Source organism: Felis catus, chromosome A2 (genome assembly GCF_018350175.1).
Source record: "Felis catus isolate Fca126 chromosome A2, F.catus_Fca126_mat1.0, whole genome shotgun sequence".
NCBI lineage: Eukaryota > Metazoa > Chordata > Mammalia > Carnivora > Felidae > Felis > Felis catus.
The window spans coordinates 46119065-46234152 of NC_058369.1; the positions used below are offsets into that span (position 1 = coordinate 46119065).

Genomic DNA, 115088 nt, shown 5'->3' on the forward strand with positions numbered 1-115088 from the left:
TTGGGTGCCCATGCATGAGCAAGGATAATTAAGTTTAGTCATATCTGATATTTTGCCTATTTTCAGTCATATAAAAAAATGACTTTATACATGCTTTCCATTCTTGTGATTATGAAGATATTTTTGTCCAAGTAGGAAGATAACTTGGTTTGTAACTCTTAACTATTTCTACGTATTGCCTATAGCTCTCCCACAAGCTGTCTGGCCTTCACACTTATAAGGAAGGGATGAGCTAGCTTCCCTATCAAGGATCACATAAAATAATGGATGTATATACGCTATAACATACTATATAAATTTTGATATCATTTCAGACCTATTTCTGTGTTAACACTGCTATACAGAACAGAACAGACAGCATATTACCATAGACATCTTTGGTTACATCAAAATTCATTTAGATTCAATATAACAGTAGGAGTGTCTTGGTGGTACAGGTTATAAAAATATTAGAATAAACTCCTAAAGGAGGTCTGTGAATCATTTAAGTGAAAGGACACCTGTCTTTGGCCATTTAAGTGTAGCTAAAATTATAGGCAAAATCTGAAGTTGGAGTTCCTTTTTGCTTTAAAACTATTAGGGATTTCCCCAGGATAATAAAAATCTCCTCTATTCTTGTGTATACACCTATTCAGTTAATAGGATTACTTTTCACTTCATTGGCTAAAGCTACAAGCTATCCGTGCCTCTTCCTCCTCCTCCTCCTCACTTCAACCACGAAGTCCTGCAAATCCCCTGCAGACGTGTCTAAAACCTGTTTTATTCACCTGTTTTATCATTTTGTGCCACGTTTCCATCATTTCTTCCCTGCAACAGCCTCTCGGCCTCCAGCCTCACCATCCCTACTGTGCATTCTCCCCACCTCTAAACCTTCCCATGACTTCTCATCACACTCAGGATGGAGCCCAAACTTCTCAACATGGCAAGAAGGCCCCTTCCTACCTTTTCACATCATCTCTCACTTCAATTCTCTGTGGTCCTCTTTGAAAAGCCATATGCCCTCTCTCATCCCCCACCTTAACAACTGGTATTCCCTTTGGGAAGAAGCTTAAGGAAGCAAGTTGCTTACCTTTGCCTTCAGAGGGCATTAGAGGGGTGGGGGGGAAGAATTTTGCTTTTTTTGTTCTTAAGTTTATTTTGACAGAGACAACATGAGTCGGGAAGGGGCAGAGAGAGAGGGAAAGAGAGAGAGAATCCCAAGCAGGCTCTGAACTGTCAGCACAGAGCCTGATGCAGGGCTCAATCTCAGGAACTGTGAGATCATGACCTGAGCCAAAATCAAGAGTCAGATGCTTAACTGACTGAGCCACCCAGGCGCCCTGAGATATTTTACCTTTTTTTTTTTTTTTTACTGTTTATTTATTTTTGAGGGAGACAGAGCACAAGTGGGGGACGGTCAGGGAGAGAGACACACAAACAGAAACTGAAGCAGGCTCCAGGCTCTGAGCTGTCAGCACAGAGCCCTATGCAGGGCTCGGACTCACGAACCACAAGATCATGACCCAAGCAGGAGTTGGGAGATTTAACAGACTGAGCCACCCAGGTGCCCCGAGATATTTTACTTTAAATTATTCTTACCCTTTCCTTCGTTGTAGAATACTCTGGAGTTTCTTCATCCTGATATCTTTTTTTATTTATTGCTGGGATTTCTTACATTCCATTTCCTATGCTGCGTATTTAAAGGTGGCTAAAATAACAAAACAGCCAATGATATATTCTGTTTTATTTCCCTTTCTCTTGCTCCTTCCTTCTCCTGTTTCTGTTTGCTGCTAGCTGGCTATTCACCACTCTCATCAGCCTGCTGTCTCCTTGTTATTCATTTTCCTCCGCCAGCTTCCCAGGTTGTCCTCAATGCCACATTCCCATGGTTGAACTGGGAAAATACGAATTACTTGATTTACTGTATAACCATCCCTGCTGCGTACTGCTTTGCTAACTTTGTTAGTTCTCTGGTCCAGACACACCCAATGCTCCCTGCTTATAAGGGAAGCCAATTACAGAGTGCTGATGCCACTAATTACAACCCCATATGTCCCATGGCCTCTGCTCACCATGCCCCCCTCTCTGGCCAGCCCACATTCTACCCTACCTCCACCCCTTGTCCACTTCTGTCTTCTTTTCTGAAACTGCCAACACCTCAAAGCATTTACGCAAAGTGGACACAGAGAAGTGCTTCCAAACAAATTTGAGACCATTTCTCCTAACCTGTATTTGAACATAATGGAATCTGCTCAGAGCTTCCATTTGCCCTCAAGGAGTTTTACAAAGTGCATTTGTATTTGCTGTTTATTTTAGAGGTGTTTGCTTTTTTATCAATCTGTTCCTCCTATCTTCCCCAACTCATGAAAATAACCTCCTTCCCCTTTCCTCACTTCCTCCCACCCCACCTGCAATCCTAGACTCATTGGTATACATCCGAAGCTCTTTCAAGGGTGGGGATTAAGAACAGCTCAAAGACTAATCCTTGACTTTCAACAGACACCAGAACCTTTCACTATCTTAACTGACCCTGTAGAATTGTTCCCCAAATCCTGGCTAGTTTAAAGCAATTTTAGCTACTTTTTTTTTTTTTTTTACATTTTGCATAGTAAGAGTATTTAAAAATAAATTAATACTTACTATCATCATCCTTCCAGGAAGAAAAGGCATTTTAACACAGGTAAAGGGGCACATAATCACTTGAAATCTCTTAGCAATTCTTAAAATGAAGTCAGTGTAGCTTCAGAAATATGACACCTTGTCCTTATCTTTCTTTGTTAAGACTACCACTAGGGAAGGAGTTCTGGCTGAACCATCTAGGCAGCTAGACAATTTTATTATTCATTCATTCATTCATTCATTCATTCATTTCATTCTTTCGGTCACAAACATCTGCTATGTGGTGTGAAGTCGAGTTTCTGAGCTCATAATTCATTCAGCAAATGTTTCTGAGTACCTACTATGCTACATTCTAGAAATGGGGACAAAAAGTTATCTTTATTCTCAAAGCATTCATAGTCCAACTAGAAAAAAACAAAAAACAAAAAAAAATAGAGAGGGTCTCAACTTAGGGTCCACGCATCGTGTCTACACTTCATAGGTCTTTGGAACACTTTAATTTGGTATGTGTGTGCAAATTTGACATTTGTGTGATTGGTTTATGTCTAGCCCTGCATTAGACTGTTAGCTCCTTGAGGACTAGGACCAGATCCATTTTTGCTCACTGCTGTCTGTCTAGCACTTACTGGACACTGTTGAGCAAACAAACTAATAAATGTTAGTGTCATGAATCTGACATTATCTTTAGGATCAAGTCCAAATTCTTTACCAGGGCACCTTAATGCTTCCACAACCTACTTTTTCATCAAAGCCCACAAGTCCCTTCTCATTTTATCATCTGGCCTATCTGGGTAGTTCTCCATTTCCTAAACAAGCCTTAGGATAAGTTTGGCTCACAATGCTTTCCTCCTGTGGAACATGTCCCATCTCAGATCCTACCACCCCCTCCCTTCATTGCTAATTGACTTCTTTCCCATCCTTCTTTAAAACCTCAACTCAAATCCCATTTCCTCTTTGAGGCATGTGTTTGGGTTCCTGGAGAAGGAGACTCTGAGAAGAAGAGGGGGAGATTATTACGAGGTGCTGTTAAGATTAGCGCCTGTGGAATAGATGATAAGGAAGCAGACTGGGCAAAGGAGAGTTGGGCTGCAATGAAATTTCAGCAAAGACCACAGTCAACCCAAGGAGCTCTGAAGATGAGGTAGCCTTTCATTGGAGTGAGAAATGGGGCTTTTAAATTCCTGCATCAGCCAGTCACTGGATGCAGACAACCTCTGGAAAGGGGTGTGGGCTTGGGTGAGAAGACCCAACAGCATTCTCAGCAGCTAGGGAAATAAATCCTTCCGTCTTTCATGGGGCTTGTGGGCACAGCACATAGCATTCACCACACTGATTTTCTCAAGTTTTAGCACTCATCAAAATCACCCAGAGGGCTTGTTAAAACACAGATGATTTGGCCCCAATCCTAGAGCAAAGCCTAAATCAAAAGATCTACTAAATCAAAAGATGTAGAATTTGTATTCTAGAAGTTTCCAGGTGGTGCTGATGTCGCTGAGCTGCAGACCACAATTTGAGGACCACTATACAACACACTGTAACCACATAATGCCCAGAAATGTAATTTCTGACCATTCATATTGCTCTTACCACTTGCTGCCTTGTGCTATGTAAGTTGTGTGTGTCATATTTTTCTGAGTCTCATCCTCCTGAGAATGCAAAGCTTACAGGTCATGTTATGGTATATGTTTGTTACAGACTGAATATTTGTGTCCTCTCAGAATGCATACATCAAAGCCTTAACCCCCAATGTGATGATATTACCTCCTTTGGGAGGGACAGGGCCCTCATGATGGGATTCGTGCCCTTACAAGAAGAGGAAGAGACACCTATGTCTATCGGTGTCTCTCTGTCTTTTTCTTCACAAGCACACCAAGGAAAAACAATGTGGACACACAGGCAGAAGACAGCTGTCGATAAGCCAGGGAGACAGCCTCACCAGACACTGAACCAGCCAGCTCCTTGATCTCAGACTCTTGAGACTCCAGACTTCAGGAAATAAGTATCTGTCATGTAAGCCATCCAGTCTGTGGCATATTGTCATAGCAGCCCAATCCAAGTAAGACAATGTTCTTCCTGAAAGTACATGGAAAGCCACTAGTGAAGTTGGAGCAGAATGGGGACGTGATCACATTTATATTTCTAAAAGAAATGGCAATAGTGGGGACAGCTGACTTGAAATGAAGGGCAAATGGTTTGTCAGAGAGGATCCAGGGACACCAGTTAGGAGATTGTACATAACAGTCCAAGAGAAACATGCAGCTTGGACTACTGATGGTGGAGAAAAACAGACTGGAAGGTGTATGTCAGAGGCAGTAGTGACAAGCCGTGCAGATGGACTAGATGCGGGAGATGAGAGAGACGGAGAGGTCAAGAATGACACTGCAATTTCTGGCTTATGCACCTGGATGTACCGAGGAGCATTTCCTGAACACTGTGAGGGAATCAGCTTATAAGACCAAAGGGTCTCAGCTACCTGATTTTTCCGCATTAATATTCCCAGTGTAAGGAGATGTATGTGACATAGCGTTTGTCTTCAGGAATGCTTCTTTGCATATTTGACCATCAAAAACAGGTTTAAAGTCTCATAAGAGAACATCTTGTTCTAAACTGGCTGCACCCAAAAAAAGTGACAAAGAACATCACATGGCATTATTGCCAGAAAGCATCATCATCTGGCCAAATTTGTTCTCCCATCTCAGATACAAGCTCTGGGCAGTCTGATGACAGGAGAAACAGGAGAACAATAGGAAGGGTGACATGGAGCAGAATATGAACAGTGTAGACAATGGATTCAGTTCAAGCAAACCTCCCACCATGAAGCAGAGGTGCTTAGAATAATGATACATTTGGGAGACCAAGGGCATTTTAGTCTTTCAAAAGGAATGGCTTTTCCCCATTTAGATCAGTTTTCATTATTTTTTCCATTTAACACAGTTTGTATTACTCTTGTTATTTTTATAGAATATATCTTTAAATGGTTTTAATATTCAATATTTTAATGTTTAATATCTTGTGGCATACATTTTAACATGACAAAGTGGTAGAAAATAAGTGTGTTTTTAGGGTTCATTTCAAAAACATAGGTAACGTTCTGCAGTACTTTTTAAATCTAGGCTTTTATCCCCCTTTCTGTTTCTTTTTTTCCACTGAGATACAATTGAAGTATAACATTGTGTAAGTTCAAGGTGTACAACTGTGTTAATTTGAAATATGTTTGTAACATGTTATATATATTGCAGTAAGATGACCACCCTAGTGTTACCTAACACCTCCATCAAGTCACATGATTACCACTTCCTTTTTGTAGTGAGAACATTTAAGATCTAGTCTCTTAGCAACTTTGAAGTATGCAATACAGTATTGTTGACTATAACCACAATGCTGTGCATTAGATCCCCAAAACTTCTTTTAATCCTACACTTTAACCGGTAAGTTTTAGCTATGAACAAATATATAGCTTTCCTTTTTTTCTATTAAGATACCAGATAAAAATAAGAATTTAAATTTCAAAAAATGAGAAGACTTACAAGGCTACAAAGCAAGGGGGATTTTTTAGAACCTGTTGTTTAAAATAATTTAAGATACAAAAAGCATTCCGTAAACATTCGTTACTGGGCAGGGATCAAATGGATTCGCTAACAATATTTTCCCTTTGAAAGGACTCTATTTCTTGGGGTGTCTGGGTGGCTCAGTCAGTTAGGCATCTGACTTCGGCTTAGGTCATGATCTCACGGTCTGTGAGTTCAAGCCCCACGTCGGGCCCTGTGTTGACAGCTCAGAGCCTGGAGCCTGCTTCAGATTCTGTGTCTCCCTCTCTCTCTGTCCCTCCCCTGCTGGCACTCAGTCTCTCTCTCTCTCTGAAAAAAAATAAATAAACATTTAAAAAATTTAAAAAAAAAATAGGACTATTTCTTTACCAATACACCTATTATGTACTTGGTATTTATTTACCCCTATGTTTGTGGTTAGATAGGCACGCGGTCCACCTCCCCGACAACCGCCACAAAACATGAAGGGTGATGACAAATGCTATTCATACTTTTTCTTTTAACTGAGAAGAGATTTGGTTGGAATTCTCCAACTGCAGTTTCAGCTTATTCATTTATAAATAGTGCCACTTTGAGGACGCATAAGGGAATAAGTAATAATTTATTTTCTACCACAAAGCCAACTTGGCTGAGTGTTGCAGACATTCTGGGACCTAACAGTTCCAAGTGCCAAGTTTATATTGCAAAATCCATAGGTCCCCACAAAGAAAGCACATGCCAACAGTAACCAACAGGCCACACACCATTGAGAAGTTGCTACCAGGTCGACCTTAGGTCCTCACTTCCCACACATGTCAAAACCTCAGCTTTTAGCCAACATTTCTGGAGCATACCAACATATCTGCTATTGTTTAAGGGCTCCCATACTATGGTAAGCTTTCTGTTGTGGTTTTGTTTTGTTTTGTTTTGTTTTGTTTTGTTTTGTTCAAAGATTTTATTAAGTAATCTCTACACCCAACAAACATGGGCTCAAACTTACAACCCTGAGATCAAGGGTTGCAGACTACCGACTGAGCCAGCCAGGCACCCCACTGTTGGTGTTTTTTTAAAGCTACTATAAAGCGAAAGCTACTCCCTAGGTTTACGTGGGTGGTTTCATCTTTGTTTTATTTCACCCAGAAAACCCCATCACGAACTTCCAGAGTGGAACGCTCCTCAAACCATATGAAATGAGAGGTCTACAACAGATCTATGTGAAGGGAGGTGTGTACAGTTTTTTCCATCTTACCCTCTTCCCAACTGGTTTCCTGTCATCTGGTTTCCTCTCTTCTGGTTTCCAGAAGAGTCAAGAAATAGAGCCTAAAGCAGAAGCAGCATCCATCAATGTTTCAGCAACAGGGCCATCCAGATGGACACCCCAGTGACTTCCGGGAGCAACTGTCCTAATGTAAAGCCTCCAGGCAAAATTTTCATGACAACCCTCCTCTCCTTTCCCCTACAGAATAGCTCCAGTAATTGAAACCCTCATTATACAGAGAATGCAACTGCACCTTCTAAGGGGTAAAAGGCTCAGGGGGTGAGAATGGGGACTTGGGAATGTATCTAATCCCAGGCCACATTTCAGTCCTAGTCTTCCTGGGAAAGGACTCGTAAAAGTGTATTTTTTACAATCTCCCCAAGGTACTTCTATCACAATAATCCAGGTAAGGCAGGGACCAGCTCTGAGGACATCAGATAGAGGAGGGTGATGGGTGAGAGGAGGCTGGAGAGATTAGATAACATGTAAGATTCCTGACCTTCAGACTGTGATTTTTTTACTTTTTCAGAGGCACGTGAGGTCAGATGCATCCCCCACCAAGCCATACTTAGGAAAAGTCAGAATTACTAACTCAGCGAGGGGTTCCAGATCACCAAACCACAAAGAGAAAAATAACATGGTAATTAGAAGCAGTTAAGAGGTCACTGTGGGGTATGGGCAGGGGTGGAGAGTGGAAGCAATTTACTCGTGAAAACTGATTTCATTAACAGTGAGTCACTTTTTGCAGACCAGAGTCATTTGCAACCAAGATTGGACCGATTAGCATGCCCTAGAGTTGTATTTCAGCAACAACCAGGAATGCCCTAGTGCTGAGGCCAGATGAAGACCTCAGTCTGATTTCATTCATCTCCCCTGACAACTATTCCTGAATCCTATAGATGAATTTGCCTGATGCTGAGCTACCTTGGTTGTTTTCAGATTCATTTTAATATTAAAAAAAAAACATCGAAAAGCTGCAGATTCACGGCACGTGGGATTATAAATTGGTTTAGCCTTTTTGAAAAGCTGTCAATCTATATCCATCACAACTTAAAATAACCATGTGCTTGGATACAGGATTTAGACTCCCAGGAATTTATCCTACAGAAATATCTGCACAAATTGGCAAAGATATATGTAACTACAAATAGGTTTATTGAAACATTTTTAAATAAAAAACTGAAAATAACCTAAATATTCATCAGTAGTGAAATGTTTAAATATATTAATTTAATTAATTCAGCTATTTTTTTTAAGCATTTTTTTTTCAACGTTTATTATTTATTTTTGGACAGAGAGAGACAGAGCATGAACGGGGGAGGGGCAGAGAGAGAGGGAGACACAGAATCGGAAACAGGCTCCAGGCTCCGAGCCATCAGCCCAGAGCCTGACGCGGGGCTCGAACTCACAGACCGCGAGATCGTGACCTGGCTGAAGTCGGACGCTTAACCGACTGCGCCACCCAGGCGCCCCTAATTCAGCTATTTTAAAAAGGGCTAGACCTATATAGTACTTTCCTGAGATGTACAAAATATATTAAATGAGTAACATAGAATGATTCCACTTTTTATTTTATTTAAAACATTTTTAAAGTGTATTCATTTATTTTGAGAGAGAGAGAGAGAAAGAGAGAAAGCACAAGTGGGGTAGGGGCAGAGAGAGAGAGAGAGAGAGAGAGAGAGAGAGAGATTTCCAAGCAGACTCCTTGCTGTCAGTGCAGAGCCTGACGTGAGGCTCGAACTCACAAACCATGAGATCATAACCTGAGCCGAAACCAAGAGTCAGACTCTTAACCAACTGAGCCACCCAGGTGGCTGATTCCATTTTTTTTTAATTATTATTATTTTTTTTTTATGAGAGAGAGAGAGCGTGAGCAGGTGAGGGGCAGAGAGAGGGGGGCAGAGGATCCCAAGCAGGCTCTGCACTGATAACAGTGAGCCCGATGTGGGGCCTGAACTCACAAACCATGAGATCATAACCTGAGCCAAAGTTGGACTCTCAACCAACTGAGCCACTCAGGTGCTCCAATACGATTCCATTTTTTAATAAGAACCAAATATGTTATATACACTGTGCCTGATTTCTGAGTGTGTGTGTTCAATATACATCAATATATACATGTATGTCTCTAAATGCAAAGAAAAAAAGGCCTGGAAAGATACAGTAACTGTCAGTAATAGTTACCTGCTGGCACAGGTTTGGAAGAAGACTGGAACCCACAGGACAAAGGGTTTCTAAGGATACTTCGAGTATTTTTTAGAGTTTCTAGTTTTGCCCTACTCATTTTGCTGTTCTTATATTTAAAAATAACAGTAAAGAGTTTTCTAATGAAACTTTATGGATAGCTATTAACAACATAGTTGTTAATACAGGCATAGGAATTCAGAAAATAATCAGAGCAAAAAGATAAGAGATTATTCCAAAGCCTTTCCTCCCTTCTACTGACCACATTCGTCATCTCCAACTCCTCATTAAAAAGCTAGATTGGGGTGCCCAGCTGGCTCAGTCAGTAGAGCATGCAACTCTTGATCTGGGGGTTTTAAGTCTGAGCCCCACGTTGTGTGTAGAGATTACTTAAACTAAATAAAATCTTAAAAAAAAATAAGATAAAAAGCTAGAGACTGTAATGGACAAACACTTTAGAACAATTTTTTCCTGTGGAAAAGAAGTTTGTGTCCCCCTGTTTTTTACCCCCTCTTCCTAGCCTTCCCAAATCTAGAGTACCCCTAACTAAAAGGTTCTCCCACTCAAGAGAGGATTTGTACAAAAATAGTAAAACCACAAACGATCTGGCCACTAGAGGGGGAACATTACATACAAAACCATCGTAAGTTGCCACTTCACATAAAAAAAAAACATTCCCACAGATGGAGGTCCAAGGGCCAGCTCCAAAAGAGGTTGTTCAAAGCTAACAGCCCACAAGCAATAATCCATGTGATTCAGCCTTTGGCTTGCCTAATATGTCCCAAAGCAAAAGGTTTTGTTAATAAATAAAAAATTATACATGTGAATGTGGTTCACATATTAGCGAGGTTTTTTTTTTTTTCCTTTACCCACAGAACTGAGTATTTACAAATGTTCTGGAATGGAGGCAAACGTTGAGTTGGAAACTGCACTGAAAATTCGTCCAGTTTTTAGCCCAGCAGCACAGTTCAGAAAGAGTGAGAAACTTTAGCCTAGATTCTCAAGCACCAGGGGGATTTCATCTTATCAAGAAGTCCTCTCTGGCTTTTTCACAGTGCTATTTAACAAGCCTGGTGCAGGACACTTTTCTCAGCGGTCTTTATCAGCTGTATTCTTTTCATGGATTTGAGCTTGGTACAAATGAGCTGATAATGCACCTTGTGATCATTATTTCCAGAGGATCAGTGTTTCCCATATACCCAAGCCTTCTCCCAACCCCCACCAAAAATCTTTATGGATGCATAATCGATTTTATAAAAAGAAGTGATGCATTTGGGGGTTGGGGGGAGGGGAGGGGATGTGATGAAAACATGCCTTTTGAAAACACGTAGCCTTAACCTTTGGCATCTCATTACCATATGGAGAATAATTACTGCATCAATCTTCAAAGTTGGGATGGACGTAAAGCAGGTCAAAGGTTTAGATGCAGATAACACTATTCTATTTTAAACCTTCCTGACTCCAATTCCACCTTTTCTAAAAGTACTTTCACTTCATTTTCAAAATCAGAAAAACAAATAGGCTTAGTAACTTGCCCAAAGTCACAATACTAGCAAGTGGTAGGACAAGAATTCAAAGCTAGACAGTCTGGCTCCAGAGTCCGTGTCCTTAACCACTAATCCATTTCAATTTCTTGCTCTTTGCCTTTTCCACCTCGGGGCCACTTCCTGCCCCATTATTCTCCCCTCTTCACTCCACCTCTCCCCACGCCAAACTCATGATTGAACCATGGGTTTAAGGGTACAGTGGAGAGAACAGAAGTCTCAAAAATGGTATGAGTTGCTGCTTCTGCCTGATTCGGCTGTGTCGCCTGAGTACCTTGGAAATACTGTGAGTCCTAGTTTCCTAAGTGCACATCGGAAATGCTAACCAAAAATAACTGGTTCCTCCCAAGATTGCCTGCAGATTAAATTAGATCAGAAAGCACCCAGCACAGTGCCCGACTAAGAGGTGCTGAAAATTGTTGGCTGGAAGGCACACCGACAAAGAAAAGAAGAACAATCACAATTTATGGCAAAATGAAGACAAAATCCACCAGGAGAAAGAGTTGCTTCATGGAAGCAAAACTATGATCTTTCCCACTAGCTTTATAACACAACCACCATCTGAGGAGGCAGACGTGGGTGACATACAGGGTCCCACCATAAGGTAACCTTAGGCAGAGGCTGCAGCAGTGGGGGTAGGGGGGCAGGGAGCTGCATGTACCTACACTTGTGAGTCTCTTTTGGGGAGTTCTGTATCAAAGTGATTCCAAGTACAGCACTGTTCACACACAGAACAGTCTTTCGGAGGACCTGGTCCCCGTCACCTCTGCGTTTACTAGATCTCCCCAAATGAACAGGAGTGGTCCTTAACAGTTAATTTTACTTTCTCTTATGGTCACTTAACCTCAGTTCCTCTTGACTGTTTTCGAAAGAAATGGAGAAGAACTCGTCATTATTCCCGAAACGAATTCAGACACCAGCAGACCTTGCTTTTCTCCTAGATCCAGAGTTCCCCAATGTTTTGCTCTCAGGACCCTTTTACATGCCCACAAATTACTGAAGACTCCAAAGAGGAGCTTTTGTAATTGGGTTAAATCTAGAGACATTTAGCATATTAAAATTTTTTTAAAAATTTTTTTAATTTTTATTTTTGAAAGAAAGAAAGCACATGAGCAGAGGAGGGGCAGAGAAAGAGACAGAGACAGAGACTGTGAAGCAGACTCCAGACTGTCGGTGGAAAGCCCGATGGGGGGCTTGAACCCACAAACCGTGAGATCGTGACCTGAACCTAAGTCAGATCCTCAATCGACTGAGCCACCCAGGTGCCCCAAGACTAGGACATTTTTAAAACATAAAAATATACAAGCTTATATTTTATGTAGTCTCTGGAAAATCCCACCACACAGTCAATGAAATAATGAGAATAAAAAAGGCAAATAACATCTTAATAGTATTATGAGAATAGTTTCAACTCAACCCCCTGCGAAGGAGTTAGATAGAGATCTCCAAGGGTCCACAGACCCCATTTGGAGAACTGCCCACTACACTAATCCCTAGGAGTGCTGTCTGCCAAACCATCAACTATTCTCCTTTGGACATCATATTGATTTTTATTTTTAATTTTTTATGTGCTTATTTATTTACTTTTGAGAGAGAGACAGAGAGTGTGAGTGGGGGAGGGGCAGAGAGAGAGAGGGAGGGAGAGAAAATCTCAAGCAGGCTCCAAGCTACCAGCATAGAGCCCTACACGGGGCTCGACCCCACCAACCCAGAGATCATGACCTGAGCTGAAATCAAGAGCCAGATGCTCAACCGACTGAGCCACCCATGCACCCCTGATTTTGAAATCTAGTAATTTATGAAGTCAGAATCTAGATCCTGGACCAAAAATTTCAAAGAAGGATTAAATGAGAAAGAAGAATTTCAATGATTAAGCAGAATTTCCTAAACAACTATTATCTGAAAAGCAAATTGTTTTCTCTAGCATCAAAGACACCACTGAAAATGTTAACAGGCTGATCAACATATTGCAGGCCAACTACCCTCCTTTTTCTGTTATCCTCTTAATTTTTGTTAAGAATAACTATCTATGATATCCAAGAATGATACTTTCATTGGTATTAAACATAGCAGAGGTTCTTTTCTTTGTGAGGGTAGATTCAAGAGGAAAAGCTTAATAATTATATAATATATGTAGCGATAACCAGATCTCCTTTCATGAGAACTTTATGGGACCATGTAGTATCAGGATATTTTCAAATTCAAGCATTAACAGAGATTTGGGGATCAATCATGTGGGCTTATTTTTTTAATGTTTGAGACAGAGGTCAATTTCGTGCTTTTATATTCAGCCTCTTAACTCTTTCTTACTTCTTGTCGATTAAACTCTCCGTTCTATAGCTGTCTCCCCTGGCTGACCAGAACCATCCAGTAGTACCTTCTTGGTCTTCCACCTTTAATAATCATATCGATAATAGGAACAAGAGCCTAGTAAACACTTAACCCAGTACTTTATTTTTGCTTTACTCCATTTCATTCCACAACCCTAACAGGTAGGTACCCTTATTATCCACATTTTACCTGAGAGGACACTACTTGCCTATAGGTACCACACAGTTAAGTATCTGGTTGGCTAATTCCAGAAAATCTTATTCCAACGTTCTCTTCACGTGATGCTAAACTGCCTTTTAAAGACAGTCACTGAAGAGATTAAAGGGACAGCCTTCCATGTCACTTAAAAGTAAATAAGTAAAACCTTATTTGGAGTGTCTGGAGCGGAGAAAATTGTGGCCTTCGAAAAATCAGCCACAAAGAACCTTTCCTCATCAGCACCAAACTAAATGCAGGTGAACCTTTATCAGCGCCACCTGACAAGGCACAGCTTATCTCTTTTCCTGATAGTTAGCTGGTTTCACTTTCCACCCATTTGTTGATTCAGAGCTCTTAACGTTACTCTGTTGAGGTGCCAAATTGACAGGTTGGAAGAGTTGCTCTGATCAGTCTCCCATTCCCTCAGCAAAGAAAACAGGAGTTTGTCAAACATGGCCCAGACCAGGAGGTGGGAGAGCAATCCTATCTGACCTTCAATTATTCTGAAAAGGAATCACTTTCTTGCCTGACAACTGTGACTAATTCCAAAGGCCCAACCAGGCTTCTCATAATGATGACTTTGGGGTCAATTACCATCTGGGGGCAGATTAGAATCTGAAGAATTAGAATTAGAATTAGAATTAGAAGCTGAAACATTCCACCCCTTAGTGCTAATCCCCTGAACTTTCCAATCCTAAATAGGGCAAGTTTCAGAAAAGAGCATTTCTCACTTTATAGCCTACCTGAATATTATCTGTAATGATTTTGCTTAATCAAAAAATTAAACTCCTGCTCTAATGGTCTCAACAGAAGAGTCAGAGGAAGGAAGAAGTTCTGGCCAGCTGCCAAAGCTCCATCTGAGGCTCTAGGCTCAATAATTTCCATGGTGTTTTAAGCATTTGAAACAACAAAGGCCAGCTTTCACTAAGAGCACAACGGATTCCAGCAAATCTATAAATACAAGGCCTGCTCTAGGGTAGTTTGTATTATAGAGAATTAAGTTTCAATAAATGAAATGAAAACCAAAGTCAGGAAAGTGACGTTTCTGCTATTTTCGGGTAGGAATAAGTGCTAAAGCTAGTAGGAAAGGACTGTCAGGGGCGCTGCTGAGCCTGCCTGTGTCTGTTAAGTGGTTTCAGGTGGGATAAGCTGGGGATGAAGGGCGAGTCTCATAAGGCCTTTCTATGTAACATGTCCTTGGGCTCAAGCCACGGCCCTTTTTCACACTTTTCCAATTGGTATCTGATCAGTATTTTTTAGATAAAAATACATGAGATTTTGTGTTCCATGAAATGAATCAAATTTTCATAATCCAGGTTGAAAAGTGCCCCCCGCCCCCCAAGCCAAATCTGGCTATAGAAACAATTTATTAGGTCTTCACAGTGTTTGTTTTTTCATCTGAATTGGTTGCCAACATACTCAAAAAAAGACTTCACATGAAAAGGCATGTACCCAGTTACCCTCAGAAACTGGAAAAATTGAGCAACTCTGGACTCTTATTTCTTTTTTCTTTCTTTTTCTTGTTTATTTTGAGAGAGAGAGAGAGTCCCAAGCAGGCTATGGGCTGTCAGTGCAGAGCCCAACACAGGGCTCAATCTCATGAGAACTGCCAGATCATGACCTGAGCCAAGATCAAGAGTCGGATGCTTAACCGACTGAGCCACCCAGGCACCCCTGGTCTCATATTTCTGATACAGCAGCCCCTTTAGAAAGGGCATCACTCATACACAGCCTGCATCTTGCCTGACCCCATTCCCACAAGGACCCCACTCCGTACCTCTGGTTTTCCTCCTAATATCCAGCCTGTAGACTAATTCCCTTATGAGGAATATTGTTAATGGTAACGTTAATATTTTTTGGAAAGGAGAGGAAGAAATGCATGCAAAATATCATGTTAAAAAAAAATAAATCCCTTGGGGCCCTTAGGTCATGACCTTGCCATATGTGGGTTTGAGCCCTGTGTGCTGACAGCTCAGAACCTGGAGCCTACTTCAGATTCTGGGTCTCTCTCTCTCTCTCTCTCTCTCTCTCTCTCTCTGCCTCTCCCCAGCTTGTGCTCTCAATAATAAATAAATAAGCTTAAAAAAATTAAAAATAAATAAATATCACACCAGTCTCTTTTATGAACTTCCTGAAGTCTCAGAAGAAAAAAACACCATAAGTCACTGTGTTTTTCAAGATATTCTTTTCACTGTCAACTATGGATTTTACCACATGCAGTAATTGTATGTGTAGCTTGAAAACATGATCTATTCTGAAAAGGTGAGGACTAGAATTCTGAGATTCTTGTGGATCAAAGGCCCATTGCCTTATTTTATGTCAAAAGCAGAATTCTTGGTAAAGAAAATCTGTGGGAAAATAGAATTTACCTATACACTAGTTGGGAGCTACTACTTTACCACACCTCAAATCAATACTTACTAAAATAAACAGCACCTTCCATTTCTTCAGTGTTATAGTGACAACAGAGAAGCTTTGTACAAAAGGAAGAAGAAGGGGAGGAGGAGGAAGAGGAGGAGGAGGAGGAGGAGGAGGAGGAGGAGAAGGAGGAGGAGGAAGAGGAGGAGGAGGAGGAAGAGGAGGAGGAGGAGGGAGATAGGAGAGGAAGACGGGTGCCTGGGTGGCTCAGTCAGTTAATCGTCCGGCTCTTGATTTTGGCTCAGGTCATGATCTCACAGTTCGTGAGTTCGAGCCCTAGATTGGGCTCTGTGCTGAGAAGCATGGAGCCTGCTTGGGATTCTCTCTCTCTCTCTCTCTCTCTCTCTCTCTCTCTCTCTCTGCCCCTCCCTCCTCACACTCTATCTCAAAAATAAACATTAAAAAAAAGAAGAAGAGAGGAATAAAATGTCTAAACTGATGCACATCAATATTCCATTTTCAGTTGAATGACACAAAGTCTGAGGCATCCATGTAATATGATATTTTCCAAAAGGGAAATTTCACTCTTGACCACCATCACCTTCATTTTCCATTCCCTCCCCACTTCTAATCATGTTTACAAGGCTTTAAAAAAGAAGATATGACTTACTTCCCACTTGGCTCAGCAGGTACGGCCCTGAAAATAAATTAAGACTGTCCAGGAATGAAGACCAAAGCAGACTGAAGACCAAACCTCAAATTCCCTCCATCCTTCAATGGGGCAAAAAATAAGAGTTATAAGCACAGACCCAACATAAGAGCTCCTTAAACAAACAAAACCCAGATTTTCAATACTGGTACTAGCACATCAACCAAATAGTCTGTACTGCTACAATAAGTATTTCTTTAATGCAGAATAAGTGACCAGTGAAGAGACAATGGAGGACAGGAGAATGCAGAAGTCATGTTGGGGCATATGCAATCTGAAGTATGCCTTGTGATAATCAGGGGTAAACTTTCTTGTAGTTTAACAGAAAACCTCAGCAATATATGGAACTGCAGAAAAAAAATTAAAAATCTCATGAAGTGCAAGCAGTAGTTCATTTAGCGGCTTCAAGAACTGCTGTGCCTTCCACCACTTAATTAAGCTTTCTGAAAAGCTGAGGGTGCAGAGAAAGATGTTACGAAGACAATGCCCATATCCCTTAAAAAATGAGTGATCAAGAAGTGTACACCCCAATATTTTGAGTTTTGAACTGGTCTCTGTTAAAAGCAAATGTCTTGGGGCTCCTGGGTGGCTCAGTCAGTTAAGCATCCCACTCTCTCTCTCTCTCTTTTTATTTTTTTAATGTTTATTTATTTTAAGAGAGAAAGAGAGCATGAGCACCTGTGAGTTGGGGAGGGACAGAGAGAGAGGGAGAGAGAGAATCCCAAAGAGGCTCCGGGCTGTCAGCATAGAGCCCAATGCAGGGCTTCATCTCACGAACCATGAAATTATGACTGAACCAAAATCAAGAATCAGACGTTTAACCACATGAGGCACCCAGTTGCCCCAAGCATCCAACTCTTGATTTCAGCTCAGGTGATGATCTCATGGTTTGTGGGATGGAGTCCTGCGTTGAGCTGTGCACTGACAGAGCAGAGCCTGCTTGGGATTCTCTCTCTCTCCCTCTCTCTCTCTGCCCCACTCTAGCTCACATGCACTCACGCTCGTACTCACTGTCTCAAAATAAATAATAAAATAAACATTAAAAAAAAAAAAGCAAATGTCTTTCAGAACTTATATCCTGGAGAACAAAGAAGGAATCCCAGGGCATATGGATGCAAAGGGCTGACTCAGGCTGGGATACTGGCTACAAATACCCCTGGATAGTTAATGGAGCTACTGTGTTTCATAGGACAGTTATTATTTTTGTTTATGTTCTAGTTACAAAGTTCCTTAAGCTTTGAGTGGTCTGCCCTAGCCATATTTTTCCCGTATGTCCCCTGTTTTTTGCATGCAAAAACAGGTTTTTCAGGAACGAATCTACGGCATTAAAGCTGAAGTTATCCGATCACTGTCTTGTTGGTCTGTTCACATGTCAATACGCAGTTGTATGAGGTGTAGCGGTCATGGCTGTCTATAGTTTGGTGTACTTGTTGGTTAATAACCTAGAAATGTGGTTTTTAAGGCTTTTGGGGATTTAATTTTAAATGCTTTCCAATATTATGCTGCTGCTAAAAATCAATTGTGAAGACTAAGCCAAAACACACCCAAAAATATTTATGCTATATAACATTCATTAACAAGAATCTAAATATACACACTAAAAACATAACTGTGTTAAAAAAAATTCAAGCAGGTGGGAGGTAACAAGTAAAACAAAAACTGTACTTGAGTAGTGATGACTTTAAGAATAAAACACCTTATTTTTTACATTAGCTTTTTCAATTAAGCAAGTGCATTTTTTGTTTGTTTTGCCTGGAATTCATCATCAGTTGGTAAAAGTTTGCAGAGAAACATTTTGTATCCACAAACTGACAGATTAACAAATATAGCTGAACACCCCAGCAACATGATTGTTTTTTAAGACAAGTGTTTTAATGTTAGGTGGCTATGTATGAAAGCAGCAATCAAGTGTTGGTGGAATACTTATGAGTATTATCTGACTTAATTTTTGAACACTGACATAAAGATGAGCCATTTCTTTCAAATAACCCGTCTTTTTGGGGTCTTCAAGGGCTGGGGAATCAGGATGGGATCCTGATGAAGGGTCATCTGGTTGAGAACCATCGCTTTAGAACAAGGTGCTCTCCTGACAAGCGAAACTGTCGGGTTTTTCGGGACCACCAACCGAGGCAAACGCCCCTGCCTCTGCCCCATCTACTGAGGCACAAAGAAGCAAGGTTATAATAAGGTTCCTGGCCAAATGGTTTTGCTTTCTGGAACAAAAATTCCCGCAAACTGCTCACACATCAAAGTTGTCAAGTATCCAATGGACATGAAAGCTTTATAGCAAACAAAATACATACATGTCACAAAGACATTTCTTTAAAAGAAAACACAATGGAGAGAAACAAGAGGAGAAGGAAGCCTCCTTTAGCAGATACCAGTTTATTCGACATAGTGCAGGATTCAGAGCATCTGATATTCCACAGCCAACAAGATGTCCTACTTCCCTATTATAAAATACTGGATACCCTGAATAGAATTAATTCAAGGTTCTCTTTCCTCTTCTCCTCCATCTAGAATTAAACATTTCTTCGTGTAGCATACATTTCACATTCACCGAAGGCTTTGGGGAGAGGGGGGGATATAGGGCTTATAACCGCCCCCCTGAACCAAAGGCACTTAATGTTAAAAGATAAAGCACAGTAGAGTCACCCCACAGACATTCCTGCATGTTCAGATGGCTGAACTTGAATGCACCACCAGGGTCCCACGTGGGATTCATCCTAACCATGTAAAAGACACTGATTTCCTTGAAAACACAAAGTGCAGTATGAATATAAAGACTCATCACCACCACCTTTTCCACCACCCCATCCTTTTCTCAAAATAATACATAAGAGAACTCTTATTTTACATGATTAGTATTACCCAAGGTTCACACATGGAAAAAAATAGCTAAAAAATAATCTGTCATAAACTCTTACTATGAAATCACAATAGAATCTAATATACGCATAGAATTTGTCGGAGAAGGCCTCTGAGATCATGCTGTGCATCCCCCCCACTGGATAGAGGAGGTCATGGAGGCTCCAGAAGGTCAAGTGTGGGACCCTGAGGTCTAGCCCTGGTGGCAGAGCCTGGGAAGAACCCATGCCTTCTGAAGTTTAGCCCAGGGTCTCCTTCACCCCCTTCCTCTTTGAGAGACTCTCCAAACTCAAGCACAGCGATGATCTCCAGAAGTGCGCCACACCATAAAGCACGCACGCTGACACAGGTCAGCAGTCTGGTCCCGCGAGGCAGCTCCTTTGGCCCCTGGGCAGGTATGTAACCCAGCTCGGAGTGGGGATTCTTCACTCGAGGTTGGTTGTTCAGCGTTCTGAGGAAAGCCAAGGGCGGGGCAGACGCGACTTCTGGGCGTAGGAAGGCTCTTCTTGGCTCTTAGCCCGTGGTGGGCTGACGGTCGGCCGCACAGCGGAAGCCCAGGTTGGAAGCAGAGCTGTCGGGTGTGTTCTGGCTTCGAGCGGCACAGCGGTACCGATAGCAGTAGGACTGAGCAGAAACGAAGGGAAAGGGGAGAGTGCTTAGTTTCTCGCTTAAAGGCTCTCAACTGTCAGATGCATGTTGCACCCGAGCACCAGCTACTGGGAAGTCATGCCTACCTGGAGACAGGGCTTCCCAGCGCCCCGCCCCACCCCAAACACCCCCTGGGGCCTACTTGGCACGTATGTTTTCAAGAGGGCAGCACGTCCAGAGTTTGACCAGTAGTTACCTTATAAACAGAGACACGGTGCAAGGATGCTAGTACCAGCATTGCTTAGAACAGTTAAAAAAAAAAAAAAAAAAAAAAAAAAAAGGAACAACCGATGACTACAGAGGTTATGCACATCCACAAGCTGGATTACTCAGCAGTCATTAAAAGTCATGTTTTTTATGTAATACTTAATGACACAGGAGATTCTCGCGATACACACACAGTTAAATGAAAGAGAATGCAAAACTGTGTGTGTGGTATGATCTCAAGCTACACAATTATATACGTCAAGGAAACAAGACTGATGATTCAAAACGGACCACAATATATTTGCGCAGTAGAGTTTCAAATTTCCCACAATAAGTGTATGTTACTTTTATAATTTGAAAAGTTATTTTTACATTTACAGTATATGACATTAAAGCAAAAAGTAAAGCTAAATGGCAATCAAGGAAATATTAATTATGAGTACCATTAACATATTAAATATTCAACAGACTGGCAAAAAATAATTTTATTTATTTAGTTATTTTTAATTTACATCCAAGTTAGTTAGCATATAGTGCAATAATAATTTCAGGAATAGAATCCAGTGATTCATCCCCTACGTATAACACCCAGTGCTCCTCCCAACAAGTGTCTTCTTTAATGCCCCTTACCCATTTAGCCCATCCCCCCACCCACAACCCCTCCAGCAACCCTCAGTTTGTTCTCTGTATTTAAGAGTCTCTTAGTTTTGTCCCCTGCCCTGTTTATTATTTTTGCTTCCCTTCCCTTATGTTCATCTGTTTTGCATCTTAAATTCCTCATATGAGCAAAATCATGTGATATTTGTCTTCCTCTGACTGGTTAATTTCACTTAGCATAATGCCCTCTAGTTCCATCCACATAGCTGCAAATGGCAAGATTTCATTCTTTTTGATTCAGATTGGCAAAAATTAAAAAACAAGCCTAGGAACATAAAAAGTATGAAAGGCTGTGAAAAACATTTTTTGAAATACACTGCTTTTGGATTGGCTACACACTGCTGTGTGTGTGGATGTTTTGTATCTGTTTTCTTTTACAGGGACAGAGAACACATATATACATGTGCACAAACACACACACACAGACACTGAGCACCTAGTACACATCAGGCACGTTAGACACTTCAAATGTTATTTCATTTAATCATAACAGCACAGAGGAATTAAATGAGTCATCCAAGATGACACAGTTGTTGAAGGAAGCAGAATTCGAACCCAGGTCTGACCATGGCGCATGTGCCTCCGAGGCAAGATTCTATACTCCTAGATGGAAAGACAGCACATCTCATGCTCCTCTCCCACCTCTAATGCATTCATCCTGCATGTACATGCATACTTGCACAAATAAGAAGGACTAACACTCATGGATGGGCACCTAGTAGGTATTCAGTGAATAACCACAGCTGACTTAAATACATCAAAAGTTTCCACATTCCAAAAACAACCATGCACAGAACTCTCATATCCTAGGACTGTACTTTGATCCAAAATAACAGAGAATGAAAATAAACTAGTTATCTTGTGTAGCATGAGCATTAATGCTGAGTCGGCCCAGTGAAACTAAAGCGTCTGCCAGGTTACAGAAACTACTACACAAAGAAACTTTGGGACTCAGGAAGGAGAGATCATTGGGGGGGGCGGGGGGGGGGGCGGGGGGGAAATAGGTCTGCATGAAAGAGGTTTTTATTTTTTTCTGAATTCTTACTCTCCTTTTTCAAACAAAAGGTGAGTGTTTCTAACCTGCATAAAAATGATCTCTTGAGGTGCCTGGTTGGCTCAGTTAGTTAAGCTGAGATCTTGATTTCAGCTCAGATCATGATCTCACAGTTGTTGAGATTGAGCCCCTCATCAGGCTCTGTGTTGAGCATGGAACCTACTTGGGATTCTCACTCTCTCCTTCTGCCCCTCCTCTCTCTCAAATCAAAAAAACATTAAAAACATTTCTTAATTAAAAATAAAAAAAATTATCTCCAAAGCTGCCACAGAAATTCTCCAGAGTACATCTATCATAAAAAGAAAGACAAAGTGGTTTGTCTTCCATAGATAGTGAAACAGTAGCAACCAATTTTCTCATTTTCCCTGTGGTCAGTGAGGAATATAACATATTACCAATACTCAGGCAGAGAGAGGGAAGATGAATAAAAAAATATACCTGGAAGAGTGAAAAGCTGATGGCATCTGCTATACTGCCTGTGCCTGGCATGCAGCTCTAAAATGTCTAGTTTATCACACAGGGGGATGCAGCAGAAGCCTCATCCCACAGAGGCCCTACTCACCAGGCTGCTGTCAAGCAGTGCTTTGGTATTTCTAGAATCAAATTCCGGGGGACAATCCAGGACTCCGTGCTACCAACTATGTGTAGTGAATTTGACACTGGAGCAAGAATCGAATTCAGGGAGAGGCAGGCATCTAGACATGGGCATTCTTGTTCCATAACTGCACCACACACAGCAGAAAACAAGCAAGCACTTCCTGATTGCCTGCTGTGCACAGCCTAGAGGAAGCCTGACCATACGCATGGTCCTGTCCTGCTGCAGATCACAGGCTGGTTGCGGAAACAATGGCTGTATATCAAACGGTTATAAAACAGGCTAGGGTTAAAAGAGTCTGAGGTTTTTTGTTTTTTGTTTTTTGGGTTTTTTTGTTTTGTTTTGTTTTGTTTTGTTTTGTTTTTACTAATTCAGGTGAAGGAATTGTCCCTTGTAGAATGCCAAAGTCTTTAGTAAAGACTTCTAGAAGGCAAAACCGGGCCATGGCTGGATGGACATAATTACAGCAGCGGTCTTCTGACTTGAGTATACATTTAAGAATAGCCTGAAGACAATCAAAAAGAATGAAATCTTGCCATCTGCAACAATGTGGATGGAACTAGAATGTATTAGGCTAAGTGAAATAAGTCAGAGAACGACAACTATATGATTTTGCTCATATGTGGAATTTAAGAAACAATAAAATAGGGGAAGGGAAGCAAAAATAAAAGAGAGGAATACAAACCGTAAGAGACTCTTAAATAGAGACAACAAATTGAGGGTTGCTGGAGGGGTGCTGGATGAGGGGATGGGCTAAATGGGCAATGAGAATTAAGGAGGGCCTTGTTGGAATGAGCATGGGGTGTTATATGTAAGTGATGACTCACTAAATTCTATTCCTGAAATCATTATTACACTATTATGTTAACTAACTTGGATTTAAATTAAAAAAAAAAAAAAAAAGAATAACCTGAAGAGCTTATGTACCTATTCCCAGGCCAGGCACCTAAAGGTTCTGATTCAGTACATGTGGTGCAGAGTCCAAGAATTTGCATTTCTAACAAGCTTTTAGGTGCTGCTGATGCTATGGGACCAATAGGCTGCAGTTTGAGCAGCAATGATTTATAGAATTCAGAAAGGAAGAAAGAAGGTATATTAAGTACAGAAGACAATGACATCAGAGGCATGAAAATGGAAAAATTCAGGCAACTTAAGGGGATAGCAAGGCCATAGCCTGATCATGTCAGAGCAGGGTTTATTTACTCATTAAATATTTGAGATTTCACAACATGCTAGATGCTATTCTGGGCACGAGGGATAAGATGGGGAACAAGACAGACAATGCAACTGTCTTCAAGAAGCTTACATTCAACAGGGATTAGTTAGACAATAAATGAATGGATAAATTCAAGATGGTTTCTGGTAGTGGTCAGCTTGGAAGAAAGTAAAATAGGGAGAGAGGAGTGGCACTGACTAGGTGGCTACTTTAGACAAGGTGTCCTGGGAAGGCCTCTCTGAGGTGGTGCCAGATGAGCTGAGTTGCCCAAAGGTTTGGAGAACAGTAATTCCAGGCAAAAGCAATCACTGTATAAAGCCAATAAGTGATAAAAAGCAGGAAACATGGGTAAATAGGATGGAGTTACAATACAGGTGGTCTTCTCACCAGAAAGAATTTGGGCTTTATACAAATGGAAATCATGACAAACATTGCACTAATTTATGAAAAGAAAGAGCAAAATCCAAGACGCATTAGCGATTTAACCTCAGGTAAAGCCTTTCTCAATCTGCCCCCCCATCGATGAAATGGGGCTATTAATGGGAAAATGTCAAAATGCTTCATCTTGGGGCGCCTGGGTGGCTCAGTTGGTTGAGTGTCCCGTCTCACAGGTTGTGCACTGCTAAGTGCAGAGCCTGCTCGGGATTCTCTCTCCCTCTGTCTCTGCCCCTGCCCCACTTGTTCTCTCTCTATATATAAATATACAAATAAAATAAACATTAAAAGATATTTTTTAAAATCCTTTATCTTCTCTTGACATAAAAAAGCAAAGCATCAGACACATGGAAGTTACTGTAACTGTTACTTTAAAATGAACATAACACTCTTAATTATAGAAACTAACTTTGTCTTACCTGACATTTTGGGGTTCATCTGCTTTCTCACTAAAACAAAAGCAATAGCCAGCTTCTCTACAGGTCTTAAAACCTTATGTTGGAAAGATAATACTGCCAGTATCCGAATATGGATTTACAGCTGACCCTTGAACAACATGGGTCTGAACTACACAGTTCCATTTAGGTACAGTTTTTCAATAAATACAGGACTACTGTAAATGTATTTCCTCTTCTCTTTATAATTTTATTATTGTTTTCTTTTCTCTAACTTACTTTAAGAATACAGTATGTAAGGGGAGCCTGGGTGGCTCAGTAGGTTAAGTGTCCGACTTCGGCTCAGGTCATGATCTCCTGGTCCATGTGTTTGAGCCCCGCGTTGGGCTCTGTGCTGACAGCTCAGAGCCTGGAGCCTGCTTGAGATTCTGTGTCTCCCTCTCTCTCTGCCCCTCCCCCACTCATGCTCTGTCTCTCCCTCAAAAATAAATAAGCATTAAAAAAAGTTTTTAAAGAATACAGTATGTAATACATATAACACACAAAATGTGTGTTAATCAACTATGTGCTTGATAAGGCTTCTGGTCAACAGGAAGTTACTAGTAGTTAAGTTTGGGGAGAGTTAAAAGTTTTATGTGGCTTTTTGACTGCCTGGGGGGTTGGTGCCCCTAAGTGCTACATTGTTCAAGAGTCAACTGTGCATTTGCTACACAAATGCCAAAGGTATTTGCTATAAAAATGGAAAAATGAGGAATATGTGTAGGAAGGCATGGGACTAAGGTCTTTGTTGGATGGCATATTTCTATATGCAACTTATCCCTCAAATTATATAAAAAACTATTTTAAAATAAGATGTTGTCCATATGCCACAAAACGCAGGCTGTAACAACTCTGACAAACCATGCCTGCCCAGACCACTGTGTTCAGAAGGAACGTGAGGCTCTGACATAAGATAGTAGAAAAAGATCCATGATACATAAGAGATTTTTACAACAGCTGTATCTGAAGACCCTGGCACATAATGAATAATTCCATTTGGGGGAGGAAAGAAATAGAAGTGTACCAAAAAGTGTGGGTAAAATACTATCAACAGTTTACTTCAGGAAGCAGGATGAGTGGTTTTTATTTTCATTTTTATGTTTATTATTTTCTAATTTTCATGTAATGAATGTTTGCTTCTGTAAAACAAACAAGCTTAAAATCAGTGACAACAAAAAGAGCTAGTCTTTATGAGATCACAGCAGACCCTAAAATCTTCCATTAACCTAAATGGCTGTGAAGAATTGAGCCCTAAAAAGCAAGGCTCACTGTAAATTAAAGTTTGGGAGGTCAGGACCACCATAAGAGAGACCGTTCACATCATCATTCCATTTCAAATGAACTCATTCACTCAGCAAACATTTATTAGTAAGTAGTTCATTTTAAATTCGAATAATGGGCAACTAATGGAACACATATTTAAAGCAGAAAATGGCCTGATTTTAATGTCCTCATTGCTTTTCCTTTTTTTCCAACTCTACTTTTAGCACCAAAAATGATTATTAATGATGTTAGGTCTTTTTGAGTGGCTGAAATATGGGTCATTTTACTAATTAAGAACACAGGTAGTGGCAAGGACCTGTATTAGCCCCTTTTCATTAAAATGGATAATTATTGTGTAAAACTGATCTCAATATCTACACGAAGAATGTGATCCTGGACTCAGAAACAATCCATTTAAGATAATGACTTACCAGCCCTGGGGCTCTGAAGTCAAGTGGGACAGCAATATGGTTTTTATGAGAAGACAACTTTCAGGAATAAAGGGGAGTTTTAAGGAAATTATAGCTCATTGTGAAAAAAAAAGAAATCATTATATAAAATCACCTCAGCAGAATCCTGGTCTCTCAATTTCACATCCACTGCTCTTGCCATTGACAACTAAATCAACTCCTTTCTTAGTAATCTTGGTGTAAAATGGCAGGAGAGTGAGGATTTCCTCCATATTATGAGTTGGGATAAATACCCCACAGGGATTAGTCTAACAACATCCAAGAACAACAGCTAATATTTCTTGAGTACTTACTATATGAACTGTTCTAAAAAATTCACATGTATTAATTCACTTAGCCCTCCCACTAATCCTCTGAGGAAGGTATTATTCACACCTGCATTGTATACACAGGAAAAATTGAGGCACAGAGATGCTAATAGTGTGCCTAGGGTCACCCGGTTTTGTAAGTCGTGGATCCAAGCCTTTTCAATCCCATTTCAGGGTCTAGGCTCTTAACCCAATGCTGTGTTGACTCATAGTTTTTCATTCTGTGCTCTCTTCTCATTACTAAAGCTGTACTTCAGATGGACTTTCAAAAAGTTATGAATAATCAACAGAGCTTATTTTAATCATGCCAACTAGCTCTGGTCCATGATCAAAAGTAAGTCCTCTTCTAAGCAGGGTGATTTTTTTCGAAATGAACTTCAACATTTTTTTTTCTTTACAGCAATTTCCTTTCTTTTACTGATCTTCACCTATGCCGAAAGAATCATTTCAAGGATTCTGCCTCTCAAGTTAGTTCATTGGTTGGCTCCTTATTCAAAAGGAGAGGGGAAAAAACAATCTAATGATAACAAACATGATGGTTAATGATGATGGTATTAGTCATGCTTATATACTTGGTCCATTCTTTACTCATAAGAACCATACAGTAGGTGCAATTATGGTGTGCATTTTACAAACGTGAAAACTGAGGCTGAGAAAGGATACGTAATTTTCCTAAGACAACAGACTAGCAAGAAGTTATAGAACTCCAACTCAGATCGAATTTCAAAGTCTATAGCTCAATAATTTAATAATAGCTGCCACTCTTAATCTAGTGGAAAGGATAAGTGCTCTGAAAGCAATTCACAGCCAACACTGTGTTGTTTCTCCTGACAGACTGATGTTAATTACCTCCATCATCTACGATTAACTTGACCAAGATCCTAGAGCTACTGTTTTGTTTTGTTTTGTTTTGTTTTGTTTTCTGAAAAATCCCATGGATCTAACCATGTTTTGTTACTCTGCTATTCCTCTTCTAGAATACTCTATCACTCTGAGCATAACTAAATTAAAACTTATCTTGCAAGTAGATTAAGAAAAGCTAAAGATATGTAATATAAGCTCTAAATGAAACCCTAAAATTTTAAGACAAAGAGTTTTAGCTAATAAACCAAAGGAGAGAGAATAGAGCGATAACAAATGCTTAACCAAAAGAGGTCAAAAACAGAGAAAAGAAACAGATGAGACAAAAAAGACTAAAAATATCAAAAGGGCAAATTTAAATTCAGCCATATCAATAATCACATTAAATATAAATGGACAAACAGCAGGGCAGAGATTTTGCCAGTAAATTCAACAACTCAGATGAAATAAACAAATTCCTTAAAGACACAAATTCCCAGAGATTAATCAAGAGGAAATATAATCTGCATAACCTTGTAGCTATTAACTAAATTAATTTTATGGTTACAACTCTACTCCTAAATGGTTTCCCTGGGGTGGGGGAATTCTATCAAACATTTAAGGAAGAAATACTGCTAATTCTACATGAACTATTCCAGAAAATTGAAGATAAGGGAATATTTACCAATTCAATTTATAAATGCAACAGTACACTGATTCCAAAACCCGACAAGAAAACAAGAGACCAATACCAACCATGAACATATATGCAAAAATGCTCAACATTTTAACAAACTGAATCTATAATTTATACATAATATAATACATCATACCTAATGATAATACATCATACCTAAATTAGCACACTCTAGGAAGGCAAAGATGGTTTAACATTTGAAAGCTGAAAATCTATGAATGTATTCACCATATTAACAGAGTGAAAAAGAAAAACCATACAAACATCTCAACAGCTGCAGAAAAGGCATCCAGCAAAATTTATATCTATTTCTGATAAAAATTCTCAAGAAGCTAGGAATAGAAGGAAACTTCCTTGAACTTATACAGAACATCTCTGAAAACACTATAGCTAATATAACTAATTTTGAAAAGTTGATTTTTTATCCCCTTAAGATAAAAAATGAGGCAAAAATGTCTGTTCTTACCAGTCATATTCAATACTATACTGAAGGTTCTAGCTAATGCAATACGGCAAGAAAAAAGTAATAAATATTTTAAAAGAAGTAAAATTGTCTATATTCACAGATGATATAACCAGCTATGCAGAAAAACCAACAGAATCTACAAAAACATTACTAGTACAAATGAGTTGACAAAGGTTGCAGAACACAAGATAAACCAATTATACCACGTATATTTATTTATTAAAAACATGTATTAGGATAAAAAATATTTTAAAATAATAAACTGAGAAGCTTATGAAAATACAGATTTAAAATAAGCAAATAATATTAAATGTTAAAGTAAACACATTCATATGCATGGCAATGAAATACATTTAGTGTTCACACTTAAATGTTTTTTACAAGCTTCATTTTCTCTTACTTTCTTGAGGGAAAATCTTCTGGTCCTCAATTCTTACAGAGTAAATGGATTCTCAATTTTTAAAAGTGCCATATGTCAGAAACACAACTGGAGGTAATTAAGGTTTTGAGATACTATTCTTCAAAGAGAAATTCACCTGTTTTTCATGGAATTCCATTTCCCCAGTGAGAGGATTCAATATACTTGTAGTAACAGCTTGAATAAGAGAAAAAATCTGGGACTAAAGACTAATGTATGTGAACATGACCTAGGGCAATGTTTTTATTTCAAGTTAAAATTAGAATTGTAAAGATAAATTTCTATGCATCTTGTTATAAATGAAGGTGTAAAGCATAAAATAAACTCAATTATAAACCTCACTTAAATAACTGGATTAAAATTTTTAAGAAATACAGAAGACACAATCTACAGAGATTCTCTTAAAAACATTTTTTTATGTTTATTTATTTTTGAGAGAAAGAGTGTGAGTGGGGAGGAACAGACAGAGAGGGAGACATAGAATCTGAAGCAGGCTCCAGGCTCTGAGCTGTCAGCACAGAACCCGAGGTGGGGCTTGAAACCACGAACTGCGAGATCATGACCTGAATCAAAATCAGATGCTCAACTGACTGAGCCACCCAGGCACCCCCAGAGATTCTCTATGGACTAGTGGTTTCCAAACTTTGCAGAATGTTTTAAACCCCTTGAGACCTTTAAAATCCTGAAGCCCAGGCCACACTCCAGAGAAATCAAAATGAAGTGAGTGGGGAAACAGGCAACAGTCTTTTTTATGGATCCCAGATGATTATAACATGCAATAAAGTTTGAGAACCACAGTTTTAAGGTAAAGTTTGATAGTACATCCATCGTTAAATTAGTAACTTAACGTGGAGCCCTGATAGGTTGTTTTAAGTCTCTAACTGCCTGGACTGACTGAATTACCATAGGAAACTTCTTGTAATAACCATCTGCAAAATGCCATCTTTGCATAGGGATAGAAAGAAGCTCAAGTGTTGGAGATACTAAAAATATATGATTTAAAGAAAAAAGGGAGAGGTGGTATTCAATTTCCAAACTCCTTAAAAAGGTTATTCATGAAACACCAACTCACGCTGACTACCCAAGAACAACCAGTTCTGACACTGAAATCATAGCCCAAAGAGCAGAAACACTCTCTGAGATTGATGCTTATTTCAGAGAGCACACCCATTATACCTAGAACATTTGTGATGTTTCCATTCCAGTACAGCACAATCCACCCTCCATTTCTAACCCTACCTTAATCTCCACAGAGTATCCAGATATAATCTCAAATAAATTAAGGGTGTACTTCCAAATAAGCATGCTGGAAATAGTATATAGCCCACCCTGGTTCAGGGGACAATAAAGGTCTCTCAAAGGGATCAAGTTTCAACAGATGGAATTTGGTTAACAAAAGATTCACAACCTCTGCTGTTTTTCCCCATGCCTGTGTCCAAATTTGAGATGACTATTTTTTTTTTTTTTTGGTTTTGATGAAGATAGGTATATATTCACAGAAGTGATGGGACATTTTAGGGCTAATGACAGTGGTTCCATTAATGAGCTGTGAGTACACCAAAACAGAATGTAATGACTTGACTCACCTTATGGCACATGTAGGATCCACCTTTCTTCACCCGGTCTTTCCCAGAAGGGGGGCCTTTCTGTGGATTAAGAGAACTCATTAGCCCAGAGAACACAGATGCTCCTCACAGACTGGCCGAGAGTTCATTTTAGTCCAACCAGCTCTTCCACAGCTGCCTTAACTTTCTACGTGCTTTTCCACCTGTGGGCAGAAAACCCGTGAACCCATGCACCCTGAACCCATGCACCTTCCCAAATGCCCACCTCTCCAAATCCTACCCATCCTTTAAGGTCCCGCTCAGGTTCCCACTTTGATAAAATCTTTATGACTATAGTAAGCAATCTCACCTCTAAACCCCTGTAATAGCATTTCTCACCTAGATGACTAACAAGCTGCTTGGCAGTATCTTTTATATCACCTTCTCAAGCTGATAGGCAAATTTATCCTGCATACCAACTGACTTGTTCAACTAGACTGTCTAGTCTCTTTGAATTATGTTTTTATAATCCTACTGTGTAACACCTAGTAAACCCTTTGCTGACTGAAGAAATTTGCCTTTTATCTTTTAAAAAAAATTTAGGTCAGGTTTATTGAGGTATAATTTACGTACAGTAAACTTTAACCTTGTTAAGCCTTTTTAAATGCACATGCCTGATGAATTTTGACAAATGTATAGGCATGTAACCACCACCACAATCAAAATATAGAACAGTTTATCTTTTCCAAAAAGATTTATATAGTGCTTACTATGAACAAAGCATGGATGCAAATATTAACCCATGTAATCTCCGTAACAACTTTTTTTTAAGATTTTAGTTTTAAGTAATCTCTGTACTCAACATGGGGCTCAAACTCACAACCCCAAGATCAAGAGTCACATGCTCCACCAACTGAGCCAGCCAGGTACCCCTCTCTATAACAACATCTTTTTTTTTTTTATTTTTAATGTTTGTTTATTTTTGAGAGAGACAAAATGTGAGGGAGGGGCAGAAAGAGAGGGAGACACGGAATCTGAAGCAGGCTCCAGGCTCTGAAGTGTCAGCACAGAGCCCGGACACAGGGCTTGAACTCATGAACCGTGAGATCATGACCTGAGCCAAAGCCAGACACTTAACTGACTGAGTCACCCAGGCGCCCCTCCATAACAACTTCTGATGTAAGTTAAGCAAGTGGCAGAACAAGGATTCACACCCAGGCAGCTGGTTTGAGTCCATTACACTCCCTGTAATGGGACCAGAAATGGAGGAAATTGGACAATCCCTAAGAGGAGGCAAGAACACACAGTGACTACCACTGTAATGAAAATTGAAGCCAGAAACAGCCAGCCAAGAGGTAAGACTATTTTTTCTAAGGAGAGCTTTGGATAGAAGTGCACTGGAAATGAACATCCTAAAACTTCAGTTGCCAGGATAAAAGGGCCTCAACATCAGATTAGCCATGCAAAGAACATCTGAGAAGTACCAATAACCTCCTACAAACCAGAACCACATACGGGAAGTTTGGGGGCTACAAGGATCTTTTTGCTTTTCCCCTATTATGCAAAAAAAAAATCAACTAATCACACAGCTGCCTACTTTTTGTCTACTGAACACAAGAGACGGTTGAATAATGCTGCCTATCTTAGTTTTCCTTTTTCTTGACAACTACTTGTCTAGTGTCAAGGGCTCAGACAAAAGTGGCAGAAGTTAAAAGAATCATGTTTTCTCCAAGCATGGTTAACACACTGACTTGCAATTTTTTTTTGAAGTTAAAGATTTTTTTTTATTTTTTCAATATATGAAATTTATTGTCAAATTGGTTTCCATACAACACCCAGTGCTCATCCCAAAAGGTGCCCTCCTCAATACCCATCACCCACCCTCTCCTCCCTCCCACCCCCCATCAACCCTCAGTTTGTTCTCAGTTTTTAAGAGTCTCTTATGCTTTGTCTCTCTCCCACTCTAACCTCTTTTTTTTTCCTTCCCCTCCCCCATGGGTTTCTGTTAAGTTTCTCAGGATCCACATAAGAGTGAAACCATATGGTATCTGTCTTTCTCTGTATGGCTTATTTCACTTAGCATCACACTCTCCAGTTCCATCCACATTCCTACAAAGGGCCATATTTCATTCTTTCTCATTGGCACGTAGTATTCCATTGTGTATATAAACCACAATTTCTTTATCCATTTGTCAGTTGGTGGACATTTAGGCTCTTTCCATAATTTGGCTATTGTTGAGAGTGCTGCTATAAACATTGGGGTACAAGTGCCCCTATGCATCAGTACTCCTGTATCCCTTGGGTAAATTCCTAGCAGTACTATTGCTGGATCATAGGGTAAATCTATTTTTAATTTTTTGAGGAAACTCCACACTGTTTTCCAGAGTGGCTGTACCAGTTTGCATTCCCACCAACAGTGCAAGAGGGTTCCTGTTTCTCCACATCCTCTCCAGCATCTATAGTCTCCTGATTTGTTCATTTTGGCCACTCTGGCGTGAGGTGATATCTGAGTGTGGTTTTGATTTGTATTTCCCTGATGAGGAGCGACGTTGAGCATCTTTTCATGTGCCTGTTGGCCATCCGGATGTCTTCTTTAGAGAAGTGTCTATTCATGTTTTCTGCCCATTTCTTCACTGGATTATTTGTTTTTCGGGTATGGAGTTTGGTGAGCTCTTTATAGATTTTGGATACTAGCCCTCTGTCCGATATGTCATTTGCAAATATCTTTTCCCATTCCGTTGCTTGCCTTTTAGTTTTGTTGATTATTTCCTTTGCTGTGCAGAAGCTTTTTATCTTCATAAGTTCCCAGTAGTTCATTTTTGCTTTTAATTCCCTTGCCTTTGGGGATGTGTCAAGTAAGAAATTGCTACGGCTGAGGTCAGAGAGGTCTTTTCCTGCTTTCTCCTCTAGGGTTTTGATGGTTTCCTGTCTCACATTCAGGTCCTTTATCCATTTTGAGTTTATTTTTGTGAATGGTGTGAGAAAGTGATCTAGTTTCAACCTTCTGCATGTTGGTGTCCAGTTCCCCCAGCACCATTTGTTAGACTGTCTTTTTTCCATTGGATGTTCTTTCCTGCTTTGTCAAAGATCAGTTGGCCATATATTTGTGGGTCTAGTTCTGGGGTTTCTATTCTATTCCAGTGGTCTATGTGTCTGTTTTTGTGCCAATACCATGCTGTCTTGATGATTACAGCTTTGTAGTAGAGGCTAAAGTCTGGGATTGTGATGCCTCCTGCTTTGGTCTTCTTCTTCAAAATTACTTTGGCTATTCGGGGCCTTTTGTTGTTCCATATGAATTTTAGGATTCCTTGTTCTAGTTTCGAGAAGAATGCTGGTGCAATTTTGATTGGGATTGCATTGAATGTGTAGATAGCTTTGGGTTGACTTGCAAATTTTAACTATGTGGTCAGAAGTTCATGTTTTCTAAGCATTTCCAGGTACTTAGAAACAGTCACAGACTAAGCCACTGTCTATTCTTCATTCCACTGCAGGGTCGCAGTATTTCCATGGCCTTAAATGCTTAATGTTACATTAACAAACTTTTAGGACTTGATCTCACCAACTGTGAAATCATGACCTAAGCCAAAATCCAGTCAGTTGCTTAACTGACTGAACCACCCAGGTGCCCCCAAAACTGGAAGTTCTAAATGTCTGCCCCAATAATCCCAAAAGGCCAAGGTGCAGCTAAAGTTCTCAGGAAAAGAGATAAAGAAGCAATCTCTGAGTGTTAGTGCAGGGGAATATATCTTCATTCAAAACACGTAGGAAGCCATGAAGGCCATCAATAATGAAAAATCCACACAAGATACCACAGAACCCTCATCAGTATGACTGGCTTATTGAATGAGAAACAAGCCTGCAGGAAGGAAGGTGGCCAACGTGCTCAAGGCCTGCCAAGATGTATTTCATAAGAGAACTAACAATGACATTTTGTGTAGTCAGGAGAGACACTTCCCTGTCCCTCCTTTTTATACCCAACACAATGACAAGGGAAAAAACAGAAAGGACAGAGTTGGACAAATTTTCATCAGTCAGCAAAGAGTCAAAAAGCACTACTATTAAACATGCTGTTTGATAAAGTCCACAGTGTGGACTACTAAACAGCTATTAAAAAGAATGAGGCATGAGGCATTTCTGTAAGAGTCTATTGCACTATCACTTTTGCTTAGAACATAACACGGAATCAAGCATTTATTCTGATTTTCTTATACATGGTGTCCCAGTGGGGAGTTGGTTACCCGGAGCGAGCATCTGACCCTGGGGCGCAGGAGGATGCCACATGGGCCACTCCTCGCTGGTAACACATTCATCTACATCTTCATTCTCATTCAGTTCAGTGCACTGTTTGATTTACCTCGAGGCTTGCCCTATGACCCATGGATTATTTAGAAGTGTGTTGTTTAGTTTCTAAGTGTTTGGAGATTTTCCTATTTTGTTTCTGTTATGGATTTCCAGTGTGACTCCACTGTTGCTGGAAACTATACTTTATACAATTAAAACTTTTTAAATGTACTGAGGTTTATATGATGGTGTGGGATGTGGTCTCCATTGGTATATTTTCCATGACTACTTGAATGGATATTCTGCTGTTGTAGGGTAATTGTTCTAGAAATCTTGGTTAGATCCTATCCACTGATTGTATCACTGTTATTTTATGTTCTTGCTGATTTTCTATGTAATTATACTATCAATTGTTGAGAAAGGGGCATGAAAGTTTCCAGCTACAATTGTGGATTGGTCTATTTCTTCTTGAATGTTCTGTTAAATTAGTTTTTGCTTCATATGTCTCAGCTGTATTCAATGGTATATACACATTTAGTATTACTATTTCCTGGGGCACCTGGGTATAAATAGTCAGTTAAGCATCTGACTTTGGCTCAGGTCATGGACCATGAGTTAGAGCCCCACATCAGGCTCTGTGCTGACAGCTCAGAGCCTAGAGCCTGCTTCAGATTCTGTGTCTCCCTCTCTCTCTGCCCCTCCCCTGCTCGCACTCTGTCTCTCTCTCTCTCTCTCTCTCTCTCTCTCTCTCTCTCTCTCTCAAAAATAAACATTAAAAAAAATTCTTAAGTATTTCTATTTCCTCTTGTTGGATTAACCATTTTATCACTATAGAATATCCTTCCTTGACTCTGGAAACTTGCTTTGCTTTAAAGTCTACTTTATAGGAGTGTGTGGGTGGCTCAGTCATTTAAGCTTCCAACTTCAGCTCAGGTCATGATCTCATGGTTCATGGGTTCAAGCCCCATGTCCTATGCTGACAGCTCAGAGCCTGAAGCCTGCTTCAAATTGCTTCCTTCTTTCTCTGCCCCTCCCCTGCTCACACTATATCTGTCTCTCTCAAAAGTAAACATGAAAAATTTTTTGAAGTCTACTTTATGTATTAATATAGCCATATAGCCATCCCTGCTTTCTTTTGATTAATGTTTGTATCTCTTGTCCCAACATTTTATTTTTTTTTAAGGTTTATTTGTTTTTGAGAGACAGACAGAGTGCTAACAGAGGAGGGGCATAGAGAGAGGGACACACAGAATCCGAAGCAAGCTCCAGGCTCTGAGCTGTCAGCACGGAGTCCAACGCAGGGCTCAAACTCACGAACCATGAGATTATGACCTGAGCTGAAGTTGGACACTTAACTAACTGAGCCACCCAGGTGTCCCCCAACATTTTGTTTTCAGTCCACTTATATCGTTATATTTTAAATGAGTTTCTTGTAGACAGTATATAATTAGGTTATATTTTTTAGTCCCCACTGCCAATCTGTCTCTTAACTGATATATTTAGAGCATGTACTTTTAATGAAATTATTGATATGTTAGAACTTAAATCTACTATTTTGTTGTTTTCTGTCAGTTCTCTATGATTTTGTTTCTGTTTGCTTTTTCCTGTCTTCCTATATATTACCTAAACATTTTTGTTAAGAAATCCATTTTTACTTACCTATAGAGTTTTGAGTGTACATTTATATATATGTGTGTGTGTGTGTGTATACATGTATATTGTCACAGTTTTATATATAGATCACAGTTTTATATATAAATCACAGTTTATATCTTATCATTTATATCTACATTACAGATATATATGTGACATGTAAACATATATATAAAACTGTGATGATATAAAACATCAGAGTCTACTGGTGTTATTTTACCAATTCCAGTGAAACATAGAAAACGTATCTCCTTTTATATCCCTTTAGCCTCCCCTGTTTATAATGTAATTGTATGGGGCACCTGGGTGGCTCAGTTGGTTAAGCATCTGACTTTGGCTCAGGTCAAGATCTCAAGGTTAGTGAGTTTGAGTCACAAGTCAGGCTCTATGCTGACAGCTCCGAGTTTGAAGCCTGCTTCGGATTCTGTTTCTCCCTCTCTCTCTGCCCTTCCCCACTCTCTCTCTCTCTCTCTCTCGAAAATAAACATTAAAAAAATAATGTATGAAAGACTTCTTCTAAATACATTTAGAAACACATCAGACTATGCTATAATTTCTGCTTCAACCATCAAACAAAATTTTTAAAACATGAGAGAAAACGCTTTAAAACTATCATGCCATTCCCTGGGGCCTTTATTAGGATCTCTGATGAGAAGTCCACTGTCATTCGATTTGACTTTTTCCCTATAGGTAAGGTATTCTTTCCTCTGCCTTCTTTCAATATTTTTCTTTGTCTTTTATTTTCAGCAGTTTAATTATGATGTCTTGGTATGGATTTCTTTGGGATAGTCCTGTTTAGGGTTCACTTAACTTCTTGAACCTACAGGTTTAAGTTTTTCCTCAGTCTGGGAGGTATGCATCCAGTACCTAATTTGAGTGCTCCCTCAGCCCCACCCTCTTCCTTCTCTCCTCCAGGACTGCCATGACACAAATGTTAGATCTTTTGTTAAAGTCACATAGGTCCCTGAGGCTCATTCGTTTGCTTATTTTCTCTTTTTTCTTCTGTTGTTCAGAATGGGTACTTTCTTTTATTCTAGTCTCCAGTTCACTGATTTTGTTGTTGTTGTTCTTGCTGTTGCTATTCTGTCCCTCCTATTCTACTTTTGAGCCCATTCACAAAGCTTTTATTTTGGTTATTCTATTTTTCAGCTCTAAATTTTTCATTTGGTTCTCATTTATATCTTCTATTTCTTTCCCGAAGCTTTCCATTTTTCTTTCATTTGTTTCAAGCATGTTTTTAATTGCTCACTGAAGAATCTTTATCATGGCTGCTTTAAAAATCTTTGGTGGAAAATTCTAAAACCTCTGCCATCTTAGTGTTAGCATCTATTGTTTCTTTCGTTTGGTTCTGGGTATGATTAAATGATTATTCAGTTGAAACCTGAATACATTTTTATTATGTTGCAAGCCTCTGAATCTTATTTAACCGTGCTGTTTCACCTGGCTTTCTATGACCCACGCTGGCAGGGGAAGGGAGGGAGGGAGCGATCTCATTATTGCCAGGTGAAAGTAGAAATCCAGGTTCCCCACAAGGCTTCCACTGACACCTCAGGAGAGACTCTCGTTATTTACTGGTACATGGAGGGGAGAGCTCTGGTTCCCCACAAAGTCTCCACTTACACCACAGTGAGGGTGGCAGTATTACTGCTTGGCAATGATGAAAGGCCTTGTCCTTACTTTACCTTCTCTGATGCCACCCTGGTGGGGGTATTATGGCACCTCAACACAGACTCATGAGGGTGCAAGTCTAGGCTCTCCACATGGACTTTGCAGGCTTGGATGAGAACACGATTTTTTATGCAGCATTTGGATGGAATAGAGTGGTTACTGCCTAAAAGTTTTCTGTATGGTTAGACTACCCCTTTCCTATTTTCTCTTTTAACTAGATAGAGCAGGCTTTCCTTGGGACTTTATATCTGCTGGCATTTGTAGGTTGCTGGTTTCCTCAGCTCCAATTCTGAGACATATGGATCAAAAAGAAAATGCATGTAACTCACTACCATTTCATTTCTAAGGTCCACAGGTACTCTTCCTTTTTTTCACCTATCTTATTTATTTATTTATTTATTTATTTATTTATTTATTTATTTATTCAGAGAGAGAGAGAGAGAGAGAGAGAGAGAGAGAGAGAGAGAGAACACGAGTGGGGTAAGGGCAGTGAGGGAGGGAGAGAGAATTCCAAGCAGGCTCCACACTGTCAGCTTAGAGCCTGATGCAGGACTCAAACACATAAACTGCGAGATTGTGACCCCAGCTGAGATCAAGAGTTGGACACCCAACCGACTGACCCACCCAGGCACCCTTCTTTTCACCTTTCTTACATTTATTTTATTTGTAGTATCCAGAGTTTTAATTACATTTAGTGGGAGAAACAGGGAAATGTATGTCTCCTCCACTTTGCCAGAACCAGAAGAAAAACCTCCTTCATCTTCGTTTTTAAAGGACAGTTTTGTTGGACACAGAATTCTTAGTTGATGGTTTTTTTCAGCACTTGGGATCTATCACTACACCATCTTCGGGCTTCCATTGTTTCTGATGAGAAATCAGCCATTAGTCACATTATTCTTGCCCTATATGTGTTAAGGGGCTTCCTCTTTCTACTTTCAAAATATTATCTTTGTTTTTCAATAGTGTAACTATGATTTGTCTAGGTGTATTCTTCTTTGTGTTCATCCAAATTGAGGTTATTTCAACTTTTTGGATTTTTCAGATAATTTTCATCAAATTTGGTATTTAAACAATTTCTTCAGAAATATTTTGTCCCTTTTTCTCCCTCCTCTCCATCTGGGACTCCTATTATACATGTGTTACATAATTATGTTGGAGCACCTGATATTGTCACACAGTGCTCTACTGATTTGTGTCCAATTTTTCTCCCCTCTCTATTCTTTGGCTTGGGAAATTTCTCTGGATTTACCTTCAAGTTCACTGATTCCTTCTTCTATTTCTAATCTACTGAGTTAATCTAGGGAAATTTTATTTCAGTTATTGTATTTTTCAATTCCATAAATTTCACTTTTTTTAAATCATTTGCATTTGTCTATTGTGATTCTCTGTTGACTCACATCATATTTCCTACTGTATCTTTGAATACATTTTCCTTTAGTTCTTTAAATATAATAGCTGCTTTGAAGTCTTTGTTATATCCAAATGTGGGCCTGGTCAGTTTCTATCTAACTAATCTTTTTCCTTAGTATGGGTTAAACTTTGTTAATTTGCATGTTAATTATTTTTTAGGTGAAAAGTAAACATTTATTTAGATTATCTGCTCATGTGCACACACATACATACACAAACACACACACACACACACACACACACACACACACACACACACACACTAGTTGCTATCATGACTGGCAAGATAACATTCTCTCTACTCTTACTAATTAGCATTTCCATAACAAAATCCTAAAAAAAATAACACACTCATATATGCTAATACAAGTATAGACTCCCTTTATAAAAAGGGCCACTAAAGGACAACTGAAGTTGCTTGAAGAGGAAAGAAGGGATTTGAGATACAGGATGAAAGTGTGTACCTTTTGAAATTCACATCCACAAACTACCTATTCATTTAAAAAACAACAAAAACAAAAACAAATCTGTTTCATTGATACTCAGCAACAGCACTGTTCATTAAAACCTAAAAGCACCTTTTATTTTGCATTTACTACCTCCTCATTATAATCGATTCTTAACTACAAAATAGCACAATACATTTTTAAAGCAGGAAATAAGAGTTAGCCTCCAAAAAATGGCTAACCCACCACATCACACACTTTCCTTTTTACAACCATCATCCTTTTCATGAACCAAATAAGTGAGGTACCACTCCAATGGTATTCAGATGCTAGCTGACTATTAGCCTTTCAACTATTGTCAGTGGGAGCAGGTTTGGAAATACTATTCAGTTTAAAAGTAACAAGCAGATTTCTTTTAACACTAAAGGGACTCAGAGCTGAGCAGAAAAGGTGGGAGCAGTGGATTTACTCCTGGATGGCAAAATCTAGGTTGTCTGAAATCAGAAAATGCTTTTGAGATCAGCTTGTTCAGAAGCTCCCCATCTGAGATCTTTGGAACTGAGAAAATAGAAATGGGATATCCTGCACTTATTCAAGATTTCAAGGAGACTTTTTAAAGACCTCATAAAATTATCAATGAAAAAGCTGCTCTAGATAACCAAAATAGGTATTTTTTAGGCCCTAGGTCTTTTTGGTCATACCTGCATTATCAACATTATTTCTCATCATTAGCCCCCAGGACAATAAGTTTCTCATGTCCCCACACTGATACTAGATTCTTTCTACCTTATATGCCAGTCCCCACTGTCCATTAAACTTCTATTTATCTTGCAAGATCCACCTCAAGTATCATCTCTTTTTTTAAAAAGAACACATTTTTATTTATTTTGAGACAGAGAGAGAGAGTGTATACGAGCACAAGCAGGGGAGCAGCAGAGAGAAAATCCCAAGCAGGCTTAACCAACTGAGCCACCGGGGAATACCATCTCTTAATGAAAATATTATCTCTTAATGTAAAGCATGAGCTCTGCAGCCAGACTACCTGTCTGGGTCCAAGTCATAGCTCTAACCCTGACTGTGAGACTAGTCTAGGTCTCATCAGGTATCCCTTCTGCCTCCCACGTTCTTCCCCAGCAAAATGGAGATGATGATGGTACCTACTTCATTGGACTGATGTGGAGATTAAATAAGATAATGCATATAAAGCACTCAGCAAGTAATAAACAATAAATGTGCAGTTGTTACTATCATATAGTATTAGTTCATAACTAATCAGGTTTCCCAAAGGTGCCCATAAACTTAATAATCCAGGTGGCATGTACTTTCTAAAATTCCAAAACCAAAGAAATCACTTGACTCAGTTTTTCTGAATCCAAACCCCCAAAGGGAGTCCAAGTTCTAATAAAACACCTGACATGTTAATAACCCTGTAGAAGGAAGACAGGCTATCCTACTTTACGGTGAAATTCACAAAGCTAGTCACTGCGTGCAGATGTTATCACCACAGCATCAGACTTAGCAGAACATTTTCAATGATAAAACCAGCACAAAAACATTCTGGGAGCCATGAAAAAAGTGGAATGAACTTCACCTCAAGCAGCTTTTAAAAGCTCTTAAAAATGTGATTTGCCTCTGTACTTCTTAGTCTCTCCTTGCCTGGTCCAGATGATACTACAAACACCTGAGGAGAACACTGAAATTCATTATTTTCAACTTGACAATGGCAGCTAGACTTTATTTAATATTATTCCTGATAACACCCAGTAATCCTGTAAATACTTTAAAGTGCTTCAAATACAGTTTTTTCATCTGCAGTTCAAGTACTGCTTCAAATCAACCAATGATAATAATGACAGCTTTGAAGAAGCAATGGACATTCAGGGAAGGACTGAATCAGGAAAGGTCATACATAGCTGCTCCTCACTGAGTCTCCTCCGTTTCATCACACTCTCTTCGTGTGCTCAAGCTAGAATCCTCAGGGGTAATTCTGGATCCCCCCCGCCCTAATCCCCAAATCCAGCTGGTCTGATTAGCTCTACCTCCAAAGCAGATCTCTAATTGTGGCAGCTATCATCTCCATGGTAACCACCCTGGTCCAAACCACCATTTCTCACCGGGACTACTATAATATCTGCTAAAGGGTCGTGCAGCTTCCTAAATGGTACCTAGTCAGAGCATGATGATTTTGGTAGAATAGACAAAAGACTATGCTACAGCGAAAAAAAAAACTGGACCAAAAAGAAAAAAAAAAGTACGTACTTTATGATCTCATTCATCTAGAACTCTAAAAAATAGAAACTAATATATTGTGACAGAAAACAGGTCAGTAATGGGTGGCAGAGAGGGGCAAGAGGAAAGGATTACCAAGGGACACAAGGAAACTTTTCGGTGATGGATATGTTCACTGTCTAGACTGTGGTGGTTTCATGGATATGTGTGTGTATATACTTTTTGATCTGTGTGTATACACATCCACACTGATGTATAAACTTATCAAATAGCACACTTTAGTTTCCTGAAACTTATGCCAATTATACTACAATAAAACTTTTTAAAAATAAAAACAAACAGGATGATATTTTTAATAAAATATAAAGTGTGGGATTTGCTTCAAATAAACCAGGGGAAGTGGGGAGCAAGGACAAAATGGGTAGAAATACAGATGAAACAAGATTAGACATGAGTTGATAATTTTTAAAACTAGGTCCTAAGGACATGGGGGTATAATATACTATTTTCTTGACTTTTGCATATTTGAAAATTTCTATAATAAAAACAATTTTTAAGTTAAAGGGGAGAAAATCATAAACCAGGATAAACTAAAAGAAGAAAAATACTATGCTGGCTCCAGAGCCCCAGACTGCTAGTAGTCAAAGACTTCCTTAGAAGTTGAAGAGCAGGGGAATGTGGAGTTTAAAGGGACAGATTTTATTCTCTACTCTATCACCTGAGAAATGTGCATGTTCCTTTGAGAGCTAAGTCATCCTTTCCCTGGTTGGCTCAAAGCTGGGCGCCCTTGCACAGTTGACTTCTAGTCGAGCCTTCAAGCTGTCAGATCACACAGGCTCCCACAGATATGCTTCCAACAGCCTGAAGTTTAAGATAAAAGAAAAACCATCTTGCCGCCCATTTGAAGTACTTCATGCATGCTGAAGCAGCACCTGGTTAGATAGCCAAGTACTACAGCTACAGGCAACTCAGAAACACACAAACAGAAGCAGCATTTTTATCTTCTTTTCCTCCAAGCCTCTGCTCATGGATCTTCCAAAAGGAGTCCCAACCACATCAACCAATTTTTAAAGAAAGGAACTCCTGGCCAACATTTGCTTAGAGCACGCTAACTCATCATCTCATTTGAGCCTCATGTTCAACCTTGGAAAGCAGCACATATCTTTACCCCCATTTTAAGCATGCTAAATACTGAAACTCAGAGAGATGAAATAAATGGAGTGCCCAAGGTCACACAGCTAGCATGTGGCAGGGCCAGGAGTCAAGGTCCGTCCCACCTCTGTGCCTGTCTAGCATGACTACCTTGCAAGCTTAGCCGCAACTCTGATCAAGATGCATATATGAAGAAAAGTCATATCCCAATTAACCCACTTTTTTTTTTTTACCCAATCTCAAACACGTCAAAGGATTTTAAGAGTAGGTACATGAAACCATTACTGCAAATAAAGCTTTTTCAGTTATGTATAATTTCTTTATCCCCTAGCACAAGGATGTATGAAGAAGGGACAGCAATTAACTTTAGACATTACATGAGGAGAGGAAAAGGAAGGTGATGCCCAAAGAAAGATCAAAGAAAGAAAACTAGGGATCAGACTGGAAAGAACAGCACATTAAACACAAAACCCAAATTAACAACCCCCATGGTATGTTCTCCGTAAAACCAGCATGCCCTGGGTGGTGATTACCCTGTTAGTGAAATGAAAGAAAACAGCCATTTCTTTCAAGCTACTTGTTTCACCCATGCTAGGTTAAAATGGAAGAGAATTTTTCAAAACTGTATTAAATTTGCTCACACTGTGGTGATTCTCCATTTTCCAACAAAAAAAAATGTCACTTCCAGAGCTCAAGGTCTACAGTAACAATTCTTGCTTCTGGGGTAATGCATGAAACTGGATATTTAAAACATGGATTCTAGTTGTCACAGCTAATAATAGCAACTAATACTTACTGAGCACATATTATAAGTAGGTATTGTTTTTAATGCTTTTAATCTTCAAAATGGATCTTCTGACACAGGTTCGATTATTGGTAGGGCAACTATATAATTTATTGTCCAAATAAAGATACTTTGAGGAATCAAAGGGGAAAGCCATTAACAATTGTGCCAGGCACAGCCACAATCCAGAAACATTTGGACATACAATCATCAGCCTCATTTTGCAAATGGAGACTTAAGGAATGGAAAGGTTAAATAGCCTATCCAAGGTCACACATCTAGTAAGCCAGGGTTTAAGCCCAGGTCATCTGCCTCCAGGCTCATATTCAGCCATTCTGCCATGTGCCCCCTCTGAGCTGATATACTACCTTTTTTAAAAAAGTAAATCATTCCACTGTTCACTTTGAAGCACACAAACCTCTCTGTATTTCAGAATACATTTACATTTAGCCATTACAAGAAAATGGCTAAAACCCAAGGAGAACTATGACTCAAGAGTTCATATCTTTAAAAAATAAAGACAGGGTGCCTGGGTGGCTCAGTCAGTTAGCTGTCGGACTCCTGATTTCAGCTCAGGTCATGATCTCACGGTTGGTGAGATCGAGCCCTGCGTCAGGCTCTGCACTGCCAGATTCTCTCTCTTCCTCTCTCTCTCTCTCTCTCTTTCTCTCTCTCTGTCCTTCCCCTGCTCGCATTCTTTCTCTCTGTCTCTCTCTCTCACAGAATAAATGAAAACTTTAAAAATACATACATACATACATTTGCTTTTGGATATGCAACTGAAACATGTCCCTTGTTAGACATGCTTTTCTTAATTACTTTTCTCCGCATATAGTATCTCCTCATTTCACTCAGGAATAAGTCCACATCTAAAGCAGCAACACCTACCACTCAGACATGCATACTTAGATTGATACCACAGATACATTCAGTGGTTTCACTGGCTCAAACCACACTGGGCTTTGGGGTCTTAACCTTATACCATTGAAGCAAAGTCTCATCTTCCCTTGAGTATTACTGAAATGGTTTTCAAAAACTTCCAAGGAAAAATGATGTCCCAGAAATCAGTTTGGTAAGTAGGGAGTTCAACATTTTCCTTTCATTACTAAAAAAAACTACAGGCATCATAAAACTTCAGAGAGCCACAACGTCAGGTAGGTAGAAAGTGTTTTTGTGAATATACAAGACCGCTTGCGGATGTGCTTTTTAAGGCAACACAATACTGGCATGTTTCACATCATCCCCTTTCTCAAATCCCTCAGTGATACCACTGTCCTTTTACACTTACAGCTCTTCCTGCATCTTCCCTCAGATGAATGCACGTTTGCTTCAATGCTCCATTTAGTGTCTCTGTCAGATGGCACTTCACCAGCCAGGCTGAAAGATCATGCCCTCCCTCCAGCCAGCATTACTCTCTCTCCTCTTACCCCATCTATCCCTTTCTTCCTAGCCATGGTAGAAGAAAAAATAAACATTTGGTCTTTGTCCCTACTTCCTGGCAAACAGCTCCTAAAACCCTTACAATTTCCTAAGTGCTAAAAAAGAAAAAAAGTTCTTTTGTAAGATAAAGAGATGTTTCATTAGAGATAGGGGCTGGGTGTAGCAACCTTCAGGATGGGGCCTGGTTGCCAGAAAAACCAAGCCATTAGAGGGGTTGGAACTTTCGGGCCCACCCTGACATCCAGGGAGCGGGGTCGCAGGGGGGATGGACATTGAGTTCAATCACCAACGACCAGTGATTTGATCAATCATGCTTACTTAATTAAACATCTATAAAAACCTCTAACCAACAGGGTTCGGACAGCTGGATCAACAAATGGATGTGCTGGGAAGGACATGGAAGCTTGTGTCACTCCTGTTCCTTATCTTGCCCTATGCATCTCTTCTATTTGGCTATTCCTGACCTGCGTCCTTTAAAATTAACCAATAATGATAAGTAAAGTAACTTCTTAAGTTCTGTGAGCTGTTCTAGTAAATTACCAAGCCTGAGGAGGAGAACATGAGAGCCCCCATGTTTGCAGTTTGCTGGCCAGAAGTGTGGCAAGCATGGTGACCTCATTTGCAACTGGTGTCTGAAATCTGAGACCTTGATCTGTAATGACTAACACTAACTCCAGAAAATAAAAAGTCCTGGGCTTAAGACAGATTACAAGCAGGAAGTATCAGTGAGAAAACTTCTGAGACCCCACAGGATGAGCCAGAGCAAAAGGTATCATCAGGGAGCCACCACACAGGCCAATAAGGTGGGAGAACCCGTGTCTACTCCAGGCTCTGTCACTTTACTAGTGGCCTGAGTTTCCTCACTCATGAAATGCAGATGCTGCACCAGAAACCTTACGAGGCCCTTTCTTCATGACCATTCAACACAAGCTAGTGGACACATCCCCAGATCCTTCCACCTTAGAGTTTCTCCATCCCAAATCACTTCACTCCCTCCAGGGATCCTTTCCACTAATTCTTGCCAAGACAGGAGACAGGCAATTAGCAACACGATTTTCTTTCAGGTGCCTTATCCAAGGACGTTAACTTTTTTTTTTTTTTTAATCGTGATGAAATACACATGACCTAAAACTTACCATTTCAGCCATTTTTAAGTACAAGTTGATCCTTCAACAAACTGGGTGTGAACTCTACAGGTCCACCCATAGGTGGATTTTTTTCAATAAACACATTATAGTCCTATATATGTATTTTCTGATTTCGGTTCATCCTAAACAATACATGATATATGGTGGTATCATTCTAAAGAAAGGTAACTTCTGGGTCAACTGACCAAGCCGCCAACATCACAGGGTATAGACTACATTTGCTGAAAGGTTTGCTCCAGACTCAAATCACTTCCATCTCTCAGAATAATGTTATAAACCTGTTCAATCCTCCTTGCAAAGTCAGACATGGCTCTAAGCACTGCGTGAAGTGAGACACATAAAGTTTTACCCTTCCTAAGGATTTCATTGATCACATTCTCTTACTCTCACAACTTCCTTTGTCCTTCAGTGAAAACTCATTAGCAAGTTAGGAAGAGAGTATAAGCAATTAGCTTATACCAGATGGTATTTAGAGATAAACATTATTTTCAATGAGTGCTTGAAGGCTTCCATGTTTTTATTTTCAACATTTTGAAAGTGGACAAGTGCTAAGGGCCCAATTCTCTGAGTTCTGCTTAGAGGAAGCAGTGTGTACTTCCTTTAGTAACTATAAACTGAAGACTGTCCACAGAAAGAAGTGTTATTTATAACTGCATGCTACCAGATGGCTTATCTCCTTATCACATCCCTAAAAAAGTCTAGAATAAATGTCTTCCGTGGACTTGATTTCAGAGAGAGGTATCAGTTCATAGCTTGCTAACTTACTGTACTTAAACGGTCATTGCACATGGAACATAGTGGTCATAATTAGGTTTATCAAGTAGTTACTACAGAACAGCCACGTTAAAATTTTTCTCTGCATTATCTTACTGAAACCACAAGGGGCGCTCCTATTTCCTCACCAATGAGGAAGCTGTGTGAGAGTTTAAGTGACTTGCCCCAGGCTATTCAGCTAGTAGTGGGCAGAGCTAGGAAACCGGGTCCAACTCTAAAAATGCATGCTCTTTTTCTTTTTTAAAAGTTATTTTTTAACTTTTTTTAATGTTTATTTATTTCTGAGAGAGAGAGAGAGAGAGAGAGAGAGACAGAGCATGAGCCATGGAAGGACAGAGATAGAGGGAAACACAATCTGAAGCAGGCTCCAGGCTCCCAGCTGTCAGCACAGAGCCCGACACAGGGCTCAAACTCACAAACTGTGAGACCATGACCTGAGCCAAAGTCGGACGCTCAACTGACTGAGCCACCCAGGCGCCCTTAAAAATGCATGCTCTTAACTATCATGTTATATATACTTCTTCCATATGTACAATTAAATATGTATGCATATATATGTATGTTTATACATATGCATAAATGTGTATATACACACACACACACACACACACACACACACACACACAATTAGGTGCATTTGCTTGATTCTTTAACATCTACAAGATCCTTGAGGGCAAGGAATTTGTGTCTGTTGGACTCCCAGAACCCAGCACACGAGTCTGGCATTGAGTGGGATGCCAATAACTTTCCTGAATGAATAAAAGTGTAGACTTACACAGAAATCATAGGTGTAGATATGTATACGCCTATATTATAAATGTGTCTACATATCGACATGAAAAAAAAAAACCAACAGAATATCCTGGCAAAAAAAGATGATTTAACTGTTCTGTTTTTCTCTTCTCAATAACATGATTTTATTTCCAGATCCTTAGGGAAAGAACAAATGAGTCACACTACAGCATAGGGAGTCATGGAAGGTAAAGCTATAGAAATGGGAATGACACTATAATACTCTGAAATTAATTAACAAGTCAAATGTTAGGTACAAAAGCCAATTTGCCAGATCAATATTTTTAAAAAATAATTTAGTGGAAATAACAGATTAGGAACGTAAGAACAGAAAACTGATTTAAAATCTCAAGATATAAAGAACGAGAGACGTAATTCACTGCCTCTCCCTTGCTTTTGGAAGAAGCCACTGCATGACACAGCAATTCACATCTCTTAAATTATCTTTCATATTTATAACACTTCCTGAAATTCCTGACTTAATGTATGCAGTTTGTGATAAAATACTACGTGGAAGTAAGTAGCCTTTCGTGTTTTGTTTTTCAAATAACATCTGGAGTCTGGTAAACACTGTACAAGTCTCAACATCAGAAGACCTGGGACTTAATCCTGACTCTGAAAATCAAATTCAAAATCTGGGGCAAAGTCAACACCTCTCTCCATTCCATGAATTCTCATAAGAAATGAATCTAAGACCACATTCCTCTTTTTACACAAGCAGGAAAATTTTGAGGATATGAGAAATGAAGGGAGAGAGACAGAGGCAGGGAAAGCACTTTGGACTCTTCAGGGGGAAAGAAAACCTCTATAAATGTAAAGAATAAGCACTTTGACTGGACTCCTCCCAAAAGCACTAGGCAGCCCAGGGTAAAGTCAGGGTGATCACACCAGAATGCAGGGTCTGAGGCTTATCTCTTTGTCTGGAACCAAAAACACACTTCACACTAATAATCTAGAAAGCTAATGTGCGGAAGGGCTTGGGGGACTGTCTTCAAGCTGAGAGACTCCACTTTTTCTTCCCAAACAATTGGTAATGATTCTGACAGAGAGGTGCCATGGGAAAATGGTTTATGAATATGGACTGTTGTGTGGGAAAAACTATAAAGAACAGAATTATTCTGTGTGTTGGAAAATACACATAAGTGAAGTTAACTTTTGCTGACTTCCACGTGTGATGAGATAGAGGTCTTAACTGCAATCGTTAAGCCTAAGTTAGGGGCTAAGATACCAGGGAGATATTGGGAGATTCATTGTAAAACCAAGAAGAAAACTGCCCAGGGGAGCCCACATATGCAAAAGATGGAAAGGGAAGCCCACAGAGTGGAAGACAGAATGCCAAGCCCAGCTGAGAGGGTCTGGTCCTGGAGGTAGCATATAAGCTTCTGGCTGTCAATTCATACCACAAAGCACACCAAGACAGGAGATTCAAACCTCAGCAAGTGACCCGCACTGCAGGCCTACTCCACCTAGAATTTCATGAGTACCCCTCCTCTGGCCAGAAAAGCTGCTCAGACCTGGTCTTTGGGCTTTGGACCCAAATAAATAAGGGAGCCTTTGCAGGCCCGACCATGCTCCTTTCTTCTCAGCCCTTTCCAGGTAAACAGAGCACATGGAAAGAATAAACAGCCTTTGAGAGGAAGCCAGAAACCTGGGCTTTGGTTCTGACTTCCTAAAGGTCAGTGGGGCAAAAACTTCCTATTACTGTTGAAGTAGGGGACCATAACTAGGGATTTTGAAATCCAAACTCTCTGTAGGCAAGGACTAGGATTTTTTTTTTTTAATGTTTACTTTTGAGAGAGAGCATGCGTGCAAGAGGGAAAGGGCAGAGAGACAGGGAGAAAGAGGATCTAAAGTGGGCTCCTTGCTGTCAGCACAGCCCAATGTGGGGCTCGAACACATGAACCGTGAGATCATGACTTGAGCTAAAGTCTGACGCTTAACTGACTGAGCCACCCAGGTGCCCCAACGACTGTGATGTTTATCACAGCAATTAACTGCCCCTAGCACACAGCACATGCTCATTAAATGTTTATTAAATAAATGAAAGAAAAAGAACTTAATCTGGCCCAACAAAAAACAAGAGGAAGTGCTGAAGGGGACAAGATTTTCAAAAAGGAAATGTTCCAATAGACAGGTACTTGGAAAAGAATAACTGGCTCTAGACTAATGAGTGCTGACTATGGGGCAGGCACAGTGTGGACTGCTCTCTCTAACCTCTTTCTAATCCTCCAAACAACCCAGTATCCTCATGTGTTGTTGTTAGTCCCATTTTGTAGATGAGGAATCTACAAATGACAGATGACAGAATCAAAAGATGTCATCCTCTTCCCATGAGGCCACCATGCCAGTAAGTGGCAGAACTAGGATGTGGGCCTATGTCTGAATCATTTTAAAACCAGTCCTCTTAACCATGTTACTGCCAGCCACTTCACCCACCATGGCCTACTCTCCAAGCCAGCACCAGACGCCAGGGCGATTGCCAAAATTTACTGTGCACCCCAAGAATTGCTTGCTACACCCCTAGCAAAATGTACAGATGAAGCAGTAAGCCAAACAAGGGCAAGAACACCTAAGGCCCCACGACTCTTTAAAGCTAAATTTCAGATGGAAACCCAGGCTACTGACCTCTGCTTTCATCACGTAACAATGGTTCTGTTATTCAGCGCAGCAGGACGAACCTGACTGAGGATGGCAAATAATCACATTAGCAAACTCTTCACTCTTTCATTTAACGTTTCTGTTATAACCCCAATCCATTATGCTGACCTTCTGTCCTCCCAATCTTAGAGCACACATGGTTTTCCCTTCCCAGGAGTGCCATACACTGTGAAAAAGATAGCTTATAAAAGCCCTTTTACTGAGCACATACCAAACTAAGAACGACAACTTACAAGTCATTCTCCAAAGCCCTAGTTGGTTAGCTAACAAATTCTTTAAACAGCTCTAATGCTCCTATAAGGATGAGGTAAATACGTTACAGCAAAACTAAAAAAAGCAAGCACACAAGGACACAGGCATGCACACATGCGTGCACTCATGCGCGTGCACACACACACACACACACACACACACACACACACACACCTCACTATTTTTACTTTTACTTTGAGCATGGAGAGGGCTTGATGTTTCAGGACTAAAGGGCAAGGACAGGGCAGCTGTGGCTCAGGGTACCAACGGCTGAGCACTTACTTCAAGAAAATGAAAGCAGTGGAAAAAGACAAAACTCCTTCTCTGCTTACTATGAATTCTTCAAAGGGCTGTGCCCTGTCTTCCCTGTCTGGATGTCAAGGACCTAGCAGAGGGATCTTGCCAACTACTGCCATCCTTTCATAGGGCACCTCCTCAGAGAAGCCCTTAAAGCTCCAACCAGCAGAAAACAGAGTTCATCGAGGCTCCCACCTCTACCATATCAGCAACAATTCTTACCACGGTGCCTCTGGATTAATCTGATCACTACCCAACCTACAGGCTTCTCAACAACCAGGTCTGTCTCATGCATCTTTGCATCCCCAAGAGAGCCCTGGAACATAGTAAGTGCTCAGTAAATGCAGGCTGAGCCCCCATTCAGAGTGTATCAATGACAAAAACACAGCCAAATCTGTCAATTATAAAGAGCTGGAAGGGAAGGCTATTACCATAAATGACAGTGCTGATAGTCACAACGATTTCTATACGCTGTTTCTCAAAGTTGAAAATCATAAAAAAAATTGAATTTCATGGACAGAAGACATAGGCTCTGAATTGTTTCAAAACGCAGCTATAAACATAGAGAAATTTCTCAAAAGTTTTCTTTCAAACTACTTTAAAAAATAGTTGCATAAAAAAATAGCTGTATGGGGGCGCCTGGGTGGCTCAGTCGGTTGGGCGTCCGACTTCGGCTCAGGTCATGATCTCGCGGTCTGTGAGTTCGAGCCCCGCGTTGGGCTCTGTGCTGACAGCTCAGAGCCTGGAGCCTGTTTCAGATTCTGTGTCTCCCTCTCTCTCTGACCTTCCCCCGTTCATGCTCTGTCTCTCTCTGTCTCAAAAATGAATAAATGTTAAAAAAAAATTAAAAAAAAATAGCGGTATGGCAAGTGTATGTGGGAGGGAAATAGCCTAAAATCAATGTATATGGTGGTGGGGGGAAGGGAAGTTTTATTTGGTTACAAGCTTACTAGGGGCCAACAGTGAGAAGCTGCCCTTCCTGTTGCTGCTGCACTATTCATAAAAATAATAATAGGACTCTCAAGAATAATGCTACAGTACTAATAATGATTAAAATGTATCATATGCTTGCCATTTGCTAAATATCATGCTAGGTGATACAAACTTTCTCTCTGTCCCTCACAATTCTATGAAGTCAGAATCTTCTATCCCCACTTAGGAAAAGAAGCAAACTGAGTTCCAGAGTAGTAAAGTGACTTTCCCAGGATCATACAACTGGGAAGCCAGAAGTATAGCAAAAACATTCAAACCCAGTTCTATTGGATTCCCCTGGCTCACCTCTTCACTGCTGACATAATCTGAGATCTGATGAGAGAAAATGATGGAAAAGGACAGTCCTAGAATTAATAGCATGGATCAGGGGACATATTGAATACTGCATACGGTTCTGGGTGCCCGTTGAGAAAAAAGGATTTTTCCCTCCCACTCTTGTTATTCAGAGGAATGTAATGCAGCTTGCCTTGGACTGGAAACCAAGTTATCCAAGGTGCACCTGAAAGTTGGGGATGCTTATCTAGAAAGACAAAGACAGAGGGGCACAGGCTGGGACTATCTCTAGGTATTTGGAAAGCTTTTGTGTACAAGACAGAGAGAAGATGTGTTCTGTGTTCTCACGAAGTACAGAATGAGGTGAAACTTCAGGACAGGATACTCTGGTTGGTCACAGCAACCTCACAACAATGAAAATATCTGATAACACAAGTTGCCGCAGGTGTTAGAGCGGCTGCGGGATCAGAGCTGTCCGGTGTACCAAAGAAGGGATTCCTACAGAGGCAGAGGCTGAAGGTCTTCATTTCCCACTTTTAAATCCACTGGTCCTCCAAACTGAGAGGGGAGGCCAAGATACACGTGAGTGTCCTGCTCTGTTTGCTCAGGGAGAGTCAACAGTAACAAGAGGCTGTAAAGGTAACTTCTTATTGTAAAGTAGAAACAAACAGTGTTTTTACGATCTTCCAAACAGCAACTGGAATTCGCATTCACTCTTTGCAAGCAAAAAGCGAGTGTTTGGATAATGGGTTTGAAAATGTGTTTACAGGATCTAAATATCTCAGCCATATACATTCACGGTTATTTCTATTTCTCAGCACTTTTGTTGTTGTTGTTGGACGATCAACCTTGCTCCAGAGCCACAAAGAAAAGCAGCAGTGGAGAAACATTAGCTTTTTCTCCTTAATGATTTCCATCTACCACTTGGGAGAAAAAGAATTATTTTCCCTGACACAGTCCCAAGACACTGTTTTCCTTTTAGCACATACTAAGTACAATGTAAACCATATTAATTTACTATCAAGTTTAAGTCAGCTTCATTAACACCTGAATGGTTTTTTTTTTTTTCATTTTTGATAGTAGGTTACTTCTCCTTCAAATCGATTTATTCATGCCCCTAAAACATCCTCATTAAAAATATGGGAATGAGGTCCTTAGGTAAGGTAAAAGCAGGTAAAAGCCCTCAGTCAGCTCCTCGTCCTAGCACAACCTAGGTACCAATGACGGCTTGCTGCACTGATTAGGCTGCTGTTGGGTAATCGCTGGGTGTGGCAGGCTCAACTAAGAACGATGACATGATATTTACCGGGTTTTGTCAGACTGAAACAAGGACAGTCGCATGCCAATGGCAGAGGAGGACTAGGAAGACAGGCTAAGTAGGAATCTAACATTCTTGCTGTACAAAATTCATTGATTCATGCAGTGGCAGGAGACCAGAGGAGGGGTTACTGGGAAAAGAAGTAATCAAGTGTGGAGTGTAGAGGATGGACCAAAGTGATGTCCCAAGTGCCATCATCCCAAGTCCCAAGGGCAATCACCGCATGGAAAACAAGATTTTGAGCAGGACTGACAAGTGTGGCACCTGCCAGCACACTGTACATGCAGATTTCAGGTCAGAGGGAAGGCATGCGCCATGTGTGACAGCCAGGGGCTCCGAGTGTCATTCAAAACCGTGTCATTCAATGCAGACAAGGAGGGCTTACCACCTCCCTGGTCAACCCTATACCGTGACAAAGCAGCCTGGCAAAACAGGATACAGTTCCAAAAATGTCTGGAGCTATACAATCTAATTGAACAATCAAATTACACACCAACAAAAACAAAACAAACTCAATCTCTGGCTAATAGAATTTGGCAAGCAGCCGGATTCATTCAAAGCAGGAATGGTTTTTGAAAAACTTTATTCCCGCTGGACTTGAATGAACCATGAAGCACTAGCAAGTTTCTCATTTAAGGATGACAATGTGTTATGCCAGCCAACGGTAAGGAGAGAAGGAGTTCTGAGCATTCTTTATAAATATCACTTTCTTCCCCAACATTCCTCATCAACTCTGCCTGAGAGAAGCATATAATACCCCAAGTAGGCAGTCAAAACACAATTTAAACAAAAACAATACACAACAACACTTCTGAGGTATAAAATACTTTCACATGCAGCATCATCAAATTTAACTTCACAACAAATCCATGATAAAAGTAAAATTATTCCCAACTTGTAGATAAGGAAAGTTAAGATATTCTAAGTTTAGGGGTACCTGCGTGCGTTCATCAGTTAACTGTCTGACTCTTGGTTTTGGCTCAGGTCATGATCTCATGGTTCATGAGTGTGAGCCCCCTCATTGGGCTCTGCACTGGCAGTGGAGAGCCTGCTTGGGATTCTTTCTCTCCCTCTCTCTCTCTCTGTCCCTCCCCTACTTGTGCTGTCTCTCTCTAAAAATAAATAAACTTTAAAAAAAGAGAGATATACTAAGTTTACAGAAATTCCTTTAATATTAAGTGGCAGAGCTATAATCCAAATTACTTTGACTCATTCCAAGACTGGAGTTCTTTCCCTCAGGAAAAAAAAAGCTGCCCGAATGAAACCATATACCTCAAAGTTAGAGTGGAAAATATATCATAGATCACACCATCCTCTCACACAATCAGCAAGCAAGTCAGCATGGTACGTGGGTAGTGTGAGTGAGTATGCAGGTGCTGGAAATTAGGGTGCTATGTAAGCTCAACACATTCTTTACTGAAAGCACTACATACTGCCATAGATTAATATGGGCCTTGGGGTGAGGTAACTGAAAAGGGAAAAAAATGACTTTTTGTTTGTTTGTTTGGTTAAAAGAAATAGTAGCAGCAATGGTAATACTCTGGACTGTATCTGTGTGGAAAGAGGTGATGCCATCTTAAGCAGCTCCAGAAGACAGACAGACAGACAGACACACACACACACACACACACACACACACACACACACACACATATGCACACACCCTGCACATAACCTCCTACCAGCTAAGACCAAACCAACCCTCACTTCATATGGTCAAATACATCAGCCTCTCTCAGAATTGTGTGTACAAAGCACACAAGATATTTCCACCACCTGCTTCTGCCATAAATGACTGCCCAATAAAATAAGCACTAATGATTAACTTTTGCTCCCTGGAAGTCACTGAACGAGAAAAAGATATTCCCTGAATAGCCTTTGCATACAGAACACTGACTTTTCTCAAGATCCCCAAAGAAGCTTTAAAATGATTTGCCATTATGAGTTAGTCTTGGAACTAACACATATGCATGGCATGGAAGAGGTCAGTTCCTGAGTTTAAATGTTTACTAATCGGGGCGCCTGGGTGGCTCAGTCGGTTGAGCGTCCGACTTCAGCCCGGGTCACGATCTCGCGGTCTGTGAGTTCGAGCCCTGTGTCAGGCTCTGGGCTGATGGCTCAGAGCCTGGAGCCTGCTTCCGATTCTGTGTCTTCCTCTCTCTCTGCCCCTCCCCCGTTCATGCTCTGTCTCTCTCTGTCTCAAGAATAAATAAACGTTAAAAAAAAAATTTAGAAATGTTTACTAATCACGTGGACATTTTGGTTCAAAACTCTCCCTGAAAATGTCTGTTTCCCAGCAGCCTTTGCTTTTGAAACACCTGAAATATGAATAGTGGTCACACTCAATTCTAGGTCTCTGGAACTGGCTTTGTTACAGGACCAGCTATTATGCACCACATTCTTTGCTAGGCACTGGAGATACACAGGCCATTAGGGAAAGAAGGCAAATAAATTGAGACCTCAGTGAGAAATAGGAGTTTTAACCAAACCAGATGAAAACTACTACAGTTGCAACTATAGTTGCAGTTCCAGAGGAACTGCAGGGCTCAAATTCCAGAGAAGAGGGAAGCTCAGAGATGACCTTTCCCATTCTTAGTTTCACCTAGAGGTCTGCTGATTCACAAAGGCAGCAGCTATAAGGCTGAGAAGCTGAATAGAACTCTCAATAGACTCGTGGCCTAAGGAAACAAAAAATGGAATTATAAGACCCTTCAAGGAAGAAGAGCCATAGTAAAACCCCTGACTTTTGGTTGGCATCCTAAAAACTACATCCAGACAAGCCCTCACAGGGACTGAAGCGCACCTTCAAAACATCCCAACTCCTGATTGGAATTAGCTCATCTGAAATGGAAGTTTCCACAGGCAAAGGTACATCCTCTCTAGAGAAAGATCACGCTATCCAGATCTCCAATAATATCTATAATTTTTCATATGCATTGTCTGGTACTCAGCCAAAAATAGCCAGGCATGTGAGAAAACAAGATGTGACCAAACCCAACAATGACAACAGAAGCAGGTCAAAGGGTAGCAAGAGACTAGAGTTATGAGATGCAGACTTTAACATACGATGACTAAAAACCACAGTGAGATTGCACTATACATTGATTAAAATTGTTTAAATTAAAAATATTAACAATATCCAGTGTTAACCTGGAGACCAGTTTTTGTCCTTTTCCTCTGGTTAAAATAAATACAGTAAATACAGTAAATACAGTAATATATGTTACGTCTAAATGGCAGGTATGTATTATACTATTTTCTGTACCATCCTGAATTTTTATTAAATTTTATAACTAAATGTTGGAAGAAGAAGTAAAAGGTATGGCTAGAAAGATCAGCAAGGATTAAATGATCTTAGCCTTGAGAACTTGTATTCAAGAAACTGTACTTTCTTCTTTAGACAAGAAGCCACTGAAGGGTTTTAAACAGAGGAGTGACTGCGTTAAATCTGTTCTCTGTAGACGTCATTGTAGCTGCATAGTCAGAGAGATGGAAGGCAGAGGCCCAGCTGGGAGGCTGTTGCAGTACCCCAGATGGGACATGCCAGTGGCACTGGAAATGAAGGAAGTTGCAAAGATTTGAATGATGGAATCTGAGTTCTCTAGGAAGTTGGGGTTTAGTTCTCAAAACAGATGAATTTTAGCCCATTCAAATCAGGAAGCAAATGAGGCCACTGTGACCAAGAGAAATCTAAAATCAGAACAATTTATAAAGCAAGGACGACATCTAAGATAGCTCCTGGGACTGGGGAAAACAAGAGAAATGTGAATTTTTCTGTAAATCCTTAGAAGACACACAAGCAGTTATAAGACTGGAAGCTAATAAGCGCTCAGCTCGACAACAGATGGTCAGATAGATACATTCACAACTTGCCAGAATCCTGAAGCCTCGTGCACCCCCTTGCAAACATGCAGATGCTTTTATCCGAGGGGGAAAAGTTCTATTTCTGACTCTGACAGCAAATGCCAAGTCACATCTTGCCAGTAGAGAATGGCGTCTCCCAACCACAAACCTACCGAGAATTTCACAACCTTATTCTCATTTTGGAGAGAAGAGTTGTCTTTGACCGCTACTTGCACCAGCCCTGCCAGAAAGTACAAGGGAAATGAGTGGGGGAATGACAGTTTCCGAAGAACTCAGCTTTTTCATCTGCACCCAAGAAAGTAGGTTTGTGTCTCCAGATTATTCATGAGCAGCCCACATGTTATTCTGTGAAGAAAAATCAAGCACATCAAACAAATTTATCCTTATATTCCGAAAAATGGCCTGAGGCACAGAGCCTGACAATTTCTTCAATTACTCGAGCTGCTTAACCCTCCACTGACAAGAGACTGAAGAATTAATTTTCTTTATAGTTACTCTTAGTTGCCTTTTCAAAAGGTTAAGGTTTAAAATTGAGCATATTAAGTTCCCAGTCTAGCTAGTTTTGGTATAAATATATACTCTTGGTTCTGACTTATGAATGTCTAGCTTGCTAGAGATAGGATTTTTAAATGGTTCTTTCCCCCCACACAACAAAAAATATTCAGACACGGCTTTTTTTTTAAGGAAGTACTTCTCACCTACATGCCCATGTAGTCCCTCAATTTTTGTATGTTCTTCTGGCAGAGCCTGGTTTTAGGGGCACAGTTGAATGTTAGTTGCATTTAACATTCTTCCCATACCAGAGTAGGTAAAACTTAGATAAACGTGGTTGTCTTAATTCCCAAGGCATATGATGCACCGAACTGACATACTGCAGAGTGCAGGAAATAATCACTAAATGACTCAACTTCCTGACTCAACAATGACCAGAAAATACTTTCTCGTTTTTCTCTAAATAACACTCCTGAATCAAAATTTCAGCCAATCAAAACTCAGGCACTTAGCTGCATGATAAATACCATCTAGCATATCTCACTGGTTATTACTAAAAACATTAATGAATTTTGCATAGTTATTTAGATATCTTAATCTGATCAAATTTATGAGGCTGAATAATAATTTCTAAAGTTATAGGCAGATTCACTCAAATAATTATTACCATCACCATCCAGAAGTACATAAAATGCTTGTAGATATTTCTATACGGCGCTTTAAACTTGAAATGAGAGACACGTACTTAATATCCCTTTGGGGAAATTCCAAGATTAATTTCAAGAGCAGACAAATACTCTTCAGAAACACATGAAATTCTTGCCACAGACCGCCTAGGGGATGGATATAATCTTCTCATGATACAGTCTGAGAATGATACTCACTGGGTTAAGTGTTTTTTCAACAGAATGGTGAACGGTCCACCAGTCTGAAGTCCATTCCCATGCGTTCCCCACTATATTGTATAAGCCATAACCATTGGGAGGAAAGGCGTCAACCTAAAAATTAAAAAAAGGGAATATGCTGTCAAAGTACTCACCTTCTTTGGAAAATCTCTTTGCTGTAAAAATGCACTAAAAGAAGTAGAACTTCAAGGTATGAATATTAATTTTCATTCTGACCATCAAACTGCAATTTGGCCAATGTAAAAACAAAGAAAGAGACATGTTTTGCTTTGATTTCTCAAGGGGAGTTTAGAAACCTAAGGAGAGTTTATACTACATGGTAAGGAAGCCAACAAAACTCTTCCTAACAGACAAATAATGACCAAATCTGTACCTGATGGGGGCGGGGGGAGATGATGATTTCAACTCTCAAAAGCATAACAGAAACATCATATCAGACCCACTATAAGTTTTACCATCAGAGCTAAGATATGTGGCCACATAATGTCTTTTACGTTGAAAAACACCAAGTCACTTCTGTCCTCTCTACCCACCAGCCCCCTCCAACTCACTATCTTATCTTTAAGCCTCAGTCATTATCATCAAAACACTGAGACGGCTTGTTTTTCTAAAGAAAATGTGAATTCATTATCAAGCATATTTGTAAGAAAAGGTTTGCAGTCAGTCTCTGGAACCTGGAAGTATGAGGCCAACTGAGATTCATCAGCAAGCAATCATATCACATTTCAAAGGCAGGTCAGACAGTCTGCCACATAATATTGTCACAGACAAAGAGCCAAAGTATAAAGCTTTTTTAAGAAGGAGGGAAGGGAGAGGGGTAAGAAAAAACTTTAACTGAAAAAGTTAGTGTAGACAATTACACTATTTTAGCGACTTAAAATATTTTCCCAACATTTTTTAATGGAAATTCTCAAACATAAAGAAAATTTTCATTTTTTAAATGAAAATATATCAAGTTATCTTTGGGTTTTTATTTTTTATTTATTTATTTATTTATTTTTGAGACAGAGAGAGAGAAAGTACAATCAGGGAGAGTAGAGGGAGAAAGAGAAAAGGAGAGGGAGAGGAAGAAGAAGAGAGAGAGAGAGAGAGAAGGAGAGGGAGGGAGAGAGGAGGAGAGAGACAGAAAGAGAGAGAGAGAGAGAGAGAGAGAGAGAGAGAGAGAGAGAGAGAGAGAGAATCCTAAGCAGGCTCCACACTCAGTGCAAAGCCTGACACAGGGCTCCATCCCACAACCCTGGGACCGTGACCTGAGCGGAAATCAAGAGTCAGATGCTCAATCAACTAAACGCCCCAGGCGCCCCTATCTTTGGGTTTAAAAAAATATTTTTGTAAAAAATAAAAATAATAATATAAAATACAAAAATATATATGTTTTTATAAATCCATGGGGTTTTTTTCCCCATACTAATGACGTAGGACTAAAGAAATGAATAAACTAAAAATTCACCTCCATTTGACACATGAATATGGAAGCACCTGATACTTGGGCAGTTCAGAGCACTTCAAAGTTATGAAGCTAGTTCCTAAAAGAACTTCATCTGGATAATTTGGAAAGCTAAAAAATTTTGCCACTCTGCTTCCATATTCAGCATTCATTATGGAAACAGCAGTCTTTATTTACTGCACCATTCAGTAATTCCATGCATGTCAAGTGAAGGCAGGAAGGGATCAATGGCGTAAAGACATCAAAGAGCTTACTGAGGGAGAAAAAATATATACCCAAAACAAAAAATCTAATTTTGTAAGACAGAGTGGGATGAGTAGGGAAATGAGTGGGGAAAAAATGTCTCAGAAATTCCCAAGAGGGAGAGGATTTCTGGCTGCAGAGATTTCCGGTTGCAGATTTCTGGCTGTATCCTCCTCTACAAAGGTAGAAGAGTCTCATTGGAATCAAGTTCACAGTTCTAAACTGAGAGAGACAGTAAAGGTGGAGAGGCCACAGGCATAAACCGTTCTTCAAGAATTTAGAGATGATCGGAAAGAGTAAGGTGGGATAATAGCTGCAAGGAATAGAAAGAAAAAGAAGAAATTAATTTGTTTCAAGAAGAGAAGAGAAAGAGCCAGGGGCACAAGAGCAATTAAAAGATGCAACAAACATTCTGGAGGAAAGAATCATTTCTCAGGCTCATAGAACACACAAGCGGAGGGGGCTCAAGTTCATGTGCCTGAGGTCCTTTTTATGTGCCCACACTTAGCAGCTACTGAGCAAGCAATTTAACCTATCTGGTGCTCTTAAACCATTCAGATGGGGAAATAAAATTGACTCAAACTTTGGGGTTTTCTTCCCCCTTTAAAAAAATCTGATGTTTAAGTGAGATAAAATCTGGAAGTCACCATCCCTAAAATTACCATCTATGAGTATGCCATTAAGGAGAAGAAACTGTGTAACTGCTCATTGTTAAATTAATTGCACTAACCAAAGCTTCCTTCCAGGAACCTCACAAGAAAACAAATGTGCATGAGAAATATTTCAAACCTGCTGAATGACTGCTATGCATTAAAACCAAAACACACTAATAGTTGTATGAAAGCGGCTAACAAAATAAAAATCCAATTTGTAAGATTCACTGTGGTCAGAATAGTTTGCTCCGTCCAGACCAGAAGTAATAGCATACATAAAATATCAGGTGAGAGAGCTGTTTCACTGTAGTCCACCCCACCATTGAAGTTAAATTCCTTCTCTCTAATGAACAGACTGTGTGGACACAACAGCTCAAGTGGACTCAAGGTAACTGTCTGGATCAACAGTCCTATTTTGAAGATACAGATCTTGCTAAGTCTCATTCCAAACACAGGTGGAAGCCACCTCCCTTTGCCCTCCTGCTTCTTTCTCCTCAGGTCATGTCTCTCAAATTGGTTCTTTGAGGGCCCCTGGGAACTGTTCTAATTTTGTCTTAGGAACTTGCATGGTTGCTTCTTGAGGTAATTTCTGGTGCATATATTCCAGGATAGACATCTGCTGAAGTCCCAGTTAAATGTTCCCATTCTAAACATCTGTAAAGTGTCCTTATTTCACAGGGAACTTTGTGTTTTCTGAACAGGTGCCCTTAAGGATAAATGACTGTTTTCCTTGGAGACTCAAGTACTGAAATAGGATATGAAATTCCATAGCAGTAAGCACTGTAAAATATTCATAACTGCCCAGTCCAGCCTTTTCATGGCCTTTTACTAAAACTGACAGGCGCTTATATAATTTGGTCCATCGGAAGCCCACACCTTAGGATTCAAGGCTTACAGCAGTAGCCCTACTTCTCACAGCCTACCATCTAGGAAGGGGACCCAGGCTGCTAAGCTCCTTGTGCCAGTCTCTCTAATGTATCTGCTACCAAAGAAGGCCGGGTATGAGCCCAATGTTCTGAGCCATCCATGTTGAAGGTTAGCGCACCGCAGGTGAGTTGCTGCACACTCCGTGGCAGTGTATAACACTTCGATGGCCACTGTCCCACTGCCTCCATCTACCAACATCTTTCCTAGGGACTTGTGAGCATCCTCACCGAGCACCTACAATTCCAATTTCGCTGACCAAAGGTGGCCCATCATTAGCTAGGTTTCTCACCCATGGAAAGTCTGAGAAAGGGTGGAACTCCTTTAGTCCCTGACATGTCTAATCCCTCATTTTGCTGAATACAACTATGTGCTTGTGAGAGTAGCAGCTATCATGAAGGAAACTTTGGAGGAACCAACTTCTAGATCAAATGATTAGTCTTCTGCTTCCTTCGGGTAGTACATCATTTCCCATTGGTTTGTGTTGGTTCCTTTATCACATGCTTACACATATATATGGAATTTTATATATACACATATGCACCCCAATACCTCTTGGAAGTCTACATCTTCTCATGCAATCTATTATTTACATCAATTGCCCCCCCAAAATGAAACTATAATGCTTTACTATAGCTCAAACTATTTTTAGATTTCTGGTAGGTCAAGTGTCTCTCCACTCTTCATCTTTTCCAAAAATGTCTGGGTCTTTCTCACTACTTTATTATTTTAAGTCAAATTTTAGAGTCATTTGGCCATCTTCCAAACAATGTATCTGTGTTACATTTATAAGTAAATTTTGGAAGAATTATTTTTGTGTGAAACAAAAATACAAATATGAAAAAAATGACAACTGTTTGAAAGAGTGTTGAAAGAAAATCATTCCCTGTAACAACAAACCCAGTAAGGTGTTACTTCCCCACCGCAAGATTTCTTTCCTCACTGTTAGGAGAAAATGAAATATTTCCAACATTGCTTCATTAGTGTATGATTTTGCCAGCAAAAGAGCAATGAGAAAAGAACTCTTATATACTTGTGGAGGGAAGTATGTGATATGCACTCTGGAAAACAGTTTAGCCATATATCTAAAACCTTTACCAAGAGTGTTTACTAGTCTTTGGCTCATTAATTTCATTTTGGGAAACCTATCTTAAACAAATCATCAGATATACAATTTAATATTTATGTACAAGATGTTCCTTGTTAAATTATTTAGCAAAAGCAAAACATGACAAAACAACAGATATAACCTAAATTAGTGAATGATTAATAAAAGGTAAATAAATTAGGGCTTATTCAAATGACAGGTTATCTATCTGTTGAAAGACAGTGTATTTGTTCCTCATATTAAGCAGGGAAAAACAGGATTTTAAGTATTACATTCAGCATGACCCAAAAGCAACATGTAAAAAGTATATACATACATATATATATATATATATATATATATATATATATAGACATAGGTATATGCATATATGTATGTATGTGTGTATACACACACATATATACACATACACACAGCTATATATACACCAGAAAGACATATGCTGGCATATATGGTAGTTCAGAACATGGGCTTTGGAAACAAACAGACCCAGTTCAAACTCCAACTGTGCTACTTTCCAGCTGTGTATCCTTGGGCAAGTTAGTTAACCTTTCTGTCCCTCAGAATGCCCACCTGGAAAATGAGGATAAAATACATGGTACCTACTTTACAAAGTTGAATTAACATTAAATGCATTAACTCAAAAAAATGGCCTAGCACCAAGCCTGCCACACTGCAAACACTCACTAACTACCAGCTATTATTAGCATCAATAAACATGGAAAGGAGCATAAAGAAATGTACCAAAATGCTAACAAGGTTTATCTCTGAGTGGCAAAATTCCAAGTCCTGTTAATTTTCTCTTTTATACTCTTTTTGTTTTCCGAAGTTTCTCTAAGTATGATGGAATCAGAAAGAAAACTGTGTTATGAAAAAGAATATTTGATTAATTATTAGGAACGGCCACGCGCACAGGCGGATGAACACAGGAAGACGGCAACAGACCGGTCAGAGAGCGCGCAATGCCTTCCGCGCATGTCCGCGTTCTCTGTGGCTGCCGCCCGCCTCCGGAAGCCTCGCTACTCACAGGCGCAGTCCCTCGGAAGCCGTCCTCCCCAGTGTTGGTCACAGGAAACTCGCCCTGCCAAATGTTGGCATAATGTTGGCCTTTCGGCTGCAGTTTGTTGCCCCAGGGGAAAAGTCTGTCAGAAGAGACACAGGCATCAGCCTGTCAAACAGGCACAGGCTTCTGGATTAAAGTCAAGAGAAGGAATGCAATGAAAGAGAGGGCATTGCTCACTTGTTCTGAGTGAACTACGTTTTACATTTCAAATATATAAATAAATAAAGCTTTTAACCAGAACTGTTTTGTTTTTGAAACTTCCGCACAACCAGCTCGTGTCAAGTTCACCACAATCTCCGTGTTTCCCGGGTACTAGAGAGGCCTGCAATAAGTCACATAGCTAAAAGAAGGGCTTATAGAAGGCTGGGAAAGTAGGCATCATTGTGGACTTATATGGTAGCACAATCGGGCAGTATCACACCACACTTTTTTAAAAAGCCTCTGCTATTTTAAGGAGCCTTTCCTAGAAGATGTGACCCAAACATGAGCTTTCTGTCTCATGGTTCTAGAAGCAGAGAAATACCACTGCTTCAGGACATGCCTAAAATAAGAAAATCCTAAACGCAAGGCAGCCTGCCAAGAGGCTCTGAGGAGGACTCTGTAAGATCATAGGGAGATGAATGCGTGAAGCACCCTTTGGGGCTGCAGGGAGCCCACTTCACCTGATGCTTTGGTGACCCAGGCATCAGTGTCTCCTAGTAAGTTCATGCAGATGAAGAAAGCCTAGGAAGAAAAAGCTCTTGTTTTCAATCAACTTTCTAACCGAAGTAAGTTCCACAGATTTAGAAAAAGGTCAACACATAGCTAGGCAAGGTGAGACCCTCCGAGTACCTGTTTTGCAGGCCTCCTCGACAGCTGTATTCCCACTCAGCTTCCGTGGGCAGCCGCTTTCCCGCCCACGTGCAGTAGGCCACGGCATCGTTCCAGGAGACATGCAGAACTGGATGATCAGGCCTGGGGAAGAGCAAAAGCAGAGTGTAGAGGGGCACGAACTAGAACAGGAAACAGAAACCAGCTTCAGCAAAGCGCCTATAATCACCCTCAGTCCAATCTGGGTGTCCAATCTCAGTCCAATCAAACCCCCAGCTGTGCCACATCTGTCACCTTCCACCACAGGTGTCTGACATCCGAGTCTCCCAAATGGGTTATAATCCTCCTTGGAACTAGACTTAAAACATGTCCTCCCCAGCAGGCAGGCCTAGACCCCCAGAGAATCTCACTTGGTACACTGGGTGTGGAGATGCACCCCCCCATGTCCCCCTCGAAGGAAGGAGTGCTGTTCCAGCTGCTGGGAGTGCCCCTTCAAGGTCTCCCACAGCTGTGGAGAGTCACCTAAGAACAGCCAACAACTAACCACAGTAGGGGCATAAAGGTCCAGCCATTTCAGAACACCCACAGCTCCGTCCTACAGGCCCTATTTACCCCAAAGCCCTCAAAGGGATCAGTGGGGACTTCTTGGGCCTACATTATAATCTCAACTTTTCCCTCTGCACAATCTTGCTTTTCGCCTCCTCTGCACAGGTTGCTTGGCTTTAAACTTTGTGCCTTTCTACTACAGATTAGTCAGCTATATGCACCTCCTGCTAGCAGATACCAAATGAGTATTTTTTCTAAGGGCATAGAAGGATAAGGAAGGTTAGGGGGAAAGTTTGCAAATAAGGGGATCCGCACGTTCATACAGCACTAGATAATTCTAATTCCCTGTTCACCCTTTTTCAAGTGAACTACACACTCCTAGTCCATTCCTTAAACACCTCTGAATTCCCTCCAGCAATTACACCATGACTTTCATTTATTCCTTCAACAAATGTTTACTGAGTACCTGTTACGTGTCAGTTACTGTTTTCAGCAATCAGAGACATACTTTGCTAAGAAAATATACTCAGTGGAAAAAATACATTCCCCTCTGGGTTTTCCTTCTGCCTTAGCTTTTTCTTCTATTAAGTTCATGAAAGAAAATACCACTTGGGAGCTAAGAGGCCCAGTCAACCTGTGGTGCCCAAGAATTCTATGACTTTCTGCCTCACAGTCTATTTCTACCACGAAGGCTGCCAGCTCAGGCTTTGCAAGGTTTCTGCCCTTCGTCAAGGGGCTATATCCCTAAAGCTGAACTTCATGAGCTCTTAGCTCCCTGACAATGAGGGCAATAACCAGGGATGTTGTTAAAAATAGAGGCTCAAAATTCCCATCAGAAAAAGTGGGTTAGGAGAACAGTTTTCTTAGGCTGTTGAGATGCTGAGTCCTGACCCAACCTTTCTCCATCTCCAGGGCTTAAAGTGCTACTCTATTTTTGCTTGAGATAATTATTTCCTTGCCACCCTGGAGACTGGCTGACCGACTTGCAGCTCTGTGGTTTTTCAGTCAGATGGTGGCCTCAAAGTATGTCAGTCCAGGACTGGAGATAACATGAATCCTATACCCAAGGCTTGAGTTTCCACAGTGACCACCTGGCCAGACACAACTACTTATCCACAGCACAGATGGTCTTCTTCCTCATCGTGACCCACTCATAGGAGAGAGCAAACAGACAGGTTGCAAACATTAAATATGTCAAGAGATTTATAATAGGCCTGTCAAAGGGGGAAAAAATTTTGCAAAGCAAACTCTTTGAGAGGCCAAATGAGGAAGAAAGAGGTCACTTGTTAGGAGCCTTCTATGAGTTACAACAGTGTTTGGGTCTCCACATATGTTATTTCCTGCTATGTTATTTTCCTACCAACCAACGAGAGTTGGTCATTAGCACTCTTTTACAGATGAAGATGGCCACCGAGTTCCTTTTCAACAGCACAGGAATCTTTTTGGCAATTAAAAATGTCCACCAGGGAAAGAACCACCAGCCTCACCTGTGTCGAACAGTAGAGTCTGGTCCTTCTGGGTGTCTCCAGTTAGCGCCTTTAACAGGTAACCACCAGGGAGCAGCTGCAACCTCAAAGCAACACCCAGAAAAGCTGAGGTTAGTTAGGATGACTCTAGAAAAACAATGACTCAGTATGTGCAGAAAAAAATCTGACTTATGATCTTCAACTTCCATATCAGTTACCAAACAAATACTTTTACCAGACTATCAAAAATAAATCTTCAACAAAAAAGTATTATTTCATATCAAAAAGCACCACAATGACTGAATAGACATGTATTTAAATGATGTGTATCTCCAAGAATTGTTTAAAAGAGGAAGTATTAGCTAATCCTCTATAATCTCTAACAAGTGAGAGACAGGTAGTACTGCTCCTGTTTAAAACATGGGGAAACAGAGTTAACCTTACAAGTATGTGCTGGGCTGAAGGTCCAACCCAGGTGGTCAGATATCAAGCTGAAGCATAGGGTGAAAAGCTGCAGTGTGCTTTCAAAAGACCCTGGTTCAATTTCTAGCCCAACATCAGATGTGCAGCCCCAAGCAAGTTCACTGTTTATCTGGCTTCATCTGCAAAATGGGCGCAGGACCCTGGCCTCACCTACCTCAGAGGTTGAATTAGGGAAGTGCTCAGCCAGATGTTCCCAGGACCTTAATTCCTACTTTACAGTTCCAGTTACCCAAGTAAAATACCAAGTGGGCCTCATTTAGTGACTGGTTAAGAGCTTGGCTTTGGAACCAGTCAAAACAAGAGTCAAATCACTCATGATGTGACCCCTGGCAACCTACTGAACCTCCCAAGGCCTGTTTTCATACTTTTAGATGGAGACAGTAACAATACCTACCTCATGGGTTATGACAAGGAGGAAACATAACATATATGAAGGGCACTAGCATGCACTCAGTACAGAGAACTCATCTCAACCATGGGCTCATGACAGGAGGAGAGTCATAAAACATCTTCATCACCACTGTTCCTAATACTAACCGAAGAACAGAAATTTGCAAATGACTCTTGTAATATAAACCGAAGTAGACTCAAGGTTGTCCCCATGACAATGCTACTGTCAGTCATTTGCTCCCTGATGAGCTGGGTTGAGTGGAAGAGAAGGGGGAAGTGTTTCTGCTAACAATTACAGCAATCACTGAAAACACCAAACTCTGCTCTTGTTCTTTTTTTCATATCAGCACAATCAAAACATTCATGGGATTCCAATCACAACCTGATGGGAAAAAACAAATTCTCTTATATTTTTCAATGATACAGGCATTATGTCCTTAAAGGACACTATTGCAAGGTGTTTTATTTTTCTGAGACCAGGAGAGGCGAAAAGCATGGCTTATTTCTGTTTCAAGTATGGCCCTGCAGACACTTAAATCTGGGGATGTTCTCACTGACTTGACTGCTGGATGCTTAGGGTCCAGCAACAGGTAACCCCTTCCATGTCAAGGGCAAAGGTGCATAGAAAGCCGAGGTTTTCCCACTTTCGAGTTTCAGTAACTTCAGATCACTCACCCAACCCCAACCCACCCCCAACACTGATCAGAGAGGGCACCAGAAGTTCTATTTCTTAAAATAATAAAAGAAGTAAAGAAGACAAATGTGACAAAATGTTAACCTTTGTTAAATCTGGGTGGAAGAAATGAGATTGCCTAATTTTCTTGTACCTTTTGTGTTTTGAAACATTTCATCAGTAGCAACTATTTTTAAAAAACTGACTTATTGATCTATTCTTCTACTGATGGGCATTTGGGTGGGTTCCAGTTCAGGGCTATCTATTATGAACAGTGTTTACTTCTATCAACATTTTTAGGTGCTCCTGACTTTCAGCAAGTATACATATGCATTTCTGTGGACTGCACACCACAGAGTGGTACTGCTGAATATGCACAGCTTTAGCGAAGACAACCAAACCCAAGCCCAAATGGCACATGTGCTCCAAGGTTTCCAGCCCCTTCTTCAGAGGGGAGCTTCCATGGACCTGGCTGATGTAGAGCAGACCCTGGTACGGCTGCTCCAAGGGCCTCTTAGACTGTTCCCTTTCCTCTCCTCTTCCCCTCAATTCACTCTGGTTACAAATATTTGCTGAACACCCACTGTCGGCCAGCACTGAGCCTGATTCCTAAAAGATTTCTTCCACTCCAGGAATCCTCAGAGTATGAGTTAAGACAGTATATTGAGGGGCACCAGGGTGGTTCAGTCAGTTAAGCGTCAGATTCTTGGTTTTGGCTCAGGTCATGATCTCGCGGTTTGTGGGTTCGAGCCCCACGTCGGGCTCTGCACTAACAGCGCAGAGCCTGCTTGGGATTCTGTCTCCCTGTCTCTCTGTCCCTCCCCCGCTCACTCTCTGTCTCTCTCTCTCTCAAAATGAAAGACAAGACAGTATATCGATAGTTTTTAAATTATTTTGTTTATCTTACATGGTTCATTGCACAAAGTGGGGAACAAAATGTGGACCTAGTCACTTCATTTTCCTTTAAAAATGTCTACAAAACTCAAACTGGTGGATCTAGGTACCACCTTACACACACTAGTGCTATAGGTCTGACTCAGTTTCCTCCCCACCACACACACACACTTTCTCTCATTCTAAATATCTGCTTTTCACTTCTCCCAGGATTTCTCTTCTCTGGAACCTTTCACATTACCTTAGCAACGCATCCCAAACAGACCCCTAGCTTACATGACTTGAATTCATGGAGGTTCACAATGATCAACAATCTCAGGGATGTGCACAGTGAAACACGAAGAACAGACTGGCTTGAGATGGGGAGGGGACACCACGGTAACACTGCCCTCGTCCAAAGGCCACAACCTAGTTTTTCTCCAAGATACTAAGACCTGAGGTAAGTATGCAAAGATACATCTACAGTATTATAGTATTATTTCTAATTAAAAATTACAAAGTAACCCAGGCTTGGCAGCCATCCATCCAAAGGAATACTGTACAGTTATCAAAAGATACTCCGAGGTGGAAATATGTATATAATGTGTTATAAAGATAACCTATAGAATAGGATATGTATTTGATTCTGTAAAATATATGCATACGAATGTATATGTAGTATACTCAGAAAAAAAGTCTGGAAGAATATACTTGCAATTATGGGGGTCAAGACTAGAGGAGTAATATGCTTTTTTAAGAATGAGTGTATATTACGATAAGAGTTCTCAACCTCAGCAATGACTGACATATTAGACCAAGTAATTCCTTGTTGTAAGGGGCTGTCTTGTGCCCTGTAGGATGTTTAGTAGCATCCCTGACCTCTTCCCACCAGATGCCAATAGCACCCTCCCCCTAATTGCGGGAGCCTAAAATGTCTCCAGACATTGCCAAATGCACCCTGGGAGGTGCAAAATAACCCACTGCACTATGGTAATCAGGAAAAAAAAAAAAAGATCGTCTTTCTTAAATGTTAATATATAGTTCATAGAGGCATAGTAGTAAGAGCATCCTATCCTGGAGCCTGGCTACCTGAGTCTGAACAATAGCACCACATTTTACAAGCTGCATGATCTTGGGTTTCTTAGTTTAACCTTTCTAGGTCTCAGTTTCCTCATTTGTAAAATGGGATAATAATACTTCTATCCTCTTCCTTGGGTTGTTGTGAGGATTAAATAAAGAAATGTACATAAAGAGCTTAGAACAGTGCCTGGTACAGAGTAAGAATTACGTGTTAGCTCTCATTATTACTGTTATTCATTTACGCTATTGCATGTTGCAATATTCTCTTAGAACTTTTGAAGAATATATATTCTATCAGTGAAAATTTGCCCCCTAATACTTCTTCAGCATGAGCCCCAGCCACCCCCCAGTTCAACCTTTTCAGAAGATAGGCTGAGAAATTAGAACATGTGTCATTTCCAAAGAATTCTCAAGAAGAGTGTATAGTTGTCAACTTTCATCACAATCATGATGTGAGAACCATCTACACATAAACTAACCCATTCCCTGAAGCAAGTAGCACCACAGAGTTGGGGGGTGGGGAGGAAGGGGGTAGGGTATAGAGGATGCAGGAGGAATCCACAGTCGCCAAGCCCTAAGCCAGACGAAGCTTTGGGACCTATAAGACTACCTATACCACATGCCTATCTGTGATAAAGACCTTAAGTCTTCACTGTAATCATCAGATACATAGTCAGGAACGATCTCCCCATCTGACACATGATGAAGAAAAAACAGGTAATCAAAGTCACCCCACACGAGAGGACCAGTGCAATCAGAGGTAGGACATCACTTATCCTGGGAATCATGCTCTGGGAAAGCCATGATGTTTTCCAGCCCAATTTTAGGCAAACCCCATCCAATGTCACTAGATGCCTTCCTTCTTTCAATTGTTACTGTTAACACTACGTTTTTAAAAACTTGTTCTTGAACTCCTGGTTTGTCTTGAAAATAAATGCTATCCTACCATGTTGAGGAACTTATGAAACAAATAACTTCTGAGAGCCATATATGAGTCAGCTAATCAAGGTCATACTGCAAATTATGGTATCTCTAAGCTCCTTTGCTTCAACAGCAAGGATCTGCAGGTGTGTTGCTCACAGAGTCGAGCAGACTGGCATGTATGATAAGCCTCATCCTACAAAGAGGACTTTTTTTTTTTTAAATGTGGTTGCCCACCTACCCATTTTCTGTTCAACTGAGACAATTCCAGAGTTACAGTACTCCCTTATATCCAGGGGGAAAAGGATTTTAACTTGACCTATTTCTACTCAACCATCTCCATAGCAACTGTCTTGGGTTTTAAGTTGAAACAGCTGTACCAGACAGCCAGTGACCAATTACAATGTAAATAGAAGCCATGTGAGTATTGATGTCCCCTTGAGAAATGGACTTCCTGGCGCAAAGACATCTTTTCTCACCTCTCCCTAGGGAATTGTAGTAACAGTTTAAAGAAAAGAAATGGAGAAGATATCAAAGGCATCTTTATTCTTGCCAGAGGTGGTAAATTATGCTTCTTATACACACACAGCCTAGAATACAGTCGGCACAGGAAAAAGAGCACTGTGTAATTATGCATATTCAAGTGTAAAGATGTCAGGTTCACAACTTTACAGCTGTTCTCTTAAAAACTAAATGCATTTAAACAAGCAAATTAAAAAGATGGACATTTCTTGAAACAGTTTAAATATGACAGTTACCCCTATAAAAACAGCCTGGGAGAAATTTCAACTGACACTAGTGAACAATGAGAAATTATAGACCTGTTCAAATTCATGAAGTGTAAGTTAAAACCGGAGGAGAATCCAGCAACTGAAGGAATCAAACAAAATAGAAAGCACACAGTGAGTTAAAAATCTCTTCCTTCAGGGGCCCCTGGGTGGCTCAGTCAGTTAAGCATCTGACTCTTGATTTTGGCTCAAGTCATGATCTCAGAATTTGTGAATTCAAGCCCCACATTGGGCTCTGTGCTGACAGTGCAGAGACTGCTTGGGATTCTCTGTCTCCCTCTCTCTCTTCCCCTCCCTACCCATGTGTGCGTGCTCGCTCTCTCAAAAATAAACAAACAAACAATTAAAAATAAAAGAACTAGGCTTTAATAAAGAACAAAAATGAATTCATCATTGAAATAGGTAGGTAGTCAATTCTGAAGGCTTATTTTAAATTAAATCCTAAATTAGGTATTCATTAATAGAATTTGTGTGACAGAAAAAGGCATACTTTTTCACACAGAGTACAAATATTTATGAAATTTAAGACATATATGAAAATTTTCAATACTTTTTTGCTTCAGTTCTTAGTGAAATTCCTCATGCTAGAATGCACTACATTCCCACGGCATCAATCAGTATACTCTAAATATTCATTACACATCCTTAAGAGAGAAGTGGGTAGATAGCCTATATATAGTCATTCACTATATGTAACATGAAAAAAATCGCTCAAAGAATCACTGGGCTCAAAGAATCCTTAAATATGATCTAGTTTGTCTCCTTTTTTTTTAATCTTATTTTTCCTTCCCTTCCCCCACGTTCATCTGTTTTGTTTCTCAAATTCCACATATGAGTGAAATCATATGATATTTGTCTTTCTCTGACTGACTTATTTTGCTTATCATAATACACTACCCATAAGAGACTCTTAAATACAGAGAACAAACTGAGGGTTGCAGGAGGGGAGTTGTGTGGGGGGATGGGCTACCTGGGTGATGGGCATTAAGGAAGGCACTTGTTGGAATGAGCATTGAGTATTATATGTAAGTAATGAATCACTAAATTCTACCTCTGAAACCACTACTACACTATATGTTAACTAACTTGGATTTAAATAAAAAATAAATACATTTTAAAATTTTTTAAAAAATAAAATAAGTGCTCTAGTTTACTTCTCCGTTGTATGAAGAAAGTTGATTTGGGATTTTTAAAAAAAAGAGAAAGAAAAAGATTTTTTTTAATATATATATTTTTTACTTCTTTAGGAAAAGAGGTGTCCATGTAAATGAACATAACAGCAATTTGATAATACTCAGCAGAGGACTACATCATATGCACACACAGCGAGGAGACCGGCTGAGTTGCTTAGCTTATTTGTACATCCAGAGGAAGGAACAGAATGTAGTCATTAAAAATTATATGCAGGAAAAATGTAAAAATGTAATTGCTTAGATAAATGTTTACCCTACACAGAAAATGAAAAAAGCCACTTATAAGTAAGTATGTGTAGACAAGTCTACTTAAAAATGTGTTTACAGACAGACATCATAAACACACCCCAAGAAAAGATTAGTAGTACATATACTGAGGTGTCTGCGATGGTTATTTCTGGGTAGTGAGATTATGGATAATATTTAATGTTCTTTTGTGGGCACCATTTTTAATTTGTAAATTATCTACACTGAACATATTTTTACTCAGCTTTTCTGTTTTCTTTTAACAGAGGTAAAAGACTTAAGTTTACAATGAAACACCAAAAAATAATCAATATTAAAAATATTTATTAATTTAATTAAAAATTATGTATATCCACCATTCTTCTGCAAACTTTATTATTTTTAATGTTTATTTAATTTTGAGAAAGAGCAGGGAAGAGGCAGAGAGAGAGGGAGCAGAGCATCTGAAGCGGGCTCTGTGCTCACAGCAGATAGCCCAATGCAGGGCTCAAACTCACCAACCGTGAGATAATGACCGAAGCCAAAGTAGGACGCTAAACTGACTGAGCCACCCAGGTGCCCCTGCAAATTTTATTTTTATATTCATCTTCCAGTTTCATCAATCAGCGTACACATTTTTACATATTTTTTCCAAATTATATATTGATTGTTTTCATTCATTTTACTAAATATTTTCCTATTTTTAATCTGGACTTCACAACAAACATTTTTAGTGGCCACACACAATATTTTGTCATCTTGATATATCATAATTTACCAAATAATCTCCTAACACTGAACCACTCAAGTTATATTAAACTTTGTTGCTCTTGGGGGGGGGGGGGCAGCTATTACAGATAACAATACATTAAACATCTTCAAACACCTTTACTTACATTTTGAATTTTTTTTTGCTTCTGCTAAATTTCCAGAAATAGTACCTAAGAGTATATCTCTATAGTTCTTTCTAAAACTCATTTTTAAAAATCTTCAACATTAATAGATTCTGTGAGTAGTTTCCCTCTGCAAAGAGGGCTGAGTATATGTAAAAAAAATCATGGCACTCCACAGCAAGGTATTTATTACAATTCTTTACAAGGAGGCTCCATTTAGGCTCCTTAAATTGGTAGTGGCTTACTTAGATCCTTTTCAATGTATAATACAGGGAAATTGCACAAAGTCTGAATGCCATTTGATTTTTTTTCTTCATGCCTTCCAAGTTCTGAAGCTTCTGAGAAAAAAAAGGGCAAACAGAAGACAGAATGTAGAAAAAGCATCCTAAGAACGGGAGATTTTGGAGGTAAATCAGAAAATGAATAATCCTGCCTGTTTTTTGGAAAAGAGAAGAAAAAGAGGAGAATCATCACCCCCAAAAGTATCATGATAAAGGGGACAGGACTCTTGCTGCAAAGGCAGTCAAGGTCCACAGTCAGAGATGATCTATCTACTTCCTAACTGTGGTTTAGCGACAGGCATCTGCAGAGGGTCACACAGCGTGGTGGTTCAACTCCTGTCCCTTGAAACTAGAGGCTACTAGGGGCGCCTGGGTGGCTCAGTCGGTTAAGCCTCCGACTTCAGCTCAGGTCATGATCTCGTGGTCTGTGAGTGCAAGCCCCGCATGGGGCTCTGTGCTGACAGCTCAGAGCCTGCAGCCTGTTTCAGATTCCGTGTCTCCCTCTCTTTCTGACCCTCCCCCGTTTATACTCTGTCTCAAAAATAAATAATAAATGTTAGGAAAAAAAAAAAAAAGAAAAGAAACTAGAGGCTACTACTGAGCTAGCCCATCTCAGCCTAGGGCTGCAGGACCACAGAACAAATTCTGAATACTCCACAGGGCTAACTTCTTCAGGTTACCAGCCCGACATGTACGTTTCACCCTGCAGCTGGACACTGTGCCAGAGGCAGCATAGTGAATGCTGATTCTCCTTGTGGTGACAACACACAATATAGGAAACATATGCATAATTTTTAACAACATTGTGTATCTTGCAAAGCTCTGCTAGAGTTGGGGAAGCAAAGACGAGCTTGGCAGGGAGTGGAAACCTGGCTCTACACTCAGGGATGCCATGTTTTCCCAGTATGACTGTATGCTTAACACAGGCATGCTTACAATGCTGCAGGGTTTTAAAGGTGGGATGGATCTGGGAGGCCATCTATTTAAACTTCCTCATTTTACAGATGAAAAAATAAGCCCTGAAAAGCAGCAAGCAAAGCCAGGAAAAGAACTTACAACTGCAGATTTTCAGTTCATAACTCTTTTCTACCGTCCAAGCATTTTCCAACAGCTGTTTCCTAATAGTTTACAAGATGTTGGTAGGTGAAGGGGGAGGTGGTGGTGGAGGTGGGGAGGCTCCACAGTCACAGCAGTCTAAGTAGTTAGGAAGGCACAGGGTCAATCAAGTTAAACAAGTTTATTATTATTATTATTATTATTATTATTATTATTATTGCAGAACTTTTCAAAATCTTTAAACTGTAACATGTAATTAAGTTTTGAATAAAGGGATATAGTATGCATCTGAGCCAAGTAGTTCACCAAGTTGTTAGTAGGTTCCAATCCTGCCTCTCCTACTATTTACTAGCGATGTGACATTGGGCAAGTTACTGAACCTCTCTGAGCCATGGTTTCCTCAATCAGTAAAATTAGTACACTAAGAAATCTTATCTAATATACTAGATATTAGTAATATACTAGTAACATCTAGTCAGTTTATTACTAGAAATCTATAAAATTAATTCACAATGGGGGCGCCTTGGTGGCTCAGCCAGTTAGGTGTCCAACTTCAGCTCAGGTCACGATCTCACAGTTTGTGGGTTCAAGCACCAAGTCAGTCTCTGCACTGACAAGCCTAGAGCCTGCTTCAGATTCAGTGCCCACCTCTCTCTCTGCCCCTCCCCCATTCATGCTCTGTCTCTCTCTCTCTCTCTCAAAAATAAACATTTAAAAAAAAAACTAATTCACAATGGTTTCATTCACTCATTCATTCATTCACTCAATAAACATTCCATGAACATCTGCCCTACACCAGCCCTGTGCTGGGCCCAGGAGGTGCAGAAATGAAGCATACAATCTGGGGGTGAAGGCAAACAAATGAGTAGATGACTTTAAGCCTGCATTAAATACTGTGACCAAGAGGAACTGGATGAGCTATGGGAGCCCAAGGAGGGGCACCCAACCACAGTCAGGGGATGCTACTTTGCAAGTGCTTCCCATAGGAGGTGAGAAGGAAGAGCAAGTGAAGCAGGGAAGGAGTGGGTAGGGCATTCCACACAGGAAGCTGCCTGCATTGTAAGTGTACTTCACTTAATCAGAAAAGTTGGGCATCAATATTTTTGGTTCAATAAAACGTACCACAGATCTTCAGAACCTTAGATCTGAATGGAATGTCAAGAGGTCACGTGATTTCAACTTTTATACCCAAAGGCATCCTTTCTATGGTGTCCCTAGGAGGATAGGTAAGATAGGATAAACACTGGTCCTCGTGTGATGGAGCAGTCCAGATTTACACCTGTTATCCAGCATAATTAAGAGCATCCCATTTCACTCTCAAAAGTGTCCTGATTTGGACAATAAATTGTATGGTCACTCTATGAATAGATGGTCTCCCTGTCTCAGCTTGAACAATTCGGGTGACCGACACCACTTCCTCACAGGCAGTCCCTCATGTCTAGGTCATTCTAGTAAACAGAAGATTCCTAATCAATGGTTAAAATGAAATGCCTTCCAGAGGCCTTCCAACTGCTGGCACTCATTAGGCTCCCAAGGATCACATGGGATAAATTAAATTCCTTTCAGATCACCTTTCAGACATTTGTAGAATAATTATAATTCAGTCAACTCTCAGTCTTCACTAGGTTCAGTAATTTCTCCAACCTTCTCCAGGTTCTCTACCATCTCAAAGGCAATCACCATCTCCCCAGCTTCTCAGGCCAAAATGTAGTAGTCATACTTGAGTCCCTCCTCTCCTTCTCCCCTTATGGGTTCAGATGTACTTCCAAATATCAGACCACTTGGAGCATCTCTACTCCTACCACCCTGCTCTACAGCAATCAAGTCTCACCAACTGTGACAAAACCCATGCAGAAGCCAGAGCAACCTCTTTACTTTTTTTTTAATTTAAATTTTTATTAGTTAACATATAATGCAGTACTGGTTTCAGGAATAGAATTCAGTGATTCATCAGTTACAGACAACATCCAGTGCTCATCCCAAGTACCCTCCTTAATGTCCATCAACCATCTAGCCCATCACCCATGCACCTCCCTCCATCAACCCTCAGTTTGTTTTCTAACATTAAGAGTCTCTTGTGGTTTCCCTCTCTTCTCTTCCCCACCCCTTCCCATATGTTCATCTGTTTTGTTTCTTAAATTCCACATATGAGTGAAATCATATGGTATTTGTCTTTCTCTGATTGACTTTGTTTAGCGTAATACATTCTGGCTTCATCCACGTCATTGCAAATGGCAAGATTTGATTCTTTTTGAGTAATAGTCTACTGTGTATATATACCGCATCTTCTTTATCCATTCATCAGTCAACGAACATTTGGCTCTCTCCATAGTTTGGCTATTGTTGATAATGGTACAGAGCAGCCTCTTTAAAATGTTAACTAGGTCCGGGGCGCCTGGGTGGCTCAGTTGGTTGAGTGACTGACTTTGGCTCAGGTCATGATCTCATGGTTTGTGAGTTCGAACCCCACATCAGGCTCTGTGCTGACAGCTCAGAGCCTGGAGCCTGCTTCGGATTCTGTGTCTCCCTCTCTCTCTGCTCCTCCCCCACTCATGCTCTGTCTCTCTCTGTCTCAGAAATAAACAAAAAAATTTTTTATTGAATGTTAACTAGGTCCAATGGCTTCTCACTGCACTGAAGAAGAAACCCAAACTTCTCTGAGGCTGCAGAGCCCTATGTAATCCACTTGCCACCTATTTTTCCAACCTAACCATCAACTTACATCACAATCCCCCTCGTTCATCACTCCCTCATTACTGGTCATGCTGGCTCCTATTCCTCATTTAGGTTTCCACTCAAGTGTCAGAGAAGCCATCCCAGACCCCACAAATAAAAGAGCCAAAAGAACCTGACCACAGTACATTACAGCCACTTTCTATCCTGTTACTCTCTTTACTTTATTCATAGACCATTAGCATAGTCCATTACAACTTCACTTGTTTAGAGTCTTACAGAGTTAAACCTTCAAGAGACTGAGGACTCATACCTGCTTCCCTGTTGTATCCACAGCACTCAGAACACTGCCTCGCCCATAGCACATACGAGATAAACATTTGTTTAATGAATAAATTCACCTGTTCCTGAGGTTTCCATGTTTTCCAAACCCCTCCCCACTTTGGGTGACCATGTTCTGGATAAATACCAATTTTAGATATAGTCTTTCAATGCGATGTCCTTTTGTAAAGAGAGAGACTCAGCTCCTGGCTTATGAGTTTTACACAGTGGGAAAGGTCCTATACTGTTTCTCAGGGACTAATAGGTAGGTACCACCCTCGACATTATCCAGAACTGAGGCAAACCATTTCCCCTCCTGGGCCATAACTGCCTCATCTATAAAGAAAGGGTTTTTTGCCAAATGGTTTTGAAAGTTCCATTGACTCAAAATTCTCATTTTTGCATAACTTCATCTTAAAGCTGGATCTCTCCTAGGCATGACTCCCTACTCAATAGTCAATCTTTGTCTCACTTCAGAGGTTTACAATGCAGACACCAATATTTGGGAGGTTCGAGGATGTGAAAATCATTATTACTTCTTCATTGAAGTCAAATCACAAAAGACCTAGGACTTGGAAAGAAACTTAAGGGGGTACCTGGGTGGCTCAGTTACTTAAATGTCCAACTCTTGATCTCAGCTCAGGTTTTGATGTCAGAGTGGTGACTTCAAGCCCCATGTTGGGTTCTGTGCTGGGTATGAAGCCTACTAGAAGAAGAAGTAGGAGAAGAGGAAGAGGAGGAAGAAAATGGAAAAGAAAGAGAAGAAGAGGAAGAGGAGGAGAAGGAAGAGGAGGAGGAGAAACTTAAGGACTCCTTAAAGAGATATTTCAAGTCTAAGCCTCTAGAACCCCAATATGCCTTGCCTCATTCACACTCATTCTGATCAGATGCCTTGTTTCAGAGCAGGTTGGAAAAAAAAACTATGCCCTGTTATCCTATTGTATTGGGTTCTCACCTTCCAGGGTTATCAGGCTTTGCTTCCTGAGCCTACACCACACATTGACTCCTCAATCAGACAGACAACTATTCTTTTCAAAAACAGACACAAAATACAGTTGTGTGACTATGTTTTCTTCTTATCTTATCCCGTCAGCCACCCCTGGACCACCCTTCCCAAATAACTCAGTTACTGTGAACCTACCTCAACCCCGATTGACTAAGCAGTGTTTTCTTGCCAAGAAAAAGCAACTTTACAACATGAGACAGGTCATGTGAGGTCTGAGCCCCGTAGCTTTCAAAAACTAAATGCTCTAATAGATGATACCCAAATGGCATTCTTTCATTTTTTTGGCAAATATTTATTAGGTGCTTAAGCGATAGTAACTATGCTGGGGACATAGTGGTATAGTGCATTCTCACACAGCATTATAGAATATACCTGGTAAGGGGAAGGCATCCAACAAATACCTACAGAAACAATTATAAGTGAGACAACTGACATAAAAAGAAAGCACAAGAAGCGACAAGAATAAATGGAACAATCTAAATCTGGAATATGGGACAAGAGAAAGCCATTTCAAATGGACTTCCCAGAGTAAATGTAGCTAAGACCAGACCATAGAAGGCTGAAGGTGAGTAGCCAGAGCATAGGAACATAGTAGGTCCTTCACCAGATGCTTTGCTCTAGTTGATCCCAAAATTAGTTATTCCATATCTGCAAGGCTTCCCTTAAATGCCTCTTCCTCACACAGTCCTTTCCTGGTCAACAACAAATGCAGCTCTCCAGGCACCTCCCCTAACTGCTCCACAGCACTCCTTACCACAGCACCTGTCCATGCCCTTCCCAATTCATTTCTCAATGTTATTTCATGCTACCTCCAGGACATTCCACGATGGTATGGATCTCACATATTCTCATTCTTTTTGAAAATTTAAAAAAAACATGATATATGTGTCTTCGTTTTTATTTCTCTAAAACATTTGATATAAAAAATTCATAAATCAGAAAAAAACATCTAATTTTGGTTTAGAGCCTATATGACCCCATCCCTTAAATTGTGAGCCTGTAAAGGGCAACAGGGTGGAATATCTTCCATTTCTGTATTCTCAGGAATAGCAAAGTATCTGGAGGACAGTAGGACATTTTTTATTGTTTGCTAAAGAGGCCACATTTTAAGCCAAAAAGCAAACTTTCAAACAGAGGGAGGTAGACTCATTTCCATCACTAGAAGAAGTCAAAGAACACACCACAGGGATAATGGCAGGTAATTAAGGAGGCATGAATCCAAACAACTACTCAAAAAATACGTCACTGTACATAGTCAAAAGAATTGAAAGCAGGCACTCAGACACTTGTAGACCAATGTTCACAGCAGCATTATTCACAAAAGCCAAAACAGCTATTAGATGTTAAATAGCCAGAAACAGCACAAATGTCCATTAACAGATGAACAGATAAACAAAATGTGGTCTATAGAAACAATGGAATATCATTCAGCCTCAAAGACATGAAATCTAATACATGCTGTAACATAAATGAAACTTGAAGACATTTTGCTAAGTCATGTAAGCCAGACACAAAAGGACATTTCTATGAGACACGGAGAGTAAAGAAACTTATAGAGAGACCAAGTACAATCAAGGTTACCAGGTGATGGGAGGGAAGGGAGAATGCGAAGTTATTGCTTCATGGGTACAGAGTTTCTGTAAGGGATGGTCAACAAATTCAGAAAAAATACAGTGATGATGACTGCATGACATTGGGAATGACTTACTGCCAGCGAACTGTATGCTCAAAAATGGTTAAAAAAGGGCGCCTGAGTGACTCAGTCAGTTAAGCGTCCAACTTCAGCTCAGGTCGTGATCTCGATTCGTGAGTTCCAGCCCCACATCGGGCTCTGTGCTGACAGCTCAGAGCCTGGAGCCTGCTTCAGATTCTGTGTCTCCCTCTCTCTCTGCCCCACATCCCACTCACACTCTGTCTCTCAAAAATAAATAAACATTAAAAAAAATTTTTTTAATGGTTAAAATGTTAAATTTTATGTTTTTGTATATTTTCACCACCCCCACTAAAAAAAAAAGAAAAGAAAAGAAAAAAAAAAAAAAAAAAAGGAAAGGATGTATCACTGATATTTCTCCAGCCAAGGACTCTGAGATAATCCAAGAGGATTTATTCCACAATACCAAATCCTTTCAAAATATCATTACAACTTGGCAGAGTGCTATATATGATGTTATCAAATCTTACAAATGGGCAACAGTAAAGCAAAGCAAAGAAAATTTAACTCAATTTTCAATTAGAGATAGCACACTGGAAGAAGCCAGCATAATGACATTTACTAAAAGACTTTTTATGTGCTAAGTACTGTAGTAGGTGGTTCTTTGTACATGAATTTGATCTTTACAATACTCTCCTAGTTAGGCATTATTACCCATACAAGAAATTGATTAAAAGAAGCAAAATGCTAGTTACAGTAAAGAAAAAAATAATTAACCACAGTGATGCACTGGCAAAAAAGGAATGAAGAAACAAACTACAAAATCACCACTGGCAGTAAACAAGACAAAACTTGGGGTCTACACCTAACCAGGTTACCAGATTAACTGCCTTTAAAAACAAAACAAAACAAAACAAAAACCTCAACATTTTCCTGAGAATTATATCAAGACCAGAAACTCAAGGGAAAAGAAAATGAACCAGTGCCAACCATAAGATACCCCATAAAATGGAATTACTCCATAAGATGGAATTCCCTAAGACGGAATACTCCATAAGATGGAATTATCAAAGACTTTTTTTAAGGGCATGGAGCCCAACACAGGGTATGAACTCACAACCCTGAGATCAAGAATTGTACATTGAACCGACCAAGCCACCCAGGCACCCCGGAATTACCAAAGACTTTAAAGCAGCTATTACAATCATCAGCTATGAGGTAAAGGTGAATATTCTTGAAATGAATAGATAGGTAGGAGTTATCAGCAGAGAAACAGGAACTATTTTTTAAAAAGAAACTTTAGAGGGGCGCCTGGGTGGCTCAGTCGGTTAAGCGGCCGACTTCAGCTCAGGTCATGATCTCGCGGTCCGTGAGTTTGAGCCCCGCATCCGGCTCTGTGCTGACAGCTCAGAGCCTGGAGCCTGTTTCAGATTCTGTGTCTCCCTCTCTCTGACCCTCCCCCGTTCATGCCCTGTCTCTCTCTGTCTCAAAAATAAATAAATGTTAAAAAAATAAAAAAAATTAAAAAAAATTAAAAAACTTCAGAATTGCAAAATATAATATCTAAAATTAAAAATTCACTGGATAGGCTCAAGAGCACAATGACAATAACAGAAAAGGGGGAACTTGAAGATATATCAATAGAAAGTACACAATCTAAAGAACAGAGAGAAAAAAACGATTTTAAAACAATGAAGAAAGCCTTAGGAACCTGTAGGATAATATCTACATGGGATAACACCCATGCATTGGAGTCCTAAAAAGAAAGGAGACATTAACGTTGAAAAATATTTGCCAAAATGGCTGAAAACTCCCCTAATGTGGTTAAAGCCATAAATCTACAGACCAAGGACCTCAAAAAATAGGATAATCCCTAAATCCTAAGAAAACCCCAAATGTCCAAATCATAATCAAACTACAAAGACAAGATTTTTTAAAAAATTTTTTAATGTTTATTTATTTTTGAGAGAGGGAGAAAGGGAGAACATGAGCAGGGGAGGGGCAGAGAGAGAGGGGGACACACAATCTGAAGCAGGCTCCAGGCTCTGAGCTGCCAGCACAGAGCCTGATGCGGGGCTCAAACTCACGAACTGCGAGATCATGACCTGATCTGAAGTCTGATGCTTAACTGACTGAGCCATCCGGGCGCCCTAAGATTTTTTAAGGCTTGAAAGGAGCCAGAAAATAACGACACTAATAGATATAAGAGAACAGTGATTGAACTGGTGCTATCAGAAACCACATGACTAGAAAAGAGTCAAACATTTTCAAAGTGATGAAAGAAGTGCCAACCCAGAGATCTGTTGTATCCAGTGAAAATATCCTTCAGGAATGAAGGGGACATAAAGACATGTCTCATCTCAGATGAGAACAAACTAAGAGAATTCATGGATATAAGACTTGTTCTCACATAAATGCTAACAGAAGTTATTTAGGTAGAAAGGAGATAATACCAGAGGAAAACAGGCAACTTCTGAAATAAAGAGCAACAGAAATGGTTTGGGTAAATATAATAGATTACTTTCCTTCTTTAAATTAAAAATATAGGGGCACCTGGGTGGCTCAGTTGGTTAAGCATCTGACTTGGGCTCAGATCATGATCTCACTGTTCATGAGTTTAAGCCCCGCGTCAGGCTCTGTGCTGACAGCTCAGAGCCTGGAGCCAGCTTCAGATTCTGTGTCTCCCTCTCTCTCTCTCTCTCTGCCCCTCCCTTCTGTCTCTCTCGTGCTCTGTCTCTCTCTCTCTCTCACTCAAAATTAAATAAACATTAAATATATATATATATATATATATATATATATATATATATATGATGTTGCAAACAAAAATTATAACACCATCTTGGGTCTTTTCAATGTATAGAGATGTAGTATATGTGCCAAGTATAGCACAGGGGTAAAGGAACCTTGATATGGTTATGAGGTACTTACATTTACTTGAAGCATTAAAACGTTAACTCTATGATAGACTGTGAGAAGTTATGTACATATCTTGTAATCCTTATGGCAACTACTAATATTACCAAAGACATAGCCAAAAAGCAATGAAAATTAAAATAAAATATATAAATGGAATATATATACCTATAGATTCAAAAGTGGGTTTAAGAGATTGACAAGGGCTGACTCACACCTAACTGGAGTCCCTAAGAGGGGTAAGTGAGAATGAAGAAAAAGCAATATTGAAAACAATAATGGTTAAGAATAGTCTGAAGTTGGGGCGCCTGGGTGTTGGTAAAATGTCCAGCTCAGGTCTTGATCTCAGGGTCGTGAGTTGGAGCCTTGTGTTGGGCTCCACGTGGGGCATGAAGCCTACTTAAAAAAAAAAAAAAGAGTCCACAGTTGTTTAAGAAACAGTCCTCAGATCCAGGACGCCCAATGACACTCAAGCTGGATAAATGATAGAAATCAACACCTATAAATATCACAGTCCAAATGTATAATCACAAAGACAGGAGATAATCTTAAAAGCAGCCAGAGCCAGATCACCTGCACAGGAAAAGCACCAGACTGAAGAATGGCAACAACAGAAGCCAGAAGACAGTGAAATCATCTCTTCGGTGAACAGACAGCAAATAATTGCCAATCTCAAGTTTTTACTTCACGAAAATATCTTTCAACAATAAAACAAAATTAAAGATATTTTCAAACTATTAATAACAAGAACATTTACTACCAAAGGATGTCCTTTAGTCAGAAGATACATTCTGTCCGGCATGCAGAAAGGAGGGCGCAGACAGCAGTAATTATAGCCACAACTGAATATTGATTATATAGAAATGTATTGATAACATCTAACTACTGGAGGAAGAGAACAAATTGGAATAAAATAGTGGATATCAGTAATACATAAGTTGGATGGGGATGATGAGAGCACGGTCCTAGTATTATAGAGCAGAGAAATGAACAGACTAAAAGTTAGACTTTAAATGAACGTTACAATAGTTTAGTAAATGAAGATACATACATATAGAACTTCTAAGGAGACAAGTGAAATTAGAATGAGGAGAAAAAAGAAAAATATGCAAGAAATTGAAGAAAAAAGAAGAGAAAAAATGTGATAAAGAGAAAGAAAAGAATAAAATGGTAGAAATAAAGCCAATACACAGGTAATCATAATAAACTATATATAAACATAAATAAACTCTTGACTGAAAGAAAAAGACTACTGGAATGTATTTCTTAAAAACAGTTATATACTGGGGTTCTGGGTGGCTCAGTCGGTTAAGCATCTGACTCTTGATTTCAGCTCAGGTCATGATCTCGTGGTTTCTGGGTTCAAGCCTCTTGTTGGGCTCTGTGCTAACAGCACAGAGCCTGGCTGGCATTCTGTCATTCTCTCTGCCCCTTCACCACTCACTCTCTGTCTCTCAAAATAAATAAATGAACTTAAAAAAATAAAAATAAATAAAAACATCTGTATACTATTTACAGGAGATATACTTAGGGGTGCCCCACTGGCTCATTTGTAAGAGCATATGACTCTTGATCTCAAGGTCATGAGTTCAAGCCTCACAAAGGGTATAGAGATTATTTAAATAAATAAAACTTTGGGGGAAAAAACCCAAAAAATCTACCTAAAAACATAGATACAGATAGAATGAAAATGAAAAGATGGAAAAGTATGTATTAGATAAAAATTAGACAAAAGAAAGCTTGCGCACCTATGTAGATACCAGAAAAAATAGACTTGAAGATAAAATTTACTAGAGAAAAAGAGAATCCCTTTTTACAAACCACAAAACATTTAATTCAACAAAAAGAATACATTTCTACACTTACGCACTTACAATTTCAAGCTTAACAGCATAGCTCTGAAATATATGAAGCAAAAACAGACAGAATCACTAAGAGAAATGATATTGGACATTAGAAAATATTTAGGTATAAATACAACTATATTATAGGATGTGGAACTAATGGGATCATAAAAAAAAAAAAAAATCTGGGGGCGCCTGGGTGGCGCAGTCGGTTAAGCGTCCGGCTTCAGCCAGGTCACGATCTCGCGGTCCGTGAGTTTGAGCCCCTCGTCAGGCTCTGGGCTGATGGCTCGGAGCCTGGAGCCTGTTTCCGATTCTGTGTCTCCCTCTCTCTCTGCCCCTCCCCCGTTCATGCTCTGTCTCTCTCTGTCCCAAAAATAAATAAAAACGTTGAAAAAAAATTAAAAAAAAAAATCTGTAGATCAAAATACTTAACAAAGATGACCCAAAACTTTCAAAATAAACTCTCAAACTTGAAAAGTCAAAACAAAAAAACAAACAAAAAAAAAGAGTAGCAAAGAAATTAAGTGCCTTTTCCCAAAACCAACTGGTAAAAGGCATAGCTGAGGTTTAAAACCAGGTCTCCCTCACTCCAAGGCTGTGATCGTTTCCTTATGGCTTCTCTGAATAAACAAGCCCCAAAATCAGTTTGAGAAACAAAAGCCTCGTTGGTCCTGTGAAAGCAGAAACTTCTTAAAGCTGAAATGAAGTTGTTCAGAGAAACCGTGGTTGAGCTACCAGAAAAGTAAAACTTCTAACATCAAAAACGAGCCTGAGCCATTTATCCATAAGGTTAATGTTTTGAGTCATTTGAATTTACTTTTCCTACATACTGGAACTTGCCTTTCTGAACACTTTCTGGCTTGGCTTACACTAGTTGACTTACCAGGGCTTTTTCTAAAAATTATTTTTGCGGTATGACCTCAGAATCTTGCTGGGCCCCAAGGCATTTCTCATTACAACCCATGCACATTTAGGTAACTGAATCACATCCTTACTAAGGGCTCTCTTTCTACCTCAGAGTCGTCACCCAGTTGTGATTATGTAAGAGACAGTCAGGCTGCATTACTCCTTGCGGTTTGTGCTGGTCTAGCCTCATCCAAATAACACAGTACCCAGCATTACTTGGGCAGGAGATGGCTGTCTCGAAATTGTTTTTTACTTCAAAAAAAAAAAAAAAATGACTTGGTAATTCTGATTCCTCACTTGAAATTGGCTTTCAATTAAAAAGAACTTCTCAAAATAGTCTACCCTCCTCCTTTATCAAGGACACCTATTCAAATTTGTTTCCTTAAAATGTTAGCAAATTCAGAAAGTGCCAAACCACAAACCAAGAGCAACTGTTTTCACCCCACCCCATGGCCATTCTTCATGTCAAAGATTTATGAGACATATTAATAATACAATTATTAAAAAGAAGGTACTTTTTAAACATTAAATATTTTAAACACTATCTTTTTCAACAATAGAAGGTTAACTAGATTAAAATACCATAAAACAAAAATAGCACAGCAACAAAAACTAGCATTAATCCTTTAAAGGATTTAAAAGCTATACCTTTTAAGACGATTGTTTCAAACTGAGCATTCAAAAGATAATCACAACAGGGGCGCCTGGGTAGCTCAGGTTAAGCATTCAACTGTTGATTTCAGTTCAGGTCATGACCTCAGAGGTTCCTGGGACTGAGACCCGAATCAGGCTCTATGCTTAGCAGGGAACCTGCTTGGGATTCTCTCTCTTCCTCTCTCTCTGCCCCTCCCCTCCTCACTAAGGCACTCCGTCTCTCTCAAAATAAATAAATAAACACTTTTTTAAAATCCCTTCAAATGATAATCACAACTAAGTAGATTTCATCATGCACATGTACTCTGTTTTAAACAATTCACACAGTTTCAGATATTTTTGCGGGAAAACCCTAAAAGCCAGTTCAATGTCTTGCCTCAAAACTTTACATTAAAAAAAAAAACAAAACACCTACCTAAGATGAAAGCAGCAGTATAATTTTTGGATCTCTCCAAATCTATGCATAAAACAGACAAAGCAACTAAACAGCAACATCGAAAACCTAAGAACAATGTATACAACAAACACCATATTATCTGAGGTCTTGCCATAGGGCTTAAACACGAGTCTGATCAGGCCTGTGGATCCAGCTCCCAGACCACAGGAAATGCAGAGGACAGAGAAAACAGGTGAAGTGCACCATGAGAGGGAAAACAACAAGATTCAGACCAGGGAAACGTCCACAGGATTCTTCCAGAGATAAATTGTTAGGGATAAAAAGGGGGGGGGGGCGGCGGAGGAAAGAGGACAATGGAAGGGAAACTTGTGATTTAAAATGTCTTGAAAAAGCCACAAATTTATGCTTGAATGGGTAGGATTAAACTATAGTATAGTAGTCTTGGGATGTACAAATGGTGATAATACTATGAAGAAATACAGGGAAGCATTTACTTTATTTTTTTTAAGTTTACATATTTATGTTTGAGAGAGAGAGAAAGCATGACTGGAGGAGGGGCAGAGAGAGAATCCCAAGCAGGCTCTGAGCTGTCAGCACAGTCTGACTGGGCTTCGAACCCATGAACTGTGAGATCATGACCTGAGTCAAAGGTGGACAGTTAACCGAGTGAGCCACCCAGGTGGCCCAGGAAGCATTTACTTTAAAAAGCAGGATAGCTTGATCTGATCTCAGCTCAGGTCTTGATCTCACAGTCATGAGTTTAAGTCCCGCACTGGGCTCTGCACTGGGCATGAAGCTTATTTTAAAAATAAAAAAATAAAAAGCAGGATAATGGCAACTTTAGGGACAGAGAAGGGGAACAAAGCTGTGGTTCATGGAGGGGGTTATTGGTACAGGCAGCGAAATTCTTGTTCCTGACTTAAGTGATAGTTACAAACATGCTCACCTTAGAACACTCAGTAAGCTAAACATTTGCTTTGTGCAGTTTTCTGTATTTATGTTTTATTTTACAATAAAAAGGCTTTATTAAAGGAAAATCTGTATCACCAGTGCTGTCACAAAAAGAACATTTATTACATTTAAAATAATTACATTCATTTAAAAGTTGTATGAATTATTTTAAATAATTATATGAAAATAAATAATATTATAAAATAATTACATGAAAGTAAACAATATTACTAAATTCTGTTAGCTACTGTAGCCTGGGGAAGGTTTCAAGGTCAATTTTGCATGTTTAAAAGGAGACTAACAAGTGTCACCTAGTGCTAATGACGTTATCACTCAAATGAGACTTACGCCTTGACGTATTCAGGTTTAGGAAGAGACCTGAAAAGGGAATATCTGTCTCACTCCATGATTCAGGATTAGCTTATGCTTAGCTGCATACCACCTTAACTTAACTCCTATTTCACTTCAAGTCCCCTCCTGGGCCATCCCATATGCTATGCTTGTGGAAACACTGGGTTAAAAAAAGGTCTGGTGCATGAGGCTATGTCAGGCCTAAGAAGGGGTTGAAAACAAAAACTTAGCTTTCTCAAATCACGAATAGATTCATCGTATTCATTCCAGCCGTTTCTAAACATGCTTAAAAGGTTTGCTTTTCCATTATGAGCATTTAAGCAAGTGAGCAACACTAGGATCCCGTGAGAGCGGCTTGTTATTGTCCTAGTTACAGCCACACACACTTCGCTAGGCACTTACAGGGCACCTTCAGAGCCTAGCAATAATCTGCCTATGCCTTTATGCCTAATGTGTTTGAAGGTTCTCAAGTGACAGGAGGCTCTGTATCTAAAAGAGCAAATTACAAAAATAAGTACAGAGGCCTCCCTCATCTGAGCTCCGTATCTCAGAACGAGGTACTGCATCCTGAGTTGCTGGCTCATCAACCCTAGGCCAATGTGACCTCAAAGGCCTTTAAAAAAAAAAAAAAAAAAAGTATCGGATTACATAGTAGACTTGTAATAAAAACTTGTAATGAGCAAAGAAAACTGAAATTCAGATGCAGCTTGGTCACGTTTTAAAAATATTTATGTAAAACACATACAAAAAAGTGGCCTGATTCTCCTATAAATGAATTGAGAGCAAGTCTGGTTTCACCTCATGTCTCCCCCACCACTTTTGCTACAGTCATTGGAAAAGAAAGAAAACGGGAGCCAGGACAGTTTAATTTTTTTGGCACTACTGCTCACAAGAGAGAACAGTGACACCAATACAGAAAGACCAAGTTCAGCCAACTGAAAGGGAATCTGTGTAACAAAGGAAGATTAGGGTTGAATTCCTGTCTTCAATCTCTGTATCTCAATCAGTCTCCCTTGCAATCAAGGCGGCCCCCAATTCCCTTCTCTCTCACCACCTCCTGCCTCTTCTGCATTCCCTACCCTCTTTGTTTTGTGAACCTTCAACCTCCTAGCTTACCCACACCCCTTCCCTTGTTCTTATACTTTCTGCCTCCTTCTGAGACGTGTGTAAACAAATATTCAAACATACAGAAATCCCAAGTTCCGCTCACCACACAGGTTATGGAAGCCCAATGCACTATTCCCATGATTTCTGAGAAAAACACACCTAATTCACATTCCCTGGATCCTCTCTATGAAAGCAGGTACACCCTGGGTGGTAAGGCCAGTTCCGTGTCTTGTGACTATCCAGAGCAAAGGTCCCCCTTTCATGAATACTACTCTGATCATAGGAATTCATGAATGTTTAATTAAATAGGAAGCTCTCTCTCCACACTGGCACCTGAGGTCAAGACTTTAAGAAGAGAACTTAAAAAAAAAATTCACATTTAAGCCTCCATTCTAGACATGACTGTAAGTAAAAGAAACCCAGAAACATCTAGTGACCAGTTGAGTTTTCCTCAGCAACACAATGTGTCACTCAGGTGCACAAGACAGAAACCCAAGTCAGACCCAACACTTCTTCAAACACCATCCTGGACTTGCGGCATTTTTAATTCAAGGTGGTCTGGCCCATGGGCCTGTTACCACAATGAAATCTAGAGCAGAAATGGTTAGGTGCTGGGGGTGGTGAGGAGGGTGGCACTTGTAGTTTGGAGTTTTCAAGCCCTTTCCAACAAGCAGTAGGAAAATGTGAGAGTCTGTTTAAACATTACTTACTGCCTGCTGGATATCAGTCTTCACTTGCTCACTCAACATGCCTTCAAAGACAAAGGAGTCACCAAACTTCTCAGCCTGAAAGGAAAGAAGGCAATAAAAGTCCAGGAAGGTTGGAGTAACATGTTTCACAAGTACCATTTTCTTTGCACACTGTTAAAGTGATTCTTCTTGTCCAGATGAACTTAAGTTTTTCTTATGACTTCCCAGAGGATTCAGAAATGACTTAAAAGCATCTGGCTTCCTATTAAAACAGGTTAATATCACTTACAGAGGCCACTGTCTTTTCAGGTTCATTTAGCTGATAAGAACGCAGACTGGAAGAGATTAGCTTTTGAGAATGTGATTGCTCCTGTTGATGGAAATGCATCTCCCCAAGTATTACAAATGACTTGGAAATAATAGTATTCCTTACATGTCAGATTACATAATCAACCTTTGTCCTTTGTTCTGCTGCTGCAATCTAGCTAAAAGAACTAAATGCATTGCTTGCTGATATTCTGATATGATACTCTGGCTCCATGAAAGTGTCAACTGTGTTTATAAATCTCAAGTGGCCAATTCAAGCATCAGATGGAAATTTGTATTTTGATTATTTTCGTTTAACATTACCGTCTCAAGTCCTCATCTACCTGGTCTTATTTGTTGCATGTGACCTCATTCTGCAAATGCCTACATTAACCCCTTGGTCTCCATGGTTCTATTCTGCTAGTTTCCCTCCTCTTTCTGACTCTTCCTACTCATCCCCTGAAATACACAGACTCTTCTTCTAGTCTCTAGACCACTGTTCCTCCCTAGTGCTCTGTCTGGGCTCTCTACTCTTCTCTCACTACACCAGTGGCTCTTGGGCTTTGCGCAGTGGAGATCACCTGGCCAGCCTATCAAAACTACACATTACTGCTTCTCAGTTCCAGAGATTCTGATTCTGGAGGTCTGGGGTGAGGTCAAGGAACCTGCATATGTGAACAGCTCAGCTGGTGATTCTAACACAGGTGGTCCAAGAGATCACACTTTGAGATACAGTGACAAACTGCTACACAAAATCCTTCAGTCTCATCCCTTTAATGGCCACCAGCACACACTACAATTGACCCTCACATCTCTACCTCCAGTCCTATTCCCACTAGATGATATTAACCGCCTACTGGATCCCTGTAGTTCAGGCCTTACAGACAGCTCAAACTCCTTTTCCTCATCAGAGCTCATCATCTTTTCTTCTCCCCTGCTCTTCTTCCTTCTTCCCTTGTGGGGACATGCCTAAGCATCTAAGCCAACCCTTCATCCAATGAACATGTATCAAACACCCATCTCTGTTCTGTGCCTGACTATGAGCTAAATGACAGAGATACAAGATCAATATAAAATAGGCACAGTCCCTGTCTTAAGAGCAGTTACTTAGTGCAAGGGGAGGATGCAGACAAAAAAAATCAAATCAAAGAAAAAAAAAGGAAGAAAATAATTACAACTTACTTGACGCTGTAAGATGAAGAGTATCAAGAAAAGCCTCTGTTTGATAGAGTGCGCCGAGAAAGCCTTCTTGAGAAGGAAACATTAAGCTGACACGAATCAAGAAAGAAGCCGGCCACAGTAAGAGGGGGACAGGCAAGGAGAAAGGGAAACTCCAAGCAGGGAAAAAAAATATGGGCCACTGGGGTACCCAGGAGGCTCAGTCGGTTAAGTGTCTGACTCTTGATTTCAGCTCAGGTCATGATCTCAAATTCATGGGTTCAAGCCCCATGTCAGGGTCTATGCTGACAGTGTGGAGCCTGCTTGGGATTCTCCGTTTTCCTCTCTCTCTCTCTCTCTCTCTCTCTCTCTCTCTCTCTCTCTCCCTCTGCCCCTCCCCAACTCACACTTTCTCTGTCTCTCTCAAAATAAATAAATAAACTTTAAAAGAAAAAAAATATGACTGAGATCTCAATATGGAAAAGAATGCTGAGTTTTCAAGGAATAGAAACAAGACCAGCTGGGCTAGAACATGGTGAGTAAGTAGAATGTGATATGAAATGAAGATGCAGGGGAAGAAAAAAAAAATGTAGTGTCATAAAAAGATGAAGTATTTATGCAAAGTAGGGGTTCTTAACACTTTTGTGCCCTGGACCCTTCAGGTAGTATGGTGAAGCTTACGGGCCTCCTTCTCAGAATGAAATGTTTAAAGGCATAAAACAAAATCAATATGATTACAAAGAAAACTAGTTATCTATAAATATTAATAAGGTAAATTTATGCTATAGTAATATACATGTCCTCTTTATTAATAATATTAAGTGAGATCTAGTGGAAGGTCTCATAATTATCATTTCTAAAGTGGGGATAAATGCAAATATTTTAAGATATATACAACAATAATGTGACAAAAAACATTTGTGATTTCTATTGGTGACAAAGTTAGAGGTGCTACTACCATTAGTATGATTTGTCATCTGCCTCAGAATTGAAGGAAAAGCTAAATTTCAGTTAAAGAGTAGCAAAAAGCTAGATGTCATTTTTCCCCATCCATGTTCCTGGGTGCCCTAAATTCTGTTGATTCTATCTTCTTTATGTTAAACGCTAATCTGAAGGGAGCTCCTCTCCTTCCAAGTCTTCGAACTACTTCGACTACTGAGGAAACTGATCTGAAAGGAACCTTATGAAACAACGAAAAAAAGAGGGACTTTTGTACTCTAAACACATATAAAAGAGAAAAACACTTTATATATTTTAGGAAATTCAAAGAAATGTGATGCTGCATAACCACTGTTTGAACACTGTTTTGCTTTCAACATTTACTCTCAATTACTATTTTTTTTTAAGATTTTATTTTTAAGCGATCTCTACACACAATGAGGGGCTCAAATTCACAACTGTGAGATCAAGAGTGTTATGCTCCACCAACTGAGCCAGTGAGGCTCCCCTCAAATTATTTTTTTACTTAAAAGAGAAAACTGAGGGGCACCATGATGACTCAGTTGGTGGAACGTCTGAGCCTTGATCTCAGCTCAGGTCTTGATCTCAGGGGTATGAGTTCAAGCTCTGCGTTGGGCTCCATGCTGGGCATAAAGCCTATTTAAAAAAAAAAAAAAAATGATGTCTTGGGCCTGGGCAGGGGGAAATAAAACAAAACAAGGATCCCACAAACTGAAGGCAAGGGTAAAGTCCTCTGGTGAGAGAAAACGGGAAGTCTACAAAAGTATACTCTAGACACTTAGAGAAAGTTTCATAAACTAGAAAGCTTCCATCTCATTCCCTTTTAGAATAAATATCCACTTTCAGAACCTTGCTTTGGGATTCAGAACCAGAGAATAATCTGGAACTGCTACAGGAAAGCTTATGGGTTGTCAGGCATTGAAATAAAACCACAAAAATGAAAAGCCGCACTTCTGCATCTATAGCTTAATGAAATATGTAACCAAACTGCAATTTTTTGAAAGAGAAAAAGTGGCCTTACTCTAGATGCTATGTGCTATCTCAAAAACCCCGAGCAGTGGTACTCTGCATATTAAAGCCCAGACACAATATAGGCTACTGGTTAAGAACACAGGCCCTGCCATCTCACTAGCCAGGCCTGAATCCCAGCCCCAACACTAGCTGTGTAACTCAGGGCAAACCACTTTCTAATCCTCAGTTTCCTGAAACATAACTGGCCTCATGGGGTTGCTATGAGAACTAGATTAGATGAAATATACATAAGGTGTTGAACATGGTATTGGGCACATAATAAAAAGTGGATAATCAATATTAGAAAAGAACAAGTTCGGGGCACCTGGGTGGCTCAGTCAGTTAAGCGTCCAACTTCAGCTCAGGTCATGATCTCGTGGTTCATGGGCTCAAGCCCTGCATTGGGCTTTGTGTTGACAGCTCCGAGCCTGGAACCTGCTTCAGATTCTGTGTCTCCCCCTCTCTCTGCCCTTCCCCCACTCATGCTCTGTCTCTCTATCTCTCAAAAATAAACATTTAAAAAAATTTTTTTAGAAAACACCAAGTTCTTCCTCCCCATCCCAACCCTATTACCTCTGTCAAATAGCCAGTTGAGTTCACAAACTTCTCAAATTCAGCATTACTGACTTCATAGGCATCCATGTAAAAGGCATCAATAGCAACTCTCCTCGCAGGTGCTTCCCCATCTTGCTTTATCTGAGGATCATCTGTGCCCATTGTAAACACTCCAGCGGGGATGAGGACCATCTGCAGTGAAAGGGGAGACGAGGAGTTGTGCCATCAGAGCCAAAGTGGACCTGTGTCAAGCACAGAGCACCTAGCACACAATAAGCACCCAAGGTATTACATGCCTACCACATAAATCACTGCACAGTGATATCACTCATGCTCCTGTGCAAGTCTCAAAAACACATGAAAATTCTTTCGCAAGGTAGTTTCCTTAATCAAAATTCTACATGATATATGCCGTGGAAATAGGTCTGGAGCAATAAATAGTCACCAAGCTGCTAATGGCTGGAGTGCAAAGGCAGGGAAAATATTCCACTTTTTTATACATTTCAGTATGATTTTCCTTTAATATGTTCTCATTTCCTTTGAATTTTTTTCAAATTTTATTTTTAAAAATAAAATCAAATGCAAAAATGCCATATATCACATTCTTAAAAACCACTGAGTGAATGTGGGTCTCCAATGAAATAGAAAAGACTTAAATCACTGAAATGGAATATGTAAAAAGTTTAATAAGGGACCATGTCTTGCCCTTATTATGTCCTTGTCCTTAATTGATTCCTTATTAAAACTCTAATTGCAATTACTTTGCTATCTACGGTCTCAAATAAAATCTAATCTCCAAGAGAGCAGTGGACTGCCTTGTTCACAACTGTATGTCTAGCCCTAAACAGAGCACCTAAGGACTGCACCGAATATATTCACCTAACAAATGCAAGCCTATGCTCAACATCATGAATCATTAGAAAAATATAAGTAAAAACTAAAAAGAGACTCTACTTCATGCCCACTAGCATGACTACAACCAAACAGATTGACAATAACAAGTATTGACAAGGATGTGGAAGTTGGAACCTTCACATATTGCTCGAAGGAATGTGAAGTGATGCAGCTGCCTTAGAAAGCAGTCTCTTGGTTCTTTAAAAAATCTAAAAACAGAGTTACCATATGACCCTGCAATTTCACTCCTACAAAGATATCCAAGATAAATGAAAACAAATGTCCACAAAGAAACCTCCTACACAAATGTTCAGAGTAGCATTATTCACAACAGCCAAAAAAACAGAATCTCAAATGTCCATCAAATGACAGATACACAAAATGTGGTACATCTACAAAATGAAATATTACTCAGCCATAAAAAGAAATGAAGTGCCAATACATATTACAATATGGATGAACCTTAAAAACATTATTCTAAGTGAAAGAATCTACTCACAAAAGGCCACATCTTGTATGATTCCATACCTATGAAATGCCCGGAACAGACAAATCCAAAGAGACATAGTGTAGACCAGCAGTTGCCAGAGGTAGGAGGAAAATAAAAATGGGGAATGACTGCTAATGGATACAGGGTTTCTTTTTGGGGGTGATGCAACGTTCTGGAATTACTGATGCTGGTTGTGAAACCTTGTGAATGAGATATGAAACATTGAATTGTTCAACTCATAAAGGTGAATTTCATGGTATGTCATTCTATCTCATTTTTTTTATGTATTTATTTTGAGAGAGAGAAAGACAGCATGCACACACATGCAAGCAGGAGAAGGGCAGAGAGAGGGGGAGGGAGAGAATCCCAAGCAGGATCCACACCGTACAGAGCCTTGATTTGGGGCTCAATCTCATGAACTGTGAGATTGTAACCTGAGCTAAAATCAAGAGCCAGACAGGTAACCAAGTGAGCCACCCACGCATCCCTATCTCAATGTTTAAAAAAAACATACACACACACACAACCATACCATCTGTCAGAAATATACTCTGCAGGCACAGTATCTTACTTTCTAATCAGCTGAATGACAAATCAATTCATTGACCTCCCGGCAGCTTAAGAATTGTGAGGTATCTAATCTAGAAAATAAGGGTTCTCAGGGTGCCTGGATGGCCCAGTCAGTTAAGTGTCTGACTCCTGATTTCAGCTCAGTTCATGATCTCACAGTTTCATGGATTCGAGCCCCACAATGGGCTCTGCACTGACAGTATGAATGGAGCCTGCTTGGGATTCTCTCTCTCTCTCTCTCTCTCTCTCTCTCTCTCTCTCTCTCTCTCTCTCCCTCTATCTCTGCCCTTCCCCCACTCACACTATCTCTGTCTCTCTCAAAAATAAGTAAACTTTAAAATAAAATAAAAATAAAATAAAATAAGGTTCAAATTGAGGAAGGAAAAAGAGGAAGTCAAAGAGAGATAACTAGGAATAAAAAGAAAGAATGTGGGTTAGCAGTAACAGCAGAAGATCTGGAAAAACAAGATCAGAAGAAATGGAAAGTAGTAATCAACAATCATTGATTCCTACTATTTCCATTGATTATCTTTGCTAGTGGTTGTCTTTCTGTGCATATATTTCCCAATGAAAATGAAGCTCTTTTCATCTATGATATATGGGTAATAAATGCTTATTATTTGTCCAATGTATTACTATTCCTCTAAGGAATCATGCTTGGGGCACATGGATGGCTCAGTTGGTCAAGTGTCTGACTCTTGATTTCAGCTCAGGTCACAATCTCATGGTTGGTGAGACCACATGCATGCACACACATGTACACTCCCTCTCTCTCAAAATGAATAAGTAAACTTAAAAAAAAATCATGCCTGACTATTCCTGTCCCCTAATCCCAGCATTACAGAGGTCACCCTGTCTTACTGGATCTCCTAAATGTATTTCCCTCTGATTTGCCCCCTCTTTTCTATTCCCAGACAACTGCAGGAGCCTCACAACCAGTCACCCTGTCTCCAGTCTCATCCTTTCACATCCCTCCTTGCTCCACGCTAAGCTGTTTATCTTCTGTTCAGTCATTCATTCAGCAAATATTTAAGGACCTACTGAACTTTCTGAAATGCCAATCTTTGGTATCCAATACAATTTATTACAGCTCTGTTTTTAACAGAAGATTGGAAATAACCTAAATGTCCATCAGAAGTAGACAGGTTAAGTAAATTGTGGACCATCCACAAAACAGAAAGTTAAACAACCACAAGTAAAGGAAATACATAATAAATATATTTACCAATATATAGTAAACATAGTGGACTAATCACTTATAAAGCTAGCATGAAGATTAAAAGACACAGAAAGTGAAAACAACTCATCACAATAACTAGTTAAGGGATATGTAAAATGAAAAGATACAAAATGAGATACCAAAAACATGAAATATGCCAGCAGGGAGTAAAAATGTGACACTTTAGAATGCAATAAAACAAGTTATCAACTTAAAAATAGGCTATATAAAAATCTCATGGTTGTTATATGAAAACCTCATGGTAATCACAAAGTGAAAACCTATAGTAAATACACAAAAGATAAAGGAAAAGGAACATAAGCATACCCCTAAAGTAACCAATCAAACCACAAAGAAGGAGAGCAAGAGAAGAAAAGAGGAACAGAGAGGAGTAACAACAACAAAAGCCAGAAAACAATGAACAAAATGGCAATAAGTACATACCTATCAATAATTACTATAAATGTAAATGGACTAAACTATCCAATCAAAAGACAAAGAGTGACTGAATAAATTAAAAAATAAGAACCATCTATATGCAGTCTACAAGACACTTACTTTAGAGGTAACCACACACAGACTGCAAGTGAAGGGAAGGAAAAAGATATTCCATGAAAATGGAAACCAACAGGAAGCTGGAGTAGCTATACTTACATCAGACAAAATCAACTTTAAAACAGAGACTACAATAAAACACAAGGAGCATTACATAATGATAAAGAGGCCACTCCAACATGGGGATATAACACTTGTAAAAATGTATGCAACCAACATATGTAAATATATAAACATGTAAATAGATAAACCAAATATTAATAGACCTAAAGGGAGAAATAGCACCACAATAATATATCCCACTTATATCAATGGATAGGACACCCAGATAGAAAATCAATGAAGAAACCACAACCTTAAACAACACATTAGGTCAAATAGACTTAACAGACATATACAGAACATCCCATCCAAAAGCAAAAAATACACATTCTTCTCAAGTGCACATGGAACACTCTCCAGGATAGATCCCATGATAGGCCACAAAACAAGTCTTAATAAATTTAAGAGGTCTGAAATCATGTCAAGCAACTTTCCAAGCACAATGATATGAAACTAGAAATCAATTCCATAAAGAAAACCACAAAATTCACAGCTACGTTAAGATTAAACAACAGGCTACTTATCAATCAAGGGGTCAAAAAAGAAATCAAAACATAAATTTAAAAAATATGAGACAAATAAAAATGGAAATATACTAAAATTTATGGGATGCAGCAAAAGAAATTCTGAGAAATTCAGAGCAATAAATGAAGAAACCAGTTCTTTAAAAAGATAAAAATGATAAATCCTTAGCTAGACTCACCAAGAAAAAAAGAGAGTGGACTCAAATAAATAAAATCAAAAATGAAAGAGAAGAGAAGATATTATAAATGATACCACAGAAACACAAAGGATCATAAGAAACCACTATGAACAATTATATGCCAAAAAATTGAACAACCTAAAAAACTGGAAAAAATTTCCAGAAACATACAGCCTACCAGAATGAATCATGGAGAAACAGAAAATCTGAACAGACCGATTACTACTAAGGAAATTGAATCAGTAATCAAAAACCTCCCCCAAAAAACAAAAGTCTAGAACCAGACAGCTTCACTGGGGAATTCTACCAAACATTCAAAGAAGAATTATTACATCCTCCCCAAACATTTCCAAAAAACTGAAGAGAGAGAACTTCCGAACTCATTTTATGAGGTCAGTATTACCCCAACACCAAAACCAGACAGGATGCTGCAAGAATAAGAAATTATAGGCGCATATCTGTGATGAACATAGATGCAAAAATTCTCAACAAAGTATTAGCAAACTGAATTCAACAATACATTAAAAAGATCACACACCATGATCATGGGGGATTTATTCCTGGGAAGCAAGTCTGATTCAACATCCACAAATCAGCCAGTGTGATACACCACATTAACATAACGTATGAGAAAAAATCATATGATCATATCAACAGATGCAAAAAAGCATTTGACAAATTTCAACATCCACTTAATTTTTTTTAAGGTTTATTTATTTTGAGAAGGCGGGGGCAGGGGCAGAGAGATGGAATCCTAGCAAGCCACATGCTGTCAGCGCAAAGCCTGACACAGGGCTCTATCTCATGAAACATGAGATCGCGACCTGAGCTAAAATCAAGAGTCAGACACTTAACTGTCTGAGCCACCCAGGCACCCCCAAAATTCAACATCTACTTATGATAAAAACTCTCAACAAAGTGGGTACAGACAGAAAGTACCTAAACATAATAAAGGGTATGTGACAAGACCACAGGTAACATTATACTCAATGGTAAAAAGCTAAAAGTTTTTCCTTTAAGATCAGGAACAAGACAAGGATGCCCACTCTTGCCACTTTCATTCAATTTAATATTGGTAGTTCTAGCCAGAGTAATTAGAGAAGAAAAAGAAACAAAAGACATTCAAATGAGAAAGGAAGAAGTAAAACTATCACCATGTACAGATAACATTATATAGAAAACCCCGAAGACTCCACCAAAAAACTGTAAACTAATAATCAAATTCCAGTAATGTTGCAGGATACAAAATCAATAGCAAAAAATCCTGTTACATATCCATACAGTAATAACCAAATATCAGAAAGATAAAACAATCCCATTTACAACTGCATCAAAAATAATAAAATATCCAGGAATAAATTTAACCAAGGGGCTGAAAGAATTGTATACTGAAAATAACACATTAAGAAATTGAAAACAACCATGGAAAAGATATTCCAAGCTCATGCATTTAAAGAATTAATATTGAATTAATTAATAAATTAATAAAGAATTAATAAAGAATTGCATTCTTACAATTCAATGCAATTCCTATCAAATTCCAATAGCATTTTTCACAGAAATAGAAAAAAAACTAAAATTTGCATTAAACCACAAAAGATTCTGAATAGCCAAAGCAACCTTGAGAAAGAACAAAGCTGGAGGCATTGCACTACCTAATTTAAAACAGTATTACAAAGCTACAGTAATTAAAACAGTATGGTATTGGCATAAAAACAAACAATGAAACATAACAGAGAGCCCAGAAATAAACCCATGTAAACATGGTCAATAAGTTTACAACAAAGAGGCCAAGAATATCAAATGGAGACAAGAGTCTCTTCAATAGTGTTAGGAAAACTGGATAGCCACATTCAGAAGAATGAAACTAAACCACTATTTTACACCACACACAAAATTAACTCAAAATGGATGAAAGACTTGAACATAAGACCTGAAACCATAAAATTCTGGAAGAAAACCTAAGCAGTAAGCTCCTTGTTACAGGTGTTGGTGATGATTTTTTGAATCTGACACTAAAAGTATAACAAAAGCAAAAATGAACAAGTGGGTCTATATCAAATTAAAAAGCACCTGTACAGCAAAGGAGACCATCAATAAAATAAAAAGGCAACCTAATGAATGATAGAAAATTTTTGCAAATCATGTATCTAACAAGAAGCTAATATTCATAATATATAAAGATCTCATACAATTCAACAGCAAAAAAAAAAAATCTGATTAATAAATGGCCTAGACATTTTTCCAAAGAAAATATATAGATGGTCAACAAGTACATGAAAAGATGCTCACCATCATTATCACAGAAATGTAAATCAAAACCACAATGAGATTGCACCTCATACCTGTTAGAATGGCTATTATCAATACACCTCACGTTTGTTACAATGGCTCTTATCAACAGTGTAAGAAATAAGTGCTGGCAAAAAATGTGGTTAAAAGAAACTCATGTGTACTGTTGGCGGGGATGTAAATTGGTACAAGCACTATGGAATACAGTATAGAGGCTCCTCAAAAAGCTAAAAGGTATTATTTAAACAATGATCACATAGAGGCGCCCCTGTAGCCCAGTCAGTTGAGCGTCCAACTTCGGTTCAGGTCATGATATCGCGTTTCACAACTTCAAGCCCCACAATGGGCTCTGTGCTGACAGCTTGGAGCCTACAGCCTGCTTCAGATTCAGTCTCATGCTCTCTCCGCTCTCCCCCACTCATGCGGTCTCTCTGTCTCTCAGAAATAAACAAACATTAAAATATATTTTAAAAATAAAAAAATAAAGAACCACATAATCAGTAATTTCACTTCTGGGTATTTACCCAAAGATAACTAAAACAGACATTCAAAAAGATGTATGCACCCCAATGTTCAAGGTAGCACTATTTATAATAGCCAAGATATGGAAACAACTTAAGTGTCCATCAGTGGATGAATGGATAAAGAAACTGTGGTATGTATGTAAGTATATAAATATGTGTGTATATATAAAAATATACCGCCTTGTGTATATCATATACATGGTATATATAATGTATATATACATATATTTCTCAATCGTTCAGTCATAAAAAAGAATAAAATCTTGTCATTTGCAACATGGATGGACCTTGAGGGCATTACGCTAAGTAAAGTAAGTCAGACAGAGAAAGACAAATAACATATGACCTCTCTTCTATGTGGAATCTAAAGAAACAAACAAATAAAAAACAAGCTTACAGATACAGAGAGAACAGATTGGTGGTTGCCACAGGCAGGGGGTGGGGGGCAGGAAAGGAGGTAAAAGAAAATTGGTCAGTTACACCTCAATAAAAATAAATTTTTAAAAAAGATTGGTCAGGAGGGACTGGATGGCTCAGTTGGTTGAACACCCAACTCTTGATTTCAGCTCAGATCATAATCTCATGGTTCATGGGTTCGAGCCCTGCATCAGGCTCCACGCTGATGGTGCAGAGCCTGCTTGGGATTCTGTCTCCCTCTCTCTCTGCCCCTCTCCTGTTCCCCTCTCTTAAAATAAATAAATAAACATTTTTAATTTTTTTTTTAATTAAAAAGATTGGTCAGTTCCAGAAAGGCATAGCTTTTTACTTCTCTAAAAAAATACTGTGTACTTTTTGGCAGTTCTATAAGGAATCAGGTGGAAACCCAACTTGTAACCAATACAAGATTTCAAATTTATTCTGGGGCTTCTTTAGTCCCCCATACACATCATTGCTTAGAAAATTCAGGGCGGGGCGCCTGGGTGGCTCAGTCGGTTAAGCCTCCGACTTCGGCTCAGGTCATGATCTCGCAGTCCGTGAGTTCGAGCCCCGCGTCGGGCTCTGTGCTGCCAGCTCGGAGCCTGGAGCCTGTTTCTGATTCTGTGTCTCCCTCTCTCTCTGCCCCTCCCCCGTTCATGCTCTGTCTCTCTCTGTCCCCAAAATAAAAATAAACGTTAAAAAAAAAAATTAAAAAAAAAAAAAGAAAATTCAGGGCATTGTAGCAACATGGATGGAACTGGAGAGTGTGATGCTAAGTGAAATAAGCCATACAGAGAAAGACAGATACCATATGGTTTCACTCTTATGTGGATCCTGAGAAACTTAACAGAAACCCATGGGGGAGGGAAAGGGAAAAAAAAAAAAAAAAGAGGTTAGAGTGGGAGAGAGCCAAAGCATAAGAGACTCTTAAAAACTGAGAACAAACTGAGGGTTGATGGGGGGTGGGAGGGAGGAGAGGGTGGGTGATGGGTATTGAGGAGGGCACCTTTTGGGATGAGCACTGGGTGTTGTATGGAAACCAGTTTGACAATAAACTTCATATATTGAAAAATAAAATAAAAACTTAAAAAAAAAAGAAAATTCAGGGCAAATGGCTGTTTTTGTTATTGTTCTTGTTTTAGGAGAATGGACACCTTTACTGCAGCACCTAAAACCTAAAATCTTTTTTAGTTGTAACAAATATTTTAAAAAGCATTACATATATTGCTTAATAAATTGTAAGGCAAACATCTTTATAACCCACCCTCCATGAAAGAAAGTACTTTGCCAATTACTGCAGAAGCCATTATTATGCCCATGGTGAACATAAATCCTCTGTCTCATCAGAGAGGAAAACCACTGCTCAGACTTTTCACTTTTATTTAAGATACAATTGATACAGGACATTATATTAGCTCCAGGTGTATAACATGATTCATTGATCCTATATAGTATGAAATGATTACATAATAAGTCTAGTTAACATCCATCGCAACAGTTAAATAATTTGTTTTTTTTTTATGGTAAAAACTTTTAAGATCTCTTACCAACTTTCAAATATATAATACTGCATTAACTATAGTCACCATACTGCACTATCCTTTTATATGCACTGTTACCTTATTTTATTTGCAGTTTAATTATTTAACTATGCATCCTATACATTACAGTTTACATTGTTTTTTTTTTTTAATATGGTATTTAGGTATCTAAATCTGTAAGTTCTCCCTTAACTTTTTCCTTTTGCAATTTATTTGCTGAAGAAACTGGGTCATTTGTCCAATAGAGATTCCCAGAGTCAAGATTTTGTTGACTATAAACTTACAGTGTAGTTTACCATTAACCCCTGTCCACTGCACCTCCTGAAAATTGATAGCTGAATCTGGAGGCTTTATCAGATTCAGGTTTGATTTGGGGATAGTTAAAACTTCCCTAGAGGTGGTGATGTCTTCTTCATTAAGAAGCACATAGTGTAGGGGTGCATGGGTGGTTCAGTCAGTTAAGCAACTCTTGGTTTTGGCTCAGGTGATGATCTCAGGTGATGTCAATTTAATCATATACCACTTTCCTACTTAATTTGTTTAGGTGTGCCCCTCACCTTTTCAGGGTAAAATAAAGTATCTAAGCCTTGAAGCCTAATCTCTCACCATCTCCCTCACCCTGTATTCTACCTACACTGTCTGTAAACAGTCAATATTCAAGATCACTTCCTCTAGGCCTATTGCCTACAATTCCCTCCACTGTCTGAGTCATATGTCCCTCATTTGGGTTCCTCAAATAAATACCTCTATGTATCCTAAAAAATGGCACACACAGTAACTTATTGATGGGTTTTCACCTCCCCTAGGTCCTAGGCTCTTTAGGAATCACAAATAAAGTTTTCACTTCTATATCCCCAGGGCCTAGCATGGCACATAGTTCAGGGCAGACACTTAAAAAAAAAAAATCTTTATGGACTGAATAAGTGAAATCATGAATATGATGAGGAATTAGCTATTTGAATTATTCCTAATTGTAAAAATTTTTTCTTTTATAACACAGTCCCAGACTTGGATAGCATGGTTGCATGATAGTGAAACCTGTGTAAAAGACACTGCTTGACAACCATTCTATATTTTCTTAGTAGAGTTTGGGCCTCATCTTTACCTTTGAACCTCAGATCCAAATGCACTGTCTTCTGGAATCTCAGGCCAAAGGAAATTCTCAAAAGCAACCACAAGGTAATTTTATGGGAAGAAGAAACCACGGCCCAAAGCCAGATCACCAGCTCAGTCTTCCCTTTTAAGGAAGAAGCCAGTCCACGCCCTCGGGTAGTACGCTGATCAACTACAAAGCAACACAGCTCTTCACCAGAAAATGCTCCAACCTACACAGGGAGAAGTTTTCCAGTGTGAAGAAATTAGAACATTTGGAGACAGACCAAGTGAACAGGGTCAATATTATTTTGGGGTTCCTAGGGAGTATTCTTGCAGTATTTCTGTGACTGGGTATAATGTAAAGCTGTTGTAGTATAGAGGAGTAATAGGCACAGGTTGAATTGTGTGACATAAAAGCTTTGCCTCCCCTCCCCCCAAAAGAAAGACTGTGCTCAAGGACTGAACTAGGTTCATGCATTATTCTCATAATCCTCCAAATGTCTGAGACACAAGATTCCTTAGGCCTTGGAAGAGAAGGCAGAATGTTAAGCAGTTCTGCAGAGAAGCAGAAAAATAGAAGACTTCAGACAAAAGCTTCAAGTGTAGTCTTAAAATGATTATTAAAATGGTCTAAAAAGAGGTTTAATAAAGGACTTAAAAGGTAAAAATGAAAAAGCTCTCCAGCAGCAGACAGGTAGGTCCTATCCTGAGAACAGGTGTTCAGACCCACAGGAAGCTGTGCGCCTTGTTCCTAATGAAGTTTTACAATCACCTCATTTTCTCATCCTCTTCTCCCTCAAGGTGAGTACCAACAATGCTAATACAATCACAACTTCCACTGTGGACTCCTGGCCTAGTTTTTCTTTTTCTTCTTCTTTCATTAACCATCAGAGATAGCCATCCCTGAATAAGCCAAGTTTCCGTTCTGGAGGCGTTCTGGAAGTAATAGATAACAGTAGCCCGCATTGCTCTGAGTAGATCAGAATTTCCAATTTCCATGAATGAGATAAAGTTTCCTGTCCTACAAATGTGAAATGTGGTGCTGGTAAAATCCAGAGCACCAGGTGTTTCAATCTGTAGGACCAGATGAAAGAACCATTCTAATCAAGTCTTCCTTTTGAAGCTCCAGATTCAAACAATCCATTCCTCCTTGAAAGTATGTTAAAACCCTTTTGCCACACCACAGTTTGTGTCAATGACACTCAAGCCAAAAGCACAGAAGTCAAGGTGATTCTTTTACCCCTAGAACCATATTTGGGCTATACACTCCAGCCAGGTGCAGTGGGCATCTATTACTTTTGCCCACCTGGCATTCAATGCTTCCTGTTCTTGTCAGAGCAACTGACATCCCTTTGAAAACCATGTATTCAACTCTCTAAGTATAGAGAGTCATGAGCTCTTACCCCACCTACTGTGGCTCAGGTTGGCCAACTGTGACTTTGAGAAAAGGGGTACTCTCTCTTCCATCAGTAAAAAGAGATAGACAGAAAGAGATTGCCTGAAAACGGAGCAAACACATAAGAAAGAAGAGCCAGGAGACAGTCAAAAAGGAAGATCTGAAGATACTGCCTCAGGCCCTGGAACCAGTTGTGTCTGGGGCCTTATCTGCTCTTGAACTTTCCAACTATGAGAGCCCATAATGGCCCTCCTCCCACTTTTTTTCCAGCTGAGGTCAGCTTTGCCTTTTCTTTCCCTTGCTGTGAGATTTTTATCTTACATACAAAAATGAAATAAGCTTATATGAACACTTTTGGGTAGGCCTCCCTTTTCCTTCTTTCCTCTCCTCAAATCTAATAAGCTAAAGGCTCAGAAGAAAGTGAGGTGGAAAAGAGAAGCATGATCTCTGGATCTGCCTTAGCTGTCTATACAAGGCTTATCTATCTATACCATTCTCTTAGTCTACCGCCTACACAGAGACAATAATTATAGACGGAATAACATTAAAGTTCCTTCAAGCCCTGGGATTTATGAGTCTACTAAGCCTCAGTGGACTCATCTGTAAAGTGGGCAATAGTATCTCTTACTGGATTCTTGGGAGGATGAGACACAGCAAAAGATTATTTTACAAAGTTTTCTTCAAAGTATGGGACACCCTTTATTCCCACAGCAGTTTTTTCAGTATTGTATCCACCAAAAAAAGGTAACAGATCATTCAAGCAATTATTAGAGAACGTCTAAAATGTGTAAGGCACTCTGGCAATAGAGATACAGAGATTTAAAAAGGTCTAAAAATACTTCCCATGTAGAATATCAGACAACTACACAGAAAATACCAAAGAAAATATACAAGTTGCCTTTAATACTACTTTCTGGAGGAAAGGTTTCACGGAAGATCATGCTTCGACACATGGGAAAGCATTACCCAATCAGAAACATTCTCATATAGGAAATCAGGACTGGAGTTACCCATACATACAGAGCCATGACATACAATTTAATCATCCCATGATTCCAAATGCCTTTCAAGCAACAGTTTTAAAAGATACATGGAGATCAAAACATCTTGCTACCTTGTACAAAATAACCCCAGTAGAAATCGTTAGGACAATTTTCTCATTGAGAATTATATATATTTTTAACCAGAAGGGACTTGAGTAAAATTTTAAAATATCTAAGTTGTTTCCCATACAATTTTTACTGCAAGAACTTTCCAATGAAACTGTAAATTCCTTGAGGGTAAAGCCAGTGCTATTTATTATTTTGTGTCCCTCATCTTGCCAAGTGATCATTAAATGAATTGAAATACAAAAAAAGACTCACAGTTGAAAAGCGTTACGTTAAAAAGTGTGAAAATGTCATCCCCAGAAACCTTACATTACTAACATTTCCCAGAACACACCATGCACCTGCACAACGCTTTGTTTGTGCCCATGCTCCTCCCCTTCTTGGAATGTCCTTCAATCTGTCCTTCCACCCCAGCTCCTGAAAATGTCTCCTTCAAGCCCTAGCTCTAATGTGACCTTTTCTTTAAGACACTTCCTAATTTGTCCAGGAAGAATGAATCGTTGCTTCCTCTCCAAGGGCTTTGTAACATATTTCTCCTGTAGTGTTATCACTATGGAAAAATGATGCTTACATGTAATTGTGCGTGGAGGGGGAAGGGAGAGAGAGAGAGAGTGAGAGAGAGAGGAAGGTAGGGGGAGAAAACGATGGGGGAACAGAGAGTGCACATGTGCAGACGCTAGCAAGCGCACACCCACCAGAGAGTAAATGGTAAATGCCTTAAGGGGAGGGCATAGGTCTTTTTCTTTTCTTTATGCCCAGGACATAAGGTAGTGTCATAAAATATGTGTACCAAATAAACATCTGCTGAATTAAACTAAATAAACACAAAAGAAAAAAAAATAGATTTAATACAACCCCAATCCAAACCTCAGAAAGTTATTTTATGATATCAACAAAGTGATTCTAAGTTTATATGAACAGACAAAAGACCCAGAATAGCCAACACAACACTGAAGGAAAAAAACAAAGCTAGAGGGTGGATGCTACCCAACTTGAAGAGTTACTGTAAAGTTACAGTAATCAAGATGGTGTATACTGGTGAAAGAACAAATAGATCAATAAAACAGCAAAGAGAGCCCAGGAGAAAACATCCGTAAAGAAAGTCAACTGGTCTTTGAGGAAGGAGCTAAGGCAAAACAGTGGAGCAAAGATAGTCTCTTCAATAAACAGTGCTAGAACAACTGGATATTCACATAAAAATAATAATCCAGACACAGACATTATACCCTTCACAAAAATTAACTCAAAATAGATCACAGACCTAAATCTAAAATGCAAAACTGTAAAACTCTTAGAAGATAACATAGGAGAAAACCTAGATGACAATGGGTATGGTGATGACTTTTTAAATTTTTTAATGTTTATTTATTTTTGAGAGAGAGACAGACAAACAGACAGACTTGAACAGGAGAGGGGCAGAGAGAGAGGGAGGCACAGAAACTGAAGCAGGCTCCAGGCTCTGAGCTGTCAGCACACAACCCGACACGGGGCTTGAACTCACGAATCGTGAGATCATGACCTGAGCTGAAGTCAGATGCTTAAATGACTGAGCCACCCAGGGGCCCGGGTGATGACTTTTTAGACACAACATCAAAGGCATCATCCACAAAAGAAGGTGCCAAGCCAGGCTTCAATAAAATTAAAAATTTCTCCTCTTCAAAAAATAATTCAAGAGAATGAGAAGACAAGCCACAGACTAAGAAAAATTCGCAGATGACACATCTGATAAAGGACTGTTATCCAAAACAAAGAACTCTTCAAACTCAACAATAAGAAAACAAAACAATCTGATTTAAAAACGGGCCAAGGGGCACCTGGGTGCCTCAGTCAGTTACGTGTCTGACTCTTGATTTCAGCACAGGTCATGATCTCATGGTTTGTGGGTTCGAGCCCTCATCAGGCTCCACACTAACAGTGTGAAGCCTGCTTGGGATTCTGTCTCCCCCTTTCTCTGCCCCTCCCCTTCTCACTCTTGCTCTTGCTCTCTTTCTCTCTCAAAATAAATAAACATCAAAAAAGAAAAGGAAAAAAATTAAAAGGAAAATAAAAATGGGCCAAAGACTTAACAGACACCTCAACACAGAAGACACACAGATGGCAAAGATATCATATGTTAAGCAAAAAAATGCAAACTAAAACAACAGTGAGATACCACTACATACCTCAGAATGCCCAAAATCTGGAACAATGACAACACCAAATGCTGCTGACAGTGTGGAGCAAGAGGAACGCTCATATATTGCTAGTGGGAATGCAAAATGATACAACCACTTTGGAAGACAATTTTGCAGTTTCTTAAAAACCTAAGCATATTCTTGCCATATGTTCCAGCAATTGTGCTTCTTAGTATTTATGAAAATTTATGTCCATACAAAAACCTGCACACAGATGTTTATAGCAGCTTTATTCCTAATTGCCAAAACTTAAATGCAAGCAAGATGCCCTTTGGTAAGTGAATGGAGAGATAAACTAGTTTATGGATATTATTCAGTGCTACAAAGAAACTAGCTATTAAACTATGAAAAGACATCGAAGAATCGTAAATGCATATTACCAAAGAAAGAAGCCAATCTGAAAGGCTACATAGTATATAATTCCAATTGTGGCACTCCAGAAAAGGCAAAACTATGGGCACAATAAAAAGATCAGACGTTGCCAGTGGGGAGGAGGGGAAGGAATGAATAGAGGGAGCACAAACAGTTTTAGGGGAATGAAAATACTATATTATATACCACACTATATGATATTATAATGATGAATATACACCATACATTTGTCCAAACCCATACAACGCACAACACCAAGTGTGAACCCTAAGGAAAACTATGGACTTTGGATAACTATGATACATAAATGTAGGCTCATCATTTGTAACAAATGTACCATTCTGGTGGAGGATGTTGATAACTGGGGAGGCTATACATTGTGTAGGGGCTGGGGATATATGGGTAATTTCTGTACCTTCTTCTCAGTTTTGTTTTAAATGTAAAAATCCTCTAAAAGAAACAGTAAGTTTAAAAAAAAAGAAAATTAAGGGACACAACGTCAATCACTACAACCAAGTATCTCTCTCATAATATTGGACTTCTTGAATTCAGAATAATGGCTAAGTGTCAGAATTAGACCAAAGTCATCTCCACATGAACTGAAACACTTGAAACTAAGGAAAACATAGAGATAAAGAACTGCCTCTTATGAAGTCTTTTGTTTGATAACAAGGCTACTTTGGGTTCAGTCATTAAGTAGAGTCCTTGAATGCTTGTGAGCTGTGTTCTCAGCAACAGCTAGTTCACTAATAGCATAAGATGCCTCCAAACATTAGAGAAAGTGAATTCAAGGGAAGACTAGCATAAAATAAAAACAAACAAGCAAACAGGAACTTGCCAAAAATGACTCAAACAATACCTAGGCCAGACCCAAAACCACTCTGAAAAAATGGAAAAAAAAATGTTTATCTTATGAACATAATTAAACAGACATTGGCACCCACATCTCATTCTGAAATTAAAAAAGAAGTTAGAGCACTTAAAATGAGGAATGTTCTGTACTGGCCAAAAGGTTCTAGGGAAAAATTTGATATAGATCAATCTGTAAATGTCACCCTGTTAGTAACAAAGCAGATAAAAAGATACAAGGCATTCTCTTTTGAAGGAGGGAGGAACTGATTATCATTTACCACAAAGGTAGAAAGAAATTAAAATCATCAATGGTCAATACACACTACAAAAATAACCAGGGCTCCTACCACACAAAAGATAAACACTAATAAATCAGGGCATCCTCTGAGTAACAACCAGAAAATGTATAAGGCCAAAAATTACACAGGATAGAGAAACAACCAGAAGCCCAGCTACCAACTTCTTAACCCTCTATACCTGAGCCACAAAGTTAGAGTCCTCACCCCCAACATCCTCACTCCCTAGCTGGGGAAAGGCACCCCCAGACAGTATCTTTGGTAACTGTAATGTGAAAGTAAAGAACTACTATGGTGGCAGCATACGGAAATACTGAAGAGGAAGAAAAAGGAAGAAGTCAGGCATGGCCTGATGGAAGACACTACCTCTCACCTAAGTCCTGAGTACTGTTCAGAATTAAACCACAGGAAAGAAAAGGGGGATAGAAAAAATAAGGAAAGGATGTACTAGATATACAAGAAGGAGTTTAGGAGTCAAACATCTGGGTTCTAGTCCCCATAATTCCACACCCATACCAATATGCAAAGTACCTGGAAAGAATGAAGTAACTGTTGTTACTAATGTTATTATTCATATATACTAACACTTAACACATCCAGGCACTAAGAGAGGCACAGATAAATAACACTAATAAAGGAACTACAATTGGTTTGGTCCTTCCTATGTGCTGAAGTAATAAGGATAATAAGATAAACAGGACAAGTCCTTGCCCTCAAGAAAGTCTACTGAAAAAACAAAACAAAAGAACCAGTGTCTACTGGAAGAATCTATCAATAAACATACAACAATGTTAACGACATTTAAAGACCACTGTCCAGATTCCTTCACAGTTAATAAAACCTGTCGCCCGTAAACGCCTGAGAAACTCAAGAGGAAGATAGGGTGGAGTAAGGAGGAAATGAGTAAGAAGTGAGAAAGGGGAGTGTCAACTGTCCTCAAACCAAATTCCCTAACAAGCAGGATTCAGCCGGGCCCCAAGATCCCACCGTCTTGAGGGGGACAAGGGGGGAGGTGCTTTTCATCGAATCGAATCAGCACGTGAGCGACTTGGGGTGTGGTTATAATCTTTACCTGCCTTCCTGCAAACCCCTTGCCTTGCTCATCCCGACCCTGTCCAAGAACCCCGAGGTCCCCACCCGCCTTCAGGGAATCGAGAGAGCACCTTGGTGGGCGCGAGCGGCCGCTCTCCCGGGACCTGCCCGGGGGCGTTCGCTTCCCGCGAGTATCGGTGCGCGGCCGCCGAGCTGCCATGGTCCCCGCGCCGCTGGGGAGTGCCACAGCCGCATGAGCCCGCCAGGGAAGCGGCGCCCGCGCCCGCGCCAGTCCTGGCCTCTTCGCCCCCAGCCGCCTCGCCCGGCAGCAAGAACAGTGGCAGCAAGAGGACGAGACCGAGCCGGGCGCAGGATCCACCAGCCAGCCCTAGTGAGGGCGCAGCCATGTTGTCCCGCAAGCCATGTGACCAGGTGGGTCACGTGACTGCGCCCTCCTTAAAGGAGCCAACCCTGAGTTGATTTTTGAGGTAGCCTTGCTGTCTCTCCAACTTTCTCTGGGTACCATTCCTATGGAGCGCCTCTGGTAGGCTCCGCTAACCCTGCAACGCAAAACCCTACAAAACTCAAGGCCTTACAGCGACTCTGAGCCTCATCATTATTTCTTGGTTGAAAAATGATAATCAAATTTGTTGAGCATTTGCTAAATGCCAGGCAGTATGCTAAGTAAGTACTTAACTTTTTGAAATCTCATTAATCCTCACAGGGACCCTGTAATATTTTTTAAATTTTTTAACGTTTATTTTTGAGAGAGAGAAAGAGAGAGAGAGACCACAAGCGGGAGAGGGGCAGAGAGAGAAAGAGAGAGAGAGGGAGACAGAATCTGAAGCAGGTTCTAGGCTCTGAGCTGCCAGCACAGAGCCGGACGCAGGGCTCAACTCACAAGCTGTGAGTTCATGACCAGAGCCAAAGTCAGAGGCTCAACCAACTGAGCCCCAGGTGCCCCGAGGATCCTGTAATACTGGGTTCACAGAGCAATTAAATGACTTGCCCAAGGTCACATAGCAAATTAAGTGTCAAAAAACAAGTTTTAAGCCCAATCTAACTTAAAACCTGAGTTTAGTCATTATGCTGTACTGTAGGCAATTAAAGAAACTTCCCTTTATAAGAAATAAGGGGAAGATGAGCGTATTGAAACACTTCACTGAGGGTATAATTAGAGAAATCCTAGGTACACTGGGATAGGTACAACAGTGGCTCTTGAAA

At 39.8% G+C, this 115088-nt stretch overlaps 1 protein-coding gene across 2 annotated transcripts; it reads right to left on the bottom strand.

Annotated features, from left to right (window-relative positions):
• Window positions 1-19076: 19076 nt before the first annotated feature.
• SUMF1 (sulfatase modifying factor 1) lies at window positions 19077-114293 on the bottom strand. 2 transcript variants are annotated; one of them, XM_011280169.3, is made up of 9 exons: window positions 113996-114293; window positions 96250-96423; window positions 92263-92337; window positions 67938-68020; window positions 65926-66048; window positions 65059-65173; window positions 59636-59749; window positions 30870-30929; window positions 19077-20199 (listed from the first exon to the last, which is right to left on the bottom strand). In XM_011280169.3, the coding sequence occupies exons 1-9, from the start codon at window positions 114269-114271 to the stop codon at window positions 20089-20091; spliced, it is 1131 nt and encodes a 376-aa protein (XP_011278471.1). In that variant the 5' UTR covers window positions 114272-114293; the 3' UTR covers window positions 19077-20088. The 2 variants fall into 2 exon arrangements, with proteins under 2 accessions (XP_011278471.1, XP_019680199.1); XM_019824640.2 differs by lacking the exon at window positions 59636-59749.
• Window positions 114294-115088: the final 795 nt, after the last annotated feature.

Bases quoted from the DNA above. Each gene is read 5' to 3' on its own strand.
- SUMF1 (XM_011280169.3), bottom strand. From the start codon at position 114,271: ATGGCTGCGCCCTCACTAGGGCTGGCTGGTGGATCCTGCGCCCGGCTC. The intron at 92,338-96,249 runs GTAATAGGGTTG...CTTTCCTTTCAG, and splicing joins CAACTGGCTATTTGACAGAG to GCTGAGAAGTTTGGTGACTC. The intron at 59,750-65,058 runs GTGAGTAGCGAG...TTTAATTTTTAG, and splicing joins GCTTCCGAGGGACTGCGCCT to GTTGACGCCTTTCCTCCCAA.